Below are 144179 nucleotides of genomic sequence, written 5' to 3' on the forward strand. Positions count from 1 at the left end.
TTGGTTTGATCTGTTTTGATTTTAGAAAAAACTTTGTGAGCCTTCTTGAATGCTATCTTTTAGTGAAAAGAGGGGTTGTATATGTAATAAATAAATGAATAAATACAGCCCCTGACAAACCCTGTCGAGAGTAAAAAGGAGACTACCTGTAGCATATTTTGTTTCACTGCCATAAATTCTTCAGGTTAATCTACCAACATTCCAATCGCTGATCCTTGAGATCTTTTTAAAAGGCCTTGCAAGATCCTATACAGGAGTTCTTTTCATACCTGTGCTCTCTGAGTGAATTACTACCCTTCTTGGGAAGTTCTGACATTTTTACTGAAATTATCCATTTTTCACATCCTGTGATCGACTGTAGATAATGTGCCCCTTGCCTTACAAATATGGCAATTTACAAGGCACGTGGCATTCTGCATCCACAAAATCATGCATTGGTTTTCAAAATGCAGATGGCTAAAATTACATATTTTTTAAAAAAACACATTGAGAAATATGCATCCACACAACTTAATCAATGGGCAGAACATGTACAAAAATGCATATTTGTGTGCTTAAATAAACCCATATATTGAAGAAAATATATGTAGGAAGAAAAGAAAGTCTCTAATAGAAATGCAATACAAAGAGTTTCTGCCATTCCAATTCTTAGAGCTGGTTGAATCTCAGTTTTGCTCCTCCATTTTATTTTTTCCTCATAGTTTACGAAGAAATTTCCAAATTTTGGTAAGCTCTTGTGAAAAACAAACCGTAGGAAATCTACACTTATCTGCACTGGCCAAAATAAATACGTGCAAATAATTATTCCCTGCATGGCATGGACCATGTTTTACCTGCTTGCCGCATAACTGTCAAATATGAGGACTCAATCAGGCAAAAAAGGTTGGCAACCTTAATTTAGCATCACAAATGTGATTAAACATACTAGAATTCAAATCCAGACTTTTAAGTGCTAGTATGAGCTAAAAATATAATCTTCACGAAAAATGTCTATATTAGGAAAATGGGCACAATTCTTTTTCAGTCTTTTGAAAAAAAGAATAATGTGCATTTTCAAAAATCTGCATAAATTATGCACACTTTGAAACACCTACAGCCACGTATATTTTACAAGTCTACTGAAGTGTAGGAAAAAATCATAATGTAAGACACAAAATCATATTCAGAAATTAGGTGGAATTAAATTTAAATGAAGAACCTGATCCAAACTGTGGTTGTGGTATTCACACATTCAGAGGGATTTTTTTTAAAAAAAAAGTTCTTCAGAAAATCTCTTTCTTAAATTTGGATAGCGTTATTCTCACTGCATGACGGCCAACAAACACAGATCTGAGTTCACTATTACATAAGTATTTCACAAGTTGTACCTTCATATATAGTCACAAAAGTATCTTACATTCTACCCAATGGGGTGATGGTAGACCAGCCTTCTCCCTTGCTTAGGGACATACACTGCTAGCATCTTATCAAAGGCTGACATTGCATAGCTCGAGGAACAATTGCATGGATAGAGTCCCAAATACCTCCTGGATGATAATGTCAGCAACAATTAGATATGTGGTTTAAATAAGGCTGTTGTCGGCTGCAACTGAGGAATGATTATGTGTAATACAAGACCAAGTTACCAGCACACTTTTTAAGGGTTTTAGGATTACTCTATCTTCAAAGAGCCTCTAATTGCTAATCCCTAGGTCAAGATCTAATGGTAGTATCAGTGGTTGGTAGTCTGTGTTTTTCCAAGTCCTCTTTTCACCATTTACCATAGCAGATAAGAAAAGTCTGGCTTGTTCATCTCAAGGATGTATATTTTTATATACTTTGGTACATCTTATGAGGCTTTTATGTCATTAAAGTGTCAGTAAACTGACTATAATTGGTTTGACAGTTTATAAACAACGTAAGCGTCCTGGCAAAAATCAGAATTGGTCACATGATAGGGAATATTAGGAAAGCAATTAATAATGTTGATCCGAAGATACTTTAAAAATAGCTTCACTTTCCAAAGACCTTTCAACAGCAAAATGTAAACATAAAGGTCTGAAGTTAAACCAAGAGGAGCAAAAATGTACCAGTCTAGGTCACACACTTATCTTGGTGGCAGTCTTCACCCAAATAAGTGTAGCATCTTTTATGGTACTCTTGTTATATAACAGGTGGTGGTCATCATGGTCATAGTTCCTATTAACATTGCTAATGCTGGGGTGGGGCTGGGAAACCAAAGGGTCAAGCCTAAAAATTAGGAATCAAGTCCTAAAAATCTGCAGGTGAGACAACAGCTGTTCAAAATGACTGATTTTTGCATTTCAGGAAGCCTATTAGAGTTATTGGCAATTGTTTTAGATTAATAACCAAAGATTCTGGACCAACTGCAGTTGCTAAAATTAGTATGAAGAGGAGGATGACCTAATTTTGCTTCCCTGCTTTTTAAATTACTTGTCTTAATGTTTGGTACTTTGCAATTTTTGTGCTTACTCTGCTTTTGACGTTGATTTTTGATAGAACTTCCATAAGGTGTGTTTTTCTTTGTTGTTGTAACATCCAATTTCTTGAAATAATCTGTTTTACCTGTGATAACGTGGTTGTCTCATTACAGTATTGTGGTTTCATTTTCTAAAATTGGAGGGTGGCGTTTATGTGAGGAAAGATGTGAGCAATCCATAAGATTTAGCCAATTGCTGAAAAGGATCTTAGCAGCTTGGTTATGCCTGCATGTATAATCCTTTGGTGCTAGCCTAGGGCATCCAGTTACATTATGGATTATGTATTTTAATCTTAGTGTTTATTGCTTATTTAATATATGCTTTGATCTGTTGCCAAAGAATAGTGCACTAGTACTAATAGGGCGGTATATAAACTTAATAAATAATTTAAAATGAAAGATTAAAAATTAAAAACAAACAAATATGATCAATAAGTTCTTTAGATTTGTGACAGGCCCTAAATATATCACTTGGTTCATAATTATTTTCTGATAGTATCTATTGCTGATAAATTGGTCTTGCATTGTACATAATAATTCCTCAGTTGCAGTCTGACAACAGTCTTATTTAAACCACAGATCTGATGGTTGCTTATTGACATTATAATCCAGGAGGTAACGGGGATGCTGTCCATGTAATTGTTTCTCAAACTACGCACACTGTGAGTCTTTCATGAATGTAGACTGCTTCTCACTTTGCAAGTTGCAATATTGCTACTCCTTTATGGTTTTCTATTATCATCTGAAATTAAATATATTCCCCTCAATAGAAAAATACTCCAAAGGAGAATAAAATATTAATAAAATGTAATAAAATTGTCCATTATATTATTAAAATGATTACATCGCTAATATATGGTTAAACAGTTCAGAGATACAAATTTAACTAAAAGGACAAATAAATATGACTTTGTATGTCAATAATGCAAGCAGCTGCACATTGAGTTAGTAGTATATTGGCAGCCAGTGCAATGCCTTTAGCTGTCAATGTGAAACATTTTTCCATAGCTGCACTTTCTGAGTCTTTCTCAAAAACAGAACAGATTTCAGTGATCCAGTTTTAAGGTTATAACTCGGCCCACCTATCCCTGTCCATGAATGACCATAGCTTATATACCAGCCACAGCTAGGGAAAAGGTGTTCCCCTGGTAATAATGGTTCTAGAAGCATCCCCAGACTTGCTCTTTTGAAGAAGTGCAACCCCTCAACAAAACAGGGAACTGCCCTAATTCCTGGTGAATCCGGGCAAAGCAGAGTTCTGCTGGTCAACCTGATGTTCCTATGGGAAGCATTCATGCGATCTTCTTCGGCTGAACTCATGACAATAGGGAACGACTCTGCAAGAAAATTTCGGTTTGATGTTACCTCAGGATTTGAATAGACCCAGTTGACTAGCTTAGAATCCAAGGCTCTGAAAGTTAAGAGAGCACTTATGGAGAAAAAGTGGAAGCCAGGGTCAAAACAGATCTGAGGTGATAGGAACAAGCAGAGAAAGACACATACGTATGCTACCTAAAAGAAGTAAAAAGCTAGTAATGGAGGTAATTGATCCTCAAGAGGCACAAGGATTACCTCAGGAAGTGGAGGGAAATGGAGTTCCTCTATCCGTGGAACAGAAAGAGACTCATGAGGGTGCCTCAGGGAGAGAAAGTGATCCAATCTCCCAAGAGTTTGAAAATGGAAGCTGGAACAGGAATTTAAATTGAAGGAACTAGCTATGAGAAATCAATTAGAATTGGAGAAAGAAAAACCCAGGGCTGAAAAAGAAATCTCAGGAACTACAACTCAAGGAATTAGAAATTAGAGAAAGGGAGAGAGCTGAGGTGTCATGAGTGCATCCGAAGACCTGGAACCAGAAGGGTTAACTGAGGCTGAAGAGAATGCTGTGAGATCAGAAACACCTGAACCGCCTCCAGATTCTCCTTCCACAGCAGACAAGCTTCGGGCCAGGCTTCGGGAAAAACTTAGGACAAGAAGATCAGAGGATCGCTCAAAGGCTGTCCACAGAAACCTACGTTCATCTAGTCCTGAGTATTAGCTGGATAGAAAGCTTTCCAGCAGCTCAAGGAGCTGTTTTACTATAAAACAGCTCCCAGTGAAGCCAGAAATTCTGTGGAAGCAAAGAGTCAAAACCTTGGCTTGCATCCACGCTTCTTGAACCGTGTTCCTGACTCTGAACTCTGGACTCTGCCCCTGGACTACGCTGGTAATAGACTTGGACTTTGATGCTGGACTTCATTCTGTGAGTTGATTTATGGACATTGGCTTTGCATTCTTGGTGTTCTTGACCCTGGACTGGTTTATCGGACTTCGGCTGTTGTAACCCCCGGGAACGTGACATGAGGCTAGACAAACAGAATTAAGAGAGAGAAATGGCATTTGAGCAAGAAAATAGACAAAGAGAAATGGAATTAAAACAAATGGAATTGAGACAAAGAGAAATGGAGTTTCAATTACAGATGAAACAATTAGAATTAACTTCTCAAAATAACAATAACAATAACAACAGCACTGTCGTGTCCACCCAGTGTCTTTTGTTTATTTTCCCTAAACACAAGTCCACCCTCTGGATGAGTTTCCTCACTTCATGCTGCCACCAGGTATTATTCCCTCAATACCAAATACGTAGAAAACTCTTAGACACGTGCTGCCGATACGACAGATTTATTGAGATTATAGTTGTCATGGAAATCACAGGAGAAAATCACAGATGTTTAGGAACATTCATTAAAATTCATTTGATTTCACTTTGGTTTGTATGTGTTCTTATTTACTTTTACAATATTCTTTTATTATCTATTTATTCTCTATGCATTTAAACTCTTTCCTATTCTCTCTAGCATTCCAACTTTCCAATCTCCCTCTTCAGCCCATTTAGGGATCTCATGTACTAAGCAAAGGATTTCTCAAAATTTCTATTGGCCTGGGATGGGGAAGCAGGTCAAGCTATATTGTCAGAGCTATGACACCTGTCAAAGACAGGGGACTGGGAATGACAAGACAAAGGCTAAGCTGTGCCCATTGCCAGTCATATCGACCCCTTTTCAATGAATAGGCCTAGACATAGTGGGACCCCTACCCAAAGTTACCAAGCGTGAGAATAGATTTATTTTATCAATAATCAATTATGCCACAAGGTATCCAGAAGCTGTACCTTTGTGGAATATTGAAACAAAGACAGTGGCAGATGCACTAATAAATTATATGTGTCACATGGGCTTCGCTTTTGAGATAATTACCGACTTGGGGACCTCATTTACTTCCAAATTAATGAAAAGTTTGTGGCAAGTCTGCGGCATTACTCACATCTCATCATCCACTTATCATCCCCAGACCAATGGTCTAGTCGAGAATTTTAATGGTACCCTAATGAGGATGATTCAAGCATATACAGCTGAGAATCCAAATGACTGGGACCATAAATTACAACCATTGTCATATGCCTATATATCTGTACGCCAGGAGAGTACAAGATTTAGCCCTTTTGAATTATTGTTTGGAAGGAAAGCTAGAGGACCCCTAGATCTACTCTGTCAAAACTGGGAGGAACATAGAGAGGATGACCCTGAGTCAGTTGTCCAATACATTGATGAACTGATGAACTCCTTGCAACAGTCTTTGGAAATAGCAGCAGAGAACTTAAAGAGCAATAAAGGAAAGCAAAAACACTGGCATGACAGGAGGGCAAGGGAAAGAGTATTTGATACTGGAGATGAAATGTTAATGCTGAAACCCATTAAAGGAAATAAACTTCAATTAGCATGGCCAGGTCCATTTCGAGTGATCTCTAAAATGAGTGACATGAATTATGTACTTCAGGAGGAGGGAGAAGAAGGTAGAAAGATTGTGCACATGAATATGATTAAGCCATACTATAGGAAGGAACATTTTGTTTTGTATGCCATCAGGGAAATGCCCAATGAAAAACCTGAATTACTGTATTGGGAAGGAAGGGGTGAGCCCCAGTTTAACCCTGAGGAAGTCAGAATTAGCCTTACTCTATCACAAGAGCAACAAGAAGAAGCAAGAGCCTTGTTGCTAAAATACAAGCAAGTATTTTCTAATAAGCCTGGGGTAGCCAAGGGAGTAGTGAATAAAATAAATACTGGGGATGCATACCCCACAGCTGTCACTCCTTATCGGGTAACAGGGCCATATGTTGCCAAGGTTTGTGGAGAGCTAGATGAGATGCTGAAGGCAAAAATTATCATTCCTTCCTCTAGCCCCAATAGTGTTGGTAGATAAGCCAGATGGAAGCATCCACTTCTGCATAGACTACAGAAAATTAAGTCACATCGCTAAAACAGATGTTTACCTGATTCCTCATTTAGATGACCTGATAGAGACCATAGGAAGATGTCAATATATTTCCAGTTTCAACCTGACTAAGGGGTTCTGGTAAATGCCCCTAGACCCCAAAGATCAAGAAAAAATGCTTTCTGTAGCCCCCTTGGCTTTTTTGAATTCTGAGTCATGAGTTTTGGCTTAAAAAAACACTCCTGCGACCTTTCAAAGACTCATGGACAAAACCTTACAGGGGCTTAGAGCGTTCACAGTAGCGTACATGGATGATATAGGGATTTATAGCCAGACCTGGGAAGAGCACAAAATCCATCTTGAAACAGTACTACAGAGATTAGAAGAGGTTGGTTTAACAGTTAAAGCAAGGAAACTGGGGAGTTCAGAATTAAAATATTTAGGCCATATAGTAGGTGGAGGTGTAATCAAACCACCTGAATCAAAAATAAAGGCTATTAACAATTGGCCAAAGCCAACATCTAAGAAAAAAAAAGAGCTAGGGTTATCCAGCTATCGTCGCTTTGTGCCTAACTTCAGTGAGATAGGCACCCCTCTGTCTAATCTAACCCACAAAAGACAAGCTGAGAAAAATCCAATGGACGGCCGACTGTGAGGAAGCCTTTAACAAATTGAACACAGTGTTGACTACTGGTCCAGTCCTGAGAGCCCCAGACTTTCAGCGTGAATTTATAGTCTTCACAGATGCGTCCAACGTTGGGTTGGGAGCCGTGCTGACAATGACAGAAACCATCATCCTGTGACCTACCTCAGCAAGAAACTGCAGGGGGGCAAGAGGCATTTATCCATGATTGAGTGGGAGTGCCTAGCCATAGTCTGGACATTGCATAAACTGAGACCATATATCTGGGGAAGACATTTTGTACTATGCACTAACCATTCCTCACTTTTGTGGCTAAGGACTATTCGGTCCAATAACAACAAACTGATGAGGTGGGCCCTACTCTTGCAGGACTTTGACTTTGAAATTCGCAACATGAAGGGAACCCAGAATGTGGTGGCTGACGTGTTGTTTCGAAGACCAGTGGACTAACGGATGGATGGGAAAAAAAGTGTAACGTTGTAAGAAATATTTTGTTTGTACACTAGTTTTGACATGTAATTAAAGTGCAATGTCTTGTTGAAATAATGGTAAGTAGTGGTAAAAATGTAAAAGTAATGTGAACTGTATTAATGTAATTAATGCAAATGGTTATAATTGTACTAATTGTTTTAAATGTTTAGAGTAATAAGTTTGATCTGTGAAACATAGTAATTGAGAAACATCTAATAGAAGATATGCATAGGTACTATATACGATAACTATATTGTGTTAAATGGTAACATATAGTACATGATTTAATATTTAGCATATTACTGTGATGATGTTTTGGATGAATCGTTCCCTGCATATTTCATTGTTCATGAGGGGAAATAAACTTTTCTTAGCGGGGAGGTATGTGACATTGCCCCACATCACTCCTGTCACTCATATTCAGGATCTCATTTGCATGAGCCAATGAGAAGAGTGGAGGGGCGGAGAGAGCAGATATAAAAAGGTTTGGCAGAAGAGATGAAGGAGAGATATAGAATTTGCAGAGAGAGAGAGAAAGAGGGAGATAGTCAGGGAGATAGTGAGAACAGATACTAATAGAGATAAGCTGATCAAGAGAAATAGATAGAGCCGGTGGTGATTAGTTATGTGGCAAGATATATATATGACATTTTAATGATTTGACTGTATGCATTGAATAAAGAACATCTGTGATTCTGATTAAATTTAATACACTTCAATAAATAAGTTCTGTTGGGAGTAACCAGAAAAGTGTCTGACTATAGTTCTTTATATATTATGGATAAAGGAAATCCACTGGTGGCAGTGAGGAGAAGAGAGAACGTCACAATTGGTATCTGCTGGTGGGAGGACGTAGTGTGAGCCCTTTGTTTGGGGAAACAAGCAGAGGCCATGTGGTAAACGTCACAGTCATCTTTCCTCCAGATTTTCTAATGATCTCTCCAAAGGCTTCAGAAAGATACCAAATAGTGTAAGAAACAGGGCACAGATATACAGAACCTAAAATCTTAACTTCTATGGGACCAAACTGTAGTTGCCCAATGCTGCTCTTGGACATGACCCTGAAGCTAGGAATTGATCCACCATATCCCTATGCCTTTGCCTTTGCCTTACAACCCATCAACTTTCTTAAAAAGGAAGGATTCTGTGCTCAACAGTATCCAAAGATGCAGAGATCCTAAAGATAATCAACAGGCTTAGACCCTTACTGGATCTCTGCTGATAAAGATAAAACTCATTAGGGTGACAAAGACAGAATCTGTCCTGGAATCAAGCCTGAATCCAAACCACACTGGGTCTTTTTCAGTAGGTTCTTCCAAGGGCATCTGAAACTACGTGGCCCTTGAGTACCTTTTCTAAAGGGAGGGGGATTTTACAATCTCAACTGGCTCACTATCCCTGTCCAGAATTGGACTATTCGTATGCTTAATAATATTTTTTTGCAGTTATTTTTACTGTTTGGCTGTAGATAACTCACAAAAATATCAAATGGACTGGCAGGGGAGAGAAAATAAGTGGACGTAGCATAAATAAGGACTCCATGGGGGAGTGTATGCATTGTGTGTGAAATGTCCAAAATTTAATGTCAATGTGTCTTAGCTAGCAATGCTCACAAATACACCTCTGCCCAATTTGGTCTACATAGACTAATAGAGGTGCACAGATTTCTGGTTTTGGACAAATCTGTGGAATTCTGGGAGTTGTAGTCCAGAAGCAAAAATCTTCACACTTGTATAGACTGATAGTGTGGCTTGGGAAATGTCATGCCTGTCTGGGAATAACTATGTTAGTGAGAGGCCAACTGGGACTTTTTCCAGTTTGATCCCCTAACTTCCCATGTGGTCTGCACATTATTCCACTGGCAGAGTGGCATGGGATAGAACCTCGGAGAAGCAGCAGCAGCTGTGGTGTTCCTGTAACACAGAAATTAATCACAAAAAGAAAACAAAACACTACCCCTGAGCTCTCAAATTACCGTGATGAGAAAGTGACAGATAATTAATATGAAATGAACAATGACAGCACTCAGAAGTGGGAGCTCACAAGACATTCACATATGAAAAAAAATAAACCTCTCTTGTTTTCCCCTTGGTGCAGAGACATAAGCAGCAGATTAAAGGAAATAATAAGATTAAAGTCTCCAAATCAGCTGAGGAATGTGTTTTCATGAAAGAAAACTAAGAGGTGAATCCCATGAACAAATTAAGTTTACGTATCATGACAGGTGTAACAAAGGCTAATGAAAGAAGAGCAAACAAGTGCCTTTGGGAAATAGCAATAGGTAGCTAGCCTCAGGGAGGGTCTGGGCAGGGCAAGGAATAGAAGGAAAAATGCTAGCCGATTAAAAGATGTTCCAAAGGGCAGCGCCTATTGCGTGAGGGCTGATGATGCATCCAGTCTGAACTTTGCTAAGGTCTGCTGTAATTGAAACACAGGTAACAACGGGCAGTTGAAGGGAAGCCTGAGGCCATTCCCACTGGAGACATATACAGGCTGCCAACGCACTCACCATGAAGAATTACTGCAGGGGAAAAGCTGGCCTCCAAAAATGGAAGACAACTCCTTCTATCCCTTAAGCTTAGGAAGAACTAAGATGAACCGCTGTAGGATTTGAGAACTGGCCCTAGCAATCCTCAAACAAATGCTTTGTTTCGCCTTATCGCCCTTGCTTCAAAACCTACTGAAACTCTTATCCTTTCTTATCATGCATAACCATGTAAATTCTATGTCCATACGAAACTGTACTTTGGGCATCTCATGAAAAGAGAGAAGACGATAATGCTGGGAAAAGTTGGAAAAGAGGAAGACCGTACAGTAGATGAGGTGGATTGACTCAATCAAGGAACCATAGCCTTGAGTTTGCAAGACCTAACCAGCACTGTTAATGACAGGTTCTTTTAGAGGTCACTTATTCTATGGCTACTGTAGGTTGTCAGCAACCTGAGAGCATGTAACAACACAACAACCCAAGTGCTATGCAGCCAAGAGCCTAAATATCATCTTTATCACCATCATTTGTCATCGTCATTGTTATGGTCTCCATCACCATCATCGCCATCACCATTATCATCTCCATGGTTGTCATCACTATTGCCGTGTACTTTCTTACATGGTGTTATCTGGGGCCAAATAGCACATGATAAAAGCAGGGTTTTTTTTTTAAAAAAAGAATGGAAAATAACATTATCTGCAAACTCTGATGATTGGAATCACATGTAAGTGTAAAAAGGAAATGTAAATGTAGTCCTTTCCTCCCTTGGGTTAAGGAAAATTCCTCCTTGAAGTTGGCACTTGATCTGAAGGAAAATAATTGCTAATGTGCAATATATTTTTTAAAACTGTGTGTCTGTCTTTAACTTGCAAGAGGGTCTGGAAAAGAACAAATAAAACACTTTCTTGCTAGCTCTTGCTATGGTTAAAAAGCAGATTAGCAAAACATCTGGGCTAGAAAAGCAGTAGGCTAGGACAGTGGTCCCCAACCTTGGGCCTCCAGATGTTCTTGGACTTCAACTCCCAGAAATCCTAGCCAGCAGAGGTGGTGGTGAAGGCTTCTGGGAGTTGTAGTCCAGGAACATCTGGAGGCCCAAGGTTGGGGAAGACTGGGCTAGGAGACAAAGCACTGCCTCCTCCGACAACCTGCCTGAATTTTATGCAGGATGCACAGCCGGAGGCTTTGCTTCCCATGTGTCCAACCATGCAATGGACTGGCAACAGAGAAACCCGTTGCTCTCTCGTTCCACTGTCATCCCGTTGTAGACTGATTGTGTTTTCCATTTCTCAGAGTGGTATTGTTACCCAAAATGGGTTATTGTTCTTTATATCCTGGGGAGAGGGACCATAAGAGGAGAGAGAGAGAGAGAGAGCCCAGCAAGGCTAGTGACAAGAAGACCATAGACCAATAATTTTGGGCTAAGCACTATTCATGTAACATTTATTGATGAGACATAAGACATAAAACATAGGACAAAAGGTACCAAGAGGCCTCTCTTTCATACTTCCCATTCACACAAGATCCTCACTCGTCCAGAAGGCCCTTCTCTAATGGGGGATCTGTCCTCAGAAAGGGTGGTGGGAGCAATGGTTGCAGCGCTGTCGAAGCCCACCGTCTCTTCCTGGGTCATCCCTCTTGTAGGCCTTTTCCTTGTGGGCTGTGTCAATGGGCTAAACCTGGGCTGGCACAAGCACACAGGGGCAGACCCTGGCTTCCTGGGCAGATACAATTTGCTGATTTCAAGCAAAACTGCTCTTCGCACGTATCTCCCACCACAGATGTGGCCGCTTCCCTCTTCCTTAAGCCTGTGTTCTCCAGTTTTAGTTATATTTGGACTTCTTGTTCCTGTTCCCTTCCCTCTTGTCTGGCAAGAACAAGTGCAGAAGTCCAAACCTTTGCCCACGCAGCAGTCTCTTATTAATAACGAAACTGTCTCTGTCTGTGACTTGAACCTTCATTTGAAGCTATGTATTAGGCATACTGTTCCATCTTCCCTTGTTGTCTTCCATCTTTTGTTTAGGCCTGGGGTGCCAGTCTTTTCTGGAGCCCATACACTCTCTATCACACACTACCACTCATAATGGTATTTGTTAGATCCTTTTTAATATGTTTACACTCATGGTTTTTAGCTTTAATATTATCTTCTAATAATGTAAGGTGCAGCTTTATACTCAGAGTTCTTGGCTTTAAATATTGTCTTTTAATGATGTAAACAACGGTTGTATACTCATTGTTTTCAGCTTTAAATATTGTCATTCAATGATGTAAGCTGCCTTGGGTCATTTTTAAGAAGAAAGGTGGAGTAAAAATATTTTAAATAAATAAATAGATATGTCCTCCACGTGGCAAGAAAGGGAGTGTGGTAGGCCTGCTCTCACTGTGTGATTTGCATCATGCAGAAGCAACCATCTGAGGGGGGAAAAGGTTGTTGTATCTGTTTAGACTCTACACATGAGCCAAAACTGTAGAGACAGAGAGTGAGTGTTTGCACGTGTGCATTCGTACATATATGCATTTTCTAACTCACATGTGTAGCCTACACTAAAGCCTTTGACTCTTCCGACTGCCACTTCTATATTTTGAATGCTCTCTATTTATAGGATAGGGCTATATCTATAAAGATATAGATCTTTATGCCAAATTAATTAATATTTATTTATTTATTTATTTATTTATTTATTTATTTATTTATTTATTTATTTATTTATATGCTGCCCACACTACCCAAAGGTCTCTGGGCGGCTTACAACATTTAAAATACAATAAAATTTAGAACAATTACAATACAATTAAAATATATATAAAAATTGCCATTGGACCCACAGCTAATATTATTTCAGTTAAAAGCCTTCTGGAATAGGAAGGTTTTGACCTGGCGCCGAAATGTCATCAGCGTCGGCGCCAGACGAATCTCAGTCGGGAGGGCATTCCATAGTCTGGGGCAGGTGCTGAAAAGGCCCTTTGTCTATAAGCCGTCCCTCTTACCTCCTTAAGGGACGGCTCTTTCAAAAGGGCCCTCTGGCTAGATTTTAACTGCCGGGTAGGTTCATATGGAAGGAGGCGGTCCTTCAGGTATCCAGGGGCCAAGCACTTTGAATTGTGCCTGGGCAGCAACTGGTAGCCAATGTAACTTATACAGAATCAGCTTGATATGTTCCCTGGTGGTTGCACCACTCAGCAGCCGCGCAGCTCGATTCTGGACCAGTTGCAGTCGCCGGACCATCTTCAAAGGCAGCCCCATGTAAAGCGCATTGCAGTAATCTATGCGGGATGTTTCCAGCACATGTGTAACTGTCATGAGACTCCACTCGTCCAGGTAGGGCCGTAGCTGGTATAATTTCCGCAGCTGAAGGAAGGAGCCCCTGGCCACCGAGTCCACCTGGGCTTCCAGTGTTAGACTGGGGTCCAGGAGCACCCCCAAGCTGTGGATCCTGTCCTTTAGGGGGAGTGTAACCTCATTCAGGGCAGGGAAATGGCCCTCCAGCCTGTCCAGTCAAGCACCCACTAAAAGTACTTCCATCTTGTCAGGATTGAGTTTCAATTTGAGTTTCAGTCCATTATCAGGTCCAGACACGAGTTCAGCACAGAAACTGCCTCACCTGGATTGGTGGAAAATGAGAGATAGAGCTGAGTATCATCAGCATATTGCTGACTCCTCAGCCCAAACCTCCTGATGACCTCTCCCAGCGGTTTCATGTAGATGTTGAACAGTATGGGGGACAGTATTGCGCCCTGAAGAACCCCATGACATAACTGCCATGGGGCAGAGCAACTGTCTCCCAGCACCACCCTCTGGACACGGTCAGCCAGGAAGGAGCGGAACCACCGTAAAGCGGTGCCCCCAACTCCCAACCCAGCCAGCCTATCCAGAAGGACACCATGGTCGATGGTGTCAAAAGCCGCTGAGAGGTCCAGGAGTATCAACAGGGTCACACTCCCCCTGTCTCTCTCCCAGCAAACGTCATCGTACAGGGCGACCAAGGCAGTCTCTGTACCAAAACCTGGCCTGAAACCTGATTGAAATGGATCCAGAAAATCCGTTTCATCCAGCAGCGCCTGGAGATGCCCGGCCACAACCCGCTCCAACACTTTGCCCAAATAAGGGAGGTTCGCCACTGGTCCGTAGTTGACCACCAGCCTTGGGTCCAGGTTAAGTTTTTTAAGGAGTGGTCAAATTACCGCCTCTTTCAAGGTGGTAGGGACCACTCCCTCTCTCAAAGAGGCGTTCACGGCCTCCTAGACCCAGGTGCGAACCCCCCTGGCTGATCTTCCCATTAGCCAGGATGGGCAAGGGTCGAGTGGAGTGGTGGTAGAATGGACAGATCCAAGCACCCTGTCCACATCCTCAGGTCTCAACAATTGAAACTCATCCATTAATACTTGACCTAAGCACGGCGCACTGGACACATCCTCTGATTCTGTAGTAACTGTGGAGTCCAACCCACTGCGAATCTGAGCAATTTTTCCCTCAAAATGGATGGCAAACTCATCACAGCAAGCTGATGAGCAGTCCGGGACCTCCACCGGATTTCCCGGTTGAAGAAGATCCCAGACCACCCGAAACAGCTCTGCTGGACGACATTCTGAGGAAGCAATGTGTAGATCTGCCTGTTGTAGATCTGCCTGTTTGTAAATCTAACAAAAACTATAGCCCCTCAAAGCAAAGAAATTCAGATTACAGATCAACCCCCATATTCATTCTGAACATGGGGACACTGATGCATCTTTTCTATACCTCAATGCCACCTCATCTGAACACCTCTACTCTGAATTCTCCCAAAAGTGTAAATTATATTATATAGTCATTCTTTGCCCATCTCAATTCTATTCATACATGAGAGAGAGAGAAATGCTTGGTTTAAAGCAAAAAGTTATGGCTATTCACCACGCAAAGAAAGGAAATTCAAATTTCAATCCAGCCTCCCATCCTCACTTTCAACATGGGCACATCGGTGCATCTTTCTTCGTTTTCTTCCTCACTGTCCACTCCAAGTAAACACTACACCATAATTGCACTAGTTACTCTACTTCCCAGTCAATACATCGCTGGTGGTGTAGAAAAGCTGAGATGAACCACAGGCTATTATTCCTGTTCTATCCACAATTACATAATATTTGTAATGGAGGAAGGAAACTTTGGCACCCCAACCCCTTGTTTTAGGGAAATTGAGTAGAAGTCACCAGTTGTCTTTAGATGAGGTAATGTTAAGGTAAGGAGGGATGCTTCAGTATCCCCATGTTCTGAATGATGATTGGGGGTTGATCTGCAATATGAATCTCTTTGCTTTGAGGGAGTATAGTTTCAAGCATAACTTCTGTCTTTAATTTTTTTTTCCTCTTTAGTGATTTTCCCAGCTTTTAAAAACAGGAACAGATACACATCAATGTTTGGAAAGAAAATAAAGTAAGAGGTATTTTTAAGCCATTGTATAAATAAAGCAAGCAAACAGTTGACAGCAACATACTTTCTTGTCCTCACTATATGAAACTGACCAACATCAATCAACAAATTTTAGATGGATCTCTAAGGAAATCACACCTACTCACAGAAGAGAAGGAATTGCAATGTGAGTGCACAGTAATCTTGATAAAAAGGTTGCCGGGGGTGGGGAAGAATCAGTTATCTCCTCCCATTTCTGTGGGGAACATAACATGGAAATGTCTTATCAACTATAAGCGTACAGGTTTTAAGACACCATATAGATCAGGGGTCTCCAAACTTTTGAGTAGGAGGGTCACATCATATATTTTACACATTTTTGAGGGCCAAAGGAGGGAAGGGGGACCCAAGTGATTCCCCCACCCCCGTTTGCAAAGATGGTGGGGATGGGGGCTTGCTTAGATCAGGCTTCGCTCCTCTTCCTATCCCCACTCAGGAATAGGAAGAGGAGGGAAGCATCCTTCTTATTCCCAGGCTGTATAAAAAGGCAAGGTGGGCTGGATGGAGCCCACGGTCCATAGTTTAGAGACCCCTGATATTGATAATGCAGAGCTGAGCAACAGTTATTGTCTTCCAGCTGCTGTTGGACTACCATTTTATAAGCCCTAACAAGCAGTGAGGCTTGGGAGGTGAAGTTCATCAATATCTGGAGCATCACCCAATTATAATGGCTAAAATGATGTTTGAACCATAGATTAGTCAGTTCTCATCTTTGGTCACCACTATATGCTAGGGGACGTGGTGGCACTGCAGGTTAAACTGCAGAAGTCTCTGTGCTGCAAGGTCAGAAGTGCAACAGTCGTAAGATCAAATCCACGTGATGGAGTGCGCGCCTGTCACTTGTCCCAGCTCCTGCCAACCTAGCAGTTCAAAATCATGTAAAAATGCAAGTAGATGAATTGGTACCACCTCGGTGGGAAGGTAATAGCAATCCGTGTCTAATCGGGCTGGCCACATGACAATGGAAACTGTCTTCAGACAAACGTTGGCTCTATGGCTTAGAAATGGGGATGAGCACCACGCCCTAGAGTCAGACACGACTGGACTAAATGTCAAGAGGAACCTTTACCTTTACCTTTATATGCCAGGATATAGTATTCTAGAATTATTGGTTTCATTCTGTCATGTTGCCCAGTTACAACACTACACCAGGTCTTATAAGGCCATGTCAGTTTTCTCTACCTTTATGCGGCTTGGCTTCTGGCCTTCTGTGACATTGGTAATGCATAAAATCCATTTATCTAAGTTTTAATGAAAGTATCAAGAACATGTTTCAGATACACACAAAGAGAAGAGCTGTCTTGGCTTCAGTTGTCTGTACATCTACGAAGAAGTACTGTTGAAGTGTTCAGAGGTCTGACTCTGCACTTTTGGCTAATCAGGGCAATTTTCCTGCTTGTCATGCATAACATTACTACAGCTTGAAGCAGCTAATTGGATAGTTCTCTACTTAGATAACCCCAAAGTGAAAGGACTGCAGAGCATAGTGGATTAGCTGTCTGCATCAGAACCGCTGATGACAGTCTGCAGCATCCAGCAGAATTTCTTGAGTGGCAGTCCTCGTTACATGGATAGGTTTTCCTCATTACAGATACACATTAGATCTATGCTAAGTGCCATCCATTAAATGACAGTTTAGGCCTTTAATTCTGCAGACTCTGAATATTTGTTTTCCAGTGCTCAGTAATGCTTAATTAGAGCTTGGGGGAGACTGTGAGAACTAGAAAGGATATTTTTATTTACATTCATGGTATGTTCTATCATATAGCCTCAGGATTGTTGACAACACATGTATATAATGATGTATGCTCTCCCTCACTTTCACTCTCTCTCTGTCATACACACACTTTTAATCCTATTAATCCTAAGGATGTATCTATTTCCACACCCATTCCCAAAGTTTGGGGGGGGGTCATTTTGCTAGGATGGGGATGAGCTGGAGTTGAACAGGAATGGAGAATAGGCGGGATGGAGATGATGCACTGAGAGAGAGGTACAGATAAGCAGCAAAGCAGAAAGTCTGTAAAAGGAGGGAAAACAAGTGGGGAGGGGTAGACAAAGCCTGCCAGAAAGTATGAGGGCCATATAGCGAAGCCCCTGTTTTTTTACCAACCGTTAAGAACCACAGCAAGTCCAGTAAGCAATGCTTAACCCTCCAGATAATTAGCATTTGTTGTAGCTTATTTTCTGTTCCTAGAAATGTCTGTTCTTTTGGCTGTTCCTGAAAAATAAAATCGGAGATATGAATTGTTGTAAGGACCTCTCCATAAGGTGTGGAGCTGCCAGGGCGGGGCTTCTTTGCCCGCCCGATCGTACTGAGGCAACGCAGCATGGCTGCGTCCTATCGGGTGAGGAGGCTGGGCTCAAGTGAGCCTTGAAGAAGGCTGCCCAGGTCTTCCTTGCCCTCTTCTTTCCTCCTGGAATGCAGGGCATGCAATTGTGCTGCTTCGGGCCCTGGCGGTTTTGATTTTGACCACATGGACTGTGCAGCACCCTTTGAGATGGATGCTGAGCATTTAGGTCTGGGAGGCCAGCATGGACTGGACCTGAGGTAACACAGCTAGTGGAAACATGGAGGCGTGCTGTATGGTGGGACAGCATGCCTTCACTATAGGAACTTGATGGGCGGTCTGGACCAGAATGGTCAACGTTGACACCGGTTACAGACCAGATTTTGTGCACTATGGTTTGGCCCCCTTGTAAAAGGGAAGGTCTAAGTTATAAAAAAGTTAATAAAGTTGTGGCCCTAGTTATCCCATATACCTGTCTCTGTCTCATTATTCCTGTGTGGGCAGGCAAAGACCTGATTGATCAATGCTTATAAGCTAGGGTAATGTGAAGGAGAAGAATTCATCCTTGTATAGAAGCTGAGAGGGAACTAGCTGATGGTCTAAATGGGTACTGGACACCTATACTCTTGGAATAGAAAGTAACAGCAAGTATGCAAAGCAGAGCTGGGTGACTTTATGGGGTCTGAGGCCTACTTTTTTGGCTTGTTTTAGCCACGAACCATCATGAACCACTGGTTTTCTGGTCCATGCCCACCTCTACTTCTGATCATTCATTTATTCACTCACTTGCCAGCCAGAAATTGCTCTTCAAAATATGGAGTTATCAAAGTGTGAAGCTGGTTGCACACATTCTTATGTACCCTTTAACAGTGACCACCTGACTTAGTGGCTGCCCAGCTGGGGCATCTCAAAGGCACTTACTATTGGGTAAGACTTCGTTCTTTCATTCAGGTGAGGTTATCAGAAGGCGTTTATTTCCCCTTTATTAGTTCTAGAGTTATTTTTTGACATATATAAATTAATTAAATCTTTTTATTTTATTTTATTTTATTTTGCTCATCTTAAAGAGCCAATTGAAAAACCTCCTGCAGTCGAATCTATGGCAGTGGTTACAGGGGAAGTGATTAATTTGCCAATATTTTGAAGTGGCCCACTTAAGTCACTTCATGACATTGGCAGGAACCATTTCCATGTGAATGGTTAGGCTTGATTAGATTGTTGTAATCAAACTGAGCCTTTTCCAATGGCCCACACTAGCTCACTCCTTGCTGCTACTATAGCCATACCCTTAGACTTCAAGATGCCACAAGATGTTTTGTGTCTGGAAGTTGAGTCATGGCAACTGGACTTCTGTCTTATTAGGTTGAAACATTTTGCTACTCATCCAAGTAGCTTCTTCAATCTGAGGAGAGTTGATAGGAGACCCCTGATATATCCTCCATGTTGGTTTCACTTTCCCCTGGTCTGAATAGGCTGGTTAGAAGGACAAAGGACGGGGGGGGGGGACTTCTGCAGTCCTTCTCCACCCTTTGTCACAGATCATGGACTGCAGAAATGGGATTTTCACTCATACCCCCCATCCTTTGTCCATCTAATGAGCCTATTCAGACCAGGGGGAAGTGAAACCAACGTGGAGGACAGGAATCTCCTACCAAATCTCCTCAGACTGAAGAAGCTACTCGGATGAGTAGCGAAACCTTTCAACAGAATAAGAAAAAAATCTAGTTGCCATGACTCAACTTCCAGATAGCCTCTCCTGGATGACTGAGAATCTTCACAGAAATTTTGAGGTTGAAGTGTTGAGCTGGTTGTACTAGAGCTAGACACAAATTTATCTTTATGAGACTTTTTGATAGCAATACTGGCATTTACATATGCTTGAAAGTGATTAGGAAGCTCCACCCCATGCCCCATTTATCTCTGTGTTCACTCATTTTGCAGAATCCTAATTTTTACCCTAAAATTGAAGAATAATCTTGGATCAACCCAAACTGATTCCACAGAGAGAACACAAAAGAAATTTAAAATTCAACATTTTTCAAAAGAATTTGAAATATGGCATTAGAGTATTTCCCCCTCTATATAGATATTTCATTTTAATAGTTTTGTAACAATTAATAATGTTTACACTTAGACATATGCAGACGATATTCCAATCCCCCCCCCCGTGCACGGCATTTCATACACAGAAAAGGGACTGTCAGCCTGAGAAACCTTTATTTTTGAATTCCAAAGAGTGACTGAATTGTTCCTACATAATTTTATAATTACACTGGAATTTGCACGAATTCAGTAACAAAACCAACCTTTCTTTTGCCCTGTCTCTGGTCCATAGCATTTTTAATAGCCACTTTTGCCTTCCACTCTCCATTTTTATAAATTGTGAAACCCTTTTTATCAAGTTCCTTGCTGAAACAGTCTCCTCTTTGGGTGTAAATATGTCATATCATCTTTCTTCGAAACCAGCTCTGCAGGAACTGATTGACTATACAGTTGTTTTTGTACTTTATATCTGCTGTTCTTCCTGAATTGCTCTTTTAGCATCTGACACGTTTACTCTCCCACTCCTCTTTTCCCTGTCTCACTCTTCTTCTTCTTTTAAATGACAAAGTTGCATCTTTCCCCTTAATCCATTACATATATTTTTTAAAAAAACACTGTATACCTTTTGGAGGGATGGCACCTCCTGACAACACAACGGAGATGAGAAAATTGGAAACTACATCAGAAAGGGCTGCACAATCTGTTATGACAACGGGGGAAGGATGCTCCACTTTGCCTGAAACTACCTTTGTTGTTTTCCTGACAGGAAGGAACAGAGGGTGGGGACAAGAGCTTTTTGGCCTCTACCTTGCTGTCACTCAAATCAAGTATCTCTCTCTGTGTCACACAAACATACACAGAGAGAGTGAAAAATACTTTTTCCGCACAGTTAGGACTCCTTTACATCCTTCACACTGGCACAGGTAGGGTTGCCAGACATCCGGCAAAAGGAGGACATGTCCTCCTTTTTAGCCTAATGTCCTCCGTGTGGCAAGCAAAGATAAAAACCTTTAAAATGTCTGGCTTTTGTATATTTTATGTTATAATTTTAGATGGGAGGGGGAGAGGTGGAAGGACCTCCCCTCCCCCTCTCTTTCCCCACCCCCACCCACCTGCCCCCCATTACCTCCAATGGTGCTGGAGCGCAGCCCTCACCTCTTCCCACCGCTGCCGCTGCTGGTCAGTGATCCGCCATGCCCGCCCAGCCCACATGGAGCCCAGAAAGGCAGCACGAGCAGAGCAGTGCCTGCCGAGTCAGGCAGGAGCAAGCAGCACCCAAGCACATCGATGGGAAGGCGTCCAGACTGTTTATGTTCCAAGTTCCTTTCAGGGGCTCCAACTCCCACACTCCCCAGCTTCGAACTTATGACCTTTGGGAGAGGGGAAGCTGCCTCATTCAGCTTTGCTGGCTCCGCTTTCCCCCTGCATGTGATGGAGCCTTGTTTGGGCATCCAGACTAGTAAGGTTGCCTCTGAGCCTGTGTAGAGTGCAAGCAGCCAGGGGATCCCGCAGCCGGGCTGGGGTGGGTTTGGGTTTATTTGCTTTGCTCCCCATTGGAAGCTGTTGTTTCTTGGTAGGGCCCCTTCCTGTTTGTTAAATGAAGCATTCAATACAACCTCCTCTGTCCTCTTTTTTGTCTTTCTATGTCCTCCTTTTGGTACCCATGTATCTGGCAACCCTAGGCACAGGGCACATAAATATGTGTATTTTCCACTTTTTGTTAGAGCAGATCTCAATGTTCCTGGTTAGGATTTTAGCATTAATGATTTCCCTCTTTTACCAAGATGGATTTTTCCCCTTGCCAAGCTATGGAAAAACAAGACTGCTTCATGGTGGGTAGGCAAGAAGGAAAACCATAGCCTTGGAATCATGAAGTGATTCCGCCCAGTTCTACCTGTATCACCCACTCTAGTCAGGCCGGGCAGCTGAGGGGCCTAACGCCAAGAGAGGCCCGGTGGGAAAAAACCAGAAATCGGGCCTTCTTGACAGTGGTCCCTCACCTTTGGAACAACTTACCTGTTGAGATCCGCCTGGCTCCCTCGCCGAGGGCCTTCAAGACTAACTTGAAGACATGGCTATACAGGCCTGCAGCCATCACCTAGCCTATCTCCCATTTACTACTACTACTACTACTACTACTACTACTACTACTACTACTACTACTACTACTACTACTACTACTACTACTATTACTACTACTTCTTCTTCTTCTTCTTCTTCTTCTTCTTCTTTCCCCCTCTTTGTTGTTTGTTGTTTAAATAATGTTTTTATACATAGATTTTATTGTTCATTGCTTTGGGAGTCATGGAGTCCATTGCTGTGGAAGTAATGCAAAGGAAGGAAGGAAGGAAGGAAGGAAGGAAGGAAGGAAGGAAGGAAGGAAGGAAGGAAGGAAGGAAGGAAGGAAGGAAGGAAGGAAGGAAGGAAGGAAGGAGTTCAGGGTGCACACTTGTACACCAATAAAATATAACCTCATCTTTGGGAAGGACATGTGTCTCCAGATAAATGACGTTTGAGAACCCATATAGCACCATAATATGTAAATATGTTCATGGCTGACTAGAAACAACACTTTCTCAGCTTCTGTCCCCAGATATACATTATGTTTTTTCAAGTTCTGTCCATAGTCTGGGCAGCTGGATTGTGTGGTGAAATCTATGTACACCAGTTGTCTGCATCTGTAATTCCTTATTTGTGGCAGCCCATTCCTGTGCATGCATTACTGTTACTCTTCCAAATGGATCAGAACATAGAGATATTCCAAAACAAGAGGACAAAAGGAAAAAAACATCTAGCTGAAACTATGTCAACCAAATCAAGGAAATACACTACACAGAGTCAACTGCTGCAAAGATGGCATGTTGATGCAGCCTTCTTGTACCTTTAATCTGTTGAGTAATAGAAAGTGGGGATTTATCTTTCCATTGTTGTAATATAAGGCTTTCAGCCATTAATAAAACATGGAGGGTCAATTTCAGCTGATCAGAAGTAAATTCCCAAATTATAAATTACTAATCCATAATCATGTATAAGTGTATGAAGTTCAAAGTTCTCTCCCAAAAGATATAAATTCACTGAATAACTTGAATAATCAAAAGAGAACTAGAACCAGAAATAATAAATAATGTGTTTGAAATATGCTTGAGAGAAGTTACAATATCAGCATGAAGCTAAGCTAGTCAACCATGTATTAAATAATTGTTGTAACGACCCATTCACATAGAACATAATTTCTTGCTGCATGAGTCTTAATTTAGGATCCACAGATAAAACTGTTATATAAGAACATAAGAAGAGCCTTGCTGGATCAGGCCAAGGGCCCATCTAGTCCAGCTTCCTATATCTCACAGTGGCCCCACCAGATGCCTTTAGGAGCACACAAGACAACTAAATACCTGCCTTATGATACACCTCCCCTGCATCTGGCTTCTTGAGGTACTTTCCTTTTAAGCCTGGATATTATACATCCCCATAATGGCTTGTACCTGTGATGGACTTTTCCTCCAGAAATCTGTCCAATCCCCTTTTAAAGGCATCTAGGCCAGATGCCATCACCACATCCTGTGGCAAGGAGTTATATAGGCCACAGTTGTTGTTCTGGATTAGGTGGAATAGTGTTGCCTAACATTCCAGTTATTCCTTACAGACAGTATACCATATTTGTAGCACTTCAGTAAGTGTTTATTACCAAATTTAAATTTTCTGACTCAGTAAGAGCTTCCAGAACTGGGAGAGTTTCTGAACCAATCAATTGATTTCAGAAAAATCAAGTGTACCTTCATGATAGGGAAGTGCCATCCTGCTCAATGACATAAAGGGCAGAATCCTGTTGTTAATTGTGGAGTTTCCACATGATCTCTAGTTTTTACTTCTGGTGAGCTGGAGATCATCCAGTTCAGAATAACAGAGCTTTCTGCACAGGAGCAGTGAATATGCTTTTGTGGAAATGGAGAGGAAAGAGGAACTGCACAGAAAATGGACTTCTCATGCACACATTAGAAACATTTACTTTCTGAAAATATTTATAAAACACAGTGAGAGGAATCTCCAAGGATGCTCCAAAGTTCAAGTCTGGGTCTTTCGTACCAAGGCCCAGGGACCAAGTCTGAGTCCCTGTTAAAAACATACATATAAGTTTATTGCGTGGCACATAGGCCGTTGCAAAGTACAGCAAATAAAAACAATATAATACAGTACAATGCAATACACTATAGTATGAAGGGGGGGGGACCCAAATCAAGTTAGATTTCTATCACAGCTAAAAACCTCTAACATCTAAAAAAAAAGAACCCTAAGTAAAACTAAGTGAAGGCAGTTGGTAGACAGTACCTGATGCCAATAACAAGCATCTGTCACGAAAGGAGGAACCCCAAGGGTACATGAACCTAAATAACCGCTTGATTAGTAGTAGTTTCATTTCCATAAGTATAGATATAAACCTTGTCATTTGAAATGTAATAAATTTATCTCTGCCTGAGAGTAGGAGCTTTTCTTGGACAGGTCTTCCAGGATATTTTTCCAAGATAGGCTTCAGGAGCCTTTCACGGTGGGTCACGAATAGGGGACAGTAAAACACAACATGTACTAAGACCTCAACTGATTTTTGGTCCCAAGAACAAACTCTCTCATAGTATGGAATTTGTGTGTAACGCCCTTTTAAGCTAGCAAGCGGCAACCTATCAAGACGGGCCTGAGTGAAGGCTTTTCTAGAGTCGAAACTCACTAAATTGGCAAAATAAGAAGGAAGATTTAAAGGCGGAAATGAAATAATCTTATAAAACGGGGCCATTTTAAGAGTGCCTAGCAAACCTATATCTGTTTGGTAACAGAGATCAAATAATCTATGCTTTAATGAGCTTTTTGCTGCAGACAGACCAAGGTGCCTCACATACATACTCTTCTGAGAATCCAAGTTTGGCTACTAGTTGCAGTACGGAGAATTTCCATGTCCTAGAATTCATTTTCCCATATGATGATGTCAAATATTCTGACTGAGTGGTAAACAACATTTTCAGCCAATAGTTAATTATTGATTTGTTGACTAGTGTCATTATTGACATTATTGCCAATTCTAGTCTAAGTAGTGCTGAGGGAGTTGAGGCAGGTACTGCCAACAATAGTCGGGCAAATCTGTTTTGGGTGACTTCTAATGGGTATACGTTTCCAATTCCCCATATTTCAGCACCATACAGAATCTGAGGGAGTAACATGGTTTTATAAATTTCACGAGAGGGAGGGATCAAATGTCCTCCTCTTGTTCTACATACAGAATCTTGGTATACCAAACATGGCTTTTTCAAATTTCTGCTTTGTAAAATCAATCTGAAATGCCCAGGAACCTGACTGATAAAACATCACACCTAAATATTTAAACTGAGTTACCTGTTCCAATATTCTCCCATCCATTGTCCTTTTATGTGCCTGAGGTCTTCTATTGAAAACCATAATTTTGATTTTCTTATAATTAACATTAAGAGAGTTCTCCTTGCAATAATTACTAAATTGTTTTAATAATCTCCTAAAACCTATTTGTCTGGGGGATATTAGCAAGGTATCATCTGCATAGAGTAATATTGAAATAAACTTTCCACCTACTCTTATAGGGAAAAATTGCAGTCCAGTTAACCTGGCTACCATATCATTGATGTACAAATTGAAAAGCAACGGAGCTAGGATACAGCCCTGACAGACACCTTTAGATGTTTTGACTATGTTAGATAGTTGACCAGAAATGCCAGCTCTGACTTTTAGGGAAGTACGTATCAGTATAGACGTCTTTGATTCTTTGTAGCAATATAGGATCTGTTTTAAGATGTATAAGTTTTTCCCACAAGCAACCTCTTGAGATGGAATCAAAAGCAGCTTTGAGGTCAATAAATGCCACAGATAATTGTCCTGAAGATGCAATAGCATATTTGTTAATTGGATGGTTAAGCAGAAAAATATGGTCCAATGTTGAATGCCCATTCCTAAAACCAATCTGTTCAGGAGCTAAAAGATTAGCCAATCTTCCAATTTTAAAAGGAAATGTCTTGTGTAAAGTTTGCCTATTACATCAAGCAAACTTATAGGTCTGTAATTGGCTGGGTCCTTTCGCTCACCTTTCTTATAGATGGGCATGACAAGTGAAGATGACCATTCTCTAGGGGTGCCACCCACCATATCTATATAAGTAAATAAGGTAGTTAGGGTTGGGGCCCACCAGTCCTGAAAAGATTTAAGTATATCCAGGGGGATGAAATTTTCCCCAAAAGCTTTATTGCTCTTGATTGTTGAAATAAATGATTTTATTTCCTTAATTGTGACTGGAGGCCACATTGTTAGATTACTGGGGGGATGACATTAGAGGTAGAGATATTTCGTTAGTAGAGGATGAGTCATTGAATAATTTGAAGTAATAATCTTCCCAACATTCAGTGGGTACATAAGCCAAATGGCTTCCGTATGGGCAATTTTTGCAAAACAATGACTATTTTCTCCATTGGAACACATTAAACGGGTTTCAATGCATTCCAATGGGGAAACAGTTTTCGCTAAACAGTGATTTCTATGGAACGGATTATCCGTCTTTACCTTTATTATATTATTCAGAATTAAATTTACGAAGTGTAGGTTGATTTCAATGAATAGTGTATAGCCTTCCCTTATTCCACGTTGCAGTGTTATTAGAAGTGACAATTAGGGCTTTAGTCATAATTTTGACAACTGGGTCTGTGTAAATATACTATATAAAACTAAAGAAATTGCACACAAGATTGAATCTTTCTTGGTACAATAGCATTGATGTGAATGACTGTGTTTAGAGAGGAGTACGTGCAAACTCTACAATTGCACTCATTCACATGCTAGCAAGGTTATGCTCAAAATCCTACAAGGTAGGCTTCAGCAGTATGTGGACTGAGAACTCCCAGAAGTACAAGCTGGATTTCGAAGGGGCAGAGGAACTAGAGACCAAATTGCTGGCATGTGCTGGATTATGGAGCAAGCCAGAGAGTTCCAGAAAAACATCTACTTCATTGACTACGGAAAAAGCCTCTGACACTGTGGACCACAACAAACTATGGCAAGTTCTTAAATAAATGGGAGTGCCTGACCACCGTATCTATCTCCTGAGAAATCTATATGTGGGACAGGAAGCAACAGTTAGAACTGGATATGGAACAACTGATATGGTTCAAAATTGGGAAAGGAGTACGACAAGGCTGTATATTTTCACCCTGCTTATTTAACTTATATGCAGAATACATCATGCAAAAGGCAGGACTGGATGAATCCCAAGCCAGAATTAAAATTGCCGGAAGAAATATCAAGAACCTCCGCTATGGAGATGATACCACTTTGATGGCAGAAAGGGAGGAGGAATTAAAGAACCTCTTAATGAGGGTGAAAGAGGAAAGCGTAAAAAATGGTCTAAAGCTCAACATGAAAGGACAGATCCTGAAGCTGAGGCTCCAATACTTTGGCCATCTGATGAGAAGGGAAGACTCCCTGGAATAAGACCCTGATGTTGGGAAAGCGTGAAGGCAAGAGAAGAAGGGAACTACAGAGGATGAGATGGTTGGATAGTGTCATCGAAACTACCAGCATTAATTTGACCCAACTCCAGGAGGCAGTGGAAGACAGGAGGGCTTGGCATGCTCTGGTCCATGGGGTCACAAAGAGTCAGACACAACGTAACAACTAAACAACAACATGCAAATAACCCTAACTCCTTTTCCCACTTTGTATCAGAGGCTAGTTTTGCTTCAAATTACTTTACATGCTACAAGCATTTTTCAAACTTCAAACAGTGGCTGGATTCAACGGATGTTTGTGTAAGATTTACAGAACTTGCTATGGTTAATAATAGGAACTAACTCACTAAATCACCACTTATTCAATGGGCCTACTCTAGTTGTAACTTACCATGTTTAAACAACTGGATTTCAGCTGATGTAAATATTATTTATTTATTTATTTATTTATTTATTTATTTATTTATTTATTTATTTATTTATTTATTTATTTATTTATAAGTTCTTCTACCATATCACAGGTACTCTCTAAACCAATCCATGAAACACACATTCTGCTTTCTACTTTCTATTGGAGCATTCTAAATTTTCCAGTTGATTTTCTTTTCTACTACTAAATTTTCATAGAGACTTATCAGATACCTTCCAAAGCCTGCTTTGCAGCAGTTTGATTGCTTTTAGTGTTGTTTCTGATTTTTACTCCCTTCTTCTAGTTCAATCTCTGTTACTACCACTGGAAGCTTTCTCTTCCTTCCTTCCTTCCTTCCTTCCTTCCTTCCTTCCTTCCTTCCTTCCTTCCTTTTCTGTTTACGACTTGATAGGCTACTCCAGATTTCCTTTCTACCTTTTCCATAGTTTTTTTTTAAAGTCTGTGTCAGGTTTTCTTTTTCTTTTCTTCCCTCTCCTTTGTGTGTGTGTGTGTGTGTGTGTGTGTGTGTGTGTGTGTGAATTAAGAGAAAATAAACTTTGAATGTCACTTACAATAGCTGCTCTGTCTTCTTCCATTCTAAACAGGGCCTTCTTTGATTGCCTTGTTGCCATCCTATCACTTTGAAAATAATGTTTGATATCCTTTCTGTATTTTCTATGCTTTGTAGCTATAATACATGATAAGAATAGCCAGCTGAATAAGCTGTAAACAGTACTATGAATCCCTTACTGAAAACAGCCAGTATTCAGTTAATCTTCTTATGCTGCCTTAAAGTACATCAATAATAATAAAATAACAACCTTTTCGAAAAGTCCAAAAACAATGCTATCAGTTCTTCTACAATCTTCCCATTAGGAATCCATGGTAAATACATCACAGCCAGTTCCTTACAAAGAGAATTTCAGCTAATTACCTCATCATGCTCACCTGCAGCAAAGGAGGAACAGGTGATAGTGGCAGCCTTGCCACCTCTCACTATAGAGGAACCCTGGGTAAATATTCTACATTTCATTGAGTTTTGGCCTTTAAGGACTGGAAGGCCAGTACTCAACTATGGGGAGATTTGGAAAGTAGCCCACTTGTTAACCCTTCTATATTTGGCTTGGTGGACTGATGGAGGAATTGTCCAGAGGGTAGTGAGGCAGAGGGGCACTGGAAATTTGCATGGATCAGTAAATACACCACGATGCAAAAGTGTACATTTTATTTTATTTCATCTGATTTTATATTACTTTTATTGAACGGTTGTGTTTTCTAGCTCACATTTGATTTGGCATGTGCAAACTCTTCTTAGGACATGGGGGTATTTTTATACTCTGCAATACACTGTAATTTCCTTTGGGGTCACAAAATACTGTACAACTCAATGCACCGTGTGGTGATTTTTAATCCAATGCAAGAAGGTATAGTGGGCAGTGGTTTTGAACGTTGACTTTTATTAGGGAACAAATAATATAAAGATTAAAAGAGCACAAAGAAGGTAAATCAGAGTTGAATTGTCAGGGATGGTAAAATTAAACTAATGAAAAATGCATATTTAATTATACATTTGAAAGACACTGTGGACACAAAATACATATTTGGTTCACGTGAGATACCTTTCTCTTTGTGAATATAGAAGTTCTTATTGTTTAATGATCAAAAGATATGACACGTGCGTTTCCTTTTATCTTTTATCTTTTGTGAATTTTTCCCATTTTATTTTTATTATTATTATTTTTTTGCTGAAAATAATTGGATTATTGGGAGAAGAAGTGCATAAGTAGCACTGGTACTGTGTGATCCCTGTCAGAAACTGAGATGCTTTTCTAGATCACAGCAATATTTAGAATGGAACAATGTCACTTGATCAATACCAGTGAAATTAATTATGCATCCCCTCCCCCATGCCACTATCCCTCCCTCTTTGGTTCAAAAATATATTTAAAGTTTTATATATAGGAGGAGATGTCCAGAGGAGAAGTCATGCTAGTTTGTGTGAGCAAAACCAACAGTTTTGTAGCATCTTAAAGTCTGCCAGTGATGTAAGTTTTTCTTACCATTCTTGTGGTCTTGTGTCTGTAAAAACATTTTTCAGCCATAACAAAGCACTCTTGTCGTTCTATACCCAGAAATAAACTCTACCAAGATAAGCACTTTCAAGTCTATTTCTGTGAGCGACAATTAAGTATATACTTCTATGTTTCGGTGATTGGATGTCACAGTTGCCTAGTTTTGGCTGGATTTTGCCCAGAATTCCCATCCATCATAATTAGGTCCCTTGTTGGACATGATAAGAAAAGAGCTTTGTACACTTATATGTTATATAGATATGTGCACATCCCCGTATATGTCAACGTTCTTCACTCCTGCCATCTTTTCATCAACATACTTGTTGTATTGGTGCTTGCCAGAGCACATCTGATATTTCCATCACAGGTGTTGGGAACACTAAAGTGGGCCTTGGAAGAAAATTGCCTCCAAAGAGTTTCCCAGGACCTAGGAGGTTACATTTACTAGGTAATGTGGTGCAGATATTTGGAATTTGGCATCTTTTGGGATGGCGATAATACCTAGTTGTCTCTCTTAGCTTACATACTGTGCTTGATGGTTACAAAACTCCATGCAGGCAAAAAAAGAGAAGAATATGAATCTGAGGAAAGTGATGCTGAGAGGTGTTAAATCTGATGGTGCAAAATTGTCACACCATCCAGTGTCTCCTCTCACCCCATATCACCACCTTTTCCAGCTGGTTCCAGGGCTCACTGGCTGAGTGCAATGGAGTTTGCATGTGTGTTGTGCTTGTGTCTCTCCCCCTGTGGCATCACAGAAGCTCACATTCCAGTCTCAAGATTTGGCCTCAAAATATCAAAGAATGGGATGATGTTGCCCTGATGACACTTGGTCTTGCCTAGAGTTTGTAGTGATACCATCTTGTTTCTGCATGCTGTTTTCTACAAGCATAGACACCCAGCTATCATCTAGTCATGTAGCGATAAGAAATTAAGTTAGGTGGTTGTATGTCTCAATTAGCACAGAAATATGTCCAGTTACACATTGCATAAAAACTGACTACATTTCAAGACACTGCAACTAAATGTGCAGTGCTGTGCTTTCTTCAGTCTCATAATTTCTCATGTGTATGCCTCAGAATGATAAAATCTGCAGTTGGATACTCCCCATCCAAGTATTTCTGCAGATTTTGAGTTTCCAAGTCACACAGCATTTGAAAGATTTGTTCCATCCTCTATGCAACATGCCTAAGCAGCGTACATGGTCCTCACTCTTCCCTTTTTTATTGCACAAAGGAATCCTGATATGTGACTGAGGAAAAAGGCATGCTATACCAAAGAGATACCTTTCAGAACTAGAGGAAGCCATTCTTGCACACCGTTGATAAAAGTATCATCTAGTCTGACCAATAAATGTCATGGCCAAGTAACATTTACAACCTAGATTTCTCCATTACCAGTTCAATATTGTAATCACTACATAACACTTCCTGTGCAGCAGCAATGCATAAATCTGCTGTTTTTCTAGTTTTGAAAACCTTGAGTTTAAACCTCTGTGCCATATTAACGGTATCATTCTCCGTAAAGTGGCAATTCTTTTTTTGCCTAACTGCTGATTATCCTGAATATGTTTGATCTGTAAGGCAGAACCAGCATGACTTGAAGAGTTCTCCCAGACAATGATGCCACGTGTATATAATCATAGGCTTTACTTCCTTCCAAAGGACATTAGCTGAGCTGCCACAAGCAGCAAAGTGTTGTTTAAAAATGAAGCAAAACCATTCAGGTACAGAGTAGCAAATCTTGTTTTCTCCCCTTTGCAGGATTTCCTTTCCTGTTAAAATTAGCAGACTAACAAACTGCTCACGGATCTCGGGATGTCATTGCAATCTCTGCATACTCTAAGTGACATATCAAGGACACGAAGCTCTGGCTACAAATGGCACTAAGATTAAACTGGGAAAGTAGGGCATCCAGAAGTACTCGAGGATCGAGTGTCAAACTCGAGCTATTGTTCCCGTGGTTTCTCCTGACTCCAGTGCATCCTGCAGTCTGTGAAATCTGAGCCATGGTAGGTTGAGACATGTTTAATGCACTTCTGACTTGTGATCATCTCTAGAGATAAGTGGATTTCTTCCATTCTAAATTTCCATTATTATGCTGAGGATTCATTCTGGCACAAGCTCTGTTCAGAGTCTCAGAGTTTCAAAAATTCATTCTGGACATTTGCGTAAGTGCAGTTTGCTGCAGGGTTTTGCTTTGATTTGTTTTTTACATTCGTAAAAAAGTAAACAGAGACTTATAAAACCTTTTTTCAGGGTTTCTTATGTGCAAAGTATTTAGAAGTAGTTTTCCATTCCCTCCTTCTGGGGGCGCCCTAGGACTGTGCAGCTTGCCGAAGGCCACACAGGCTGGCTCTCCCGGGATGCACAGTGGGGACATGAACTCCCATTCTCCGGCTCTGCAGCCAAATTCCTAACTCAGTGAGCTATCCAGGCAGCTTTTACATTTATAGCATATCTGTTGGGTTTTTTTTCCAGGTTACTGATGAACACCATCATAACATTTAGATCACTGCAGAAAAGGCTTCTTGATATGATCACATAATCACACCACAGGGTATTTGCCTGTGTTTTGTTTTATCAGTCTGGGATATCTGGTTATAACTCTTGAGAGGAGAATATGTGAACTGAACCTTACGGAAATCTGCGTAGCAAGCTCTGGCTACAAAAGGCACTAAGATTAAATTAGGAAAGTACGGCTCTTCTGGACCTGAATGGTTTTGCTTCATTTTTAAACAACACTTTGTCGCTTGTGGCATCTCAGCTAATGTCCTTTGGAAAGAAGCAAAGCCTATGATTATATACATGTGGCATCATTGTCTGGGAGAACTCTTCAAGTCATGCTGGTTCTGCCTTACAGATCAGACATATTCAGGATAATCAGCAGTTAGGCATAAAAGAGTTACCACTTTACGGAGAATGACACAGTAAATAGAGAGGCTTATCCATGGTGGTCACTCTCCATAATTGCTAACTGTCCATGTTCAGAGACCCTCTAAACACCACTTGTGTGGAAAAATCAATGGATGGTGGCCTCTGTGCCATGGCTATTCACTTCCCCACAACCTCTGGTAGACCATTGTGAGAAAAAAGTACATTTAATTTTTTTTGCTTCTTGTTTTTTTTTAATTCTGACAGAAAGTAAATCTGACAATTATACTCATACTTATTTAATCGATGGCTAAAGAAGTTATCTCACTCTTGAATCCTTTTGACATGTGCACTTTCTGTAGGTGTGGGCAGGTGAGCTGGTTGCTTCCTGGATAATTCTTGGAGAATTCTGGGAAATGTAATTGAGAAAAACAAAACAGAAACAAAACAACACAAAACAAACAAAAAATAAAATGCCACATCCTAACCAGGTGTCCTGTCTGTTAAGAGGGCAAGGGAGATGCTAATTTGAATGTATGGATGCAAACTTAGGAATGATTTTTATCATTCTGACAGAATTATAGTGCCGCACTTCTATGTGGAGAAGACAGTACTCTTGTGTGCGTGCTAAGACTGCTGCAAACTGTGAAGGGCAACTTCAGGGTCCCCACCTTCCTCTTTATTGTTTGTGATATTTACATCAGACTTGGATTAGACTGGAGTGCAATTCAAATGGAGGACATCGTCCAAATGAAGAATACACTCTGGCAGCTCTTCAAATGCAGGACTGTTCTCCACTCTCCCACCAAAAGGCCACCTGGCCACTTTAGAGGAGTGAGAATCAGCTGCTGCCTTGTACCAGACTCTGAACAGAGGAAATTTAAGGGAATATTTGGATCAATTTATGCTTATTGAAAATTGTGGGGGAAGGGCTTGTTTTTTTTTTTAAGTTGGAAAATTCAATATTACATTATACACTCAGCCACCAATCTAGGAGCATTAGGAAAATACTTTATTTTTAAAAACCCAACCACAGGCCCATGGTATGAATGCTTACTGAGCTCTGTGTGTAAAGAATTCTCGGTGCCATTTAATAGCTTCTGTTCTTCACTAGCACTTTGCAGAGGGTCAAGAAAGTCAGTCATGATTTGCAAGCTCTTGCTTGTGCGACAAGTCAGCACGAGTTGCAACTGCGCTGCATGACCACCTCACCAACGGATGGCCTTCTAAAGTCATCTTGCCCCTGCGCCCTGAAGAAGATGGATGGCTCATGATCTTTGCTTGAAGTGCCTCTGTACTGGCCTCTCTTCAGTTCCAGTTCACATATCTCACCCCTGGGCTGCTGTATGGTGTAATTGATGTTCAGCATGCCTCAAGGGGTTAAAAGATTAATGTTCCACAAATGTATTAAACAATCCCCCCCCCCCCTTTAGAGGTTTGGCTGTGATCTGTGGGATTAAATTTCATTGAGATGATCAAAAATGTGTGCGAGAGAATATAATATTGAGATCTGCATGGGAGTCTTGTTATTTCGACAGTTTTATGATGTAGTGTTATAGATGATTAATCTACTGGCTGTATATTAGGCTGACGTACAAATAGGAATCCTAGATGATGTCCACTACTGGAAGGAGGGGGGGAAACATAAATATGATCCAACAGGCAAATACATTAGATCAGTCTGGGATTCAACAGTTATTATTTAGTCATTAAGTTGTGTCCAACTCTTCGTGATCCTCATGGACCAGAGCACGACTGACCCTCCTTTCTTCCACTGCCTCCTGAAGTTTGGTCAAATTCATGTTGGTAGCTTCAGTGACTCTGTCCAACCATCTTATCCTCTGTTGTCCCCTTCTCCTCTTGCCTTCACACTTTCCCAACATTAGGGGCTTTTCCAGCGAGCCTTCTCTTCTCATGAGATGGCCAAAGTACTGGAGCCTCAGCTTCAGGATCTGTCCTTCAAGTGAGCACTCAGGGTTGATTTCCTTCAAAATGGATAGGTTTGTTCTCCTTGCAGTCCAAGGGACTCTCAAGAGTCTCCTCCAGCACCACAATTCAAAAGCATCAATTCTTCGGCAGTCAGCCTTCTTTATGGTCCAGTTCTCACTTCTATACATCGCTAGTGAGCGTGGCGCAGTGGTTAAAACGCTGTACTGCAGCTAAAACTGTGCTCACGACCTGGGGTTCAAATCCCAGGTAGCCGGCTCAAGGTTGACTCAGCCTTCCATCCTTCCGAGGTCGGTAAAATGAGTACCCAGCTTGCTGGGGGGGCAATGTGTAGCCTTTATAATTAAAATTGTAAACCGCCCGGAGAGTGCTTGTAGCGCTATGGGGCGGTATATAAATCCAATAAATAAATAAATAAATAGTGGAAAAACCATAGCTTTGACTATGCGGACCTTTGTCGGCAAGGTGATGTCTTTGCTTTTTAAGATGTTGTCTAGGTTTGTCATCGCTTTCCTCCCAAGAAGCAGGCGTCTTTTGACTTTGTGGTTGCTGTCACCATCTGCAGTGATTGTGGAGCCCAAGAAAGTAGAATCTGTCACTGCCTCCATATCTTCCCCTTCTATTTGCCAGGAGGTGCTGGGAGCAGTGGCCATGATCTTAGTTCATCTGTAGATCCTTGCAAATAATCTTACCACTCACTTTTATTTATTTTATTTATATATTTGTCTTATTTATACATTTTCTTTCACTTGATAAAGGGACTCAAGGTGGCTTACAGTAATAAAAAGGATAGAACTGAGATATGGAGATATGCATTGAAAACTATTAAACTATAAAACTGATCAAAATACATTGAATGATTAAAAACATATAGAACATTGAAACCAATATTAACTAAGAAATACTACTCAGGGATTTAGTCATGTTTGCTAAAAGCCTGCCTGAAAAGGTGGGTCTTCAGCTGTTGATGGGAGGATAAAAGGGAGGGGGCCAATCTGACCTCCTGCGGGAGAAAAATCCATAGCCGGGGAGCTGCCACAGAAAAGGCCCTCTCTTGTCTCCCCATCAAACATGCCTCTGCTGGCAATGGGATCCGGAGAAGGGCCTCCTCTGACAATCTTAAACACCAAAAAAGCTCATATGGAAGCGCATCTGAAGCCTCTCATTATTTCTCAGCTTCAGCTCCAACAGAAGAAAAACAGTAGACTAGTATACAGTGGTGCCTCACTTGACGACGTTCGTTCCAGCGAAATCGCTGTAGAGTGAAAACGTTGTCAACTGAAATAAAAAAGCCCATTGACATGCATTGAAAACCAATGCATTCTAATGGGCTGAATACCTGCTCGTCCAGTGAAGATCCTCCATACGGCAGCCATTTTTGGGTGTCTGTTAAGCGAAAAATGCCTCCTAAAACAGTGGGGGACCATTTTGAGCAGCTGGCAGCCATTTTGAAAACCCGATGATCAGCTATTTTGATCATCGTAATGCGAAGAATCAGTTCCCGAAGCAGGGAACCAGTCATCACAAAGTGAAAAAAAAACCATTAAAACATAGTTATATATATATATGACTACCTGCCCATCTGTCCAGCATCTCGTCTTTTTCAGATGGATGGTGAAACAGACAAATATTCTGGTTGAATGTGGAACAAACAAGCAAGTTGTTCCTCTCCACAGAATGCTAAGAAAGGGACCCTTCCCCCCCAGTGGTCCCTTTCCGCAAACATCAGAGAAATAAAGCGAGCTGTCCATGGAGAATTGGGAAAGTTTCCTTTGCTTCCATGCTGTGCATGGAAATGGGCCTCCCCCTCTCAGCACACAACAGAAACAAACATATATAATATGCATAAGTGAATGGTTTCTTTGTGTATTGAGTATGTAGGGCTGGAGATTGAAAAAGAGACTTAAGGGTGTACGTCCTTTTTCACAGGAAAAAACAGAAAATAGTTGCATTTTTCCCTCACCAATGAGGAAATTGGTGCCAGTATAAACAACGTCTGTTTTAACTGTGTAAAAGCATAATGTATTCTCAAATGGTACTGATATCACCAAGGTGACGATCATCCAGCAGATCTTTCCAGAAGACATCACGGCCCTTTTCCAACACTGCCTAATGTTTCAGTGGGATAATGATTTCTATGAACAGACAGATGGAGTGGCCATGGGGAGCCACCTCAGCCCAGTTATAGCGAACTTCTACATGGAACATTTTGAAAAACAGGTTCTGGCTTTGGCACCGTTCGCACCCACAGTCTGGTTCCGATACGTGGACGACATCATGGAGCCATGGTGAAGAAAACTGGGAAGAATTTTTAAACCATCTCAATAGCATCCACCCAAATATACAATACACCACCAACTCCCTTTCTTAGATGTCATGGTCATACGCAAACCTGACCTTCTACTTGGACACAAGGTCTACAAAAAATCCACCCACACAGACTGGTACCTACATAAACTCCAACCACCACCCACAACAAAAGAGAGATATAATCAAAACACTAGTAGACTGTGCAAATCAGAACTGTGAAGCTCAGTTTCTTAGCACTGAACTCAACCATCTGAATTGGGTCCTACAAGCAAATGGCTATTCCAAGAATGAAATCACAAGAGCCATCTAACCAAGAAAACAGCACCGAACTGAAGAAGAAAAACAGCCACACAAAAATAAAGTATTTCTGCCATACATCAAAGGGGGTACAGACCACATGGGGAAACGTTTGAAGAAAGAACACAACCTACAAACAGTATTCAGGCCCACCACAAAAATACAACAAATGTTATGGTCAGCAATGGACAAAAGAGACCCCCTCATCACTGCAGGAGTATACTGGATACCTTCCATTATGGCCAGGTATATATTTGGACCACAAAATGCAGCATCCACACCAGAATCAAAGAACATGAAAGACACTGCAGACTAAAACGACCAGAAAAATCAGCAGTAGCTGAACATGCCCTGAAAGAAGCTGGACATGAAATCCTATTTCAAAACACAGAAGTACTGGACAACACCAGCAATCATTATGTTAGACTACACAAGGAAACCATTGAAATCCATAAACATCAGCACAGCTTCAACAAAAAAGAAGAAAGTTTAAAAATCAACAAAACCTGGCTCCCAGGACTGAAAAATACAGCCTGCAATAGGTCAAGGAACTCTACCCAGCCACAGGGATCACTGCACACAAAACACTAGCTAACAACACCCATCAACAACAGTGACAGATCATCTCCCCCTTATCACAACAATACACTCATAACAAAAAAAGTCTGATCACCATAATCACCCCATCTCCAGAGAAGGACAAAAAGCTGATCCCACAGTTACAAATACTCAACTATCCCACACACTATACCAGAACACAGACAGAGTTCTAACTCCTATCCTCTGAAGATGCCGGCCAAAGAGACTGGTGAAACATTAGGAAGAAAAACCTCCAGAACATGGCCAAAGAGCTCGAAAAACCTACAACAACCATAAAAGCATAATAATTTCTACCTTGTTGCGAGGACTTTTAAAAATCAGAAACATTAGATTTGGTCATTAATATCTTTTTTGATCACTCAGCTAGTGATTCTCTGTTTGCTGTCTCTGTGTGAGCTTTGCTCCTTAGAAAAAGAACAGTAATTTTGCTCAAAATCATTTTGCGCAAATTGCATACATCTCAGTGGGATATTAAAAAAACCCTCCAATGCTCACTGTATTGCTGTTGCTCTAGTAGTGAGAATTCTTGTGCAATGAACTTTTGACAACCTGTTGCACTGAGATAGACTTTCTGCTGGAAAACAAGTAATTTGGCAATCCTTTTACACATCTCTCATGCATAAATGTGTGTGTGTGTGTGTGTGTGTGTGTGAGAGAGAGAGAGAGAGAGAGAGTGAGTGAGTGTGAGACAGAGAGAGAAAGAGATTGAGAATTGAGAGTGGGAGTAGTTGTATGAATGCTTTGGCTCAGTTCACTTTGGGCTTTGACCTCAGCCACTTAATTTGAAAGCGTACAGATTGTCCGGGTCCTACCCAGACAATAGATCCGTTTGAAAAAGTGAATTTGCCTTTGACACCATATGAATATTCTTTTCTGAGTGAACATTCTGTCAAGGACATTATCAACAATGACATATAAAAGGTAATTATAGGCTTTGTATGGAGAGCTGTGTAACATTGAACATCAAACGGTGAAGGGATGTACCAGAACAGAGCAAGTGGCTACTTCTTATCTGATTTAAGAGTGAAAACTTATGCTGAAGGATGAAACTCTTTAATTAAGACCTTCAGTTTTTGAATGATGCCTCAACATTCTCTCACTGAAGTTGGAAATTAAGTTAATTGGGAGCAGTTGGCATATTAGCATAAATGTCATAAATGATGATACCAAAATGTTAAGAAATGGTCTGACCCTCAGAAGACATTGTGATTAAAATTACAGTTCTCTTGATGTAAGAACAACAGTAGATTTTGCCCTTGTGGCCTTGCTCATTGGAGAATCTCTCAAGAGAAAATCTGTCCTTGATTTCAGCAGCATCCATGTGCAGTTCTATCTATATACGAATAATGAACATGAACTTACATAGCAGTCTTCCTCTGAGGTTCTCAAGTACCTGAAGATATACAATATAGCTCTTTCACACATGTGCATTTTATCTCTCCCCAGCTCCCATTTTCTACAGTATAAAGATACATAGTGAAATGGAGTTGCACATTCCCATATGCTCAAGAACACACAGTGTCTATCTACTGAGGACGTGCAATAGGCCATAGCTTCTTGTCTGCATTTTGCTATTACACAAAAGGTCATGCCACATCTGTGGTGAAGGATTCCTAATAACGTATGAAGGATAAAAATGTGCCTTAAATTTCAGTCCATGGCTACTGCAAGAGTAATGAAGCAGTGCTATAATCTTAACAAATTAGTATTCTGTAACATTTGAAATGTCTAACAAGTGTCATGGATAGTTCAGTGAGTGAATATCTAGTTGTGTGAGTTCAATTCCACACTGTGTGTCCAGGGAGAAGAACCAGCCTGTGTGGCCTTGGGCAAGCTACACAGTCTTAGTGCATGCCCAGAAGAATGGAATGGTTAAACCACTTCTGAGTATTTTGTACCTACAAAACCCTGGGAGGAGTCACCATAAGTTGGAGTCAACTTGATAGCATTCAATTAAGTAAGAAGTATCATATAGAAATATGATATGTGGATGTATTATTACCAGTCGACCGGAGAAGCAATGACTTCATGTGAGAATTCCCATGACAGATGATGGCCGGCAAATAGATTGTCTCCCTTCAGTGAGTATACCTCCCCAAATCCTCACCCTGCATTGGAGTCACAAAGAAATATCTAGCACTGTTTCAGGACTTGTTTCTATCTCATGAAAGATGTACATAAAAGAATGGATATTATATCAAATCCTATGTTTTCAAAGAAAAGAAAAAAATAGACAAGTTATTATGACTGTCAGAGACATTGCAATTAATCAGAAAACATAGATACAGAGTCTTATTTCCACATTTCTCACAATTGTCAAATGCAGATTCAGAGACATAAAAGTGTGAATCCTGAGCAGCCCATTTCAACCTCCCTGTCCATGTATTTATGTCAAGTGAAATAGCATCAGTTGTCTGTGGATTTACGTGAGTGCATTTTACTCTTTGTGCTGCTACAATTATCTTACTTCTAGAGATCAATGACAACAATCATCCTATGTGTAGAAGCAGTAGCATTAAAGACTTCAGTGGAATCTCCGGAATGAATGTCTAGGGATCTCCTAGGGTCACATGAAGATGCCAGCAGTTTGAAGTGGTGCTTCAAGGGTATGTGTGGCTAAAGGGTGTAACAAAGGCCTGTCCTCAGAATCAGAGTAGCCAGAACCTAGGCTATGACAGAGCTGAATCAGAATATTTCAGCTTTGCTCTGTTTTGATTCATGCATGCATTTTGAAGCCGTGACTGCTTTGCCTTATAATGGGATTTTCAAACTGCCACTTACGGATGCCCCCCATCATTACAGGAGTACCTGCAGGAAGGAAAACACAACTGAATCCTCTCAGCATTAAAAAGTTGAAGCCTTGTAGAGGCAGAGGGGAAAAATGCACTTTGGCAGCAAAAAGGCTGGAATGGGTTGAATCATCCTTGGACATCATCCAGACAGTAAAATATACTTCGAATTCATCTGTTTTATATGTGGGGCAAATCCTGCCATGTTTGACCATGTAGTTTCCCCAGAAAACATGTGGTTTGAGTTTGTTTTTTGAATATTCAGACATTTCAAAATGGCTGCCTCCTTCACCAGTCATTGGAGGTTGCTGTTGGACAAGAGAGCTGTTGAATATGTGCAAAGCATATGTTTACTGAGTAGACCTGTTCTTCCAGCTGATCATCTCATTTGAGAGGTAAAGCATCAGATATGGCTGTAAAGAAAGGCCTGTGATTGAAGCACACTTGTAGCTGTGTGCCAATTCATGTAGCTATGTGTTAAAACTGGAAGTGCTAGAAAATGTGTTTCTACATGTAATTCTTTCTTTTTCTATGAGAACACCTTGCAAAACACCTGAAAGATATTTAATTCAAAAGCAAACCCAATAATTTAAGACAGCCTTATGTTTTGGAAGTGAGTGATGAGAAAATAACAGTATACTAAAAAAAAGTCAAATCAAGAGTAAACCCTATTAATTTCACTGAAACGTGGGTAAAACATAAATGTTTTTTTTAATTGTATAGTTATTGTTCTTAGCTTTAATATTGCATTTTAATGATGATAACCATCCTTGTACACTTGTCGTTTTCAACTTTAAATAGTGTATTTCACTCTTGTAAGCTGCCCAGGGTCCTTTTCAAAGAGAAAGGCAGGGTAAAAATATATTTTAAGTAAAATAAATAATAAGCTCAGCATATATAAACTCTGTACAAATGCTGCATCTTACCATTAGTATTTCTACATGGTCCTCCCTAGGCTACCTGCCCAAAGCCATTCCCATCCATATCTAATCCCTATCCATAACTAATTATGTCAACAGGGCCATTGTTTCAAGAGTGTCACAGAGCAGAGATTTGAGCAGTGACTCTTTTTAAAGCTGGTTTTCCCAAGATGAAGGACAATTCATTCTTCTAGCACTTGTAGGGGCTGTATGATTTTTCATTGGATTTCCACACCACATGTCTCTTTTTCTCATGCATTCCTGTTTCCTCATCCATCTGTCTCACTTGGGAAACCACCCAGTTTCTGCACTAATAACAGGCAGAGGCAGAAAAGCACATTCCTCAGAGGTGTTAAGCCTTTCAAAAATGTATTAGGTTGAGAAAGAAAGACAGTTCAACAAGTTTTCTTAAAGGGGAGGGAGAAGGAGGTATAATGTTTCCTACAGGTGAGCACAAGTGATCAAAGGATATAATTGAGCTTTTGTTACTATATACAAAGAATGTAGTAGAGAGCTTAACCTTTACCTTTGATGTTATGTCTTTTTAAAAATGTCATGTTGTTCCTGAATGCTAATAAACATTTCTTGTAAGGAATATATATGAGAGTTGGTGTGGAATTGTTCATTGGGTTTTTTTAAAAATTGCTTTTTTTGGTTTTTTTCGAAGAATTTTACTTCAGAAACCAAAGGGAAAACAGAAAATTAAATTTTGCAGACTGGCAACAATTCAATTCAATGACTGACAGCAAAGTTGCCATGACATTTTGCTTCTGATCAACTTCAGTGGCAATTCTAGTGCAATCTTTTCAGTTCTGAAGTATCTTTGCCACCTCACCAATATCATCCACTGCTAGAGTCAGGTAAATGACAGCAGCACTAGGATTTTCTGTTTTTCCTGTACCATTAGTACTCTCACACCAATATTTTTTGCTTGTACTATTGAAATTACTTAAATTTCCCTTGAAACTGCCAAGTCAGTGGTCCCCAACCCCTGGTCTGACGACCAGTCTTGGTCCATGGCCTCGCCAGGACTGGGCCACAGAGACAAATCTCCTGCCCCCGCACATGCAGATGCCTGCACACTCCTCCCATGCATGCACGACTCCTCCCACACATGCATGGCCCCTCCCACGACCTCTCCCATAGATGCATGGCCTCTCCCACTCACACACAGCCCCTCCCATGCATGCACAGCCCCTCACACACACACACATGAATGCACACATGGTCCCTCCTCCCACAGATGCCCCCCGCTGCCCCCCCAACCGGTCCATGGAGGCAAAAGGTTTGGGGAACACTTTGCTAAGTGATCCCACTTGAAAATATATAAATTCAAATGTTTTTGCACAAATGTTTTGGTGGTGATTTTACATTCTGGAAGTGCGATTTAAGAAGCACTTCCTTCACTCTCCATTGGCTTTGTATGCCCTCAGTGATATGATCATGGTGCTCAAACTAATTGGGTATATAGCAGTGTGAAGCCATCAAGCCCATTACATGAACCATAACTGTCTGTGATATTTATCTCTTGAAACAGGACTTGAAAAGAAAATGACACTGTAGCATCAGCAGGGAGAGTAAACAGAGTAATCAGGCACAAGGAATGGAACATTTTGGTGGGGTTTGCAGGTGTGTATTCATATATCTTGGGCTCACTGTAATCAGTATTTTTGTCCTTAGAATGATTTACCAAGTACTGTACTTGTATGTCATACACCAAGTTTTCAACAGTGCCTTTCATTTTCACTGTTGAAGGAAGGATGGAATGGAATGGAAAGGAAAGGAAAGGAAAGGAAAAAGGATGCATCCAATGTCTAGATCATATAATGTTTCTTCAAGCTAGGAACAGAGGATTGTAAGCTATTATGGGGAATTATACTAGTCTTATTTCCTCAAAATTTGTCAAACATTTCATCTGATTAAGAACCCTCAAAATATGCCCTGAATTCAATTTTAGAAGAGAATATTTGTCAACCTAAATCAACTTAAGAGGGAAAATCAGAAGTTGCTTAAACTCTCTTTCCTATATTTGTGTAATAAGGGGTCTGATCCATGAATCCTGTTCAGTTTGGGGTCCCCCTACAAACTTCCAACATGGGATACTTCCCTCATATATACCAGGATTCCCTTCTATATATGCAATCACATTATTTGTGGTTGTTGTGGGTTTTTCGGGCTCTTTGGCCTGAAAAATCCACAACAAGCATTAGATCCCGGCCGTGAAAGCCTTCGTGAATACACATTATTTGTATTTGTAGCCAGATGTGACATCGAGGTGTTTAAATGTATGAGAGAAAGGGTGAGAGAAGAAATGGACTTTCCCCTCCACATATTGTGTGGATCTGTCAGTCCTGCTCCTACCATCTCAGGGATTAACATCCCTAACTATTGTGACATTTGCCCACTGCTCCTTCTTGTAGTGGCTGTTCTTGAGACAGCCTGTTACCTAGGGTGCACAGATCCCCCCTGTATCTCAAAATGGCAACTGTTGGCTCCAGAAAATCTTGTATCATCTCTGTAATATATAGATAAAAGGAATCACATTTCTGTAATATTTTCAGTCATGATCTACCGTTTGTTCTCATTGGAACTGGGGGTTGTACCATTAGGTGGGCCTCCACAGATGTGTGGGTTCTGATAAACTATGTCCATCCCTGCCCTTCTTCCTATGCTTGGGTCTTGGCTGAGGTTTTCCCATTTTCCCATGCTTCACCCCTTTTAAGTGTCTGCTAACTTTATAGTGACTTTGGTGAATGCCATCACATAGGCACCAGTATGATATACAGTATGCCATCACATTGGGCAACATAGTGAGATATTTGTGCTTTGCAAATAAACCTGGAAAGATATCAGCCTTTTTATAGGTGGTATTTCTAAAGCCTTCTAGCTGCTGTTTTCAGTAGCAAAACCAAGGAAATGGATGTTAATTTATGCCGTACCAATCTATATGGGTGACACACAGACAATATAGCGAAACAGTATTCCCCTAGATAAAACATTGTTGCCTACTATGCCACAGGGTTACTATGATTAAACAGCCCCTTCCTTTGGAAGGCTAAATGGTTCTGCTTATGGAAATGCAGATAACTGAACTTCTTATAGCAAATCAAATTAACTGCCCATAATGTCCTTATTTTTGTCCCAATATGATCGCTGGCTCTAATTTTGTTATTGCTGGGGCATGAATTTCACAGATAACATAAGCATATTTTCCCCCATTCTTCACACAATTAGAATATAAACAGGCAAAATGAGCTTCCATTTACTTTGACTGGATAGGACATGCCAATTAAAATTGCATGCCGGATAAAAAACCAGAAGAGGAAACAGTCCTGCTTTGTTTATTTAATGTTACAAATGTGCCCCCCTTCACTTCAGTCTGATGAAGCCACAGAGTTTCCTCCTCTTCTCTCTTGTCCCGAAAAGGGATTGTATCCTCTCCCCTAGCTGGTAACCATTCCGTCAGTTGCAGAGTATAGGGTTATTCCATTCCATTGCTTCAGCCGAGAGGCCAGTTGCCTTGATCTGTCTGCAGCTGTCATGCAGACAGCAGCCATTTCCACCTCCTCATTCACCACTCTCTTTCTCCTGCATGTTATGTCACCTGGATTGTAAGCCTGAGGGCAGAAACTCTCTTAGGGCTCAGCTGCATGCTATGTGAAGTTCCCCCAAGTGGAAATTGGGGGTTTGGTGAGGTGGGGTACCACCGGTTTAATACAAAGAGTTAATGTTTGAAACAAGGGAAGTCACGGCACAGATCAATCCCTCCTTTCTCCTTCAAAACATGGCTCCTTACTGGACTGTGAAGGATGTAAATATTTGATTTTTTTTATCAACAGGTCTCTGTTGATAAAAAAAAGGTTAGCTCCAGCAAGATCTAGTCCGCCAAGCAAGAGAGGATTGGGGGGAAAAGTTTCCTCCACAGTTGCACTCTACACTTATGCAAAGGCACGAGTGGAGACCTCAGATTTCCAGAAGGTCACAGGTCTAATCAACAGAAATGCAAAATCTTTGGATAATAGCCATGAGATTGATAAAAAGAAAAATGGACCACTTTAATGGAGGAGACAACATGGAAACCAATCATCATTCATTAATATACAACCACTAGATCTACCCTATACAATGTAGTCAGCAATTAAAGATTCTTATTTCTTTAAATTTAAAATCAGTGCATGTTGCCCTCAAATGGGCTGGGTTGGCACCTGCAGCTGCTGGAGAGAGGACATCTGCAGCTTTCTCCCACTGTGTTTTTCTGTGATCATCTCCCACTTGCATAGGTTTTTTTAAGAGAGAGAGAGAGAAACCAAATTGGTGCAAACAATTGTTTAACCTACACATGTTTTTGTTTGTTTGTTTTCTTATGCTTCATCCTGTCTTTCCACTTTAAAAAAATCATTCAGGACGGGTAACAACATCATTATGCATAATGCATCTCTCTTTTTGTTTGTCTTGAACTTACTGCCAATCAATTCAATCTCTTGTCTTCAATTTCCAGTGTTATGAAAGAGGGATAAAAGATTTATCTCTGCATACTGTATACTGATAATTAGGGTTGTGCACCTGTTTTAATAGAATGCCAAATTCTAGGTCAACTCAGGGAACTTAAGCATTCCTTAGACTGAAGTGAACAGTCCTCCTGGTCCTGCCCTGTATCAAAACAGAAAAAGAAACAATAAACATTTGTATAGTTAGAGATTTAATAAAACCACAAACACTGAAAAGCAGCAATGGGGAAACAGAAAGTTAGAATACCATATAAGGTAAATCCTGAACTGGTATGAAGTAAAGAAAAAAAAGGAGAAAGTCAGGCTTTGCTGAATGACCCCTCACACACCAGTGAAACAGAGGAAGAATCTCTCCTGTACTCTCCCCATTGATGAAGAAATGGGAAGGGTCAGTGAGTGAGATGATTTGGGATTTATGTTGTCTTCCACACCCTGCTTCCTGTCAGTTCATTTAGACACAGGCTAGATTACGGTAGCTGTTACATTGGCTGGTTTAAACTTACTTTCACTTTGAATTTCATTAGGACTACCTGTAAGAGAAAGAATCTATGGGTGCTTGCATTTTTGTCCGGGTTCAAGCATTTGGCTTCCTTCACTTTACGTATGACTTCTTTTATTCTTTCTCTAAGGGTTTCAGGATTACCTACTGTTTGCCATTTGCCATGCCTTGGTTGGGATCATCTGCCTGGCCTCAGGCGAAGTTAACATGCCCTTCCCTATGCCCAACCTGACTTTCAATGCAAAGAATGGGCATATACTAGAATTGTAAGGCTGAGCTGCCAATAGCAGCCTTGAAAAGCAGGCTGGAGGTGGGTGGGGGTGAGGAGAGGAGAGAACCAAACTTAGAAGGCAACTTGACCGCCCCCCCCCCCAGACCTTAAAAGCTCTGGTGTCTGCAATTCAGCAAGACACTTTATTTGTAATCTACTATTTTATCGTTTCAGTGTTGTGTAACAAGTCCCCAAAACATGTCCTCATTCAAATTAGAGGTTTCTGATAATCAGAAAGCGAAATGTTAACCTGGATCCAAACCTGGATCAGATTGGGGCGTGATCCAGATATAAGAAATCTGGGAGTGTTAAAACACTCTTGTACAAGCAAGCATGAGGTTTGACTATACACAGATTCAAGAGAGAACGAGTGCTATTTCGAGTGGCCACTCGGGTCCCCCAGATACGAGGGACATTGACCAAAGTACAAAGGGCTTTTAGGCCTTCTAACCATAAGGAAATAAAGGTACAGAAAAATCCTCATTGGCTGACAAGTAGGTCAAGGGGGTTATTCAGTATGCATTCTATAGGGTAGAACAACAAAGGGGCATATGTTTTCTAAGTATGCAGGCAGTCCCCCCCTTTGGGTACTCTAACTTGTCTGCAACCTGTTCTGCGGTTGCATTTCAATAGGAAATTAGGTAGACAGGATATTTGTGGTCAGCCAATGTACCAGAGTGGTAGAATATACCAGATGGGCGGGATATAAATCGAACAAATAAATAAAATAAATAAATACCACAGCCTAGCTTCAAAGTGGAACAAGCAGGTGCATCTGTAACAGAGTCTAGTGACACCAAGTTCAATGAGAAAAGCAAAGCTTTTCTATGCTTTAAAGCAAACAAGAAGAGTAAGTGTCTGGGGGGGGGGAGCCCTGTGGAAGCATCCTTTAATAAACTCAGACATTCACGTTCATGGGGGGGCAGGTTTTGCAGGGTGACATTAGACACCAAAGCAGCATTCAGATTGGACTGGGGGGCCATCATATAATCCTACTATTCATATTTCCATACATCCTTATGAAGCCCACCTCCCTGGTTGCATTTTTCCCCTTACGACCTAGAGCAGTGGTGTCGAACTATGGCCCTCCAGATGTTCTTAGCCTTCAACTCCCAGAAATCCTGACCAGCAGAGGTGGTGGTGAAGGCTGCTGGGAGTTGAAGTCCAAGAACATCTGGAGGGCCACAGTTCGACACCACTGGATCAACTATCATGAGACACCACTGACCTAGAGCATTTTCAAGAAGGTGCTCCAACTTGCTGGTCATTCATAGTTGGCCCTACCACAGAGCAGAATGAGGCATCTGCCTGAGGTAGCAGGTGAAGGGGACATTAGTGGCATTCCCTAGCTGTTCTTTCTAGCTCCTGGCAATTTCCATACACAGAGTTTGGCCTTATCTTCTAAAGTATTCTGCCAATTTCAGTGTAGTGCTATATAGCAGTGGTTGGGGAACAGGGGAAAATTACCCCAAATGAGGTAAAAGTGAAAATCCTGGGGGTAATGAGCAGAGCGCTATCCCCCTCCTTCCCACCCCCACCCTCTGCACCCAAACCTCAAATTATAAGCCACCTCTCTCTGTTACTTCCTTGGTTGCAGCAGGGCACTTGTAAATCCTCAATTCTTTCAGAGATTGGACATAAGCCTGCTTGATTGCTTACAGCTGTGGATTAGCCCCGGGCAATCAATCAATCCAGGGGCTTGTGAATGACTGCTCCTTCGGGAGATGACTGCAAGCAAGCAGGAGGAGGGAAAGGATTAAGTTAAAGGATCAAGTTAATGAGGGAAGGAGGGATGGAAGTTGTGAGAGATCGAGGGCTTCAACAAGTTTATTTAAATGTATGTAGAAAATGTATGGAGAAAATGGAGGGAGGGAGCATGGGTGGATGTGTGTGTGTGTGTGTGTGTGTGTGTGTGTGTGTGAGAGAGAGAGAGAGTGAATGAGAGTGAGTGAGTGAGAAAGACTGACTCAAAACTATGAAAAAGAACAGGCAAGCAAAATAGAAGGCTTGAATTAAGGCAGAGGGAGGGTGGCTTTTTAAGATGCTGTCTAGGTTTGTCATTGCTTTCCTCCCAAGAAGCAGGTGTCTTTGAATTTCGTGGCAGCTGTCACCATCTGCAGTGATCATGGAGCCCAAGAAAGTAAAATTTGTCACTGCTTTCATATCTTCCCCTTCTATTTGTCAGGAGGTGATGGGACCAGTGGCCATGATCTTGATTTTTTTTTTTATGTTGAGCTTCAGACCATTTTTTGCACTCTTCTCTTTCAACCTCATTACAAGGTTCTTTAATTTATTTATTTATTTATTTAATTCCTCCTCACTTTCTGCCATCAGAGTGGTATCATCTGCATATTGGAGGTTGTTGATATGCTAGTTCGGTACACAGCCTGTGTAGATTCAATAAGATTTTGAATTCATATAATGTATGATTTCCTTCCTTTCAAATCAAGGGGGTAATGTCAGTGTATATAAATTTTTTAGGGGGTAAAAGGTAAAAAAGTTCCCTGACCTCTGCTATACAGCTACTGTAGTCATTTCCAAACTTGGTTCCCCAGATGTTCTTGGACTATAACACCTGGAAATCTTGGCCAGCACAACTAGTGGTAAAGGCTTCTGGGAATTTTAGTCAAAGAACCCCTGGGGACCCAAGGTTGGGAGCCACTGAGTTACTGGTTGTTTTGTGTACTTGGAATGGAGTTGTGATGTAATTTTGTCTTTTCATTCAGGTAGCAAAATTTTGGGGCCAGACACGTCAGGAATATATTTGCTCCTTTCTGTAACTTATACAGCTCCACTTTCAGATGCAATAGCTGGAACAGTATTTTGATAACTTGCCATTTTATTTTCAGCCAGTTTGCTAATGATTTCTAGCACCGTGTAACTCCACCCCCACTCCACATAACGACTGCACAAAGAGTGGATGTTTTCATCTATTTATTGGATAGGCACAAGCAGTTCATATCCACTATACGCATGATTGTGCAACTCCATAAATTTAAATGTGCACATTCATAAGCACATTAAACTGATACATATGCGTGTAGGTGGAACCAAACAGGCATTTTTCTCCATCAGAAAAATCTTGCACATATGATGTGGAACAAAGTGTTTGGGGAAGCTTGAATTTTCCTTCCAGCCTTCCTATATCAAGTTAGTTGCATAAGAGAGGTCAGTGATCATTGGCAAGAACCAGTGGCAGGTGCTTGATTTTGTCCTTCTTCAATGCCTGGCTTTTGGATGGTGATCGCTGGTGTGTGTTGTGTGCCAATTGGCAAGGTTTTCTCCACTTTAAACAGGACCTACATGTCAGGAAAATAAATGCATTTTGAAATTATCGTTTGTGATAAGAGACCTTTTAACAGTTTCTGAACAGGAGCTTGTGGTTAATAGCAAAGATAAGAACAAAATTATGTGTTTAACCTTTCCACTAGAGCTGCTGCTATTTAGATTGTCACCATAAAACATCTGAACAACTGAAGGGGCCTGGAGGTGATTTTAGCTCATCTTAAATACTGTACTTAAATAGTCTCTCCCTCCCTCTCTCTCTCTCTTTCACACACTCACTCACTCACTCTCTCTCTCTCTCTCTCTCTCTCACACACACACACACACACACACACACACACACACACACACACACACACACACACACACACACAGAGAGAGAGAGAGAGAGAGAGAGAGATAACCTGTGCAATCGTAGTGTAAAACAGTGGCAAGGATGATTCAGCAGCACCTTATGCATGGAGGAGATGGTGTCAGAGACCCATCACACATGAAATGGTGAGCCCTCTTTATGGCAGTGCCCTGGCTTTGGAAAGCCTTCTTGAGGGAGACAAATGTAGCACCAACTCTTTTAGTCTCAGTACTTCATTAAAATGGTCCCCTTTTGCTTAGCCAGTTTGAGAATACCTTTTGTTCCTTTTTAATATTTGCAGTTTACAGCCGTTACATTATATTGGTCCTACAATGTTATGTGCCCTGGAATTGCCCTTAGTGACAAAAATTCTTGAAGCCATTCCTTTCCCATCCTCCATATATATATCTGGTTGTGGTGGCAGCAGAGATGAGAAGCCCTAAGGCAGGTCTTTATTTGAGGCCTCTTTCATTTGCTACTTGAGATCTGTTTTGGGTTATTATTCAGAACCTGAAATGCAATGGGGGAAATTTAGCAATTTTGCAAACTGGTCCAAAGTGAGGTGAGGAAACCAAAATAATTGAACTGGAGCTCTCTCTAAAGTGCTTTAAATCCAGACAGATACTAGCTTTAAATCCTCTAAATTGCTTCCAGAGATTCTCATTTTATTTAGAAAAAAAGTTCCATGTACTTAGCTCATAATTTGTTTTAGTCATTGTATTTTTAATGGCCTTGAATCTTTGGGGGACAAAAGGTGGGGTATAATAACAGCATAATATACAAATAAACATGATAGAACTTGAGTGTCCATCCATCCACCCATCGATTCATCCAAAAATTTGAGCAGTCCTAGCCCTCACAATTGATTCCGGGGCTTTTCTCTTTCTCCCTCTCCCTCTCAGATTTAGACCTGGCACATACACATAATAGCCCTGTTGCCACACTGATGCCAGATGTTCTCTGTTCAATTACTTCTGATTTCTTTGACATTCTACCTCCTCAGCCTGCCTGTGTGAGTTGCTCTTCTCCCCTCTCAGTATCAATCCATCAGGCCAGTGCCCAACTTAGTACTGATGTATAGAACCACGTCCAAATCCTGCTGGCAGAGATGGCAGATGAAGAATTGCTGCTAAGATGGCAAGCCAGCACAAGAAGCTCCCTATTAGAATTTACTGACATACCAAGAATAGTCGCTTTCCACCCATCCTGCATTCTTTTGCATAAGGGGTAGGGAGATTCCTGTACCCATTAGACTTTTTTTGTTCTTCCTGACTATCACTCATAAGCCAATGTCATACATGGTGCTTCTAATCCTTTCAAGCATCAGGAGTGCTGTGCTGGTAACTGAAGTACATTGATTCTGGAAGAGTGCTTACACTAGGCTGCTGAGTGACTATTAACTGTGGCAGGTCGACAGGATCCATTCCTACGGTACTCTTGTGTGGTTTCTTATTTAAAAAAAAGAAGAAGTCTGGAAGATTTTTTATAAAAGGTAAATCCTCCTAGCCAGCTGCCAACAGTTTCTGAACACAGTCCCATTCTTTGCCTTATAAAAGCAGCACTGGATGTTAGTACATGAATCTTGTAGCATGTAATCTCTGCATTCTGAGCAGGAATGCAGTTAAAACAGTGTGGTATAGTGGTTATAGAGCTGGATTAAGGTTTGATCTCTTTGGAGGAAGAGTGGGGTATCAGTACAACAGCTCTGACTCAAGCTATTTTATTTTCCCTCATCCCTGGTCAATTCAGGCCCACAGCAGACTTTATTACACAGGGCTACAACAAAGACCTGACTCCAGCCTCATGTAAGATGCACATAAAGAAGCAGGCATGGATGCAGGCGCTGTGACTGGAGAGGAAATTTTCATGTTGACCTTTTGCCCTTGAATCTGAGTACTTGAATATAATACATAATTCCATTCTCAACACATTCGTAGGGTATATGCCGGTTAAATATTTACCCATACAGACAAAGCTACCATCCACACAGTGTAGCCTGCCAGGTGCTCGTTAGCAAAGGTGGGAAGTAACAAACTACCAGTAATGTTGTTTCCTGTAAGCAGTTGCTTTCTGAAGAATTAGTCGTGCAACTCATTACCACCTACAAGACATGGACTCTCCACACCAGTCCAGCAATTAATGGTAGGTGCCTGTGCCAAGTCTTCCTGGAGAGTTGGTCTCAGACTCAGGTTTCAAATGTCATTTTTTGGGAGGGGGGTGCAGTCTCAAGCACCACCCCTTGCAGCTTAGTTGGAATTTTTACACCCAATTCTTAAGACCAAAAATTGCCTGTTCCTCTGTGATCCCCTGCTCCCACCTGCACTCACATTGTCTGATTCAAAATACAAAGTTTCTTTTTGACTGTGAGGGGGTCAGTAAAAAAGCAACACAGGGACACAGTAGCCTCTAGCACAGGTTAGGGGTTATAATTTGGTTTATTCACCAGGTAGAAGAGGCCAGTTGTGCTGAATGAAAGCCAAATTGATGTGGTTGTAGTTTTTTTTTGGGGCTGTTTGGCCATGTTCTGGAGGTTTTCTTCCTATCATTTCGCCAGTCTCTGTGGCCGGCATCTTCAGAGGAGCCACAACCTTCAGAACACGGCCAAACAGCCTGAAAAACCTACAACAACCATTGGATCCCAGCCATGAAAGCCTTCAAGAATACACCAAATTGATGTTTTTACCTGGTGAGCATAAGGAGAGGTTTCTTCGGTTTGTAGTCACCTCTAGTTGAGGTGAAGAATCCACATGGCTGGTGCTGAGTCCGTATCTTGGAGTTGGTGACGAGTTGCACTACCAATTCTTCAGAAAGCAACTGCTTACAGGAAACAACATTGCTGGTATATTCGCAAAGGCTTTCACGGCTGGGATCTAATGGTTGTTCTGGGTTTTTCGGGCTCTTTGGCCGTGTTCTGAAGGTTGTTCTTCCTGACATTTCGCCAGTCTCTGTGGCCGGCATCTTCAGAGGACAGCAACCTGTGCTCTGAAGATGCTGGCCACAGAGACTGGCGAAATGTCAGGAAGAACAACCTTCAGAACACAGCCAAAGAGCCCGAAAAACCCAGAACAAACATTGCTGGTAGTTGTTAGCAAGAAGGAGGAACACAGGGATCAAAGCGATTGCGCAACCGAGGCTGTGGGATTGCTTTGATCTCCCCCCTCCTTTTGCTAAGCCCCAAGGGGCTTAGCAAGAAGAGGGAAAGCAGGGGAAAAAGTGATCCTGCAGCATTTTGATCCCTTCCCTCTTCCCTCTTCTAACGGCAAGAAGGGGGAAAGCAGTGGGTGAGATTCCCTTCAGGCAGGCTTTAGAAGCCACCTGAAGAGAAAAGCCCTCTCTGCTTATGCCCCCGAGGAACAGCTGATCCACAGGGACATAAGCAGATACGGAAGGAAGGGACGAATATAAAAGGGCTCCCCAAGAGAAGTAATGTTTCCAAGTTTAGATAGTAACATGCCAGCCTGCCAGGACAGAAAGTGAAGAAAGCAGCCAGTTTTTGCCTAGCAGCCAAGACACTGATTGATGTAACAGGATCATGTGGCCTTTGTATGATGTGCAACGTGGAGAACTAAGTCAATGTATGTGCAACTCTTGTGAAGTCAAAAGGGCAGTCACACGTCTTTGGAATGTGACCTTTTGTAATAGATGGAAGCAGTGATAAGACTCAATCAGGTTTGCATTTTTCTGCATTTTAAAGAAACATGTTTCAAACTGTACTGGTATCTGCCTTCCAACTCAGAGGGACCTAATGTTTTTTCCTTGTCGATCCATACAGAAGTCCAAAAGGTGAGATGATAATAGGCCATTTAGCTCATATTTGTCTCTCTGAGTATAACTGATATGGGACTGAAACCTTTTTTTTTAACCCCACCAAAAACAAAGCAGAACAAACAAACAAAAAAACATTATAGCAGTTGTAAAATACTAATTCCATAGCTTTTTACCAGTGTGGAGGAAATGATGCGTATGAACTAAAGATGAGAAGGAAAACAAGGCATAAAGGTGAAAATTCAAATGCTATGGTAAAAATTGTGAAGACTATGGTAATTTTTAGTCTCTCTCATGATTAGGAGTACAGTATCTAATCAGGAAATTATAATTTGTATTAAGTAATGCTGACATTTGTTCCTTATATTTACTTGTTTTCACAAATTCTCTCTCTCTGGTAACACACAGCAGCAGTAACCCCCACACTGAGACACATGTGGAAAAAAATGACTTAACATGGCTAGATTATTTAATCAGGGTGGCCCCTAGGATCAAAACCAACCAGTATTATCTCTAGATGAGCAACAAAAGAATGCTTGATTCCCCTATGGAAAGGGAATCCCTTTTAAAATACCGCTCTAATGAAACAAGGCGTTTAAAAAGTACACATTTTACAATTGACTCCACTGTACTGAGATTTCTATAACCCTTATGAGAGCTGTATTCTAACCTTCCTTTTGGATTCCTTAAAAGTGCTTATCAAGATGAATGAGAACAGTAGTATGTAATTTGAAAAATGTAATTGCTTTTCTCTCTAGCTTTCTCTAAGCATTTTCAAGGTCACCTTTAAAAGGGGGAAGATAAACCTTTAAGTCCTGCCTTCTGGTATTCCATGTCAAGCCAATACTGTATTGTTGCTTCTACAAACTGTTGCTACTTATAGAATGACTGGGTCTTATTTTTTCTACCTTCATCCCAAAGAATGATAGTTCTTAGTTCTAGTTCCACTTTTTATTTTTCTTCTTCTTTCCTTACATTTCATGGTGGCTACGTACATAATTGTTGTCATTCATTTAGAATTGCAGTAAAATTGATTTGAGAATGGATGTTGGAATGCTTGATTCTCTACTAACTCTCTTCTGCAATCTCTTTATTTCTAATTGCTCTAAATCTTCATTTTATTTCTACCAATTAAAAAAAACTTAACATAGGAAGCTGCTGAGTACTTTTATGATATTCATATTAATCCTTCCAATGGTCTGTATTTGAGTAGAATGGCTTAAAATATACCCTATGTACAGTCAGATGGATACAGATCTGCTGTGCAGTCTTATATATTATTCCCAGTAAATTGTGTGTAGCTGCAGTCTGAGTTTTGTTTAGAGCAGAGCCATAGAAATCTATGACTAAAATCCTCTTGTGTAGTTATACCAGTGGAAGAATAATGGCACAAGCTGCAGTGGAAAATTGTTGCTAATTAATGAGACCCCCTTTGGACTCCTGGTCATGTGTACAATAAGGAATCTAAGCAGGGACTAAGTTAAAAGGTAAAGGTAAAGGTTCCCCTTGACAATTTTTGTCCAGTCGTGTTCGACTCTAGGGGGCGGTGCTCATCCCCGTTTCCAACCCATAGAGCCAGCGTTTGTCCGAAGGCAATCTTCTGTGGTCACATGGCCAGTGCGACTTAGACACAGAACGCTGTTACCTTCCCACCGAGGTGGTCCCTATTTATCTACTCACATTTGTACATGCTTTCAAACTGCTAGGTTGGCAGGAGCTGGGACAAAGCAACGGGCGCTCACTCCGTCGCGTGGATTCAATCTTACGACTGCTGGTCTTCTGACCCTGCAGCACAGGCTTCTGTGGTTTAGCCCGCAGCGCCACCACGTCCCTACAATTAACCAGGGACTAGTTAATTAACAGCAATTTGGCACTACAAGTACACCACTTCTCTTTCACTGGTACCAAATATGGAACAAAATTTTGGCCAATGGACTTATTTTAAAGTGTGGATACAAAGATGAAGGAAAAGTACCGGCCAACTGGCTATTTTTGTACATTGGAATCCCAAGATTGTAAATATCACTGGACTTTCAAAGTCATCAAGATTGATATGTATTCTATAATAGCTCTTTTTAAGAGGGTTTTATGCAGAGAGCTTTGCAGAGGAAGCAAAATGGTAGTCAGGTGGCCAACACCAGTACTGTTGCTATCAGTTGCAGTAAAAAAAAAACCACTTCCTTTTGGGGGAAAGTGACAAGCTGTGCCGTAACCACCACTAACGATGAAAATCAGCTCTTGGGAATTATCAGAGAATTTATTTTTCTTTGGAGATATTCATTGAAATCAACCCACCAGTTTTTTTCCCCAGAGAAATACAGTGGAGAGTTTCAAAAAGCTACCATTTTTAGCAAATGTACAATGTTTTTGATTAATATTATTTTTGTTTGATTAATTCTGTGAATCACTTCATGTTACTCTTCTACATGTTTCTTCTATTTATGGCTTTTGCTTTTAAAAATCATTTACTAGAATTGTCACCTGGAAAGCCGGTTGAAAGGTAAGTTATAAATCCTTACACAGATAATAAGAAACTTTAATTTTTTAAAAAACTTCAAATATTATACCTCAAACTACTTTAAAAGCGTAGAAAAAAAATCAAAATTGTTAAACATGAAAATATATTAGAGGAAATGTCTTTATTGGACTCTCAGCATATTAGTCACTTTCTTAGCTTCTAAGTATATTAATAAAATGCATTATTTATTTTATAATAATAAAATAATGAATTTTCTAAATGCTCAATTAAGATCTATGGGGGGGGGAATCAATGATTTATGTGCTTTCTCTTTGTGCTGCCCCATTATCTTTTTCCTTCCCCCAGCTCTTTGGCTTGCCTCTGCTTCATTACATCACTGCTATTGGTATCCTAATATTTTATTGGCAAATGGCTTTAAGTTAACTTTCTAAGTCCTTCATTGCTCGGGACCAGAATACCCCCGAACCACTGAGCTTTCTTGCAGACTGAGATCATCAACAGATATCTACTTTTCCCACTGCCTCCATCATTGAAGGTTTCCTAGCTTGGTATTGATCCTCCGTGGTGGTGGTACCCAAACTGAATAGTTTACTTGGCATTTATTTCAATACTATTTTTATACCAGAAGAAATTTTATTTTAATTCCACATCCTTTAGAATTGGATTGTTTTTAATCTATTTATTTTATGTTCCTCTTCCATATATGTTTCATTTCTACTAATCATTTCATGTTACCCTTTTACAGTCGTGCCTCGACTTGCAAACACCCCTGCCTACAAACATTTCGACTTACGAACAGCTCCGGTTGTAAAATTTTGCTTCGACTAGCGGCTGGAGCTTCCACTTATGAACACAAAAAGGCAGGGGAAAAGGGCGGGAAATTCAAATAGCTAACTGTAGGTGGCGACAAGGCTGCTTCTTTGTAGCGCTTTCGCCCCAGCAGTTAGACAGTGTGTGATCTGAGGAGGCTGCCTGCTAAGGCAAAGTGCTGCTTTATACTTTTTAAATACTGTTCTGGCTATTTTTGTAGCATGGTTTTCGGCTGGGGGGGTTATGTTTCTGTGCTGTGATGGATCTTGGGGGGTTGTTTGTTTTTTGGTTCCCCCCCATTTCTGATGAAGGGGTTGTTTGCTTTTTGGATTGTTTTCCCCCCATTTCTGATGGTCTTGGGGGCTTTGTTTTTTGGGTTTCCCCCCCATTTTCGATTGGTCTTGGGGAGTTTCGTTGCTTTTTGGGTCCCCCCCTTTTTCAATGGGTCTTGCATGCTTCCCTTGCTTTTTGCTTTGTTCTCTGTGCATTTCTGATCTGCTCTGTTTGTTTTCTGTGCTTTTGCAATGGTTGCTGCATGCCTCCCTTGCTTTTTGCTTTGTTCTCTGTGCATTTCTGATCTGCTGCATTTGTTTTCTGTACAGGGTTTCTCCAGCTTGGGTTTTGACTGGGGGGTTTATGATTCTGTGCTCTGATGGGTCTTGCAGACCCTTTCTGCAAGGGTCTGTGCTGGCTGGTTTGCTCTAAAATGGAGTTTAGTCTTTTGGTTTTAAAATCAGAAATGTTTTTGCAAAGGTCTGTGCTGGCTTGTAGGCTCTAAAATGTTGCTTGGTTTGGTCTAAAGTGTGTTGGTCTAAAATGTGTGGGTTTAGCATGTGTGGGTTTGAAATGTGTTTTAGACTCCAAACTCTGTCCCCCCATTGTCTTCTCTCTCTGTCTGTCTTCTCTCTTTTTGTGCTTAAAAGCACAAACCTTTGTCTGTGTGCCCTAGTGATGACCTTCTTTCTTTCCTCTTTTCCCCATTGTTCCCTCCCTCCTTCCTTTCCTGCCTTTTTTTTAAACCCAAGTCATCTTAGGTTAAAAAATTTCTCCCCCTAGTAGTAGAGGATGGATTAACTGGTTTTGCATTAGTTCCTACGGGAACTAACACTTAGACTTACAACCGGTGCCTCTACATACAAACAAAAAACAGCCGAAACAGATTAATTGGGTTTTATTGCATTTCAATGGGAAATGCTGATTCGAATTATGAACATTTCGACTTGCGGACATCTTCAGGGACGGATTAAGCCGCCTAGAGTAGTCCTGAGTTGACTAGATAGGTGGGATATAAAATAAATAAATAAATAAATAAATAAGTTTGTAAGTCGATGCACCACTGTATATGGTTCTTCTCTTTAAAGTTTTTGCTTTTAAAATGCATTTTCTGGAACTGCTACCTGGAAAGCCTGTTGAACGGTACAAATCCTTACATGCATATTAATTTTTTAAAATCTTCAAATATTTTACTTCAGATTACTCACAGAATAACAGGCTTCCAATAATCACAATTTTGAGCACCTGGCAAATAAATAAAAATACAACAGCTGAGCAAATTTGCAGCATCAACGTCACCAAATGCACACAGGAGCCTTAATGGGCATTTAGGTATTCCTTCCCCCCTCCCCAGATCAGGAGCAACATTCCAGAGCAAGACATTGTTCGTTATTCTGCTTTGCTTGGGGCTGTGCCCCAGAGTGACAGGGCCTCTCTTTTCTCTCCAGACTGAGTGTTCTAATTAGGCCTAGTCAGAGATGCCACATACTGTATCAGCCATGTTCACATCCACATGTCCTTTCTCTTCAAACTATTTGAGCCATTAGTAACTGTGATGGAGTAGAAGCAGCATGGGATATGTAGTCAAAGAAATGTAAGATGGAGTCAGACAGGTTCTGTGTGAAGATGATTTGAGAGACATTGGAATGTATTTTTCTAAGTGCTATGAGAGTGTTTTTCTGAAGACAGGTACAGCATGGTTTGAGATAAAGTTGAAGGTCAGACAAGGAGCCCGTGGAAGACTCAACATTCTGAGCTAATTGGAAAAGAGATAAAACACCTGGATTTTCATGGGAATTGAGGAAGGAATAAGATGTTATAGCCCATTGAGGCTAATTGATTAACAGCCATGAAGTGCCAAGAAGAAGGGAGGAGTTAGAGAATGTAGAAAATGGACAATGGGTTATGTGGCAGAAGTTCAGAAGTTCTATTCCATGATGATGGGAGAGAAAACGAACTTGATGGTTTGAGTATGTGGCTTGAAGGAGAAAGAATGTAAGAGGAGAGAAAGAAGGGCTAGCCCACCTTAGTCCAGCTTAATAGTGTTTATTATTTTAATGGGGATTAGTTATTTTATTTAACTGTACAGTGGTGCCTCGACTTATGAACTTAATTGGTTCTGGAACTCCAACCGTAACTCGAAATGCTCAAAAGTCAAAGCACCATTTCCCATTGAAATGCACTGAAATGCAATTAATTTGTTCTGGCCAAAGGAAAAAAAATCACACACACAAAAAATCTCTGCAGGACCCATTGGAAACGTGATTAATCTGTTCCGGCCGAAGGGGGGAGGGAAAGCAAGCAAAGCGTGCAAGATCCATTGTAAATGCAAAAGAAAAAAGTAAGCAAGCGAATTGTGCAAGACCCATTGGAAATGCAAAAAAGCAAAGCAGAAAGCAAGTGAAGCGTGCAAGACCCATCAGAAATGGGAAAAAACCCAAAAGTAAGCAACCCCCCAGGCCCATCAGAAATGGGGAAACCCCCCCCCCTAAAGCAAACAAACCCCCAAGACCCATCGGAAATGGGAAAAAACCCAAAACAAGCAAACCCACCAAGGCCCATTGGAAATGGGGGAAAAAACCCAAAAAGCAAACAAACCCCCTAAGACCCATCAGAAATGGGGGAAAAATACCAAAAAATAAACAACCCCCCCAAGATCCATCACAGCACAGAAACACTCCCCAACCCAAAACCACACTGCAAATCCCACCCAGAACAGTTTTTAAAAAACAGAAAACAGCACCTTACTTTACCAGGCAGTCCGAAGCCTCCTCCAAAAGCACTCACTCTAACCGTTGGGATGAAAGAGCTACAAAGAAACAGACTCTTCACCCACCAACATTTAGCAATTTGAATTTTCCACCTTTTTTCCCTGCCTTTTTCTGTTTGTAACTGGAAGCTCTGGCTGCAAGTCGAAGCAAAATTTTGCGGCCGGAGCTGGTTGTAACTTGAAATGGTCATAAGTCGGGATGCTCGTAACTCGAGGCACCACTGTAATGATCTTTGAATATGAATATGTTCTTTGTGGTAAAGCTTGAGCAATATAAACTGATTCTATGAAACTCTATTTTTCTAATTAAAATTAATTATAAAAATCCTTACAAATGACTGGTCTTTTGAACAGCAGGGTCTGGCTAAATCCAGGAGGTAGAGAAGGCCACAAACTAGCTATCTTTAAGAGTCCTACCTAACTGAGCTGTTGCGAGTTCTAAGAAATCACAAAGCCCATGTGTCTGTACTTGCAAAGTCCTGGGTAAAAGTAAAGTGTTTGGTCAGACTTGTTCAAGGGGCTTACGTTATGCACTGCTGAGGTCTTGGGACTTGCCTCAGCACAAAGGTGGTAGGTAAGTGGCCTGTCTAACTGACCGAGTGCTAAGCGCTCCTTAGTGAGACTTGGGCACTACAGTAACAGTTGCTCATCATTCTTAAGAAGGGTTTGAAGTCAATTTGTCTCTATACTTAATTTTCAGCTACTTCCCTCCTCTATGCTACTCTTGTTACAGTTGTGCCTTGCTTTACGATTGCCCCGCATTATGACAAAACCACATTACGATGACCTTTTTGCGATCACAATTGCAATTGCAAAACAATGGTCTAAATGGGTTTTTTTTCCACTTTTTGCTTAACGGCAATTTTCCTGGAACGGATTATCACCGTTAAGTGAGGCACCACTGTATTTGTGTCCTAGAATGTATTGCTGTTTGGATAGTGAAGCATGACTCTCTGATGCTATGTATTCTTAAGTGCCAAGGTCAAAAAGCAAGCATTTCTCTACCATGGCTTCATGGCAAGGAACAATGTGATATGAAGTGCAGCTTTCTAATAGAACATATCATAATTAAAAGGAGATGGGGAGGCATGGGTATCATTTGCTTGTTTCTTTTTAAATGGCATTTTAATTTTGCTTCTTAGGCAAAGTTCTTGAAGTTTGACTTATACAAGTGAAACCAAAGCCAGGAAAAGACATTGGTGTTAGCTTGCACCATATTTTTCCATGTATAAGACACTACTTTTTCCTAAAATCATTACACTAAAATTTGAGGGGCGTCTTTTACATGGATGTAAGCTGAGATAGCTGAGGAGAGAACAAAACGGCACATTCCTTGCCTCTGTAAACAGGCTTCCTTCAGTCAAGAGGCTTAGCTTCCTCCAATCATGAGCTTTATGGAACTGACGTCAGCTGATCCTGAACAAACCAATTGGAACACACCTCATTGGAAGTTAAGCCTGTAGGCTCAAGATTCAACAGAGACTCAAAATGTTCTGAGCCGAGAGGGTGAATCCTCAAAGCTAACTTTTCTTAATTTTTGGGTTAGAAAAGTGGTGTGTGTGTGTGTGTGTGTGTGTGTGTGTGTGTGTGTGTGTGTGTGTGTGTGTGTGTGTGTATGTCTTATAAATGGGTGTGTTATAAATGGAAAAAATATAGTAATTAGAACTGAAAGCACATCAGTGTTGCACAGAGATACTGAAAAGTTTTTTCTTTATTTGTGGAATCTCCTAAAGACCAGTCACCAGACTATCCAAGTTAATCTGCATAATCCCCTAGGTGGGTGAAATTTGTGCTGTGATAGTCAAATATTCACATTAGCTAAACATTTCCTTTGGGGGTGTGATTCAATTTGACCGAAATTATTTCTCATACAAATTGCAACTGATTTGCTTCAAGCTAATCTGTGGCTCATCCTCTCCAGGTTTTATTTGAGCATTTAAAAGAATTTGCAGGTATTTGTATTTGTCTGAATTCTGAAACATACACATAAAAATGGTGATAATAAAGTATTCTGAACTGGAATGGTATTGGAAGCAAAGGGTTGGCACTGAGGGTGCTCCTTGCTTACTTTTTTGTTTAATTGAGTGTATTGTATTTCTTTAGTTTCCAGAGCAGAGAGGCCACAAAATGTACAGAGACAAAAATGCTGAATGAGTCTTGCCCTGCAAAGCATGCATTGTGGAGAAAATAAAATGAAGTGCTGCAAAAATAAAAGCCAGCAGTAGGCAAGTATAATGCAAGACAAAAGTGAGGAGACAAAAGATAGCTGAGGTCTCAATCCTAATTCTATGATGACTTACCCCACTGAAATAGTTTATAAGAGACTAAAATTTTCATGGCACAAATGTCACAGACATTGGCACTCAAATCAATTAGAATGAGATCTGCGGGTGCCTAAAAGAAAAAAAGAGAAATTCTCCAATGCACACTTAGCCTACTATGGATTAAAGTGATATGAATAGCAACCTCTAACAGATTTACACCATTCTCTTAATGAGCCAAGATAACCACCAATCACAGGTAAAATTAGCAGATCAATCTGAAACCTCCCAGGGCTCCAGTATTTGAATTTCCAGAGGACTGTGGGCTCTTCACTGGTGCTTATTAATCTGTTTCTTTTATGGACTTCTTGGTTCTGTTATAGTATTACTTTTAAAAATTTATTTATTGAGACTTGCTGGGTGTTCCCCCTATTTGGTCAGTATTTTTAACTTCTGAAGCACTGTAGCAATATTTTGCACTTCAGATAGCCCCAATTTGGTTTGATCACAGGTTCAATCAGCCTTGCTTCATTTCTGGGTCAGTTTGGAAATGGATAATTAGCCCCATTTTACCTCATTTTTGGAATAAACCTCATATCCAAAGCACAGTCCTTATTTCTTTCTTCCAGTTGCAAGATATTTCTAACAACCGTTTCTGGCAGAAGAGGTTGAAGTTTACCTGTGCTGACAGCCACAACATCCTAGAGAAGTCCACATCTGGATGATACTACTGGCATGAGGTTTAGCTAGGCCTCCGTTTATGCCATGTTTTGGCCCCACTACCTGTTTTGATGCATGCACCTGTAGCCTGCCTGAATATCAAGCCGAGAGAGGCAGCTGGTTTGGAGTGTGGTGAAGAGCTGATGAATTATTTGTTTTTTCATTTATTTCATTCATTATTCATTTCATTTTTATTATGATGATTTTTATTTTTCATCAGAGAAGGGGAGAAGTGATTGTGGGATTCTCTACCTCAAGTACAAAATATGCATTTGAACATTTCTTTCTCAAATTCAAAATGTCACCTCATATTTTCTCAAGTACAAAATGTCTCCTGAGACCACATGGTTGGTCTCAGGTTCCTTTTATTACTCAGCCTCAGGAAACAAAATGTTTCAGGCTGGACATGTATGCCGTGATACAATGTAAAGTGTGTATCTCTCTGTGTGTAAAGAACACCATTGAGGACCTAAGACTGCCCATTCACCCATTTTAAAAATGAGCTGTGAGCATTTGGGATTTTTGTCCTCCTTTCAAAATGTTTGTTCTTGTTGATTTGTGGTTGGATTTTCTAATATGGTGTCTAATTCGACATGTCACTGTGTCATTAAGCAGCATCTTCATTTTGTTCCCCCAATTTGCTATCCTGGTGATCCATGTGATTTCAAAGATGACATTAATATTTTGTAGTTGGTGACATTCTAGCAGAAGTCCTTGAGGATGCTAGTTTGCTCTTTCAATATGTGAGAACTGAATAGTAATTTAAAACAGGGGGAGGGGGACCGGCAGCAACATCTCAATTTAAGACGAAAGACAAATCTCTTTGAAAACTGCAAAGGAAGATTTTAGATATGTAGGTAATCCCTATTGATTTGTTTGGAAATCAACGATTCTGACTGGAAAGCAAGTTTTTCCCCCCTTCCCCCTGTGAAGACAGTAGGAAACTCTGGAATGGGCTCCCAAGGTGCAAACAACTTGATTTTAAAAATCCTCTCAGTATATTATACGATTAGTTTTAATGTCCTTGTGCCTCAGTAGTGAGCTGCTAATGTAAGGAAAGGCTCTCTTTCCTCGAAAGGCCAAACTAGATGCCATGACAATGACAAATGCCTGCCGGCTGCTGAAAATGCCAACTGCACATCCAACTCTTCTTCTTTCTTGAAAACACCTCTAACACGGGAATGCAGTGATCTCTGTGGGGCGGAGAGCCTCTCTTCACATTTGCAAGGCAGCCTCAGAGCTGTTCTCCCAAGAGGATAGGGTTAAAAGGGGAAGGGCAGGGTCAAGATATTAATTTGACTATTTAATTTTTTTAAATGCATTAGGTACATTCATTCTTCATTCAACTTTTTTTCATTTAACAAAAAATTACCACGGGGTTTTTTGAATGAAAACTTTAGCAAAAAGGGAGTTTTCTTTAATGGAAAACACTTCCTAGGGCCCTTTAGTGGTCTTTTTAAAAACACTTTGTGGAGGCATGGAAGGCCCTCATAGGTTTTGGGAGGACCTCAAACCATGGCAACATTGCCCCCAATCCCCCCTAAAGTGGCCTTCTAAAAATTACATTTTCTTGGAGTGTGGAGGGCTGCCAGTTCAAAGGTGCCCCTCGGGGCTTCGAAAGAAGGGGTATCTTGTGATGTCATAACACGTGGCAATTGCCTGCTTCAGTTCAGCGTAATTGGCTGTCATTGGCTGGCGGACTGCTTTATGACACATCCCAAGGAGAACCTAGTCACATGACTAAGAGGAGGGAGGGAGATCACTGTGTTTGATGGCTACCATGGGCTTCTTGTTAAGTGTCCTCAGTCTAACTTGGACTACCATCATCTCCCTCCCAGCCTGTAGCCATTGCTGGTTTCTTTCTGGTAGAGGGTCTTTAAAGCAATGAGGCACCAGCTTATTATTTTAGTTAATAAAGCTGCTTCTTTTGCGCAAGGAGGATATTGAAGGCAGAGGGTTTTCCTAAAAGTTTAATCTCCAACTTACACAGTTAAAATGGGCCTTGTTTTCCCCTCCCCAAATATCTTTCTGTATTTTTCTTTCTATTTCTGTAGGGATAATAGAGGAAGGAACACTGATAAATGGCACAATATATCGTGAAATGTAATAGAATCCATGCACTGAAGATCTAGTAAAAGAAGGAGATTGACAACTCTTGTTATAAAAGTCATCAAGTCCCACTAGGCACTCTGCCTCTTGTTTGGAGAAGTTCTAGCTCTGAACTCCCAGTTTCTATCCCTTAAGGGCCAAACTATACATTACAGATCTCGTGTCATGAGAAGCTGAAAGCCATTCATGCTCCAGACACATGAAGCATACAGACTTTTGCAATTGAGGAATCCTAGTTGCAAATGAGGTCTATAAGTCCCTCCTGATAACCAGCCACAAAACAAAGCAAGCTAATTTGGAAACTATAGATGTGGAAAAAAAATCCTGTGATGATCAGATGTTTTCAGCATCAAATGAATTCCCTGATCTACTGACATAATGTCTGTAAATGTGTTGTTTGGCCATCATTCTTAGGGCTTCAGCATAAGGAGACATCCTAGCAACCCTATTCTTTGAGTCTGCTCAGAGGTTTGTAAAAATGAATGAATGAATCTGCCTGCAATCCTATACATTTGCCTCTGAGTAAGTCCCAGGAAACTTAGTGTGACTTATTTTTGGGTGAACGTATTTGATATTGTATTGTTCCTTACTCTCTCCTAATCTCTCCTTTGCTGTTTTCACAACAGAAAAATTCTCATTAATTCCTGGGAACAGACTCAATCTGGTGTTTCCATTAATAGCTATACTTTCGCTGCCTCATCTTTTAGTTTTACAAATATTGACATACATTTATTTCCATTTTTCTTTTTATTCTGTTGAGTACAAAATAAAATATGAAGCAATGAACTGGGTAGATGTCTATTTTGTTATTTAAACAAACCAGGATAGATTTACTCCCCACCATCCTTGACTAATGCAGAAGCACAAGCAATTACAAACCTTAAACATCCAATAATATGTGCAATTTATATACAGTCGATATTATCATCGAGTTAAGGTATGTGTGTCGCTGATTTCTGCTACAGGTGTAGCTGCTGTGGAAAATCACTGTGGCTTAATTCTTTTCTGGTATAGTGGCATTATGTCAGATACCCTCACCCATCCCCAAATAAATGCAGCACCCTTCTTCCCTTTGTTAGAAACATTAAAAGAAAGAATGTTTTTAGTCCTGTTAAGGATGCCAATATTACAATTTGGTTTTATCTACCATCACTCCCTGCACACACTATGGAAACCAGTTCAATGCTGGTTATGTAAGATTAGTCTCATACTGGAGAATTTTAGGCAGTGCAATGCTAAGAAGTACACTGAGGAAGGACTAGAGACAAATGGTCAAAATTCATGGTGTTAACAGCAGACATATGCTAGAACTGCAGGACTTTCTGACCCCCCCCCCTTCCACCAGTGCACAGCCCTCTGTGGTACCTAAGAGCCTAGAGTGGTCTTTTAGACCAGACGGGCGGGGGTATAAATAAATAAATAAATAAATAAATAAATAAATAAATAAGTAAATAAATAAATAAATAAATAAATAAAACCCTGTTTTGCAGGGGTTCTTAGTCCTATTGATCAGGTTTGTGCTGCAAAGTTTTGAATTTTGTTAAATGCTTCTAACTGCACAGCAGAAATGCAGAGATTGACACAGCAGAACTAGTTTCAAGCTCCCCAGAGTAGCCCATCTTTTTTACTCACCAACTGGCCCTTACAGTTCCAATAACTCACTCTGAGACATTAGTTGGAAAAACAATAATTTTTTTCCTTACTTACAATTCTGAATAGATCAAACAGCAAATGTTCGAAACATGGCTGCCTGTATCAACAAGCTTCAACAGACTCAGTGACTGCTTCTAGCACACTGCTCAGGTAAATCGATAGACTCTGTAATACTGCATAAGGAAAATGTTGAGGAGATGTAAGATGGTGGGGAAGGAACTTTGCTTCACTGATGAACAGCTTCACCTCCCAATCCAAGAAATGGACCTCTCCAACCAATCTGCCAGTCGCTCAGAGCACAGGCAGAGTCCTTGCCTGAGGTCACTTTGGGTTTATGTTGTCTTGTATGTCTTGTTTCTTCTCATTTCAGTTAGCTGCTAGCCATATTAAGGTAGGTCCTGTACTGACCTGTTTAGATGTAGTTTCAGTAAGACCTCATTAAGGACTGAGAGTATATGTGACTGCATTGTGTTCTTATTGGGCTTTGAGTAATTAGACTTAAGTTTTAGTACTGTTGGGTCTCTCTTCCCTTCCTCCACCCTCATTTTTCCTTTTTTCCCGAGTCAATTGCATTTTGCCTTTCCAGGGTTGGTGTCTTCTACCCTGGCATTAGCTAAAACAAATTTTCTGTTCTTGCCACTGGATTACTTCAGACATTGACCGCAGGGGATAACACTGCCTCAATCTTTCTAGCCTTTTCTTCCCTCTCTTGTGCTACCTTGGATATAGGGTGAACCTTCCAGCAAGGCAGTAGCAAATTTTGGAACTGGCTGTCACAGAAACCTAAAAAGCCAGATGTCTTCAATTTGAATGATGCATCCTCTTTGTGGTTTATCATGTTGCCATGTTTCATGCTTATTTGTGAACCCCTCGCTCCTAAACTACAGCCATTCATTTATGTGAATGAGAGCTGCAGAGCTTTTTTTTTTTTTTAATTTGGGGGGGTTCTGTCATGGATCAGAGAAGATCCAGTTTTTTTGCCAATCCAGATTAAGATCTGATCCAATGGGCCAAACCAACATTCAAACCAGCTCCATCTTGCACTCCAAAAGTTATATTTGACACTTTTGCTATTGTGATGCTATAGTGTAGATTTGATCTTATAACTAGAAGCTGCATAGCCTGAGGAAATTTGAGAGATTAGCATAAAGTGCATTTTTAATTGTAGTCACTTTTTCTTCACCTATAACCCTACCCTCTTTTTTAGGTGCCTTTCAGTTCCACATCTTTCTGTAGGATTTTTTGCCTTGTTTCTTCCCTCCTCCTGTGACAAAATATCCTCAGGTGAAAATCTTGTGCACAGCTCTACAGATCTGACATAAGAATTGATGCCATACTCTGCAGGATTTTTTTAGTACCTCTTCTCAGTTTCACCCTTTTGAAACTGACCAGTAAAGAAGTCTGAAATTGACAAGAGCATAATCTCCTGCAGAGCTGGCCTACAATGATTCAAAACTGGCCAGTGTTAATAGCATGAAATGGAATGAATGACAAAGAGATACAAACATTCTATAGAAGGGAATACTTCAGGCACAAACAGTGCAGGACTGACAAACTTAATCTTGTGCAGGATACTGGTGAGGAAGATTAAAGTAACTCAGTGCTGAGTACTTCTTACTGGTGCTCTAGAACTGTGGTCCCCAACCTTGGGCTTCCAGATGTTCTTGGACTTCAACTCCTAGAAATCCTGGCCAGCAGAGGTGGTGGTGAAGGCTTCTGGGAGTTGTAGTCCAAGAACCTCTGGAGGCCCAAGGTTGGGGACCACTGCTCTAGAAGATCTCAGTCTCCATAGGAAACCTGGAGGGATTTCCCACTGGGAGAAAATGTCAAATATTGCTGGCACTGAAAAAAAGATGCCCAGTACTTATTATATCCCTATTTTTTGGCACTTAATACATCGATTTGGTATCCCATAGGCAGCTGGGGCCCATCCTTCAGCAAAGATATGAGCCAGAATCCTATCACTCATGTGTGGTAGAATGAATGAAATGTTATAAATCACAGCACTGAATTGCTGCTAGTTATGAAGTTAACACTTGTTTTTTTGTTTTGTGCACCAGTTTGTACAACTACTGCACAATGAGCTCGGCAATACTTCACTTTCTAGCAAGCAGCCATTTGCTACTGTGGTTACACTATATGACTTGTGCTGAACAATGCATGTAATAGGATTCAGGTTATCAAGTGCTGCTGAAAGATTTTTGAATCCAATAAATTTAGGGATGTAAAAAAAGATGTCCTGACTTTTGTGTTTGTATCCGCACATGCTGCCTTGGCACAGAGAAGACACACTGGTGAAAAATTTTCAAGTCCCATGAGATTCCTCACCTCCAGGTGACAGTCAAACAAAAAGTGTGACAAGAGGTGCTTTATTTGTTTGTCTCTGTGTTTGCTTTCATGGTCCCCATAACTGCACAAATGTCTTGGCATAAAGTATATGCCTTTTGTCTTTGAGAAGCAAAACACACACACACACACACACACACACACACACACACACACACACACACACACAGAATGACTGGTTGATAGTGTAACAAACACATAAACTGCCTCTCCCATGGTTCTCATCTTTAAAAAGTCCATGGAATAAAACAGCAGCTGCTGTCATTTTATTCAAGTTGTGTTATTTGCATTAAAGCATTTTCTCAGCAAGTCTGCTTAATATGCAAAATTAAAAAAAAGGTTTTGTCCTCATTCTTTTCTCTTGGCGATAGCATCACAAACTATCTCAGCTTCTTATGGAGCAGAGGATAATTTTGTGATTCTTCGCCCCTTCATGAAAATCCCAGACAACCAGGAATATACATCCCTGACAATAAAGAATGTTAAACAGCAACATGGCATTACTACCTATTGAAAAACAGCCAGGGACCCCAAGGGCTCTCCCTCTCACCCAAAAAGAGACTTGACTTGGATAGGAGAGAAGGAATGTTGATGCCAGCCCAAAGAAAGATCTGTCCTGTTCCATCAGCTACTGTGCTTGAGATGCTGAAGGCACACGGAGCAGGGACTTTGAGGAGCATCTTAAACCATGGACAGGTTCACATGGGCCAGGAGTATACTTAAAATGTCCTGAGCCTTACATTAAATCAGGGAGTTATGCACTAATAAAGCAAACTAAACATTAACCAGGCCTCAAGCATTTGGTGTAGCCTTTGGGAATAGCCACCTGCCATTCTTCCACGTGCATAACAATATTGTGTAATGTCATCAGCCATTTCAAAATGTCTTGAACTCTACGCCTTTCTGAGCATGTCTCCCTTGATGGATGTTCTGCTTTTGTTCTTCTGTCTCTAATCCTCTTATCCTGTATGCACTTACCTAGGAGTAAGTCTCCTTGACATCAATAAGGTTTACTTTCATGTGGATCTAGGCTTCTTTGTAAATATATTCTGTGAAAAGTGCAGGATGTATACAGGTACAATTTTGCATATGTTTTTACTTTGTTTGGCATTTCTTTTTCTTCTTGTAGTAAGTAGCTTAGAAGATGAAACCAGAGGTTACTTACTGGCTAGCTGTAATGGCACTAGGAGCAGTTCTGTGTTGAAATAATGTCCAGGAGTTCTCTTAGGGAACAACTGGAGGTAGAACTTGCTGGGTCGTCCTCAAATGTTGAAAGATCTGCGCAATTACAGCTCATGAGGTGGTTTGGGGCTGTGATGGCTTATTTACATTTTTGAACTCCAGTTCCCAGAAACCCACAGGTATCTTGACCAGCCAATGACTAGGCTAGTTGTGGGATTCTGAAAGTTGTAAAACACCCCCCCCCCAAAAAATACTTTACCTATCCCTGATTTGGGGAGAGCTAAAAGCTATGCTCCCCCTCATTTCTGAACATTACTCATTGGCAGAAGCCTGTTATTTTCCAGTAAGCTAACACAAAAGCTGCAGCAGCAGCATATATTTAACTGTTTCTTTCAAAAGCCAAGTAAGTACCATTGGGGAAAAATGCTTTGAAGTCATCACAGGAAAAGCAAAACTAAAATGTAATAATGTTAAGCCAAAAAAGCTTGGGAGTTGGTCTGTACGTATTAGATTTGCTGAATGAATCAGCAGAAATCGCTCAAGTGGCTGCAGACAAAGGGCACTGCTTTAGGATAAACATCTAGGAAAACTGTCTGAAAAACATTGACCGATGACTCCAGTGGAACAGTAGGTGGCAGCATTGTCAAAGCTGTAATAGTTGTGGATAGTCTTGAGAATGCCATTGCCTTCCCACTGGAAGCTTACCTACTGACCTGCGTTGCTTGACCTTCCATAAATTTGATTGCAACCTTTGCTGAACATCATTAGCTGAGTAGCTGGGTCCAACTGGATTTTTTATTTTTGATTTTTTGCTTGAGACCAAGTTTTGCAAACAGAAGGACTATGCAGAATATTCCTCCTACTTAATTGTGGACCCCATAATAATCAGTCCTGGGATGCAACTATCTATCTGGGGGGGTGGGGGAGCTTTCCTTGTAATCACCTTGTTAAAATATAGGACAGCACAAATATTTTTTCCAGATATTGATCAGACAGGGGGAAAACATAAAAGGGGGAAACTGTCCAATCCTGCATAAAATGTTCAGTGTTGCTACCATATCTTTTCTTTCTTAAACTCATTTATGGAAGAAAGCAGTTATCAGTTCCCCTGTTTCTAGTCAGTCCTCAAACTGTGTTTGGAAGGATTTGTTTTCTATTTTTATATTAGAGTAACATCCTAATCCTTGCGATTTAAAAAAATGTTTGGGATTTCCAGGTTTTACTTGCAAAATGAGCAGAATGTTCTTGCGCATATGCTGAATGCATGGTCTAGGTTGAAATGATGCCTTCTCCAAGGCTGAAAACAACCCATGAACAATGAATCCACCTTAAAAATCTTAGAATCTTAGTTAATGTTTCCACACTGACCTACTTGAACTACGAAGCCAACTTCTTTTTTTCAGTGCTGATTTCACTGCCCCCCCCCCACGTCTTCAGATTCTGGTATAAGAATGGCCCCTTTCACGAATTGTAGCACGTCCATTGCTGTACACAGTGAATTATTCAGCTCCAACACAGCATTTCCTAATGTTTACTAATGTGCAACATTATTTTATTAATCTTTGTAAATTAATAATAATTGCTTATTTGTTTATTAGTTAAAAGGAGAGAATGACATTCAGCCACTGCCATGATACAGTGTCACAATTTATTTATTTATAACTTGACATGGCATTCTTGTGTATGCAAGTTCGGCTTTAAAAGGTAGCACAGTGAAGCCCAAGGATTCATTAAACTGAGTGGTGTTTCTCATTAAATTTGTCAATTGACAGAAGTGACTGTCATATTTCTCTGGCTGTGCCCCCCCATCCACCCCCACCCCGTCATGACAATTCACTGTTTGGCATAAAACAGTACCACCTGATACTCCAGAAGCAGTTACTCCTGGAATATAAATCAGAAAATGCTTTTCATTGCCTTCTTCTCGTTGAACCCTGTACAATGCAAGCTGTTTGCGGTTTCAGGACTCTGATTATCCACTTCCGTTTCTTTAAAGACAAGCTAAGAATAAACCTCAGTTTTTGCTTTCAGTTTCTCTTTGAACACCAAATGAGGCTTCTGGGCAGCTATTTCCAGCCAGTCACAGCTTCTGCTTGCTTTATGGTCATTTGTTATCCAAACACACTTTTCAGTCCTGACTTTACAAAGATTATGCTATCAATATGTCTCAATATACCTTTAAATGCTGTTTTGAAAGAAATGCACATTTTGGGGTGTGAGCAAACACACAATACTGAGATAGTAATTGTGCAAAAAGATCAGGTTTAGAGTGCTTCCCATAAACAGCTCTTTTAATAATAATAACAACAATAATAATCACAGATCAATGCAGAAATGTGGTGGCACAGAATTATGGATAATAATTTGTCTGCTCCTAATATGGATGCCTGTCTTTCTATGTGACATCAATTTCAATAGGACACACAGCTGAAGTTGCATTCCTATGTGCATATGGGATTGGTTCCAGATTTAATCATAGTTAGAATACATCCATTGAATTGAATGTATCTATTACAATGAGTCTATCAGGCTCTTGTTGTTTACATGACTAGAGACTGATAGACTCGTTGTAATAGATACATTCAATTCAATGGATGCATTCTATGATTAAATCTGGAACCAATCCCATATGCACATAGGAATGCAACTTCAACTGTGTGTCCTGTTAAAATTGATGTCACATAGAAAGATCTGTATAAGCTAGTCAGGATTTGCCCCTGTAGCTCAACAGATGTGAACAAAGTTCTGGGCAAGGCTCGGAATTTTGCTTGGCAGCCTTTTTGGATAAGCGGTGTTTTGGTCTTTTGGCTAAGTAGGGTTTGCTTGGCAGTCTTGTGGCACAGTGCCTCACGGCATAGTGGTTAAACTGCAGTACTGAAGTGTGAGACAGGGGGCGAGAGTAGCAGCTCTCTTGCTGGAGTGCTGTCCCTCCCTCACACTGTGGAAAGAGAGATACAGATTCTACCCACTTCACCTCCTAAGAGGACAGAGCAACGGGGGACAGACATATAGGAATTGGAAGAAGAGATACGAGGGTTAATGGTCAAGGGAACCAGGGAGAAATTGGCGGGAACAGAAGGAGGAAGGAGGGTGGAGATAGAGGTGGGGACAGCAGAGATAAAAAGGAAAGAGGCAAAGTTGACTCCAGGTTGGGAATGGGTATGGATGGAGGATCCATGGACTGGAACTTGGGAAAGGCTAAGGGTACTCAAGGAAGAGGCAGATTACAGAAGGAGAAGAGAGATTTCCCCCAGGACCCTCTTATTGAGGAGAGGCCGAAGCCAGGGAGTGGCAGAGGAAGTTAAGAGAAGAAAAGGAGAGAGTAGAAAGAGAGAGAAGGGAAAGAAGAGGAGAGAATACAGGGAGGACCCTGGACGACCCCCACATCGACCAGACATGTCGGGTGGAGCGAAGTCCGAAATGATGACACCATACCCCAACTGGAGGGAGAAACCGAACAGATGGTGAAATCGGGTGTGATGACAGATTGGCTGGGCCCTTGGAGGGCAGCAGAAGGAAACCCGTTTGTGACCAAAGGATGGAAACCCCTGGCAGACCTGTTGTCGACAGGAGAAAAGTTATGGGACAATTTTGTGGACACTGGTTATTGTTAAATACCCCAATAAACCTTACCCCGCCTCAAAGTTGAACAAATCTCATGTTTTATTGGGACAAAAGGGAGAACCAAAAGACGAACCCTCACATGTAGTTAAGCCTCTGCCCATGACCTGGGTTTGATCTCAACAGGCTCAGGTAGGCTCACTCAGCCTTCCAGCCTTCTGAGGTCAGTAAAATGAATACTCAGCTCACTGGGGGTTGGGAACAATGTGTAGCCTTCATAGTTAAATTATAAACCACCCACAGAGTGCTTTAAGCACTACAGGGCAATATATAAGCACTTTTACAAAGCCCACTCTCCACACTGAAAAGAAGCATGCAGTTTGGAGATGGTGGAGAAAGCAACAATTGTCACAAAACTTACTCCTGTTTCAGCTCACCTATTGCCAAACTTAACTGCTATCAGTTGTCCAATACAAAGCTCTTTCAAGAGACATTAGCAACAGATGATCAACATTTTATCAGCCTTTCATAGGTACTTTAGATTCATGTAGAGTTGGAAATTGCTCCCTCCTTTAAAAAAACCCAACAACCAAAAAACCTTGTTGTTTTATTTTCCTTTCTTTTTTTTCCTGAGCAGCTGAGTGTCTTGATGAATATGGGGATGAAACAAATGTAATACAAAATCTGGCCTCTCTGCTCAAGGAACTTGAGTCTCCAGGTGTTACTGTTTTGCATCTTAACATAAAAATCTGTAAGACAGAACCTTCTGCTAGTAACAGATAACACAAGGATATTCTACCCCATGGCGGTTTGCAAAGATGTAAGATATCAATGCCTAGAGATACTCATGTGTTGTTTTTCCTTCCTTACATTTGAGCTCATGGGCAGGTCTTTTGGAGGACACTTTCAATGGATCAGTATTCAGAATATTTTTCTCTTTTCCTCCCTTGCGTTTTTCCAATCACTGTAGGTGAAACAATCAGAAAATGGCCCCCAGAACTGGCCCCCAGAACTGGCAAAATGTGACAAGGTTTCCCCATTGGACTTCTGAATAGGATATCCAGAGTGCCTAGCGTTTCCCTAAATCAGTGGTTCCCAATCTTGTCTAATACAGGTGTTCTTGGATGGCAGTTCCCAGAAGCCTTCACCATCAGCTGTTCTTTCCAGGGTTTTTGGGAGCTGCAGTCAAGAACACCTGAGTTACCCAAGGTTGGGAACCACTGCCCTAGATGCAAATGGACTCAAAGTGTGTATGAGAGCTGACCATGGACAGTGTTCTAGTGAGCATGCATAGCTCATTTGTTCAGACCTTGCTGTCCAGGAATGCAAAGCTAGGGACTGAAGGGGCAAGACTTTAGCGGATAAGGATGCAAAAGATGGGGCCAGCATACACTTCCCCACTCCCTTGGATGAGAGTTGAAGAATTTGAGAGAAGGTCAACATCAAATGTCATAGTGGTGGTTACATAGATTTTGAAAAGTGACTTATGGGAAGAATGGGTAGAATGACATGCTGAAGCCCTTCATAACTTAAGCAGTTTATAGGGTAAATAGGCATCTCACCATTCCAACATTTTCAGTTCCCGATGGTCTCAGCCTGACATTGTATGCATTTTTTTAAAAGCAGCTTTACAAGATCGATGGTGTGAAAAAAGATCTACCTCCATCTGAGTGTTTATTGTCAGTTGCTCAGCAATGAGAGTGCAATGCAAGGTGTTCGCCGTTCTTTATTGGAAGAACATTTGTGTTCACCATGTTGTTTCATGGCTTTTGCCAGAAGTTTTTGTTGCAGCAGTTGGAAGCAATGAGCTGTATCAATGGCAAGTTGGGGCTCGGCTCCTCATGCCTCCATTTAGGGATCCCTATAAGGGACCTGGAAGCTTCAGGTCTCCTGTCCTTTCATTGAAGGTGGCTCCAGCAGCAGCAGCATCATTCCACAAACACTACACAAAGGGTTTAAGGACAGTGAGGTGTAGTGGTAAGGGAGCAGGCTTTTGCAGAGGACTCTCATGGTAGTTGATCTAGCACATTGCGTAATATAGACCCTCAGCTGTGCTGGAGCTTGATAAATGTGTCATATTTGTTTGTTTAGCTTTTTTGTCCAGTGGAAAAATGGTGGAGGTATCAGGCCATTTGGTAAAATAAATCAGGACAGTATGCATAGTTGGTGAGTTGCCTTCAGCATTGTAACTCACACATTGGGCAAGTCTGTCATATGAAACATACATTATTTTTGTGAGCAGTTTTGTGTGTATTCAGGAGGCATAGCTAAAACTAATGAGCAGAATTGTGTTTGTTCCTTCCACTGGCATAATTATTCATTGGGACAGTAGTTTCTGAGCTTGTGCAGGGTGGTCTTACAGAACATCTGCTTGTACAAGCTTTGAAACTATCCAGTTGTGTGTGCAATGGATGCTCTGTGCAGGCAGAAGAAACCAACACTATTCTTCCCAGATACTCACATCCAATGTTAGTCTGTAAGTATCCATGCTTGGCATATTTGGTGGAACTGATGTGCTACAGCATAGTGGGTTTTTTTGGATCGACATCTTGCTAGTTTCCACCCTAAATGCCCATTATGAACACCTCTCACGTACTTTTGCTTCCAGTATTATTTGAAGCCAGGACTCTATTACTGTGCTGCTTCCACAAGATAAACCCATGAGTGAATAGGCATGACCTTAGCAGCAAAATTTTTTCATGTAAGCAGTGGCTCCACAATGGGTCGCTGTCATCAATGGTTGGTGACCTCGATTGTTTGGGAAAATGGGAGCTGGTTGCAGCGATCATTCCCCCAGTCAGCAGCCAAGTGGTTGTGAGGATGGGAGAGAGAGCTGGGCTGAGGCCTCTTGACAGAATGCTTGGACTTGAAAATCTAGATTCAGGGTTTGTATCCTAGAGTCAGCTCCAAACAAACAAACAAACAAACAAACAAACAAACAAACAAACAAACATGTCCATTTTCTGCAAGTTGCATTTTAGAAATGTGTGGATGTTTTGTACATCTGCAACATTCTGACAGCCTGGCAAAGGTCCCTTTTGAGGAAAGTGTGCACTTTAACTGGGGAATGAGTCTTGGGAAGTGCTAACTGGGCAATTCCAATGAAAATCTCTTAATCATCAAAATTCATTACCATTCCCAAGTGTCAGTGCCCATGACCTTGGTGGGCATAACGCAGCCTGTGTTGGAGATATTTGAGGAAGGAGGAGAAGAATATGAGAAAATTAAAAGGCCCCAGTTTGAGATGACATAGAGCCACCTCAATGATATGCTCAATCATTTCAGAAAAGGTACTCACATATACGACCATCCTTACCTTGTGCATTTGCTGTGTTGTTTTAATTTTGGCAAGCTTTTAACTTAATGGGTTGGAAAGGGAATGGGAAAATATTCTTTAAAAAATAATTTGGCAGTGTATTGACTAAAAGAGCCATTTCATACATCTCAAGACTCATTGCAAGGGAAAAAAATTATCTTGCCCCAAAAATTATCATGGATATAAGATGGAAAGATATTTTGGGAAAATGAACTGAGCAGAAAACAATGCACACATGTGAAAAATGGAAACAAGTGAAATGTTCAGAACAAGATTCAACATAATCAGTGGAAGAAAATGTGTACAGTACTTCCAGTTAAATCTTTAAATACAGGTGTCACCGACATAAAATGTCTGCGTAAATGTACACATTAGGAAAATGTAGAAAATAACTGAATATAAATTTCAGCGGGGAAATAAAAAAAAACAAAGGATAGAAATTGAAAGGATTGCAGACTAATACTGGGAAGAAAATACAGATGAGTTTATCAGAAACATAAGATGGTTGTTACTGAAGATTGTTTATGCCCCAATTGTGACCCAGTAGCAAGTTATTCCTCTCCTGGAGATAATCAGGTATGTACGTACCTTAAGCTGGGACTCTCTTTACCTGTGAACTGGTGGAAATGGGCACTGGGCAGGGTCACAGAAGCATGCCTTTAATTACCCTGGGAGCCAGTGGGTCTGGATTATAACCCCCAGCATCCTGCATCCCTCAAGGGTGTGACTGTTCCCCCAAGTTCTGATTAAGAACTGAACTCAGTTCTAGATTACCTTTCATTCTTTAGATTTTTTTTAAATCTCAAGATCTTTCCATTGCACTGATGATGAAATCTGTGAAGTCGAACAACATCACATCAAAAAGGAACTGGGAAAAAAATCACAACCACCTTTAGTGGCTACATTCAGAGGATATCCATTCCATTTGCTATTTTCAGACTGGAGAGGATCTACTGTACATGTCTGCCATGTGTCTGTAAAAGGTGAGCATCCTGGGGAATTTTTGTTTTAAAAGAGAGTGGCCATCAACACAGCTGAATGCACAGGGTTTTGAGACCAGTCCTTTAGATGTGCAATTCTTGAAGTCCTCCGTCTGAATGCATGGGCTAGTTTTGGTTCATTTGGTTTTCTCTACCAAAGTCATGAATACATTTGCGTACGTTGGAAAGCTGTTTCAAAAAACAAGCCGTGCAAAAATTATATCCATCTTTAGGTTCAAGCCCTGGTGTGGAAGGTATGGTTTCTACAACTGCTGTCTCTGCTGCAACTCGGGAGCAGACCAAGGGACTACTATGGAAGCCCATGCACTGATTGCACAGCCTTGAGAAAGTCAATAATCATTAGCTTTCCCATATCTAATACAATTAATCTAGGGTCCATAGAAAGAAGCTATATTGATTAGATCACGCAATGCAAAAGAATGTATGTTTCAGTACCAAGAAACACAAAAAGCCGATGGACATATCATTGCAATTCACCTTCATACAAAGCAGAGTTTTACAACCTTGCATGCAGCCTGTAGTTTGCTTGATTGGGAAGGACATTTCTGGACTGGGGTGACTGTCAATCTACCCAGCACTAACAAACTGTTCCCTTCCCATTGGAAGCATCAATTTGTTTTTTTTTTTTTTTGTTTGCTGATGATCTGTTCACAAGTGTAAATAATGAAACATTTTTATTCTTTCTCTATGAATGTTTCAGAATGAGTTATTGATACCTTAAGTGCCAGTTAATGAGAAAGGGGTGGGCTATTTGGGGAACTTAAAGCTATTCTCCTTTTTGAATCTCTGTACTTCTACTGCATAGCAAGAGATTTTTAACCAGAAATTCAAAAAACCTTGCAACAGACTTCTTATGGGTTTCCAAAAGAAATATGATCAGGTTGTCTTATCTGCTGTTTTACAAAAATGTTGTCTATGTCAAATTAGTATAATCCATGGTGTAACTAAATAAACAAGTTGGAGGAAGATATTCACAAGCAGTTTGGTTTCCACACTACTTCAGTCTCAATTCGCCACAAATTTGTAAGATGCTAGAAACAGATCAGAACACTTGTAGATCATCCTTCACTATAGAGCAAAATGATGCCAAAGAACAGATGAAAAATTAAAGCTGTGTACATACAGGATGAGAGTCAGTGTGGTGTAGTGGAAAGAGTACTGAACTAAAACCTAGAAGCCGTGGGTTCAAATCCCTCCTCTGCCCTGGAAACTTACAAGGGTGTGGAATCACAGTAGCAAACTACTCCGAGGACTCACTCAGGCACGGTGAAAGTCTGTTTTCAATTACAGTTCCTTCACACTTCCAAGTCTGCTCCAGAGGATCTGTTCCCAATACTCTGGAGTAGATTAGGTGTTCATGGAGGTGGCAAAGATGCTGAGGAAATGCTTCTGTCCAGCAGTATCAATTGGAAGAACACTGGCTGGATACAACCATTCCTATGGGGAGAGGGATGCTACTTTGTCGCAACCTCTTGTCAGAATGGAAAAACCTAGGGATGTTCACGTGGAAATCTGCTTCTACAGAAGTTGTATACCTAGTTGGATTTTGTCATATATTTGTAGAACTCTCCTTAACATCCATAGCAGCTCATGGCTTTTGTGTTGAGGGAGAGAGGGAGGGAGGAAAGAAGGAAGGAATTTCTGAGTAATATTGTAAATGACCTGAACGTGCTTCTGTTCCAATATTTTCTCCCATTTTAAGATGTTCATCTTAAAAGAGGTTGTGCAGCTGCTGGCCTAGTATTGTTGTTGCCACTTTTATAGCATAGGGAAATATCTAAAAAAAAACGCATGGCATTTAAATTTCCAAAACAAAAACCTGAAAACAAAAACACGACACAAAATTCAGCAGCTGTACGGGTGTCACTGGTGTCTCAACATTTTCATTTTATGAACAATATTGAAAAAAAGTTAAAAGTAAGATGCACAGTTTGGGTTAAAACGGGAATCTGAACCTCAACTTTCCCCTAGAAATTGATACCTAGGAAGTGACATTCATTTCTGCAGTGTCTCTCCAGCTTCCCCTGCTTTCTCTGTAAGATCTTTAGGTATGCGTAACATAAGACAACATTGTCACCATTTAAATGAATAATTTAAAGTCAACGTATTAGTGGGACACCTTCCTGGCATGACAGATCTTCCTACTATTGTGATGTCAAGGAAAGAATGCAGAAATGTAACTTACAAACATGAATGCAAATGTGCCAATAATTGTTTAGACTAGATTGCTGGAGTCCTAGTCTATTTATTATACACTGCAGGAATACACATAGCCTGATATATTAAGTGATAAAATCAGTGAATGATAAATGGCCCACCTCCGCTTTTAGAAATACATAAAAGGTGGTCATTTTTCCTACAGTGCTGCATGCAGGAGATTGCATTAAAATTATGGAATCAGTTTTGATAGCAATTAACAGTAACTTTGTGTTTTGTGTGGCTCCTTCTCCTTTGCTTTGTTAAAACATATTTTCTAATTAAGAACTTAGCATAGCAAATCCAGAAATAAAAGCAGGTGCCCTTCGCCCTCCCAGGAGAATCAGTGGGGTTTTGACACCGACTGCAGCTGGGACGAGGGGCGGGGACCTCTGAGACTATGAACCTTCATATGATTTGTGGACAGAGTGTTTCTCAGCCCTGTTGGGACTGGAAGAATGGGTGTATGGGACAGGGGAATTGGTCTCTTCTCTGCCTTCCAAACAGAACATGGAAAGAGTCATTTGCAAATAACGTAGGGTCTTGCCTACACTACACAGGGGCACCAACCTTAACAGCCAAGATTTCGCTCCATGGAATCCTGGATTTGTCATTTCATGAGGTACTTAGAATTCTGTGCTAGAGAGCTTGTGCCCCTGAACTCCACAGGAACATTCTGAATTTCTCACTAAACTACAGATCCCGGGATTTCATGGGGTGGAACCATTGTAGTTCAAGTGGAATCAGACTGGTATAATTGTGTAGTACACTTAGGTTACCAGCAGGTAGTAGCCTTGTGGGCAACAAGGATATAACTAGGCTATATTTTAAAAGGAATGCTACAAATAATTTATTTTATTTTATTTATTATTTGATTTCTACCCCACCCCTCTAGACAGAGTCTACTCAGAGTCTACAAAGATACTTTTGTGGTACAACCTCTAACATTTTCTAATTCTCTTCCAAAGTTATTTTTAAAGGACATTTTAAGACTTTTTAAAATAAAAAAATTACCATTTTCTTATCTGTTGTAAGTGGTAAGGGACAATGTTTCAATTAATCTTTTGTATTCTCAAGGCGCCTGTACTGCTTTGTGTTTTCAGGTGTTTCCCTGGATCTTTCTGGCATGCTGGTAAGAATAATTCATTTTTATAACACGATGAATGGATGTTTCTTTGCAAACAAAGAGGAGCAATGAGTGATGCAACAAGTTCCTTTTATAAACAGTTCTTAGCACTTTCTCATGTCAGGCTAAGTGCCTTCCTCCCTGTGTCCTCCCACCCACTTTAGGTGTGAAAAAGACAGAGGTGTGAACAGTCCACCACATTCTCTTGGGCCTTTAGTATTTTAAATGCAACAAATGGTTTGAATACTTTAGTCTGAACTATGGACATTCGCCTTAAAGAAGGTAAATTGGTGGTCTTCAAAGCATGGTCCAAACCCTAATACTTAGTTACCAACCCAAACCACTCTTTAGCTCACAAAACCATCCATCAAGTCATATTTTAAGCTGGATCATTGGGTCACACTTGTCAAGCAGTGGTTTTCTTAAGTAGCTGTTGAAGAACCTGGGCATGTCTGCAACATGAGAGGGCCACAGTGGCCTTCTTTCTTCCCATGCTTTGCTCTGTGAATGCTTGTGTCCTTCACTCAAAATGTTCTTTCATGCCACTCAACACCATCCCCACCCCCAGTGATGCCCTGCTAGTTCATTTCTTTCGCTCTTAGACATAGAATTAGACCAAAACTTTTGTTTACCTGGCAAGGCAATTCTTCTGTCTACCCACTAATCTGTAAATTATAAATCCTGGCAGACGATTACTGCTAACATTCTGGTTTTGCATGAAAGGAGCAACCTGGAAGCAGAAGCTCCTCCTTTGCCACCAAGGATGGGTTTTCAAGTTAGTGCAATGGTTAGTACAAGAACCAGCCTCAGTTTAAAAAAATATATATTCAGAATTTGACTTCTGAAGCCTTTTAAGTCCTTAACACTGCTATGCTTATAGATTCACACCAGCCACCACTGGAGTCGACCAGACAGGATCATTTCCAGATGCAAATTCAGATTTGCAGTGCAGCAAAGCAATAAATATTTCACATCCATCATGGCCATTTATTTCACAGTTTGTGGCACAGCTAATATAGCACTAACCCTGTCAATATTCAGTGTGATATTTATTCTCCTGAGGGGTATGTATATCTGAGGAGTTGCAATAACTTAACTCAAGCACTTCTTGTGGAGGCTCTCTCTCTCTCTCTCTCTCTGTGTGTGTGTGTGTGTGTGTGTGTGTGTGTGTGTGAGAGAGAGAGAGAGAGAGAGAGAGGGTTGTTTTTTCCCCATTCCGTCAGCCACAAACTAGTGTAGATATTCTGCAGTAAAAAAATCCTGTCCCCCCTGCAGTTGTCATGTTAAACTCTTAGGTTTATAGTGTTAACAATCCCTGTGAAGCGTATTATAAGTGGTAGAAAGGAGATGACTTGAAAGACATTTGTAAACAAAATAGAGTTGGATAATTAGGAAATTATTTCATGTTCGCTAGCAATAAGAATAACAATAAGTATTTATGAAACACAAGAAGGACTAAAACTACTGTACATGTTGCCATTCACCCTTGGCTTCAAAGGCTGAGTTGCAGTCAAACTCTGGTTTCTGATCTGCTCTGCTGTCCCATGGTTGCAATCCTATATACAGCAGGATATGCTTCTGAACAAATATAACTTTACAACCTCTTAAATTGACTTTTCTAAAACACAATGTCACTCATTCCATATTTTCTCCACCTAGTGCCACCCTCAGGGCTAGGTTCCAATACTTTACAATCCATATCTCCACAAGCGACTGTTAAGTACAACCCACTACAGATTTTTAATGTGCAAGCTGGAGATTGGATGAGAACAGTTCAACATATATCTTGGTTTCAGTGTGTAGGAGTAAATTCAGACTCCTAAACGATTACTTTACAAAAGACCAGATATTACTGATAATAATAAGTGAGGAGTGAACAGCAAAGAGCTAGGAGCCAGCTAGGCTGATAGCCAATGCTCAGCTTTCTCCAACTCCTCTTCCTTTGACTATAAGATGGAATGGAATAGTGGGATCATAATGGTAAGAGGAAAGCATAACCCAGTGGTTCAAGAACAGTGTTCAGAATCTCACATGCTGCTGCTGACTCATTTGCACATTCAAACTACCACTTCATGCTGCAGACCGTGAGGTAATGAACACAAAACTGAAAGCATAGCCCCACATATTTACATCAATGACTTTCTAAGTCCAGTATGAGGAACTGAACTAGGCTCAGAAAGAACAGGAAAGTGTGGTCTTACTCAGAGCCCTGAGAAGTTACCTTTTGGGAATATAAACTCAGAGACTGCCTTTCCATCCCCATCATGGCTAGGAAATTCCAGGAGTTCTACTCCAAAACAGTAACTAGCTTGGGTCTTGTTGACCAACCACATGTTAATTCTACATACCGCGTCTGTCTTATGAATACGGCTAGGCTTTGCCTCAACATGACCGCAATGTGCATGTATAAAGTAAAAATGAATCCGTCGTCTATTTGCATGAAGAAATTCTGGCACTCTAAAAATGGGTGCTTATAAAAACTTACTTAGCTTTGTTAATAATGTTTGAATCAAGTCATTCTTCATTTTCTATAAAACCTAAACAGCCTAGAAGTAATTCAGTTATTTTTTTTACAAGTACTAATGAATAAAGTAAATGTGTAATTTCCAATAAATTACACTGTTGTGGTGTGAAAATGGGGCACTCCAAAACATATTAAAATGTGTCACACTTATTTTTATAGTATATGCTTTAGAAGAGACATTAAACTATGTTTACTTTATCCCCTACTACTGGACAGAAATGTGGAGAATATTTTTCCCATCACCGAAGCTTTGCATGTAACTCAACCCTGAAAGAAAATGTATTCTTATGACATTTTCATGCTTTTTAGCAGGGCCTGTAGGACTCTAATTTTTCCCTCCCCCCCTTTTTTTGGACTGGTGGTGGTAAGAGTGGCCTCATCATCCCACCCCCTTACTTTGTGACAGAGCTGTCTTGACGGTGGTGTGGGGGGGGGGGGGGGGAGACAGCCAGGCCACTGAGAGGATTGTTCTGCCATAGCTGCCCTTCCTACTAAAACTCACATAATTTTTTTGGAGAAGACTATACCACACACAAACACCCATATGTGGGCGCATGCATGCACATGCCCACACACACACACACCATTACTCACTACAACACCACTAGGACAAGGGAAAGGAAGCTAAAAGAAAAGGGAAGGGAAAGACAGATATATTAGCCTAGTGTGCCACTGCCTCTTTCTTCTGCAACATTGCATTCTTTCAATGAGTGCTACCAGTAATATCTACTCCTTTTTAAACTCATAGTATCTGTTTCTGAATTTACATATTCACTTCTTCCTCTGACTGACTTGTTGCTTCTTCTCCCCCCCCCCCCCCGCACTTATTAAATTGTAAGGATTGTGATGTCAGCCCTTCTAATTTGGCTGAAGGCTATTTAATGCTGCCAACATCTATTCTCCCCTTCAATATCTTTCTGCAAGGGGGGGGTCTCTTTCTACATGTCTCCACATATAAATAACATCCACTTTACTAAGAGGAGGAGGAAGAGTAATTATATACAGTAAATGAATTATATCTTTGTCCTGCCTTTGCTGGATTTCAAAGAATCTCAGATAATTTTGTTTTCCCTATAAAAATAAAGACTAGCGTTAATTGTTACTAGTTCTTAGAAACTAAACCAGGTAGTATTGCCTCAAAATATATACTGAAATTGGCTGGAAGACTTGGGAGTCTGGCATTAACATTTCGCTGATAATACCCTTGTAATAAAACTTGGCATCTCTGTTCAATTATTCATATGGTGTCATATGAAAACATGACAATTTCAAAAATGTATTCTTCTAGCATCTTGCAGTCAGCGAGGGTGCTATTCTGTGGGTTATTCCCTCCCCCTCCACATCTTGCCATCTGAATGCTGTGAATAAATTCAACTTTATTGAATAAGTTTCACTCTTGTTTAAGCACATTTTGTTTATGATTTCTACAGCTGCCCTTCTATTATATTACCCTTCCATTTTATTTTTTCTTCTTGTCTTGATTTCCTTTTATATCTGCCATGTGTTCTATTTTACTTCTGTTGTGATCTATCATTCTAGCTTGCTGCTGGTGTAGGAGCATAGTTAGATATATATTCCCTATTATCTGATTTCCCCCCCCCTCCTCCCCTGGATATACTTAACTTTGTGACACTCTTTCTTTCTCTGAATGACCTTTGTGATATAATCCTTCAACTGCTGCATCCTGAAAGCGTCTTCTGACAGCAAAAGCTGCCACACTTTTAATTCTCAAATGGCTGAACTTCAGTTCCTGCCATTCACGTTGTGTCCCCATTTCTTTGTGAGAAAGGTATGACAAAACTCTGTAATCCCTACGTTGCACATAACAACACTTAAAAATATCTTTTCGGAAATGTCAGAATTTTGTTCTTCAGCTATTGATTCCAAAGGTGATCAAAACGTACAGTAAGCCTCTCACTTGGGAAGACACGCACTGCATGGCAAAACACACACTGCAACATTTTAAATTTGGCTTTATAATGCCATGCCAAGGAAGACGTCTGTGAATAGAATCTAAGATGTCACAAGCAGATATGCTAGAAAGCACGAGTTGTCAACATGCTCCTGTTATCATTCAGAGTTGCATTCTTCTATCTAGTAAACTCTGTATTTTCTGTATTGCTTCAGTATGCAGCCAGGTTTTAATACTCAGATTAACTTGATTTAGTTCACTGGCCTGTGATATGGCGACAGTACCAGTAACCAAACTGTAATGTTCAACCCCAGATAATTGTTGTTGTTTAGTCATTAAGTCATGTCCAACTCTTCGTCACCCCATGGACCAGAGCATGCCAGGCCCTCCTGTTTTCCACTGCCTCCCAGAGTTGGGTCAAATTCATGTTGGTAGCTTCGGTGACACTGTCCAACCATCTCATCCTCTGTCGTCCCCTTCTCCTCTTGCCCTCATACTTTCCCAACATCAGGGGCTTTTCCAGGGAGTCCTCTCTTCTCATGAGATGGCCAAAGTATTGGAGCCTCAGCTTCAGGATCTGTCCTTCCAGTGAGCACTCAGGGTTGATTTCCTTTAGAATGGATAGGTTTGTTCTTTTTGCAGTCCAGGGGACACAAAGCACCATGATTCAAAAGCATCAATTCTTTGGTGGTCACCCTTCTTTATGGTCCAGCTCTCACTTCCATACATCGCTACTGGAAAAACCATAGCCTTGACTGTGCGGACCTTTGTTGGCAAGGTGATGCTTCTAATTTTTAAGATGCTGTCTAAGTTTGTCATCGCTTTCCTCCCAAGAAGCAGGCGTCTTTTAATTTCGTGGCTGCTGTTACCATCCAAACTCACTGGCATATTGAGTGTAGCACCTTAACAGTGTCATCTTTTAAATTTTTAAATAGTTCCACTACAATGCCATCACCTGTACTGGCGTTGTTAGCCATGCTTTCTAAGGCCCACTCGGCTTCACTCTCCAGGATGTCTGGCTCAAGGTCAGCAACCACACTATCTGGGTTGTCCGGGACATCCAGATCTTTCTGGTATAATTCCTTTGTGCATTCTTGCCACCTTTTCTTGATGTCTTCTGCTTCTGTTAGGTCCCTACCATTTTTGTCGTTTATCATGTGCATCTTTGCACAAAAGGTTCCTTTAATATCTACAATAATTTTTTTGAACAGATCTCTGATTTTTCCCTTTCTATTATTTTCCTCTATTTCTTTGCACTGTTCATTTAAGAAGCCCCTCTTGTCTCTCCTTGCTATTCTTTGGAAGTCTCCCTTCAATTTTCTGTAACTTTCCCTATCTCCCTTGCATTTTGTTTCTCTTCTCTTCTCTGCTATTTGTAAGGCCTCGTTGGACAGCCACTTTGCTTTCTCGCATTTCCTTTTCTATGGGATGGTTTTTGTTGCTGCCTCCTGTACAATATTACGAGCCTCCATCCATAGTTCTTCTGGCACTCTGTCCACCAAATCTAGATCCTTAAATCTGTTCTTCACTTCCACTGTGTATTCATAAGGGATTTGGTTTAGATTATACCTGACTAGCCCAGTGGTTTTTCCTACTCTCTTCAGTTTAAGCTTGAGTTTTACTATAAGAAGCTGATGATCAGAGCCACAATCAGCTCCAGGTCTTGTTTTTGCTGACTGTATAGAGCTTCTCCATCGATGGCTGCAGAGAATATAATCAATCTGATTTCAGTATTGCCCATCTCATGATGACCATGTTTAGAGTCACCTCTTGCGTTGTTGGAAAAGAGTGTTTGTGATGACCAGCTTGTTCTCTTGAGAAAACTCTATTAGCCTTTGACCTGCTTCATTTTGAACTCCAAGGCCAAACCTACCTGTTGTTCCTTTTATCTCTTGACTCCCTGCTTTAGCATTCCAACCCCCTATAATGACAAGAACATCTTTCTTTGATGTCAGTTCGAGATGTTGTAAGTCTTCATAGAATTGGTCAATTTCAGCCTCATCCTATGGAAACCCCAGATAAAGGTTCACCTAAATAACCATTGAACTGGTTAAAATATTTCTGTTAGGTCTTGTCTCTGATCACTAATCCATCATATGTGGACTTTATGTACTGGGCTAGAAGACAATCTAATGTTTCTTACCTTCCTAATAAGGACAATATATTATTTCAGCCTCTTCTTCTAAAGAAGTCAGGAGCTCATGGTCCAAGCAGAGGGACATCTTACTCTGAAATGTCAGGAGTATTTCTCCTGCTGCCAGTGGGAACAGTGCCATGTCAGTCTCTACCAGAATGAATATAACTTTCATGAGGATTTGATTGATGTAATTTTATAAATCTGACTTAGTGACTTTGAAATCCTTTCACTCATGGGCTGAGAGTTTTTGTGTTTTTGTATATTGTGTACAGTGAATTTTAAATGGTCTGAAGACCTCTTCAATAAAAGTTATATTCTGTTCTATTCCTATGAATGATACAAAGTTTAATCCTATGGAAACAGTGGAAATTAACTATAGATAACTAGGAACAGGGTTGGAAATCTTCTCTTTGAATCCCATCTTTGGATTGAAAAATGGTTCAGGAGATGCAAAGCAAGCCATTTCCAGGATCAGAACCAGACCTGAAGCTTATGAACAGTGCATGTTACGTATTCCATTCCTTACATTCAGCGTGTTCCGATTCTCATCTTACCCTGACAGTAGGAACCTAGAAAAGTCCAGTTAGGCATATTATGGGATGGCTAGGCAAATGTGTTCATCAGGTTCACAGGAACAGCTTCCACACAGGTGTCCACTGATATGAGACGGGATGAGAGTCGTCATAGGTTGGCACCTTAGCCTTTAGAGCCTAAGGCCAGAAGATATTGCTTTGAACATCAGCTTTCAATTACCACATATCACAAAACGTACAAGAAGGTGTAGAAATAAATGCTTTCAGGCTGAGTAACCTGTACCTAAAGTGTGGAATTACCTTTTTGGCTTTATATTTGACAGGTCTGACAGCTCATGGAACTGGAAAGGGTACAGAAAAGGGCAACTAAAGTGATGAGGAGGTTTGAGGAACACCTTTCCTACAAGGAAAGGCTAAAGCATTCAGAGCTTTTTAGTTCAGAAAAATGAAAGGCAACTAAGGGTTGAAAACGATAGAGCCTCACATATATTTTGAGCAGTGTAGAGATATTTTTATCTCTGCCTTCCTCCGGTAATAATAGGACTCATCCATGCTAGCTTTTAAAGGTAGACTCTTTGTTGCAATTAACTTACTGAATTCACAACAATGTTATATGCTGATGGATACTAAATCAGAAGTCTCAGTTAAATAGAAAAAAATGATACATTTGTGGTGGATAGACTATTTGCCATTCAGTTTATATTGAGAAACAGCATTTGATGCTCAAGATCAGATCTGGGACAAGTTACTTTTCTTTTTTTAAAAAACTATGAATCCCAGATTCCTCAGCCACCAGGATCAGTGGTCCTGCTTGATTGGAGACTTGGGAGTTTTAATTTTTTTTAAAAAAACCCACAACTCTTTAAAATTCTCCTCAAGACAGTTACGTCTGTGCTCTGCATGAGGGACAACTTCTGTGCTCCCCCCCCCCGCCATCCCTCACTGTCTCTTGCTGGCAGCAGAATACTGAACTTGTTCAGCTTGGGATGACTCTTACATTCTTAGTTGTTAACCAGGACTTAATTATTAAGCCAGTGATTGTAGTGTGGCATCTCAGATTAGCTCACTAATTTAGGGTAAGGTAATGTGACAATGGATAATTTAACAGTTTGTTAAATTGCTAACAAGTATATGTGCATGTGTGAAATAATACATCCTTCTAGATCTAAAAATTCTCCTTGGTATGAAGCCTCTTACGCTTTAGAAGCCATTAGAAAGTTCCTTAAAGAAGATGAAATGGAATATGCCAGTGGTTTTCAGCTTTGCTCCCCCCAGATGTTCTTGGCCTACAATCCCCAGAATTCCTGGCCAGCACAGCTTAGTGGTGAAGGCTTGTGGGATTCCCCAGAACTGGGGACCCAAGGTTGGGAACCACTAGATTAAGCAAAGCCTTCAAAGGACTGTCTAAGAGGTCAAGTAGCTCTCTGTCCCTTTTGCTCCTGGTCATAAACAGAGGAGCTTCTGGCTTGTGTCTGTTAGTTCACTGTTGTGATTTAGGCTATTACATATAAATTGGTATAAATCTACAATAGGCTTCTGGTCTATGTGTCTACAAAAGATTTCACTTCATCTGTCAGACTAGGGGCTATTTATTCATTTGCTTATCCTGTTTTCTTACATTTAATCAAAGGCATGGAAAAGCTATCCACACAATGTATTTATTAGACATCTGCTCAGAATTACGCCTGGTGGAATTTCATGGGGCTTACTCATAAGTAAGTGAAGCTACAGTTCAATCCAAGCAAAGACCCGCCAACATATTCCACTTTCTAGTCCTGTTCCTTTCTGATTCGGCATGAGTGGACTTTGGCTCTGCTGTGCTGGATGGATCACTAACTGGCGTGGGAAATGTTAATAGCAACGTGGTATGCAAAGGTTGTTCTCCACAAGTACAGCAAATAAAAAAAAGGAAATGCACACCCTGTACCTTGGAAAGGTTGCAAGCGGTGGCACAGAAGTCTTAGGTTACAATAACATCTAAAATGAGTTGAAGCCTGAGAATGTAGCTGAGCTTGTTTCAGAGGGATGCAGTTCACTAAACACTACCATGATTTAATGCTCCATCAATTATTTCCTGCCTGTCACTTAAGCAGGCTTCACTTATGCACAGCAGGTCTGGGAGCGCAAAGACGCAGCACAAGGAATGATTTATTGGCTGGGGGCAACACCTGTAAGTTAAGCAGCTCAGAAATTAGCCACAAGTAGCATATTAGGGCAGCTAATCAGGCAAGGTTGAGTATTTCAGTTACTTGATTTCCCCATAAATAAGGCTGTATGTGGCTGCCCTGGAGCATTCTTGTGATTAACTGCCCTGACTTAACAGTAAAGTGCTTGGTCTGGACAATTTCGTGAGAGACTGCAGGTGTGCAGAGAAAGCATGTTCCTTATAAAGCTTATTTGCGGGGATATAGACATTCTCTGATATTTGGATGGCTTGTTCTCATGTTATCATCATGCTACCTAAGGATCAGATTGCTTCCATCCATTCACGTGTATCATGTTTAACAAGTTGTTAACTATCAACCTTCTTTCATGCCCAGCTCTTGACTGCAGCACTTGCTTGCTTTGTGCCTCTCAAAGTCAGGTGGGACACATAACATAAGTCTGAGGATATCACTAGAAAATGACCCAGAAGACAATCAGTGTTTTAAATCATACTAGATTAATTCCTGCAGAGTGCTTCACACATGGCAGGTTTTGAGCACTGAAGATTCTCTAATTGTACTTGTATGTCTACACACAGAATGCAATGTAAGTAAGATTTCTCCAGCTTTATATTGCGTCCTCAATCTCTGTCTCAAAGTGTGGTGATGCCAAGATTTTGAATTGTGGGGCTTGTAATACTGAAAGCCTGAAGTCATTGCAACCTCTAGGAATATCCAGAGTCTGCTTGCAATGATTATGTTGGAAGTCTCTATGAGTCTCCTGCAACCTCAGTTACCCTCGTCTCATTTTTTCCAATATGTTAGAAAGCTTCTTGGCAAAATTCTGAAGTGTGTTCACTTCACTTATTCCTACATTTTAACTATACAGACAATACATGGGCAATAACTGACAGGCCCATGTCTCTCTTATATGTAAACTGAGTATGCCTTGAGAGCAAGAGGCCCACAGCACATGAGTCAATGTTGAAGCCGTGCTGACTGGGTGACACTAATGAGGGTAGCCCTGGGTCACCCACAGTTCCCCATGTCCTCTTTGGCCACCCCTTCTGCAAAAAAAGAGTGGTCTAGAATGTCAGTTTGTGGTGATATTTATTTATTTATTTATTTATTTGATTTATATCCCGCCCATCTGGTATATTTATACCACTCTGAGTGGCTAACAACAGCATATATACAATTATGGTAATATAAATCCATAAGCATTGGTTATTAACAAAACATACCATATTAACAAAACATACATATCTTGGCGAGCACTGCCTAGCTCCTCTCCTCTCCACTGTTTCCTCTCTGTGGAGAACAATGTATTTAAAATGAAAGGCTCTCTGCACAAAATAAACCTCAGTTTTCCAGGGCCATGGCTCACATGTAGAACCTACACATGAACAGAACCCTTCTGCTTTTTAGATACATTGCTATTCACATGGAGAAAAGTGACAGTTTGGGGGTAGGAGATAGGTGCTCCTCTCTAAGCATGTTGCCAAGAATCAAGTAAGTAACAAATGAATAATGCTCAGATTGGATCAGAAAGAGTTAAATTTAGAGCAACCCCATTGAAATTAACAGCAAATGAGTCATAACAAGCCCTGCTGATTTCAGTGGGTCTACACTGTGACTTAACCTGGACCTAACCCAGCACCCATAATCAGGAACAGGACACCCAAAATTATCAGGAAGCTCTTAACTTTCAAAGAAAAGGAGAATGGAAAATATCATTTAGATGCTGGGGTAAATGATGATGGAAATTCTGTGTAAGATTATAGCTGTCTATGGAATAATTGGAGATGTAGTGCAAAAACACAGTTCTGGATATCGCAAACCTTTTCCTCCAGCCGCTCTGGTTATAGGCATGGATGTGGAGGAAGAGACGCAGGATGGTACCAGTGCTTTCAAAGAGGCCGAGTTTCATGAATTTTCTATGGGTAAAAGAGAAATGAAACATAAAACCTCAACTTTGTCACTATTGAGAAAATATTGGAATCTTCGGATGGGTACTAACAGCCCCAGAAAGGAGAATTTGGGGGGATCAGATTCATTTCCCCACTAGCCCCCCCCCCAATAAAAATGTGCCGCATTACATACTCAACCAATTAAATGTTGCAGTCTAATAACAACACAGAAGCTGTAGTGCCCGACTTAAAAACCTGTGACTCTTTTGATCATTCAATTGTCAGGGCTCTTTGTAAAAAAAAACCAACTCCAGCCTTTTGGGAAAGGAGATGTTAAATCACAAGAACATCAAGACGAAGTGGTTACAACTAAAATCAAGCACAGGATAAAAATAAACAGGCTTATTGTGAGGACTCTGGAACGGTATCGAGATGATCTCCGAGCAGCCCTTGAGATGTCAAAGATGATAATACAGTAACAACATTTGGGAAGTATTTCGAGTTTTACACTTAGCCTTTGGCAGGGATTTATTAAGATGGAATAAACCCTGTGACTTTCCAATCCCAAGTACAATTTGTTTCTCTAATATATGTGCAGGAGTAATGTGTGATAGAATCCTTTCTTTTCCCAGCCCCTCTCGTTGCTGATGATATGCTATAATTGGTTCTCCCAGGCCATATCTCAACAAGATAAAACACAACACATGTACATCTGTGGCCCAGTGTCAATGCCTTAAATGTACATCAGAAATGCATTAAATCTTCCGATTGCTATTTTGTTTGCACAGCTTGTAGGTTCAGCATTTTCTTCTGTAATGTACTCTGTTGATTGCCTTGAATTATTGGTGTGTCCTCCTCAGCAGACCAAGTGTGACTCATACAGAGACATGGGGCACAGGTATGTTCTATATGTGCCTTGATCCTTTTCCTTTATTGGAGAAAACAGTGCAATTGTCTAAGCGCATTATTACATATCAGGGACATTCAGTAGGAGGGATAAGGGATGCGACAGGTAGGAGGAAGAATGGATATGTAGCATGCAGTGGCTTTATTCTGGAACTTTTCATCCTTTGAGTCTTTTCATCTTTATGGCAGTGGTTGCTGATGGATCCAGTGGTGGTGGTAAGGAGTTGTTATTTGCCACCAACGTATAGTGTCCCTAGTAGAGCTTTCAAGGTATTTGAGATATTTAAGGACTAGTTTTATCCTTGCCATACCCAGCGAATTTCAATGGGTGATCAGGGGTTTGAACTCAGGTCTCTTGAGTCTTAGTCCATCACAGTATCCACTCCATGACACTGGTTTGCCTAATTCCAGAAGGAAGTGATGTAAATTGTACAGGTTTTAATTCACAAACTAGAGGAGCTATCTGAGTTGCTGAAGATTTATCCTCAAAACTGGTTGAGCACCATGGATAACTCCCATGAAGTGCATACTAAAAACCAAGAGTTGGGTCCATAGCACCTCCAAAACTGGATTCACCAAATGCCTTTGAATGATGACATGAATTCCTCTTGCCCTGCTATGACTGTATGCCTGGACCAATGGGAGAATGTCAGGCTAAGCGAGCCCTTCCAACTGAATCAGCACCATTTTCCTGGCTATATACATTGCTTCCGCTCACATAGGTCCAGACTATATTTGTTGACTAGATTTATACCCCAGTAGGAGCACCCTTTGCCCAAAGAATGACAGTCAAAAATAGCCAACAAGGATAAAAATAAGAGAAAACACATACAGAGGACATAAAACACATTTCTTAAAATAAATAAATAAATAAAAACCAGCAGCACATTTCTGGCTAAAAAAAAATGTCCTTCTAGATTTTTGCAGTAATCTCATTTGACTAATACGTACAGACCTGTCTGAATGAAAAGCTCTTTGTCTGCTGGTAGAAGGACAACAGGTTGGTGGCCAACTTGGCTTCTCTAGAAAAGGAGTTCCACAGCCTTCAAGTCCATCCTCATCAAAATGCCTTTGAGGACTGAGAGAAGGCTTCATGTAGCCTTCCAGCGATTACCTCAGCAGTGTAATAAGAAAGCAAAGGGATCAGAAGCAAGGCTGGTATGTGGCCCTTGCAGTGGCTTTACACAGTCACAAAAACAGTCATATTGTCATTACATGAAATAGTGTTACTGGATCAGCAGAATCTCGGGGAGATTCTCAGGGAGATTTCAGGGCCAAAAGCTGATACAAGCAGGTAGGTTTTCCTGATGTCATAGGGTGTGCACATGGACAGAGCTCCTAGCTGATCTTTCTGATCAACTAGGACCTTGGCATACGTATGTGCAGAGCATGCACATATGCAGAGATAGCAGGCTCCACTCACAGAAGCCAGGCTGTTGTCTCTGAACATGTGCACATCTGTCAGCTTACAGGAGTGCCATGGACAGAGACAGCAGGGCCAGCGCTTGGAAAGAACGCTGTGCTACTGTCTATGAAGATAACAGTGGCGGAGCCCTTGTACAGCTCCGGATTGGGGCCATACAGCACTGGATTAGGGCTGCCCATTTGCTTCCAGTCATAGCCGGAACCCTGTGTGCATGGGCTGGGGCTCCACCCAGTGCTTTGGAAAATTGGAGGGAATGTTGGGTGGATGAGGAAGAGGAGGAAGAGGCAGCACAAGGTAGGTAAGCGTTGAAGGCAATGGTAAGGGGGCAGGTGGATGGCAGAAAGATTGGGAGGTTTAGTTTCCTCTCCCCCCACGGCATGAACTGGTTCATGGTTCATTTTTTCAAAAAGTATGAAAAGTTCATGAGAGCCATGAACCACTAACCACCATTTTTTCTGGTCTATGCCCATCTCTAATCCTGAGCAGAAGCAGAACATTTCCCGGGCAAGATATGAGACTGAGATTGATTTGTTCACCTTGATAAATGACCCACAATGGGGACTGGATAGGGGAAGCACACACTTTTTACTTCTCCTGGACCTTGCAGGGGAGTTTGACATAATTGATCATGGTACCCTGTTGAATCATCTGACTAGATTGGTTATTGGAGGCAGTGTATTATTACACTGGCTCTAACCCTTTCTGTCAAGGAATACACTAAAGTTGGTGTTGGGAAAACAGTGTTTCACTCCATGGCTTTTGGACTATGGTATCACTCAGGGCACCACGTCCCCTAATGATTTAATATCTATATAAAGCTGTAGAGCTTTGGAATGATGTGCCACTACCGTACTGATGGCATAAGTTTTGCTCCTTGCTCCCTAATACCAAGAAAGCGATCAGGACTTTTGAATGTTTCCTGCGCTTCATAATGGGCTGGATGAGAATGAATAAGCTAAAACTACATCCTGATAAAATGGAGGTGCTGGTGATCAGTTAATATTCAGATTTCAATCTGCTCTAGAAGATTTTGTGCTTCCTGAACAGCTCAGGGTCATAGTGCTCCTTGACCCTGCACCTCTGTGGGACTCCCAGGTGGCAGTGGTACCTTTGCACAACTCTACATAGTATGCCACCTTCTTCATGGATTGCTGCCTTGTCGTGGCGAAGGGGCTTGAGTAACTCAGAGAAACTATGGGCTATGCCATGCAGGGACACCCAAGACGGACAGGACATAGTGGAGAGTTCCGACTAAACGCAATCCACCTGGAGTAGGAAATGGCAAGCCACTCCAGTATCTTTGCCAAGAACGCCCCATGATCAGAAACAAAAGGCTAAAAGATATGACGCTGGAAGATGGGCCCCTCAGGTCGGAAGGCGTCCAACATGCTACTGAGGAAGAGCGGAGGACAAGTACAAGTAGCTCCAGAGCTAATGAAGTGGTTGGGCCAAAGCCGAAAGGACGCTCAGCTGTGGACGTGCCTGGAAGTGAAAGGAAAATCCAATGCTGCAAAGAAAAATACTGCATAGGAACCTGGAATGTAAGATCTATGAACATTGGGAAGCTGGAGGTGGTCAAACAGGAGATGGCAAGAATAAACATCGACATCCTGGGCATCAGTGAACTAAAATGGACAGGAATGGGCGAATTCAGCTCAGATTATTATCATATCTACTATTGTGGACAAGAATCCCGTAGAAGGAATGGAGTAGCCCTCATAGTCAACAAAAGAGTGGGAAAAGCTGTAATGGGATACAATCTCAAAAATGATAGAATGATGTCAATACGAATCCAAGGCAGACCATTCAACATCACAATAATCCAAGTTTATGCACCAACCAGCATTGCTGAGGAGACTGAAATTGAACAATTCTATGAAGATTTACAACACCTTCTAGAACTGACACCAAAGAAAGATGTTCTTCTCATTCTAGGGGACTGGAATGCTAAAGTAGGGAGCCAAGAGATAAAAGGAACAACAGGGAAGTTTGGCCTTGGAGTTCAGAACGAAGCAGGACAAAGGCTAATAGAGTTTTGTCAAGAGAATAAGCTGGTCATCACAAACACTCTTTTCCAACAACACAAGAGGCGACTCTATACATGGAAATCACCAGATGGGCAATATCGAAATCAGATTGATTATATTCTCTGCAGCCAAAGATGGAGAAGCTCTATACAGTCAGCAAAAACAAGACCTGGAGCTGACTGCGGTTCTGATCATCAGCTTCTCATAGCAAAATTCAAGCTTAGACTGAAGAGATTAGGAAAAACCACTGGGCCACTCAGGTATAATCTAAACCAAATCCCTTATGAATACACAGTGGAAGTAAAGAACAGATTTAAGGAACTAGATTTGGTGGACAGAGTGCCTGAAGAACTTTGGATAGAGGCTCGTAACATTGTCCAGGAGGCAGCAACGAAAACCATCCCAAAGAAAAGGAAATGCAAGAAAGCAAAGTGGCTGTCCAATGAGGCCTTAGAAATAGCAGAGAGGAGAAGGGAAGCAAAATGCAAGGGAGATAGGGAAAGTTACAGAAACTTGAATTCAGACTTCCAAAGAATAGCAAGGAGAGACAAGAGGGCCTTCTTAAATGAACAATGCAAAGAAATAGAGGAAGATAACAGAAAAGGAAAGACCAGAGATCTGTTCAGGAAAATTGGACATATTAGAGGAACATTTTGCGCAAAGATGAACATGATAAAAGACAAAAATGGGAGGGACCTAACAGAAGCAGAAGACGTCAAGAAGAGGTGGCAAGAATACACAGAGGAATTATATCAGAAAGATGTGGATATCCCGGACAACCCAGACAATGTAGTTGCTGACCTTGAGCCAGACATCCTGGAGAGCGAAGTCAAGTGGGCCTTAGAAAGCCTGGCTAACAACAAGGCCAGTGGAGGTGATGGCATTCCAGTTGAACTATTTAAAATCTTGAAAGATGATGCTGTTAAGGTGCTACATTCAATATGCCAGCAAGTTTGGAAAACTCAACAGTGGCCGGAGGACTGGAAAAGATCAGTCTACATCCCAATCCCAAAGAAAGGCAGTGCCAAAGAATGCTCCAACTACCGTACAATTGCACTCATTTCGCACGCTAGCAAGGTTATGCTCAAAATCCTACAAGGTAGGCTTCAGCAGTATGTGGACCGAGAACTCCCAGAAGTACAAGCTGGATTCCGAAGAGGCAGAGGAACTCGAGACCAAATTGCTAACTTGCGCTGGATTATGGAGAAAGCCAGAGAGTTCCAGAAAAATATCTACTTCTGCTTCATTGACTATGCGAAAGCCTTTGACTGTGTGGACCACAGCAAACTATGGCAAGTTCTTAAAGAAATGGGAGTGCCTGACCACTTTATCTGTCTCCTGAGAAACCTATATGTGGGACAGGAAGCAACAGTTAGAACTGGTCATGGAACAACTGAGTGGTTCAAAATTGGGAAAGGAGTACGGCAAGGCTGTATATTGTCCCCCAGCTTATTTAACTTATATGCAGAATACATCATGCGGAAGGCTGGACTGGAAGAAACCCAAGCCGGAATTAAGATTGCCGGAAGAAATATCAACAACCTCCGATATGCAGATGATACCACTCTGATGGCAGAAAGTGAGGAGGAATTAAAGAACCTTGTAATGAGAGTGAAAGAGGAGAGTGCAAAAAACGGTCTGAAACTCAACATCAAAAAAACTAAGATCATGGCCACTGGTCCCATTACCTCCTGGGAAATAGAAGGGGAAGATATGGAGGCAGTGTCAAATTTTATCTTCCTGGGCTCCATGATCACTGCAGATGGAGATAGCAGCCCTGAAATTAAAAGGCGCCTTCTTCTTGGGAGGAAAGCGATGACAAATCTTGACAGCATCTTGAAAAGCAGAGACATCACCTTGCCAACAAAAGTCCGAATAGTCAAAGCTATGGTTTTTCCTGTCGTGATGTATGGAAGTGAGAGCTGGACCATAAAGAAAGCAGACCGCCGAAGAATTGATGCCTTTGAATTGTGGTGCTGGAGGAGGCTCTTGAGAATCCCCTGGACTGCAAGGAGAACAAACCTATCAGTTCTAAAGGAAATCAACCCTGAGTGCTCACTGGAAGGACAGATCCTGAAGCTGAGGCTCCAGTACTTTGGCCATCTAATGAGAAGAAAAGACTCCCTGGAAAAGACCCTGATGTTGGGAAAGTGTGAAGGCAAGAGGAGAAGGGGACGACCGAGGATGAGATGGCTGGACAGTGTCTGCGAAGCAACCAACATGAACCTGACACAACTCCGGGAGGCAGTGGAAGACAGGAGGGCCTGGCGTGCTCTGGTCCATGGGGTCACGAAGAGTCGGACACGACTAAACGACTAAACACACAGCAACAGTCATCCATGGCTTCATTACATCATGTCTTGACTGCTGCAATGTGTTGTATAAGGGACTACCCTGAAAATGACCTGGAATTAGGCTACTAACTGGTGCATGATATTGGGAACATAGGGCCCCAATACAAAAAGTTGGCATTTGTTTACTGGGCTAAATTCAATGTATCAGTTTTAAAATCCTAAACAGCTTGGGGGATAGCTATCTAAGGGACACTCTGTCTTGTTATAATCCTGCCTGGATGATAAAATAACCAGGAAAGGCCCTCTTAAAAATGCCAACAGTTTCAGAGATCGGCCTAAAAGGCATATGGGAGTTGACCTTCTCCTGTGTGGCTCTGGAATTCACTTCCTCCCAAGTGGCAATCTGTTTCCTCTTTGACTGATCCGAAGAAGGGAGTAAATACACTTTTAAAAACTAGTCCATGATATCTAATCTGCCTTAGTGTGTTTTAAAATCTGTATCATTTGCTAATTTTAATGGGGTTTTAATTGTATTTGATTAATTGTAATGTTTTTGCTGGTTTATATAATTTATTTTTAACTGAATGTGATTGTATTCTTTTAAAAGTTTCTAAGACCCCTTGAGCACTATCTTTAAGTGGAAAGGTGCGATGTATGTGTAATAAATAAAATACAATTTAAAAACATGAAATGCATCCTACTGCCAGTCTCAGAAGATGTATATGGGTATTTTCATAGTGAAATATGAGTCAGAATGATTTGTTTACCAGCCCTATGTTTTCCCCATCATTACATCATCCGAGAAAGTTGTAAGAGTAATCTAAATGGTTTGCCTGTGAGAGCCTTCAAGGAGGAAAAGGGAATAAACCCCTAAGTTTCAGACAAAGTGATTATTTTCTACATGTATGTCCATGTCAGGTGATGTTGGGATTACTGTTATTTAAATGTATATGCCACTTTCCCACCAAAGAACACTCAAAATAACATATGATATTAGAAATAGAAATTTGGAAAAATTAAATAAATTAAATAAATTAAATATAAAACACTATAATTTATACCAGAAAGTATGCATACAAGCATCTTTGTGTTCTCTCTATGAGATTGGGGGATGTTTTCCAGCTTCCAACATGGGTCTTAGTGCATACTTCTTTATGCTTCCTCCCCCCCAAAAAAGTATGCATTTTTAGATGTTTTCCTCATGTACACATTTTTTTGCCCATTCATCAAAGTATGTTTCTTGTATGCATACAAGTTGCTTGTCAATTGTGAATTTTTTTCACATAAAATGCATTTTTTTTCAAATGTGTACATGATTTTGTATGTTATTCTTGGCAAATCTGGGATATGTATAGATTTCCAATGTACAATGTGCTGTATGTAACTGCCAGTCTTAGGAGTTATGAAGTGGATAGTTCTGTAGGGAACTGTTAAGTGCAACACATTTCTTTTCCATTCCTAGTGAAAACTATGGCCATACATCAATATCACCAAGGTGAGAAAGGTGAAAAGCTACCCTCAGCATCAGTGTTTCAGATCATATGTGATTATTTCACAGAAGCACCACATCTTCGGACAGTATAATATGGAACAGAGATTTTCATTGTTTCATATCTTACTTCTCAATCATTCTGTCAATTTTGGTCTGTCTATAATAGAAACCAATGAAATTTTATGGCCTCTGTCCTATTGCAAACTACAGTACTCATGATGGCAATAGCGGAAATGGATTCTGATAATTGGAAAGGTATTTGGTCTCTGATTAGTTGCATTGCCAGGTATGCAACTGGTTCAAGCAGAACCATGATGATTACTCAAATTCAGTTCCATAATTGCTGTTGCATAATAAGCTGAAAGTGTGGGAAAAAGAGGGGAAAAAATCCCTGCAATTTGTTCTGAGAGAAAGGAACCAAATCCTGCACAGTGTTCTTAACAAAAGGCTGCCTCTCCCATTTTTGGTTGTGCTGTATGAAAACTTCCCCTGAAACATGGAACGTTAAATAGCACATAGGCAGAATACATAAGTAGTTAATGGCGTGTGTGTGTTATGTTGTATTCCCTTTACAGGTTGTGACTACCCCAGCCTACCTAGTATCTTGTACTATTCCTGTGCAGGATGGCACAGTATTCTGCACAGGACACAAGCACAGAGGCAATTGCTTTTTTCCTCTAAGGTATTGTCCTGTTCAGTAATGTGATGTTTTTTCTTTGCACAGGAAATTGTGTGAGACGGCTAAAAAGTCTCATGAGATTTCTTGTACAATTTCTCTTCAGGGAGATCACGCAGGAAGAAATCTCAGGGTAAGAAGAAAATATTTTTCTTCTTCCCTTGTCAGAGAGAATAAGACACTGCAAGATTCACACTCCTACTTGAAGTACACGGTTTTTCTTTTCCTTTTTACAATGGAAACTTCTTTCACTGGCAAACTATGTGAAGAGAAGGAGTCATATGAATACCTGGAGAAGGGCAGTCTCCTTGGCTCTATTAGTTAGACTGGAATGGGAGTTTGGCTATTTGTTGTCCAGTTTGCCTGCAGGAAGGGGATAGGGTCTGAAGGGCCTTCTTGCTTTTGATAGCAGCATAATGTGAATCATAGAGGAAGAGGCCTTAATTTCTGGGTATACGCAAAGCCTTGATCCTTCATATGAATCTTGTTCTCCTCCTTCCAGCTTCCCATACTGAAACAGGAAATCACACCCCCAGGTTTGAGAAAGTGAAAGGAAACACATCTTCTTAGCTGCACACCTACGATTGTTGTGGCTGAGAGCGGTGTATTGAACAACTCCAAACCGGCCACATCTTTTACTTAGAGCTGAAGGCAAATAATGTGGAACAGTATCATCAATAAGAGGCTCCGTAATGTTTTTGATATACGGTGGCATTTAAGATATAGGGTCATTGAAAGAGCTGCCGATATTTTTTCCTTCATTTGAAGTATGATTGTCAGAAAACCACGATGGAATTGATTTCACAATTGGACTAACTGAAATGTCACTTTTGGGATGCCTATTCTGTCCTTCAGGAGAAGCCAGTCATTCTCCCTGTTGGGTATATTCCTAGTGATGCATGAAGTGGGAGAGGATGGGTTTCCAGCAATCCATATTCCTAAGAATAATGAAGATATAACGGCAGCCAATATCAGCACTGCTATGACTCAATTTTAGAGAATGAATAAGAGAGAAAGCAACCTTTCATCACTGACCAAAAATGCCCCGTGCAGTATATAAATAACCTGAAAAATTGGTATCGGTAATGCATCGTACTAGGTGAATATATTACACAAACTGTCTCAGCTCTTCTTATGTGTAAAAACTGGTATTAGAAGGGGAGCTCCAGAAAAATATATTTGATTTATAATCACTAAGGTGAGATTGCAGTTATTTGGGGGGAAAGATCAATATAAACCCATCAATGCTAATTTCTGTACTACTGAAAATATTTAATAAAGAGAAGGAAAATCCCAAATATGAAGACAATGCAGTATGTTTGCGTTCAGCTTATGGCTACCAATTCAATGCAACACAGTTGTACAAAAACAGAACTTAGTGACAAATATTTCCATACAGCAACTATTTGTGCTTTCTTCGCAAATGAAGACTGTAAACCAGCCAAAGTTTAAAACAGAATGCTTACGTTGGAGAAGATTGGAGTGGAGCATTTAACTCTCCCATTAACACTGGGAGAATTAATCAACTAATTGCTGTCATTATTAAAAGTTCATCTTAAAATCATAACTTAACACATATTAGGGCAAGTTTGACGTATTGACCCTACATGTAGCAGCACAGATTACCACATGACATCAGAAGAGCTACAGAGCTCTAGAATCTATTTCGGCTGGTGTTTCTGGGTGGTGGTGTCTTTGGCAGGAAGAAAATATAAACATTTCAAAACCTGGGCAAAGATCTGTGCTTCAACAGTATCTCAGTCATCAATCTTTTGCTTTTGCCTCATCATCCCGGGAGCTACCTGGGGTTGCGACGGAATCCTCTACTGCAGTGGTGTCGAACTGTGGCCCTCCAGATGTTCTTGGACTTCAACTCCCAGAAGCCTTCACCACCACCTCTGCTGGCCAGGATTTCTGGGAGTTGAAGGCCAAGAACATCTGGAGGGCCACAGTTCGACACCACTGCTCTACTGGGACTGCAGTTCTCGCTGCGACCAGGGCATGCTAGCTGAAGAGGCTACCACCGACCAGTGGCATCAGGAAAGTGGTTCGAGTAGAACGAGAAGCCAAGGAACAAGAAAGAGTGTCTTGGAAGGAACAAGAGTGATTTGCAGCTAGGAAAAAGCAGGAGGAATGTGACGGAACATGGAGAAGTGATGACAGGAAGCTATGAGACAAGAAGCAAGAAATGAAAGAAAGGTTGAGGATATATATACTGAATATATATACATATTCAGAGCTTCACATTGAGACAGAAATGCTTCTGAATAAATGTGCAACTGATACAGATGGGAAATATTCTGGTTCTTCCATCTCTTGATTGTACAACTTATAATAAAGACCAGGATTGCCTCCAAACTTTTTGTTCACTCTAAGCTTTCATACACTATTTTGCATTCAAACAGATACAACTAAAGCTAGTACCGAAGCCACAGTGACACTACTTTTTTGGGGGCTACACTATGTCAGGCTGTAGGTCTGACATTAATGTGGCCCTATATAAAACAATTAGTACACCCACAAACCAAAGTCTCCAATATTTTAAGATGAAAACTGTTTGCAAATTTTTCAGTAACCTTACTCTGGAATTACTGGCCAACATGTCCCTCCCCATCACTTTTTTTGCTACATCTTGTTCAATATATTCATCTCTTATGTTGTATGCAGTTATCATGTCTTCCATGCATTAAATCAGTTTTCTTATATGAGGAAGGATTGTTGTTTTTTTACATTTGAGAATATTTAATTACCCAGTGGACACCTGGTAGTACAGATTACAAGGTGCTCATAACTCTAGCACAGTAAACCAACATCATGAAGTAATATAGAAATGGATAATACCAGGAGGAGAATGGAAGCTCATGCATTCCGGAGTACATATGTGCACTATCAGGACTGGTTTGAAGGGAAGAGATTCAAGAATTGGGTGCCAGGACAAAACAACAGCCAGAAGCATAGGACAAGCCAGAGAGGATAACACACCAAGAACAAGATTAGGCATGCTAGAGTTCAAGCATACGAGAATATTATTGCTTAAGCAAAACTTGACTGGAAAAAGGCATTTTTGATTCTTGTTCCTGGCTAGGTGGAGCCAGTGGCCTATGTGGTGCATCTGGGCCAAAGAAAGAAGGGTTTTACCCTAAAAGACTGGACTGATTGTTCAAATGTGCACAGGGCAGTGGCCAGTCATTCCTAAGACATATTCACCATTTTGGAAGGTGACACAGAAATGTACATAATGACAAAAGCAACAATAGAAAAGCATTCCCAGATCTTCTCAAAACAGGAGTGGGAGAAAAACACCCACGAATTGATTGGCATGAGAAAACAAAAGCACTGACTTTCATTGAGTTACTTGGACAAGGGGGGAAAGCACAGAAAAAAGGCAATGTCTAAAATAAATTGCATAATACATGTGCAATTTATGCTTTTCCTGGTCTCTACTAGGCCTACATGGCTGTCATTGGAATAAAATCTGTTACACATTGACAAGTGTTGTGAAAATTAATATCAAGAGACATAGGAATAGCTTTCTTATGCATTTCATTGTGGTTAGCTGATCATATTGGTTTATTAAATGGAGTGTATTAAACAGAAATTAACTTTGAAGGTCCTAGTTCCATTGTTCCACACAGTAGTTTCAGTATTCAGAAAGAGAATGATCAACACAGTTCCACTGTCTCTATGAAAGAACAGTTTTATTTGCTTAAAAAAAAAAAAACACCAAATAAACTCTGTACTATAGTGTCTTGTGGCTTCCAGACACTTCTTTTTACTTAAAACACTGGTGATGTGACTTGAAGTACAGAGTTTATGGCTTATCTACACCATTTTGCTGTTGTGATCGGAGTCCTGGAACAGTGCATAATTTGCATAAATAGAAGCTTAAACGTTAAAACGCTCCCTGCACTGGACCACTTTGAACAGTAAGACAGAGGATCACATGGCCAATTCTCCTCCATATGAAAAAGTAGGGGTGAATCAAGAAAATCTTACCATCCCCCCCACCCCCAAGGTATCTAGAGCCTCTTTACCTTTTCAGCCATTTTTTGTGAGGTTGGCAGAATGGGGCAAAATATTCTTGCAACCAGACATTTTCCCACCACTGCTCTAGCAATGCCATATTTCTTCTCTGACTTCATAACCTGATGCTAAAGTAGGGGCAAGAAGCATTGCCTCATTCTAGCCCAGCTTCATAATGATATTACATAGCTTTGTCAAGCATGGCTGCACAATCAGGGCATAAATTCAATTGAGAATGAGAGCAGGAAGTGCTGCACTCACTTTAATTTGGCTTTGTGACACTGCTAGATTAAGACAAGGATGGTGCTCCTTGAAAATGGCCCACAATAGTGGCAGGGGGAGAGAACCACCAATGAGCAGAGAAGAATGAAAGAAAATGATGAGCAATGGAAGATGCGGGGGGGGCGGGAAGGGGAGAGGAGGGGGATTTCCTGAAAGATTTCCTGAAATATTCACTGTCAAAAAAAAAATCCTAACCCTTAGTCAGGCTACAGTCCCAGTTCAGTTAAGGCAGCTGATAAGGTGTTGCAGCGGCATTACTAGCCAAGCCATCAGAGCTGAAGTCAGTGGTACTGAAGTGCAACTACCATTTTTGGATCAAGGCCATTGAAATGGAAGTAGAGGAAGCACTTTCAGGACTTGATCAGGACCAGCAATTCTGCTGTTTTGGAACAAATGAATATTGGCAGAATACTTAATACTCCTTAGCAGCAATGGAGCTTGTGACGTACGCAAAGTTTGTGACAGCAGTGGACAAGTGACAGTGCAGATCATTGTGAAGGCAACACTCTGCAGCTCAAGGCCTAGTGAACTTAATGGAGATTAGACCTGAGGAAATCAAGTGGAGGATGGCACTGTATTTCCATGAAGGGAAAATAATGGGACTCTAGTTTCCCATGGGAAGACATACAGAGCTGTCATCACGTGACTCCTGGTAGCAGCAGTCCACCCTTGCTCAGTCCACAAATAGCCCACAATGTCATCTTCCTCTTCCTACCAACTTACCTGGCTTGCACACAGCCTCAAGCTCACGCCTGACCACCAACCAGGGCTGTGGGAATTGAGGCTGTGTGACCTGAAACACCGTGGGAAGGTGTGTAGCTTTTTTCCTGTTTGGTCCTCCCTTCAGTTTCATAACTGACTTCTAGCAGTCATCCACATATTAGATTCCAGGCTGAGCCATGGCAAGACTAAGTAATAGATTGAAAAATACAATTATTGCTTACCTACAGAGTTCTTTTGCTTGAGAGGTAAAACACATATATCAGAAATGTTGGTGGTTTCTTTTCTCCCCAGGCCTATTCGATAAATGAACGTTACACCAGGATTCTTACACAGAATATCTTTGAAATGGGGTTTGTATTGATTTTTGTAACTACTCTGTTAGATGACGTTATCCCTTAGTGTGTCATGTGTAGATGGTTCAGCCCGGAGCAGGTCATTGAGGTGATAACTGTCATTTGGAGGGACAGAAAAGCAATCATAGCTTTTTCATTACTTACTGTTTTCCCCCTGCAACTGTGGGATCATTTGACATATTATGGGCTTCTTGTGATTTAAGCTGCATTCTGAAATTAAGTGCTAGAATATCAAGCTGAGGGTTTAGAAAAATAAACTTGATGTCAGAGAAGCCACATGCCCTCTAGGTCATAACTATGATCCCAGTGTTTTAGCACTTGCTGAAGCATAATAATAATAATAATAATAATAATAATAATAATAATAATAATAATAATAATAATAATAATAATAATAATAATAATAATAATAATAATAATAATAATAATAATAATAATAATAATAAACAACCATGTTTCCCCGAAAATAAGACAGGGACTTATATTAATTTTTGCTCCAAGAATGCATTAGGGCTTATTTTTAGGGGATGTTTTATTTTTTTTCATGTACAACAAACTACGTTGATTCAAATGCAGTCATGTCATCTTCTGGTTGCTGCACAATGGAGGAGGGCGGGGTTTCACTTAACTAGGGCTTATTTTGGGGGTAGGGCTTATATTACGAGCATCCTGAAAAATCATACTAGGGCTTATTTTCAGGTTAGGTCTTATTTTCAGAGAAACAGGTTAATAATAAATAATAATAATAATAATAATAATAATAATAATAATAATAATAATAATAATAATAATAATAATAATAATAATAATAATAATAATAATAATAATAATAATAATAATAATAATAATAATCATACTACCAAAAGATCCTTTCAAAATCACCTGTAGATTTTCACCTACATCAGATTCTCAAAACCACTGAGTGAAGGCAACAGGTGTACTTATATCCCTGTGGTCTTGGCAATATCGATGCTGTTGCACCACTCACTATCCTGCCCCCCCCAAAAAAAATTATAAGGATTTTACCAGTGATTATCACATTATAATGATGCCATACATAATAAAAGCCAGCAGGATAATCCAGAGAAATCTCTGTTGATGGAGAAGTGGATGTAACTAATAGGACTCTGATTGTTGAAAGTAAAGTGCCTAGGAGGTAGGGGTGTGTTTGTGTCTGTTTTTTGGGATCAGAGAAGAACTTCTGATTCAAATTAGCCACTCAAATCCCAATAATCCTTTCCAAAAAATGGGAGGGATTTTCCACTCTGCTGTGGGATTTTGGGAGATGTAGTCCAAAGAACACTGTTGATCCTTCTGGATTTCAATGTAGAAAACCTCCTAAAAGCTTAGAGTATCTTGGAACTCAGAGCAAGTATAGGTAGAGTTGGACATTTTTGGTGTGAAGCATGCATTTTTCACTTCTTCTTCTCCAAAAGTGAGCAAATGTAGCCTTTTCTCAGACTGTTTCTCCTAGATTCAGGTTCATAGGGACATGTCTTGCTTACCTAGCCTTGAATCTCAGCTTGAAATCAAAATAATCAAGCTGGAAGTTCACATAGACCTGAGCAACCTTGTGGAAGGGGGATTTGGGTAGAATTCCACAAATATTCCTTCCTTCCTCCCCCAACTACGACTCAGGGCTGGTCTTCAGTTTCTCTAATATAGTCCACAGTCCTTCATGCCTGCATTTTGTAACCAATGAACTGATCACGGAATGGTTCCAAAAATGCTGGACTGATATGCCCCAAGAAGATGTCATTTGAAAGCCAGTGGCCTGGAGGCAATAGCTATATAAAGTTTTAATTTCTAAAATGCTACAGCAGCTATGACATTCTTTCACAGCAATGAATGACAGCCATTATTCACTTCTTCGACAGAAAGTAAAAGAACTGCAGTTGGTGACATTGCTGAGACTGAAGGCAAAACTTGTTCCCTGTCACTGACACGGTGTTTCCAGTGGTAGGAATGTGAGACAGGCTACTCATTGCCCTCTGCTGAATTATACTGCTAAATGCCATGTGTTACTGCCTTCCCAACTTCCCATTAACTTCTAGAGGGAAAAGTAATTACAGTCCATCATATTGCTGGTTTATTTGGAGAAGAATGAGTAAGGAGTTAGTCAAGTGCCTAACCAAAGATGACAGACGCACCAAAATACAGGTCTTGGCAAATATCAAGATGTCTCTCTTTCTCAAGGAAAAATTCTTCACTTGCTTCTAAAACTTCCTGAAGACCTCAGTGGGATTATGCAACTGCAGATTCACCTACGTCAATGAGGTAATCCTGAGTGGCTGTTCAGAAACTTTTACTGCAGTTCTCAATGAGATAGGGGCTCCGTACAGAGTAGAAAATTGGCTGTATCTCCAAATGGTCCCAGTGAGAGAGGGGACAAAAAGAGAGGGAAAAAAAAGATTTTAAGAAGGAACAGAGAACAAATGAAGAAAAAAGGATGCATATTTGCATAACAGGCACATATGTTGATCTAGGTGTATACATGGAGCTTTTGTACCAATTGTTTTTTTGTTTTGTTTAGTCGTTTAGTCGTGTCCGACTCTTCGTGACCCCATGGACCAGAGCACGCCAGGCCCTCCTGTCTTCTACTGCCTCCCGGAGTTGTGTCAGGTTCATGTTGGTTGCTTCGCAGACACTGTCCAGCCATCTCATCCTCGGTCGTCCCCTTCTCCTCTTGCCATCACACCTTCCTAACATCAAGGTTTTTTCCAAGGACTCTTTTCTTCTCATGAGATGGCCAAAATACTGGAGCCTCAGCTTCAGGATCTGTCCTTCAAGTGAGCATTCAGGGTTGATTTCCTTTAGAACTGATAGGTTTGTTCTCCTTGCAGTCCAGGGGATTCTCAAGAGCCTCCTCCAGCACCACAATTCAAAGGCATCAATTCTTCGGCGGTCTGCTTTCTTTATGGTCCAGCTCTCACTTCCATACATCATGACAGGAAAAACCATAGCTTTGACTATTCGGACTTTTGTTGGCAAGGTGATGTCTCTGCTTTTCAAGATGCTGTCAAGATTTGTCATCGCTTTCCTCCCAAGAAGAAGGCGCCTTTTAATTTCAGGGCTGCTGTCTCCATCTGCAGTGATCATGGAGCCCAGGAAGATAAAATTTGACACTGCCTCCATATCTTCCCCTTCTATTTCCCAGGAGGTGATGGGACCAGTGGCCATGATCTTAGTTTTTTTGATGTTGAGTTTCAGACCGTTTTTTGCACTCTCCTCTTTCACTCTCATTACAAGGTTCTTTAATTCCTCCTCACTTTCTGCCATCAGAGTGGTATCATCTGCATATCGGAGGTTGTTGATATTTCTTCCGGCAATCTTAATTCTGGCTTGGGTTTCTTCCAGTCCAGCCTTCCGCATGATGTATTCTGCATATAAGTTAAATAAGCTGGGGGACAATATACAGCCTTGCCGTACTCCTTTCCCAATTTTGAACCACTCAGTTGTTCCATGACCAGTTCTAACTGTTGCTTCCTGTCCCACATATAGGTTTCTCAGGAGACAGATAAAGTGGTCAGGCACTCCCATTTCTTTAAGAACTTGCCATAGTTTGCTGTGGTCCACACAGTCAAAGGCTTTCGCATAGTCAATGAAGCAGAAGTAGATATTTTTCTGGAACTCTCTGGCTTTCTCCATAATCCAGCGCAAGTTAGCAATTTGGTCTCGAGTTCCTCTGCCTCTTCGGAATCCAGCTTGTACTTCTGGGAGTTCTCGGTCCACATACTGCTGAAGCCTACCTTGTAGGATTTTGAGCATAACCTTGCTAGCGTGTGAAATCAGTGCAATTGTACGGTAGTTGGAGCATTCTTTGGCACTGCCTTTCTTTGGGATTGGGATGTAGACTGATCTTTTCCAATCCTCTGGCCACTGTTGAGTTTTCCAAACTTGCTGGCATATTGAATGTAGCACCTTAACAGCATCATCTTTCAAGATTTTAAATAGTTCAACTGGAATGCCATCACCTCCACTGGCCTTGTTGTTAGCCAGGCTTTCTAAGGCCCACTTGACTTCGCTCTCCAGGATGTCTGGCTCAAGGTCAGCAACTACATTGTCTGGGTTGTCCGGGATATCCAAATCTTTCTGATATAATTCCTCTGTGTATTCTTGCCACCTCTTCTTGACGTCTTCTGCTTCTGTTAGGTCCCTCCCATTTTTGTCTTTTATCATGTTCATCTTTGCGCAAAATGTTCCTCTAATATGTCCAATTTTCCTGAACAGATCTCTGGTCTTTCCTTTTCTGTTATCTTCCTCTATTTCTTTGCATTGTTCATTTAAGAAGGCCCTCTTGTCTCTCCTTGCTATTCTTTGGAAGTCTGCATTCAAGTTTCTGTAACTTTCCCTATCTCCCTTGCATTTTGCTTCCCTTCTCCTCTCTGCTATTTCTAAGGCCTCGTTGGACAGCCACTTTGCTTTCTTGCATTTCCTTTTCTTTGGGATGGTTTTCGTTGCTGCCTCCTGGACAATGTTACCAATTAGGGTTTAAATAATAATGCTATACATTTTACTATAGCGGAGATAAATATAGCCAGTTTATCTACTCATTTTGCAGTGTTTGGGCAATGCTCTCCTTTCTTATGGTTCATTATCTTTACAACCAGATTTAGATTGGGTACTCACTTTACCAACTTTGGAAGGATGAAAGGCTGAATTAACCTTAAGCCGTCTACCTGCATCTGCTGAGATTGAACTCAGGTTGTGAGCAGAGTCTTCACAGTAGTCCTGCCATTTAACCGCTGTTCCATGAAGCTTTTGGTACGTAATATTATGGAATGTTACATAATATACTTCTTTGTCTTTGTCTATACTTCTTCTTTTTAAAGCAATTTCTATGTTCCTTCCCCAAAGGCGTCTTGTTGCATGTCTTGCTCCATTACTTCTGTTTACAAAATTGAGTTCCCTGCAACCTAAAATGGAGCCATCTTCTGTAAAACCAGACCAGTCACCATTTGAGCAAACATGACTTTTCATTTTCTTTTATTTTTGAACAGATAAACTCCTTAAGCAACTTGTCTGTATCTGTTCTTTGGTTTGAGCTTTCGTTCTCTCCAAAGGAGCACTGGCGGTGAAATACAATGCCATCATCTTTCTTATAGGAGATTTGTTAAAAAGGATGGGACAAGATTGTCTGTAGCCTGATTCGTACTTAGCTATAGCTATTAGCATCTTGTATTGATTAGCGTAGAGAACACCAATCCTGAAGTGCCTTCAGCGGAGAAAAACACTGCATATGGGAACAATAACATCTGTCCTTGGGAAACAATTGCAGGAATGTTGATTTTAACCTTGAAGGTTCTGGAAACTTCAGTTGGACCAGAATCTGGCTATGCAGGCTCTAATGGGAGCTGTCCGTTCAGAAAATTTAACACTGATTCTTGTGCAAGCTTCATTGAATACCAGTTTGATCCTGTGCTGAATTCAAGCAGATGGCTTGGATTTTTGGAACTTTATGAGACATGAGACCATTATATCTATATAAAATGCCAACAATTGACATGTGCTAAAAGATATACCTTGTGGGGGACAAACTAATGGCTTGAAGGGCTTTTATTCCACTCTGAGGTGGAACAAAGGTCCTGGGCAGACTCTTCTAAGAAGTATGGTGTTTTGTTTTTCAGTATATATTGATCAGTTGATTGACTTGGACAATTTTTTATATAAGCCGCCCTGAGTAGATGCTGTCTAGGGCGGCGGGATATAAATTGAATAAACAAACAAACAAACAAATAAAATATTTTAAAACGCTTTTAGTGGCACGGGTGGGTGGAATATGGTATGCATACTTCAGATCAGTTGATAGGCTCAGACGTTGAATTTTTGTTTTCCACTTTATGTACTAAATACAATCTACCTGTTAGTGATGAATGGCAGTATCTCTATCTTCAGCCTTTGCTGTTGTCTATTTTTGATGTGTCTGTATTGAGTGCTTCAGAATCTCCTAAATTGCTGGAGGGAATTATTGGAAATCCAAGCCAGTAACTGAGTACTGTATATAAAGGCTTAATGAATCTTTATAAGATAAATACCCAAAAGCAACCTACTGCAGGACAAACCCAGAAGGGGCAACAACCAAACCCCGCTAGTTGTTAACTTTCAGCACACAATTGAGACCATTCAGACACATCATAAGTGTGTGTCATCTTTGAGAAGAATACTTTACTCTCCAAGATCTTTATGGTAGACCTATAATTGCCTACAGGTAACCCCACAATCTCAAGCAAATAGTGACACATAACACTGCCATACCTCCTCATTTGAGTGGCCAATTGAGGGAGACAGAAGAGCAGGCTGCACAAGGTGAGTGGCCAGTTGCTCTGGGGGAGTGGGGAGGAAAGCAAATGTCACCCAAAGATGACATAGGGATGTAATGCATACTAAAAAATAAATAAATCTGTTTTGTGGGTATTTTCTGATATTCCATGCCAAGATGAGCTACATTTACTAGCTTCCAACAAAAATAAGACTGTGGTTTCATTTTATTGAAGAATTTGATTAACTCCTTTAAAAGTTTGAAGAGTATCAGGTAGAAACAACAACTGAACAGAGAAAGTATGGGAGAATAGATTATATCACAGTAGCCCACCCCTTTTCACAGTGTCCAGCACTTTATATGTTAGAAATTACTCTAATAGCATGTTAAAGTGAAAAAAGAGGTATTTCTTTTAATTACAATTGCTGTTTATAGTTACAATCAGGAGAAAAATATGTAAAATTGAGTCTCTGCTACAGGGAAGAAACATCCTTCATGCCTGCTACATGCTTGGAGGTCAGGAAGAAAGAGAGAGACTTACAAAGCAAGTGAAGCAAACAAACAGGAACAGGAGAGGGCAAGCCACAGGTGGGAAAAAGAACTTTAGCAGTAGGTTAGTGGCAGAGGGCAATCACTTTGGATTTCCAATAATTCCCTCAAGCAGTTTAGGAGATTCTGAAGCACTCAATACAGACAGATCAAAAATAGACACCAGCAAAGGCTGAAGATGGAGAGCTCTTCCCACTGATGCCCAGTATTAGTTCATGTAAGATTGCTATTATTTCAGCACATCCCTCCCCTCCATTTTTGTCTCTTTTCCACTGGAAATTCCAGAATTCTGTGCAGCTAGATGCCCTTTGTAGCAAATCCTGTGAAGAAATGTGCCATTCTGTGGAGAGACTGGAATAATCCTGTACAGCTTGGCATTTGTCCCAGAAAAAAAGTGGTCACAAAACTTCCACGAAATTGCTGTGGGAAAAGGAAGAACTATACAGAAGAGCTGCCCATCTGTAGCCCAAGGAAGAAAGGATATGGAAGTTCAGCAAGAGCCAAAGGATGGCTAGTAAAAAAGGAGGGAATTCATTCACCTTATTCCTTGCATCTGAGGCCTGTTAACTACAAATCAGGAATTAGCCAATTTATATCTACATTTTGAGATGGATTTTGGACCCTTGGAAAAAATTAAAAAGGTGGTATGAGCTTCAGAAGGTCTTAAAAGCCCAGGAAATAGCTCATTGGCAAGAAAAGCTAGACAACAGAAAAGAACAGAAACCAGATGCCCAGAAATACAAGTGGTTTGGAGGTGGTCTTTGGCCCAAATTCTCTGTTATGGGAACATCCTGAGAGATTTTTCAACTACTAAAATGCCATCTGGTTTACATTTATTAAATGCATATTGGGACTAATTTAACTTATAGTTGTGTATTTGCACTTTTGCCCTTATTAGCAAAAAGTAGGTGCTACATTATTCATGCATGTTAGCAATCTTATAAAAGCAATTAGAATGCCAAAATGCTCCCCTTCTCTCTCTCCCCCCCCACCACATTTGGCTTAAAACCTGGAAGGATAAAATAATTTGATTGAATTTTCACTTCAGCAATTTATTTGGGAAATACATTTCGGTGAATGTATTCTCAAAGGAATCCAATGGTTGTTGTGGGTTTTCCGGGCTGTTCGGCCATGTTCTTAAGGTTTTTTTCCCCGAACATTTTGCCAGTCTCTGTGGCCGGCATCTTCAGAGGACAGAACTCTGTCTGTGCTCTATTAGGTCACATTATGGTGACCTAATCTGAGATTCATGTCAAATATCTAGGACTTGAGTATTAAAGAATGTTATCCTTATACATACCTATAAAGATGTACATCCTGCTGAGTACCCAACCAAGTGGGTGAAGGACAGCAGCCTAAAATTGTTATGTGATAATTGATAGCCAGTGTGCTGCATAGCAAGATTTCAAAATAGCATGATGGTCTAGGAGCTAAACGTCAATATTTGAATCAGATAAACGATTGTGGGCTATCAGTGACCCTGATGATGTGGGAAATCCTCTTATGATATCCAGACATTCTGTTTCAAATATTCCCATGAATGAAGATAGGAGAAACCCCAAAGGATGATGCATCCCCCACTCTACCCCCAATCTTGTGAACGTTTCCATAGCAGAAATCCTCAGCCCCTCCTTCCCTCCAATACTAGACCAAGAGGCAACAGGAGGAGATGTACCAGCTTTGCTAGAGAAGACCATTCATGACCAGAGCCCTGTCCTAATAACTGAGGCTTTATTTGCTTCAGGGAGGTAGAGATTAGAACAAAGCCTTCCCCGCAGGATTATTTTAGTCATTTGCAATTATGGTGGAGCAATACTTCTGGACCAAGAGTACTTCCTCACTTTTGTCTGCCTGTCTGCTAAGCTTAAGCATCCACTTGTAGCTGCAGCTTCAGATATTACTATTTTGCCGCTTTGGCCCTACTGAGTAATAGATCTTGAAGTCTTCAGTCATTTAGGAGGAGATTGTCCAGACATGGCAGTCTAAACATTTTGGCTCAAGTTATGGTGTTAACAATCTCTGCACTTTAAGTACAAACCAATGAAATTCACCCCAAATTTCTACAAGACGCCACCTCTCATTCTATATTAGCATCACATGGATTATTTATAACAACGATGTTGCTTGTCTGACAACCTAGGTGACATTACCTCTGGAGAATGTTCGTCACCATGGCATACAGGCTTGTCACCATCACACATTAGTCTACTGTAACTAATTCATAAGGCTGTCCCACGGTTTGTTTTGATCAGGCAGACTAAGGGATTTGGTGGAAGAGGATGAAAAGAAATGGGGGTTTGCAACCCAATATTAATAATAACAACAGAATTTAGAGTGCTATTGAAAAAGGAGGAAGGGGAACATGCTTTAACATTGTTGTTAGCACGTTCTACCTTGCATATAGATAGCTTTTGCATCTCTGATATCATTTTGATCAGCCGAGAAAAATGGTATAAGACTATCTTCAGGCTTGTAGGAGCTGCTCTTGTCTACTGGGCTTTGTGTTATTTGGAGGGATGTAAAAGTATCTTCCTATTCCTAAGACTTCTTTAAAAATTGGTCTATCTTGATATGACAAAACTCCACTTGAGTATTCATTAGTGCCTTTGAGAAATTTTGACTGTGGCATGAGGCAGAGATCCTGAGGCAGTTTTCCCCACCTACATTTTTTGTAATTTGTACAAATCAGTGTAAACATAATTGATGCAAAGCTACAGATAACAGAAAGTAAAAATAAGCTGCTTTCTTAGAAGTTAATTTTGAGACTTTTCTGTAGGAGGGCCACAAGGTTCAGTATATATTCCATACATCTTGCAGCCACAGCAAAGGTGCCCTTCCCTGAAATTTTGAGATTAATCACTTTCCCTCAGTCAGTCCACCAGCCACCCCAGCATGCACAAAATACATCTTATACTATATTGTCTACACTGCCGACAAGACAAGAATGGCCACCCTTTATGAGACCATGCATTTTACTAAAACAACAACTTAAATATGTGCAAATTTTCTCCAAGAAGAACAAACAAAAAGGCAATTCTTTCAGTTTATTGGCAAGGAGAAATAATTCCCATTTTAAAATTCTAAACCATTTGAGAATTAATCTAAGCAACCTTCATGTCTCTCCCACAATGCAGTTCCTTGATTTGGGGGGGGGGATAAGCAATTAAATGAAGAGCACACTGGCAGAACAGATCACTATTTGGATCACTTTTGGTGTTGTTTGGTTTATGGCATCCACACATGTTTTTGACCGATTCCCTCCCACCCTTTTTTAGAGCTGCCCCACTTTTATTTTGCACAATGGTAGGGCCACAGGTTTGTGGGGGGGTTTGTGTGTGTGTGACCTGAAGCACTCCTAATTAGCCCATTCTGTAGCCCATGCGGATAGTTAGTCTGCACCAAAATAGAGCTGCAGGCAGTGTTATTTAAGGCGACAACTGTCATGTACTTAGTGGGCGGTGACATAGAAAGGGATGATGGAGAAACCTCCCTCCTTTATTTTCACCTACACTACTGTTTTAAGTTTTTAAAATATATTTTTCTATTGAGGCACCTCTATTCTAGATTAATGAGATATATTGGCAGTATAATGTGCACCATGCTAGGTAGGTACATTGCTGTTTTGCTATGTCATTGATATTAAGTCACCATGGTTCTGACACACATGAAAACCTATTCAAGACAATGCAATCCATTGTAACTAAACTTAACAGTTAAAGCTTCAAACTATTACAGTTCTTTAAAACTTTTCTATAGAAAAACAACTTTGAAAGATACCCAACAGTCTAAAGTACAAAACATCAAAAAGTTGAGCAGTAATTCTGCTAAACACATCACAATTCATAAGTGAGAATGATTTCCTAGCAATACCATCACTTCTCATCACCCACCCTTTGCTCTTTCCCCTTACTTTCAAGTAATGCATGTAGAAATCTGCTCTTCTCTGGTCACATATGGCTTTAAACTATTGGCATGATAAACCTTTGGCTTAGATCCACTTCCAGATCTTTCAATTAAGTAATTCACATTACTGTTTTCTTCATCACAAATGGACCACCCCACATTACTTGGAACTTAGGACCAACACTTGCTTCCTCACATTGAAATCATGGTTCTTCCTTTTGAGAGCTTTTTGTTTGTGTTGCACATCTTCCAGGTTCTCTCTAGCCACTTCTTGGCCATATTTCAGGCCTTTGCTATAGCTGGTTCACAAATGCCATGGAGCTGGAATTTTTATTAATCTTCCCCTCCCTGTATTAAAGAAAGAAAGAAAGAAAGAAAGAAAGAAAGAAAGAAAGAAAGAAAGAAAGAAAGAAAGAAAGAAAGAAAGAAAGAAAGAAAGAAAGAAAGAAAGAAAGAAAGAAAGAAAGAAAGAAAGAAAGAAAGAAAGAAAGGTTGCCAGGACCTGCTGAATGCAGGAAAAGGTGGGAACGGGGCAAGAAGGGAAATGTCATTAATCAAAAGGGGGAAAAATGGGGTGACTCAAAGACCTGCCTGGACTCTTCTCAAGAGAGAGAGAAAAATTGATGAGTATGAATGAAAGGATTTCTCAAGTAAAAGATAAAATAGATCTCACTCTAGATAAGAATGTTTTAAGTACAAAGCAGACTGCTCCAACTTCCCCATTCTGGACATGCCCTAAAACTGTTTAAACAGACTGTGAAGAGCTCCAAAAGGACCTATTGAAAATATGGAGTGGATGTTAAATTGGCTAATGGGATTCAGTGGCCAGAATCTTACACTGTCAAGTACACTGACAATGCAGTGGCATAAACTGCAGTAGTGAATTGCCACTGGTGAACAAGTCGCCATTTTTACTCCTTATCATCTGCCAGTCAATAACTGGTGAGCAACAAGGGGTACACACAGCAATTTATTAACTATCAGCAATCCACTGCTGCAACTTATGCCACTGCACTTACACCAGTATAAATAACCAGTAGAATTCTAGCCAGTATAAGAAAGTGCAAAGTGATACAGAGTGGGTCTTTTAGAAACAATCTTTGTATTTATGTTGATGGGCTCTGAGGCAGCAGGGAAGGAAACTTGGGAGCGTGCTGGACAATAAATAATAATCATGTGCTGTCAAGTCAATTCTGACTTATGGCTTTTCTAGGGTTTTCACATCTCATAAACAGCCTGCAACTAGACATGGGAGCTGCTGAGTGGTTGGCTGAGGGGAGAGTTGGGGCAGCAGCACAAGCTGGATTACATCTGTGATTGGTGCAATATCGCCATGGCTGGGAGTGTGTGTGCTGAGGAGCTCGATAAATTGTCTGGGCTGTTTGTGGGGCAGTGGGGAAGGACTGCCAGGACACCTATGCTGATGGGCTTCAAAGTCTTCTCCTCTGGGAGACAAATACAAAGCTCTCATATGTCTTCCTCCAGTCCAATGAAACTAGACATAAACTGGACATAGAGGTGGGAAATAGAGAACACCTGTAGGTATAGTTGTGTATAACCTTACCAAAGATGCTATGTAATAAAGAACAACACAGTTATAGATAGGAGTATCCTACTTCTTACTCACATTATAAATAGGAGCAGCCATAGCATGTTGACACATCCCTCTGTTATACTAAATCCCAAGTGTTTGCTAACACTCTAGTCTCACAAAAAAAAAAAAAAAAAAGGAATTTAAGGAAGGGATATCTGAGGTAGAATTATGCAGATGAACTAGCTGTCTGTGGCTCTCCCTTGCTACAGGACAGCCTAAATCAGTAGACACTAGAGTTGAGAGGGAACTATGTGGGAACCCAGACTGCGAGGACACAAAGGAGAAGCCTTAGAAAGCCCCTCCTACATTTTCTCTGAAACACTCTTCCTGTAAGTGAAAACCTGCAGTTTGCTAGCACAGCAAACTGAACCATAGCTTTAAAATGTAAATTGTGTTTTCTTTACTCTTCCACTCTCCCCAGCAATAATATTCTGCCACTATAAACGAATGAAACAAATCTGTAGATGTAGCAGCCAAAGCAAACATGACCGAATCCTGCTTTCTCTTGCCATTGCTGTGCTGGCAAAGAATGCTCCTTCAACAGCATGAGGAGGAAAAGTCAGTAAATGGCAGTAAATGGATCACATGTGGCCACATACTCACAGGAACTGGCTCTGGCAGCACAGTTTCATATGACGCCCTCATATAAAAAGCTCAGGAAATCTGGACTAGAGTGTGTGACAATTTGGTCTGTCCATAGTCCTTTGAGAAGTCACAAGCAATGGTAAAGAATGATTAGCAGTCCGGCTAGGAAAAGGAAACAAAATAGTATTCCACAGGGATTTGGCCTAGCTAGAATATTGCTCAAGATTTATGTCATAAACTTGGAATGACAAACTGGCAAGTGTGCTTGTCAGATTTGTTGCTGGCATAGGCCTAGAGAGAAGTGCAAATATTTTGGAGAACAGGACTCAAAGCGGGGAAAAGCCCTTGATAATCAGGGGAAAGTTGAAATGGAAAAAAGTATATATAAAATGTAATGAAATACAGACGGAAGTATTATATTGATGTTCTAATTATACCATTCTAGAAAACTGTAGGATATGAGCCTTTGTAGCATTTGTCCTGCTCTACCAAAATAATATTTCATTTTAATAAGGAGTGTGACTGTAAACTCATTTTATTCACTGGTTCACCGTTACGTGGGAGTATCAAATGCTTGTTTTTATGTGGTTCAAAGTGATATTTTGCAGTGTTCTTGACTTCCTTTCAATCTGCTTTTAAAACAAAACATATATTGGATGTCTGTGTTGTGACCAGCTTCTAACCCCATTTTACTGAGAGAAGAAACTAGTGTTTTTAAATTTAGCAAACAAATTCCTGATTTCAAAAAGCACGAGCCTTCTGTTTCCCATGTGTTTTCTCAGACGCAATTTCCTAATGCCCCCATCCGTTCACTCTAAGGAGCCAGATGGTATGGGTTTTGCTCTTCCAGTCTCCTCCTATCTACTAAATCAAATGTCCAGAATTAGGGCTTAGTTACATTAAAGCAATAGTTCAAAATACGCATCGGTGTAAATGAAATTGAGTTAAATCAACTTTGAGTCACATGTTATTAAAATCACAATTTCTGTTCACTTGAGGGGGGGAGTTTAATTGAGTGGTTTTGAAAGGGCACCCTGGCCAGACTTGCATGAACTCCCTCTCTAACCCAAGGCTGGAATTCAGAGAGGCAAGTGGGTGCGCATGTGTGTATACCCTGGGTGTGTGTGCTAAGAGGAGGGAAGGTACAATAGGAAACAGCCAAGCAAGCCAGTGCTAGAAAAAGCCTTCCCAAACACAGTGGGTGCCTTGTGAGTGCTAAGGTCTGCAGGAAACCCTGGCAGAGATGGGTGCAGACATGCTGTAAACACACAAACAAAACACACACATACAGCCAGAATGAAGGAGACACGGTCTGAAACTGATTGGCTGGAGGGGGGGGGGGAGAAGCGCTAGTGGTGTTTTTCCTGCCTGCCTGCCTTCCAGCCACCAGTTCCAGAGTTTGTGCGCTGGCTTTATGGAGATACTTCCTTGGGTTGTTCCTGCCTTATCCATCCCCCACCACCCATCAATTGGAAGAAGATCTGGGTGAGCGAATGAGTGAGCGAGTGGCAGGGAGCGGCCCTGCACACTACTTGGTAGTCTGGCATCTCCCCCACCCCCATCCTGCTTTTAACACAACAAGGGCAAGTAGCTGAAAAAAAATCAGTCAGTGGGAGAGGTACTTAAAAATTAATGAGGACAGAGGCGTTTGCATAGAGAGAATTGATTTAAATGAATTGATTTCACATCTGCATTAAAATAAATGGACCTCTGGTGGAGAAGTAAAAAAAAAATCAGTGCTGCTCCAAAAACAGGATTCCCCATTAAATTAATCCACTTTTACATGTGTGTCATGTATTTACCTATATGTACAGTGATTTGAAACAGGCTAAACTCAATTCAATTTTTTTTTAAAAAAAATAATGTAATGGTCTTCTTATACTGTTGGAGTAACACCCAGACAAAAGCTCATGTGCCAGTTTCTAAGGAATTCCCATATGAAACCACTTCTCTGTCTAAATAAGGAAATAAATATACAGCTACATCCCATACGGATAAGTCTAGAGCACAGTTGGGGAACATCTTCAAAGGCTGAAGTGATTTTTAGAGATTTTCTCTGAGAGTTGCATTTAAGTGGCTCAGTAATGATGACTTCTGATCATGACTTGAGGATAGTCGTAATACTTCCACGCATTCAATATTCATGGACAATAGATGGGAAATATGGAGTGGGGTTTCACTTGCAGACATCTGTGCACTTGAGAGACCAGGTCCATGCAAATATCCATGTAGACTATCCATGAAACCACTTCTCTGTCTAAATAAGGAAATAAATATACAGCTACATCCCATGCAATCTTAAGCTTCTGGATTCCTCATAAGATATAGTCTGAGACTGTCCATCCAGATGGTCTCCTGAGGTGTTAGTGAGGGGATTTTATCTCTTTCCCTCTTCAATATAATTCCAGTCTGAATCACAATCCTTATCTCCAATGTATCTGTTATTTCTCATTGCAAATAGTGAATGCAGGAGCCTCCTAATTTAGATCAGGGTCACAGTGATGGCAAAAGGGTATCAGCTATTTCCCTTCATCAAAATTCTTGTAAGGTTCCTATCAACCCTGTGGCTGCCACTCTTTTAAAAAGCAGGCAAGTAAGGGTTAAAATGTGACTGTCATACTTAATGTGGTCCACTTGGAAATCTGGACTACGTAAAGATATATTTGTTCTTCCAAGTTCTGCCACCACACTTCACCAAAGGAGACATTTGGAGAAAGTTCTAAAATCCTGTTCTGCGAGTAGACTGATATAATTTATCTTAATTTCCATGAGCATTGCAATTCTGAGAGGTTAAGGGAGGGCAGCACAGAGCTTGCCATCACTGGATTTTGGTGAAATGGAAACTGAAGTTGACTTTCAAAGTTCAGAGCATCAAGCAAAACATCTGTTGGAGCGCTGAGAGAATTTAACAGATTAACCATATTTAGGAGGATCATACTTGTACGTCCCTCATTTTCCAGGGGTGAAAGAGATTGTGGACAACGTTGAAATTTAATTAAAAAGTTGTGCTTTAATGGCAGTTCCTACAATCCCCCAGCTGATTTAGAGTTGATATGGGGCATGCAGTATTGTCTCACCCTGAATATTAGACCACTTATCCAAGAGAGCTTAAAGTCTAAATACTTCTACAAACAGGTTTTTCAGCCTTATAGAAATATCAAATGGCTTCATTGGGAGCAAGAGGTGGCTTTTATTGCAGCTGAGGGTCAAAGAAAAGTCAAAGCAACCAATTCTTGAGAAGCTGCACCTATCAGATAAATTTAAAAATGGATCTTAGTTATGTGCTATAAAGGACAGACTGTTTCCATCTTTATGCAAGTAATTTAATATAAAGCAACTAGGAGTAGCACCTCTTGTTAAAAAATGTCTGTCAGCCGGGCCTAAAGCTGAAGACCAGGATTTCTCAGAAAAACTTCATGGCAGTTTCTTTCCCCCCATTAAATAATTTTCTCTATAAAGACGCCTTTCTATCCCCGCCTAATTGCTTCCATTCTACAGCTGGCATCAAAATACTGACAATAAATCTCTTGTGTTTGTAATGGCTTTATTAGATACAGAAATAATGTCAGGGTTATCTCTGCTAGCATATCAAAGCAAACACCACAGGAGATGTGGGCATGGGAAGAGAAAGACATAACCAATACATCCTGCTTTCAAATTAGGCTGGCAGAACGGATTGACTTGTCTCCAATGTTCAATCATTCCGAAGTAAATATATGACCAGGAGGAATGTTATTTCTTGAGTGGTGGTCTGCTATCAAAGAATTAATTTAGATCACATTTATTCACTTATTGGGGGAATTCATATGATTTGATACCATATTTTGCGGTTTATAGATCTTGCTGCTGTTTTATTCCTTCTTTATCTGGCTATTTTTATCAGATGACTTGGCAAGCAAAAGCAATACTCCTTCCCCCACAACCTTCAATTGAGTGCAATAACTCGGCAATGTGCAAATTAGAACAGTGTGTAATTTTTAATAAAAGAACTTGAATATGTTTCTCATAACTCTGCTCCAGAGGTTTAACTGGATATGTAAACTTTATATGAACTTATTAATTGTGGCTGGGGGCTGGGGAGTTAGCTACTTCACATACGAGACTGAACAACATGGTCATTAGCCCCTGTTCAGGGGCAACTTGAGAAAAGAATTGCTGTCTTTTAAACTGTACAAACTGGTCTACTGTAAGCCATTTGTAAGAATGTGTTTGCTTTCAGATATGCACAACTGTCAGTTCAATCCACTAGGTATCCTCCAGATGTGTTAGACAAAAGTTTTATCTTCTTGAGTCATGTTACCATCATCCCCAGCCACAGTTGTTGTTCAATACATTGGGAGAACTCAAGATTGAGAAAGATATCTGATCATAGACTTCTATCATCCAACGGTTTGCCCAGGCTGAGCTTTGTTGGCCCGTAATATAGCTGATTCAGCACTGATGTTTCTTTTGGTCTTAGTTAGAGATGGGATATTTGCATTCATATACAAGTATGAATATCCCAGACTCAGTTGGCAGGGCAGCCAGTCTCCCCTCCCTGGACTGCCCCGTCCACTGACAGGTTGTCGCACGATGCAGGGGGACTTTTTGCTAGTCGTGCCAATCTTGGACATAGTCCAGCTAGCGCTTTTCTGCTTCCCTGTACTTCTGGCCACGGGGAGACTTATCATCCTGCCCTCTGGCTGGAGTGTCCAGCAGCATAGGGAGGGGGAGAAGCACTATCTTGGCTATGGCTGAGATTGGCAGCATGAACAGGATGCTGATCGTGAGTGCTGCACAGCAACACATAAGTGGATGAGTCAGTTTGGGGAGGCAGAACTGGACTTCCTGGACACCTGGGTCTGGAATATTCATATTTGTATTCACATATCCTATCTTTAATCTTAGTTGGTACAGTTAGAAACGGTTAGTGACAGTTTTTATGACTTTCTTTCTCCCCATGTGTGTATTTTCGTTTTTGTCCTGAATACATGTTTTCTATCTTATCTTGCTTTGTTCTGAAAGTGGAGTTTAGTGTTATTGCATTCCTACTGTAATTCGTTTCCGTGGTCAGAACTTCCTAGTTGGAAGGTTTCAATTATTATTTTTTTAAAAAGTGCTCCAGAGGAGAAGCTCCAACATGGAAGTGGATTTTTTTTAAAGGAGAAGGAGGAGGAGGAGGAGGAGAAGTTATTCAAAGATTATCTGAAGAGAACCAGTTTTAAGAGAAATGGCTTTCTAAACAGTGACTTGGATGTGAATCCTTATAAGCCAGATGACCTTTCATGACCAAACAGAAGAAAGCAGGGTGGAAAGTTTCCCCAGCCTGGAAGAGCTCATATACCACTGTGGTTACAAATTGTTTCTATAAAATTCTGGGCATCCTCTTGAAAACATGAGCCGCTCATCATCACTGGTCTTCCCCTCAAATACATAGCTAAAGAAAGGCCTAGAGTTGTTTGCTAGAGTACATGTTAGCCTCATAGCAAGAGGCATGTGATGTGGGACATGTGTTCAGGCTCCTCTGTAAACAAGTCAAAGTGCAAACCATTTCCTGAAGTCAGAAAGTCTGAAATGCACTAATCTATGCAGTATGAGAAAAACTGCCATGCTCTTTTAGACTGCGTTTAACGTATAATTGTTCCTCTCCATTATGGGAACAATGTATTTACTGACACTGTGGAGGATGTATGGGTGCTTTGCTCCTTAGATTTTAATTAAATTAGGTAACCCTCAATAGCTCAAAAAAAAAGTTTGCCTCAATATAATTATTTCACAATGCTAGTAGTAAGAAGTTTTTACTGTATTGTTTCCAGAGCACTTTGCTTGTAAACTTCACAAGTTCTTTCTGTGTTCCTAGGACATGAAGGCAACAGTGTTAGTGAAGATGAAACTATGATTCTGGGAGAGGAAAAAGAATTTGTGACGTGCCAGTCCCCAATGAAATATTAAACTCTAATATTTCTTTACCATAATTTTAAAGTCTGTCTCCCCACAACAATGGGGAAAATTCTGTGAAAAATTCTTCAACAGCAAATGTTCTCATGCAGAAAAGAAAATAACTTGACTCCTTGATTTTTTGCCTTTCTACCTTCTCAACATTTTAAGAATGAAACTTTTGAAACTTCCCTGAAAAACTGAGTCTTCTAGGCAAGTTCAACGATGAGACTATAGCATTATATTAAAAATCCAAGTATATCTTTTCTGCTGCTTGGAGGAAGAGGGATAAATTAAAACCAGGGAAATTTATTTGGTTTTGGTTGTGTGTGTGTTTTTTTTTTACATTACACAATTTAGCATTTTCTTTTCATAAATGAGATTAAAGGAATTCAAGGTTTAAAATAACTAGTTGTGCATGAAACCCTGTCTATTCAACCATGTTTCTAGCTGTATTAGTGTCTCGACTTTGTTACATGGCAGGCTGATACAACATACTTGTAATAGCTGTACATATTGAATTCAGGAAGTGTTAACTGGTGAGAATTTAATTTGATTTACAACTTGTAAGAATATAGGAACAATCACAACTATCTTCATAAGCAGGCTGGAAGGAACTTCAGATTTTCTTTTCTTTTCATGAATATGGGAGAAAGTGAAACTGACAATTTTGTCCTTCTGTAATTAAAATGCAGCCGTTGCAATACACAAACCACCAAAGCCAGGATATTTGAACTTAAATTCCATCATGGCAATTGTAAGCTGCTGGAATAAATGCGCTGGAAGTTTAATTGCACTGTGGCTCAAGAGTTCATTAGAGCTCTAAAAAGGTGTGTGTGTGTTTGTCCGCGTGCACTGGAGGGGTGAAGCAGGGGAATGTTTTAAAACCCTGAAACAAATCACAGTTTATATTAGCTAACAATGTGTTATCATAAACTGTTCTCATAAATTTCATGACAGTTTACCATTACATAATCTATTTTATATTTATAACACACATCTGGCATACTGTATTGCTGTTCAGATCACTTTAATTAAAGCAGCCTCCAAGCTCCTGTATAAAACAATGGAAGTTCTGAAGTGCTGCAAAACGGCAGCAACTACAACTTCATGAACACCTCAGTCTGTGAAAGCAGCCATTCTTTGCCTTTCCACTTGTTAACACCACAGACCAGGGCCATGCTCTAGAGTGGATGAAACCTTGTCTATGTCGTCCTAAGCAAGAGTCCGGTGCATCTAAAAACATGGGCAGATGATTTATCGAGGATAAAACCCAATATTTGGAAGGCATGAAGCATTTGTAAGATTGCTGTGGTTCTCAATAGTCAAGATTCCAGCTAAATCACACAAAGGGGCCATCTAGCATTCTATGGGGGTCGCCAGAACCAAAATGACACAATTTGAGAACTTTCAGGAATGAGAGGACTTTTAGAAGTAACAAGATGGGGTGTCACAGCAATATGATTTTGGCCACAGCAGATCCCTACAAACAGCAACATAATGCACATCACAAAATATGGGAGCGATGAACTGAGAACCATCAACAATTGTTGAATTTCCATTTGTGACATTTGCAGCCCAGGTGCCCCAAAGTTTCCTGTAGAAATGGGCACGAACTACCAGTTTGGTGGTCTGTGCCATTTCATTTATCACCCAGAGAGGTGTTCAGTGCTTCAAAGCCCTGCATCCTCCAGTGGGTGCCCACTCAGAGGCAGTGCCCAGAGATGGTGGGGCAGAGAAGCCAGGCTGCTGTCTCTGAGTGGGTGCCTGCTGGAAGAGGTGGAGTTTCAAAGTGCCCAGCTAATAAATGAACCGGCACCAACCACCAAACCTGTTCGTGCCCATATCTAGTTCCTTGAGTTTATTGTAAGTGAGCAACTGCAGCAGTCTCGGTGGGGGGGAGACCTCCAGCAACCTGCGTATGTTTACTCTGTGAGGTCATTTGCTCTGGAGCATGCCTGAGAGTCCAAACTAGATTTACCATTGGGATTTTGAACTGTTGTACAGTCGAGAGGATTTCCACCTGCACTTCTGTAGTTGTGAGAACAGACCATTCATCTGTTAAAAACAACCTTATAAGAAGTGTGTGGTGTTCTGGGGAGGCTCTACTTCAAATACTAGAAGAGGTAATTTAGAAAGTGACACCATTCTGAGAATAATGTTCAAATAACCATCAAAGCCTCTGCCAAGGCTGAGCAGTTTATCTCATTGCTGCTTCTCATACTGCCTGGGATGATTTTGGGCTATCGATATTATGAAGATTATCCAAAATAGCATTAGTCTAGTCAAATGGAAGGGAAAATCCTTCTTAGTTGCACAAATTAATTTTCACTGTGAAAAAAAGGATATAAAGAGACTCTGGGATTCTAAGAAGACTGTTGAAATCTTACAGATCACTCCACAAATAAAATGCATAAATGTGATTTAGGTCTGGGAGATCTTGGTCGTCTTATTCTGGAAAGCTTATTTCATGGATACTAAACCCATGCTGGCTGGGTAGGATGGGCAGTGTAGTTCAATGCATTTGGGGTTTCTACATTACAAAGAGTAACCAGCGTGGTATAGTGGGTAGAGTGATGGACTAGGGTTCAGGAGGTCCGGATTCAAATCCCTGTTTGGACATGGAAGCCCAAGTTGGTGTAGTGGAACTAGTAGAAACACTCCGTAAATACCTCACTTACCTTCAGAGACCTGTTAGGATTCCTACGCAGTAAGTTGATTATGACTTGATGGCATTTCTAAAAGTTTCCAAAAGTTCATGCAAACTTAGCAAGTGTGTCATTTAGGAAAAAAATAATGTTACAAACAAATAAAACAACAATTTCAAAGGGTCAGAAATAGATCTGCATAAATTATTATTCCAACAAGCAGAGACTCATAAAGAAATTGGAATAATGGAAGCACAGAGGGAGTAACAAACCCCTTTTTCCGTTCCTTTGGGTCTCTCCTCTCCCTCTCTTGTCATACATTCTCTCGCCACCCCCACTCTGTTTCCATTAAGAAGACCAATATTGAAACTAGTGTGCACAGATAAGTTATTCTGTAAGAATTTAACTACTGTATTGTGTCCCATCTCATAGGAAATAAATTCCCATTGAAAATAACGGTAAAGGAGGAGAAGCTTCTGAGAAACTCTCACAGGTGAAGCTCAGAATTCTTCTGCTTTTCTTTCTCATGAAGTGTCAAGTGCTTGTGTGCGCATCCTATTTTTATGGCAAAATCATCTCTTTAGGAGATAGCAGCTTCCTCAATTTCCCACACTTAAAGCCTAGGAAAGGCAACCTACAGTAATGTTACTCCTACCTCAGAATTTTTTCAGGTGAAGAAGTGTGGACAGCTGGGGAAGTAGCAGACTGATCCGGAAGAGTTGAAAATGCAGTTAAAAGAAATTCTAAATAGCTGTGAGAAACAAGCAGAAAAATGAAAGGCAGAAGTGGCTGGACTGCTTTCATAGGGAGATAAAACATTTGTGAAACAGGAGAATCAATTGTGGCTCTATCTTTTTCCCTGAGTTAGACAACACACTGCCTTTCTGCTGCCTGCTACTGGTATTGCCACTTTTTTGAAAAAAAATTTGGGGGAAGGAAGGAAGGAAGGAAGGAAGGAAGGAAGGAAGGAAGGAAGGAAGGAAGGAAGGAAGGAAGGAAGGAAGGAAGGAAGGAAGGAAGGATGGATGGATGGATGGATGGATGGATGGATGGATGGATGGATGGATGGATGGATGGATACAACCACCGTCTATGTTAAACTGTACTTTCAAGAAATTATGGGGAATTTCATCTTCATCACCTGGAGAAATTGTGTGAAATTACCTTTCCAGTTTTTCTTCTCATCAATGAAGTAGATAATTTTGAGGGATCATGTGTATGCAGTTATAATTTCAGGCAAAAACAAAATAAATATTAAAAATTAAAAATGAAGACCAAAATGTGGTGGCACCTTAAAGTCTAGCTGCTATATTTTAATGTGAGGTTTTGTGGACAAGTCCACTTCCTCAGGTATAATTAAAACCTATCTTTTGCTCCTATCAGTCCCTGATTTTCCATGCTCCTCAGGTGAAGTTGCCTCCATAGAGGAAAGTTGGGGGGGGGGGGAAGCAAGCTGCCAATGCAGTTTTTCTGAGAACTATTATTTCTGAGCAAGGTTTCCAAGACCGGATGTGGGGGCTTATATTTGTGCCTGGGGACACTCCCTCAAAGCTTAAAACATCCATTATGCTTGAGTGGCATTTTACTCATAGTCCCAAATACATTATTCTTCCTTCCTCATGTATTTCTATTTGTGTAAATAAATTGTTTAAAAACAAGTTGACAGAGTTCAAAAGATGCAGAAAGTCTATGAAAGTGGCATCATTTATCATGAAGCACACATACCCAGTTTCTTCTATTTTACTGTTGGCTCTGGTCACTCAAGCTTTAGCGCACTGTGGAACAAAACAAAACACCACACACACATGCACACAATTGTATACAATGTTTTAACCCAAGGTGTTAGAAGCAGCTGCTCTTCTTTGAAAATGTGATCAGTTCTCTGAAAAACATTAGCTGTTACATTCATGTATTTCTAAAATTTAGTTAACTTTGTTTTAAAATGTACTTGCATATACCCTAAGTCTCCCAAACCTACATGTGGAATACAGCTGTGACAAATATTCTACTGTCCCTTCAACTGAAAGAAGATTTGAGAGGGGGCTCACACTGTCCTCAGATGCTGGCTCTATATTATTTTATTGTACTTGCGCATTCATTTGTTTTCTCAAAATTGACTAGCTTCTCCAGCACACACACACACACACACACACACAGAGAGAGAGAGAGAGAGAGAGAGAGAGAGAGAGAGAGCATTCGAAGAATTCAAACAGAGGCACACCGCTAATTACATGGCAAAGGCAACAAATCCATTGAGCGACTTGGGATGTGCCCACAGTTGTTTCCGTTGTCTTTCAACATTTGTCAGCCATCAGTGTTCTAGAGTCCAGACTTGAATGGCCTAATACTTGTGGTTAGGCATCCTCTGCTACCCATTCTTTGCAAGCTCTCCTGGGAACCACAAGCTTTTTGGCTTGTGAGGCGGTTTTGAGACTGAGCTCACGTGCAGCAAAACTGCAAAGCCTTGAACAATCAGCACCATTGTCTAATGGAGAACTCTGTTCCAAAAGTGTACATTACTGCTGCAGTGTATGGCAAATCTAAGAAAAACAACACTAAGCTTGCATGGAGGGGGTAGCAACAGAGTCCATCAGGTATCTGAAATGTGATTATTTTGTCTCTCCCTTGCCTACGCAATGGATTTTCACTGAAGGTTATTCTCAGTGGCCTACAAATCAAGTTGGCCAGAGCTGTCAAATGGATTATTTTAGCCACTTACAGTGGCTGTAACTACATCACAGGGCATCTGAACTCAGTATGTTGTACTGTTGTTGTGCATAACATACCATATCATGCACTGGGGGCTTCTCTTTTGACCCAAATAGCAGACCCAAATAAATATATGGGAAAGATTTTGCACTGGCAGACAGGGTTAAATTCTTCTTATACCTTGCAGTCTGATCCTGCTTCCTTCATAGCTAATAGTTAACTTAAAAAAAAAAATTCAGTATCAACCACTACACCAGCATAATCTATATTTTGCACCTTCTATTTTTAAAAAAACCTCCAGCACACTTTCAGATTACAACCCTTCCCCTCAGAGCATTGAGAAATAATAATTTGTTACAGTCATCATTCCAATCCCCCTCTCACCATCACTGATGCAATTTTAAAACTAGCTATAAGCAGTCCTTTTTTTTTTCCAAAAGGAACAAAAATAATTTCTTTACATTATTTTTTTTAAGAATGTGAGTGAAGTAGCAGTATGACACAGCACTTGAAGCATTTGATATATCTCCACCATTTAGCGAGACTGTACCAATAAAAGTATGGCAAAAATTATACTGTCCATTGTTAAGTTATATTCACAACTTAGTTACAGTTGATCACTTGAAAAAAGAGTTAATTTTCTGTAACTGGTCATTTTTCACTGGTTAATTCCAAGGTCTGCCTCATATATTATGCCACTTCTGCTGAGAATTTATTAGGAGACAGACTATAGCTATTTTTGTTAAAGGGGCTGCACTGGCACTATGAATATATGTATGTGACATAGTAGAAAAAGTCCGCTGGCTGTGAAATTTTGAGCCTTTACTTACAAAAGCAAGAAAGAGGAGCTAAAATCACCTAGAACAACATTTTTCAAAAACACCTAGAATGGCATTTCACAACTCGTTTCACCTCATACCTGCTTTTGGTAACATAAACATTTCATGCTCTGCCCTTCAACATGTCTGTACTTGAAATATTGTGCTCTAGATTGGGAGTGATAAGGGAGAGGAGTGTGGGCATCACCACTGCTGGAGAAGGTTAGTTCTGGGTGCTGGGCAGGAAATGGATCTTCTAGGAGGGACATCGAGTGAGGGTGACACAGTGACACCAATGTAAATTCAACCGGCCTTCCTCAGCACACTAACTCAGAAGAGGAAGGAAGCAGCAGCAAATGTAGTCAATGCACTACAGCACATCATAGGATGATGGAATAAGCTGCATATTAAGAAAGCAATAGATACTTTTCTTAATTGTCTAAGTCTGAAAAGAGAGGATAAATGATGTTTTCTAGTCTGGACCTGCTTCTCTAGAAATCCTGTTATGCCCCTTCAGGGGGCAGGGTGTGCATGTATCACTGGTGGAGAACCACCATCTTGAAATAGAACATTTCCTTCAGATTTCTGAGTTCTGGGATGGCTGTTTCCAAGAGGGCCAATTGAGGCCAGTGGTTGGACTCACTACCTGACCTTCTGGTCTAGGTAAAGGTAAAGGTTCCCCTTGACAATTTTTGTCCAGTCATGTTCGACTCTAGGGAGTGGTGCTCATCCCCATTTCCAAGCCACAGAGCCAGCGTATTGTCCGAAGACAATCTTCCGTGGTCACGTGGCCACTTAGACACGGAACGCTGTTACCTTCCCACCGAGGGGGTCCCTATTTATCTACTCGCATTTGCATGCTTTCGAACTGCTAGGTTGGCAGGAGCTGGGACAAGCGATGGATGCTCACTCTGTCACATGGATTCGGTCTTACAGCTGAAGATCTACAGACCTTACAGCACAGAGGTTTCTGCGGTTTAACCCGCAGTGCCACCACATCCCCTCCAGTAAATAGGGTCAGTAAATAAAGAAGACATCCTAGATGGAGGACTTTCTGGTGTCTTCTACTCCCATGGTCTGCAATGCCACAGAGGGAGGCTAGAGGAAAGATATACACCCCTGTGTTCCACAGGCACCCATTTGTAAAGCTTGTATTATGCCTTTGGTTAGACAATGAATATGCATGCTGTGTCTTGCTCTCACTTCATTTGCTGAGATTTCAGTTGCATTTCTGCTGAAGGTAAGCCGATAATAATGATCTACTAACATGGCCTATTCTCTGTATATCTGTCATATTAAAGTCCATGCTGTTTGTTTATCATGCAGTGATCTATAACCCTCTATTAATTTAATTATACTAAAAGATCTTAAAAGCCCAAGGCTAAGTAATCTGTCAATTACAAATGAGTTTAACTTTGAATAAATATAAATTTAATACTTGTAATTTATTGCTTCAAATATGAACAAAGCCTTCACTATGACATAAGCTATTATTAATTGCTCTGGTGCCCCAAGTCCTATTAAGCAAATCCATTTACATCTTCTTTAGAGGAAGTCAATATTCATTTCTCACAGGATGTGTAAGAGCCTACCTGGCTACTTTCTATAAACCTACTAATGCAACAAAGCATTTCTGTGTTTAATGAAGTGTATCATGTTGATGGCGGTGGGGGAGGGTTGGCGATGGTGGAGGAAGTGAAGCCATGTGGCAAGGTTCCTATTTCTTATAGCAAAGTTTGTTCAATCACATGTCTTGCTAATTAAACGAAATATTAAATGAAAGGCAATGAAAGGTATGAGGTTGTATAGTCTGACTAAATATGTGTATATATGCTTAAATATATATATATTTTAAATAGAGCCTAAGTTATGTAGTTTAAGGCTTTGGAACACTGAAATATGAACATCTGTACATGTTAAAAATATAAACAATTATCCATATAAACTTTTTTTTAGTATGTGAAAATGTATACATAAAAACGGCAGCCTTTGTGCTTGGAACGAGCATTTCATCCCCGAGGTACAATTTTATTGCCAGCTTATTAAAAAAACACGGTTTACAGTGAAACTCATAACATAACATTAACTTACAGGCACTCTATCAAAGAAGTCTAATAACTAAAAAATTTGGAGCGGCTCTCTCTCCCCTACCCCACCTCCTTCCCTCCTTTCTCTCCCTTTCTTTATACACACAGACATGGTTCAAATCTTTTTTTAAAAGTTGTATACTGTTGTGCACAGAAAAGGATTGTACTTTGATCCAAAAATGGTTCATGAGCATAAACATTCTTCCACAGTTTTGGGATGTACATGTTATTCATACAAACTCTACTGAACTCTCTAGGTGTGTCTTTTGGAATGAATGGGGATGCACACCTCCATCCATGTTCCTATGGTAGAAATGCAAAGATTAAGAGAATGTGCACAAAGTATTTGGAGTTAATATCTAGAAGCGGCCAGCAAAAGGAGAACAGCAAGAGATATCAGCTGGTCTCTCGCCTACTTCCGATATAACATTGGGCTATTAGCACAAGAGCATATCCAGTGTAGACAGTCTTGATCGTTGTCATATGTGTTGTCAACATTCAGGCTGTCCTTTGCTATGAAAAACCTGGCATCCTTTTTCCTACTGGCAATGTGGGCATATATTATGCAATAATATCAGGCCATTTCCTGGTGTTTTGAGTTATGGATACAGAAGTACGACATCCCACATTCATAAACCAGAGGGTTTTTTAAAGCATTGAATGTCCTGGCTTTTAAGAAAGTATTTATTTAGTTAGTTATTTAAAATATTTTACCCCGCCTTTCTCTTTAAAAAGGGCCCAAGACAACTTATAACATTAAAAGACAATAAAGCTAAAAACAATGAATATACAAAGGTGGCTTGCATCATTACAAGACAATATTTAAAGCTAAAAACAATAAGTATTCAAATACTGAAAAGCTTCAAACAAATACCACTTTGGGAAATGGTAAATAAAAGTAATACTAAAAACACATTCAAAGCAGTAAAGCATAAGAATCCATTTAAAAATCCCACTCAGGCAGCCAGTCAGTGAGGGAAAGCTTGCCGAGAGAGAAAAGTCTGTGCCTGCTTGTGGAAGGGTCCAGTCTGGCCTCCTCCCAGAGGGAATTCCAAAGTCTGGGAACAGCAACGGAGAAGGTCCTCTCCTGTGTTCTTGCCAAACACACCTGTGAAGGTGGGTGGACCAAGATAAAGACGTCTCCTGATGATCTTAACACTCAAACAGGCTCATAATAGGAGATGTGGCCCTTGAGCTAGCTTGGAACTCGAACTGTTTAGAGCTTTATAGGTTGGAATCAGCACTGTGAGCTGTGCCTGGAAACAGACCAGCAGTCAGCAGAGCTGCTGTTCCAGCGGGGCTATGTGATCGCTGTCTCCAGCCCCAGGTAGCAATCTGGCTGAAGCATTTTGGATCCACTGAAGTTTCCTGACTAGAGATTGGGGCATTCATATTTGTATATGAATACCCCTCCCACAGGTGGAGATAATGAGGGTCTGGCCCCCTGGGGCCAGATTGTTCATTCACCGTTCTGCTGCTGCTGCGGTGGGCTCCATGCTCCCTTCCTATTGCTCTGGAGCTCATGGTGGATTAGCCACTCTTCAACATGGCAGATCATCCCACCTCCTGCCAGGAGTGGCTAATCCACTGCAAGCGCCAGAGCGATAGGAAAGGAGCACAGAGCATGGAGCCCGCAGCAGCAGTGGAACAGTGAGTGGAGGACCCTCGTTATCTCCACCCCATCTCTATTCTTGACACTTTCCAAAGTATACATACATCGCACACAAATGCAAACCGACACTTCACTCTACCAGAAGATGAGCACATGAGCTGTGCTATGACAGCTGGAAAGGGACAGAAAACAAGAACAGCTGGGATGTGGCTGTAGTCCCTCAGTACCAAAATATTTTGAAGGGTTGTTTTTAGTCAAGTCTTAAAAAGTTGTGGATGACATGTTTGCAAAATCACTGATTTTTAAATTCCAAAGAGTAAATTATCAGCTATTGGCAATTTTTATAAATTGGGAGCCAAAGATTCTGGAATGATGCTAGTCAGTGAAATGAATATAGGGAGGAAGACAGCCTGGTTTTGCTTCCAAATTCCTCTAATTTCTTGCCCTAATGTTTGGTACTGTGCAATGTTTGTACTTTCTGTTCTTTTGAGGTTGTTGATGGAATTCCAACTTCTATAAGGTATGTTTTTCTTGGTTGCTTAGGCAGAAATATAATGCCCACCTAATTAAAATCAACTGTTTCATCTGTAGTAACGTCCTTATCCCAGTATAATATGGTAATTTTGTTTCCTAAAACTAGAGGTGGCTGGAATTTGTAATAGAGAGGAAAAAATGTGAGTAATCCATAAGATTTTTATCCTATTGCTGAAAAATGATCTTTGCAACTTGTTTAGTTCTGAACATATTGGTGCTAGCTATCCAGCTATGATATGATAAATCATTTCTTTCGACTTGTGTCAGAATCAATTACTCCTTGCTCCATAATTATTTTCTGATAGTATATAGTGTAAATAATTTGGTCTTGGACTGTCTATACGAATCTATTATTATGAATATTAAATGCACTGTCTTTATCCAGTAGTTTTTACTTTATCTCTTTAATTCTTTTAAAGTAATATTTTATTGTTTTTAGCTTTTAATATTGATTGTGTTCATATTGTAAGTCACCTTCAGTTTTCTTGGGTATGAATATTTTAAGTAAATAAGGTATGAATATTTTAAGTAAATAGATAATAAATAAATAATATAAAAACAAAAAGGAGGGGACTTGGTGACGTTGAAGGCCATAAGATGAAGCCTTGACTCCATTTATTCTAATTTCACAATGTCTAATCAAAAAAGTAGTATCTCATAGAGATACACATTAAAATTTGCATTTACATTCCTTTATAAGGAATGTAAATGCAAATGTATCCTATATATAAATTTGTTAGTTCGTTTAAATTGTGCATGTGTAATCATGTTAACATATGCTGAACCATGATGGGGGACCACTTTGTTGAGAGAATCTTGAAAGTGAACTCTGTTCTAGAACTCTGATATTTAGAACAAACTGAGGCAATGACCTGAATGTTTTCTTTAAAGTATTAATAAAATAAACACAATAGCCAGAAATAAATGAACTGACTGTCGATATAGATGCAGGGCATTTTCTTGGCACTGAATGTGGACAGAAATGTTGGCATGGCTATTAATGATAGAACCATTTGGAGGTGATTAATTCACAGGGTTACCGTTAAGTTGGAAGAAACCTGAGAGCACAGAACAACAACAACAACAAAAGAATGAGACAGTGGCCCAAGTCTTCTTACCTAGTTATGCTAACATAACACGTGTTGTTGTTTAATTGTGAAGTCATGTCCGACCCATGGATCAGAGCACGCCAGACCCTCCTGTCTTCCACTGTCTCCTGGAGTTTCGTCAAATTCATGTTGGTTACTTCAGTGACACTCTCCATCCCTCTTGTCCTCTGTCATCCCCTTCTCCTTTGGCTTCACACTTTCCCAACATCAGGGTCTTTTCCAGGGAGTTTTCTCTTATGAGATGCTCAAAGTATTGGAGCCTCAGCTTCAGGATCTGTCCTTCCAGTGAGCACTCAGGGTTGATTTCTTTCAAAATGGATAGGTTCGTTCTCTTTGCAGTCCAGGGAACTCTCAAGAGCACCACAATTCCCTCTCCAGCACCACAATTCAAAAGCATCAATTCTTCGGTGGTCAGTCTTTATGGTCCAGCTCTCACTTCCATACATTGCTACTGGAAAAACCATAGCTTTGACTATGTGGACCTTTGTTGGCAAGGTGATGTCTCTGCTTTTTAAGATGCTGTCTAGGTTTGTCATCATTTTCCTCCCAAGAAGCATCTTTTAATTTCGTCTGCCCCTTCAAAATCCAGCTTGTACTTCTGGGAGTTCTTGGTCCACATACTGCTGAAGCCTACCTTGTAGGATTTTGAGCATAACCTTGCCAGCGTGTGAAATGAGTGCAATTGTACAGTAGTAGGAGCATTCGTTGGCACTGCCCTTCTTTGGGATTGGGAGGTAGACTGATCTTTTCCAATCCTCTGGCCATTGCTGAGTTTTCCAAATTTGCTAGCATATTGATTGCAGCACCTAAACAGCGTCATCTTTTAAGATTTTAAATAGTTCAACTGGAATGCCATCACCTCCACTGGCCTTATTATTAGCCATGCTTTCTAAGCCTCACTTGACTTCACTCTCCAGGATGCCTGGCTCAAGGTCAGCAACCACAGTATCTGGGTTGTCCAGGGTAAAGCAGCCATGAAAGGGCTGCAATATCAAAGGGCTGCGATCATGTAGCCCTTTCATTGCTGCTTTACTTCAGATAAAGCAGCCATGAAAGGGCTTCATGATCAAAGGGCTTCAATCCAGCAGCCCTTTCATCACTGCTTTCCCCCCTCCACTTCTGCAGCCCTTTGATCATGCTTTCGTAGAACTTAGGAAGTGGAGGGGGAAAGGAACAATCAAATTTTCTTATTTGGGGTTGGAAAAGTACAAGGTGTCTTATATGCAGGTCATCTTATACACAGAAAAATATGGTACAATAATACAATTTAATATAAACAATGTAAATAACAACTACAATATTTTGGGTAGTTTACATTCAATATGGCAACTGCTTCAAACAATATTATCTTACATATCTGAGTCTTCTTTTGGGTTTAAAGCAGTGGTCCCCAACCTTTTTCACCCCGCAGACCGGCTGGGGAAGGTGGCACATGCACGCTCTCGCATGAATGAATGTGCGCAGGTGCATGCACAAATCAGCTGTGTGTGGGTGAGTGCATGTGGGAGGTGGCGGGAAGTCTGTCTCTATGGCCCAGTCTGGCTCAGGCCATGGACCAGCACTGAGCCGCAGACTGGGGGGTTGGGAACCTCTGGTTTGAAGAACATGTTCAGGACCCAAACTCTTTGATATAATTATCTATCAAATTAGGCTCATACATGGGGATAACTTCATGTTTTATTACTGGTCTTTTCCGAACTGGCAAAATTTATTGATGCTTAAAATTATCTTTAAAAAAGTTCTACAGTGGCACAACTAAGAAAAGTAGGTCCATTCATTGTTCACTTCTTAATTTGTAAATTAAGCTTACTCTTTGACAATAATGCTGGATTTATAACGAAAACTACTTGTTTTGAAACTGGTCAATAAGACAGATAATTAAATCTGCCTATGCTATTCAATAACAATTATGAATAAAAATTGGTTGTGACAAATTTTCCAAAGCAAGGCCTATGGCAGTTGACTCTATCTAAGTCATAATTTTATCAATGAAAGTCTAAGGTACTATTTTGCAGCAAGGATATAAATCTTTAAACACTACTTAATTGTAAAGGAAAAATGAACACAAAAAGAACAGAGAAGTGAGACATAAAGCAACTAATTCTCATTTGTTTATATATTGGCTACTTTTGATTCCATTTAATATAACAGTACCTTTGCTCATCTTTTCCTCTGAGGTATATACATTTATTTTTACCTAAATTGCATCCCTCCATAACATTTCATATGCAGCTAATCTTGAAACAAAGTATCCCTAACAAACTACTCCTGGCAATCGACATTTAAGGTAAAGGTTCCCCTTGACACCCTAGAGTGGCCTTAAGTGGCTAGATAGGTGGGATATAAATAAATAAATAAATAAATAAATAAATAAATAAATAAATAAATAAATAAATAAATAAATAAATTAATTAATTAATTAATTAATTAATTAATTAATTAATTAATTAATTAATTAATTAATTAATTAATTAAGTCATATCCGACTCTAGGGCACAGTGGTCATCCCTGTCTCCAAGCCGTAGAGCCAGTGTTTGTCCACAGACACTTTCCGTGGTTGTCAATTACTTTCCGTGGTTGCTGACCTTGAGTCAGACATCCTGGAGAGCGAAGTCAAGTGAGGCTTAGAAAGCATGGCTGTGGCATTCAGCTCTGCTCTCACCTGTCCGTCACAGCTGGGCAGGGGAACCTCAGCCAATGAGAGGACGGAGGGTGGTGCAGAAGTGGGAGGAGCTGGGTTATATAAGGTGTGTGTGATGTGTGAGAGCAGATCAGTTTGAGAGATGAGTGGTTAAAGAGAGTGATAGTGAGTGAGAAAGAGACTGTCATTGAGGGAAAAGTCTGTGTGAGCTAGTGTCTGATAAACAGTAATTGACAACTTGATTCTATACCTGTGATTTACTCCTTTTATTTCTTGTAATCAATAAACCCTTTATTTATTTTGAAAGAAACACTTGTCCTTTTGATTATAAGGATAGGTTGGTGGCAGGAAGTCTTGGTGAGAGGTAGTGAGCACTCTTACAGGCCTGGATTGGAAGAGGCTTGAGAGTGGCCTGCTACAATGGCTAATAATAAGACCAGTGGAGGTGATGGCATTCCAGCTGAACTATTTAAAATCTTAAAAGATGACACTGTTTAGGTGCTACACTCAATACGCCAGCAAATTTGGAAAACTCAGCAATGGCCAGCGTGAGCAGACACGGAACGCTGTGACCTTCCCACCAAGGTGGTACCTATTTATCTAATCGTATTTACATGCTTTCGAACTGCGAGGTTGGCAGGAGCTGGGACAAGCGACAGGAGCTCACTCCGTCACATGGATTCGATCTATAGACTGCTGGTCTTCTGACCTTGCAGTACAGAGGCTTCTGCGATTTAACCCGCAGTGCCGTGCTCTGTTTCTGTGCACATTTCATTTATGACAAGTGGCCTGATTAGTAATTAGCAAGCTGTGAGTTTCTCTTTCCTGTCTTCAGTGTGATCATCAGAACTATTTATTTTTAAACATCCAGGTTCTTTTTCTTTCTTTTTCATTCACTGTAACTGCCCAATTGGTTGTCATAAAAACATTTAATGAAACATAGATTAATGTATATACAGCAAATTATTTATTTCCACAGTTTTAAAAAGAGTTTTGACAGGCCATTTCCAGATATTTCCTCACAAAGTCTGTTTGAGTCTAGGAATGCAAAATGCCACATATGAGGGTTAAGATAGACGTAAAATTTTAAGTGCCACAAGGGAGATTGGAAAATATTTTTACTGTTCCAAAAACAAAACATGTGTATAGTTTTCTGTTCTGGAGCATATGCTGTGCAGGGGAAATGGTGGGTTTCCAGCTTTTACACTGCCTTTATATGGGGATGCTGGCTGGATACCTCAGTACATTGGGTTCCTGGCTGTGGAGCCAGAGGTCAGGAGTTCAATTCCCCACTATGCCCTGTAGGAGATTCATCAGCCTATGTGGCTTTGGGCAAGAAGCACAGCTCCAGGGTGCCCTCAAAAGAAAGGAATGGAAAACTAGTTATGAATACTATATAACCCTAAAACCCTGAAAATGATTACCATCGTTAGAACTGACCTGAGAGCACACAATTATTATTGCTTTATATGAGAGCAGGATTGCTGTAACTCTTCACATTCACACGAATGCATCAGCCATCAAAGTTTTGTAGGATGTGTAAGTATGATTTCAAACTTTTTTATTCATTCATTTATTTTTTGTTCCAGATACAGAAGAACTGACTTCTTGCCTCTGGGCCTCCCCATGTGCTTGGCCAGCTTCAGAAGGACGCCCTGTCTCATACAGCGTTTTGCTGGACAATGTTTGGTCCCTGCTTTGCAAACCGATTTTTGCTAGACGACGATTTTGACAGATCCCTCTGCACTCGCAAAACGGGTGTTTTCGGGACATATGCTTTGCAAGACAGCTATCTAAACAGCTAATTGGCGGTTAGCAAAGTGGCTTTCCTATGGCCGATCTTCGCTAGACAATGACGATTCTTCCCCATTGGAACGCATTAAACAGGTTTCAATGCATTCCAATGGGGAAATGCTTTTCGCTAGACAATGATTTCACTAAACAGCAATTTAATTGGAACGGATTATTATTGTCTAGCGAGGCACCACTGTAATTACAAGTGATTGGAGGAGATAAAAAGGAAATTGAACAAACACACTTCTTTATGCAATATCCAATATATTTATTTATTTAAAATATTTCTACCATGCCTTTCTCCATACTCTATGACACTGGTTCTTAACCTTTGTTACTCAGATGTTTTTGGACTGCAACTCCCAGAAGCCTTCACCATCAGCTCTGCTGGCTGGGGTTTCTGAGAGTTGCAGTTCAAAAACACCTGAGTAACAAAGGTTAAGAACCACTGCTCTATGACGTGGTGTTGCCCATAAGAACAGAAGATTTTAAAGGGTGGGTTAAAGAAATTTGTGGAGGAGAATGACTTCAACAGCCTTGACTTTTCAAAGTTAAATTGAAACCCTAGGTTCTGATTTAGTAGCCTGTTAATTGCCTGTTGGGGGCAGGGTGTGAGGGCAATAGGGAAGGGTTGTTCCGTTCTTTCTCAGCTTGTGGGCTTTCCAGACACACCTGACTATCCATGGTTGGAAAGAGGTTGCTGGTCTTGGTGGACTTTCATTCTGACCTAAGAAGCCTTTTCTTCACACCTAAGAGAAATGGCTTTTCTAATAAATCCTAAAATCTTCCAGGCAGCATGGCTAGTGGCACTGATGGCTGGGAGATTCTAGGTGTTGTAATATCCTCTTTTGCAGTTCTGCTTGTCTTATGTTAAATGTATAAAATGTAACTTGCCTCTGAACACATCATTTCCAAAATATGTTGCTATTGTTTCTGAGTGTCCAACATGTGAGAATGATGTTGATTTCTCCCTACTCAGATAATTGGAAACTGGAAATCCATCTGTCTTCAAGATGAAGCAATCAGGAAACTGTGTTGCTGAGTGGCCTAGAGCACACAATGTGCTTTGAATTTGACACATGTTCAGGACCATATTCCCTTCATGTAAATTAGCCCTATGCTTCATAGCGTGTAGATCTGAACTAAGTCAAGGTCTTAACAAAAGTGAGAACTAATAAAGGTGTTGTGGAATGAGTCCGTGTTTTGGAAATTCCCTGCCTTAGAAATTTGGAAAGTTGGACTTTCATGTGGTACCTCTTTATGTGGGGAATATATTATTCCAGGTACATCTAGATGCTGTCAGTTCTGAATTGAGCCTGCTTCTTCTACATAACATTGGTGGTCAGCAGGCATTCAGATTTATTTTGTTTCAATTTGTTTTAATTTTGTTTTATATTTGAATTATTCTCTGCACTTTTTAGCTTTATTTAGAAGACAAAGGAGATGTCCATTGCCACATGAAGACTCTGATTTGGTAACTCTCCAATTTACTTCAGGCACTACTGTAATTCCCTTTTTAATTTTGCTTCTGTGTCAAAGAAAGCATTGAAACTGCTCACATCACACCTGTGCAAACACAAAGTACAACACTATCAGGTTTATTTACCGTTACAATCTCCCTCCCCACCAGCTTTAAATTGCATAATCTGCCATGCAGCTCCTCACCCTTGGCAGTTAATGAAGACATCTCTCTTCAGTGTCTCCTTGCTTCATTGTATGCCAGTGATTGT

The sequence above is a fragment of the Pogona vitticeps genome, chromosome 4 (assembly GCF_051106095.1).
Source record: "Pogona vitticeps strain Pit_001003342236 chromosome 4, PviZW2.1, whole genome shotgun sequence".
Taxonomy (NCBI): domain Eukaryota; kingdom Metazoa; phylum Chordata; class Lepidosauria; order Squamata; family Agamidae; genus Pogona; species Pogona vitticeps.